The sequence below is a fragment of the Pleurodeles waltl genome, chromosome 2_2 (assembly GCF_031143425.1).
Source record: "Pleurodeles waltl isolate 20211129_DDA chromosome 2_2, aPleWal1.hap1.20221129, whole genome shotgun sequence".
Taxonomy (NCBI): domain Eukaryota; kingdom Metazoa; phylum Chordata; class Amphibia; order Caudata; family Salamandridae; genus Pleurodeles; species Pleurodeles waltl.
The window spans coordinates 979002215-979146393 of NC_090439.1; positions in this window are offsets into that span (position 1 = coordinate 979002215).

A 144179-nucleotide genomic window follows, 5' to 3' on the forward strand; every position below is an offset into this window, starting at 1 on the left:
CCTTTCTTAACAAATATTTCTTGTAATGCTTTGTGGTCTGTTTGTACTACAAAACACGCACCCCATACAAACTGCTTGAGCTTCCTAAGAGCCCAGAATACAGCTAATGCTTCTTTTTCAATGGTGGAATAACGTGTTTCTGCTCCTCTGAGAGCCAGTGAGGTAAAAGTTATGGTAACTTCTTTACCATTCTGTATTTGCTTAAGAATACATCCTAAGCCTTTATTACAAGCATCACACAACAGGGTAACCCTGGTTGAAAAATTTTAAGGGATTGTGCGGATGGCAAATTATATTTTATGTCATCAAATTCTTTTTGCCAAGATTCAGCCCATGGAAATTCTGACCCTTTTCTCAGAAGTTCCCTGATAGAACATGAGCGTTAGACAAAATTGGGCACCTACCTTACATAACATTCCACCATGCCTTAGAAAGCTTGCACCTCAATTCTTCTTTTCTTTCTGGATTTGTGAAAATGAGAGCATCATCTTGGAAAAATTTGACCCCTTCAACCCACCTAGCAAATCTCTGAAAGACAGATGCGGCTGAACATAAACCAAAAGGCATCCTATTAAACCGGTAGCTCCAAAAGGTGCTATGAAAGCAGTCAAATTTGTTGATTCATCACATAACTGTGCTTGATGGTAAGCAGAACTTTGATCTAATGGAGTAAACACCTTGCTTTACCCAACAAACTGACCATCTCTGTAATGTTTGGTAAAATAAATCGATCCCCAATAATGGGTTTATTCAAATTCCTGAGGTTCACACAAAGTCTGATATCCTCAGAACTTTTAGTAGCCACTACAATGGGACATATACACTGAGCCGCTTCTACTGTTTCAGTATTACCTTCTGATTGTAACCTTTTAAGTTCAGTGTGTACTGCTTCTTGCAAGCTAAAAGGTATGTTTCTCACCTTGCAAGACACTGGCACCATATCGTTCTTTAAACAGATGCAGTGTTTGTATAGTTTGATACAACCTAATTTTGAATCCAGCACATCGGGAAATTCCTTCATTAATTCGTCTTTCACAATTCCAATTTTGAGAACCTGCACCTGAGGAACTGATTTGGGATCTAAATAAATTCCCAGTAACATTTGGTGCAGCCAACTCAAAATAGTATCTCCCTTCACTGCACTTACATTTTCCCTGTAGCTTTGTTCCTTCTGAAAGTAATGTTCGCATTAAAATATTCTATTAACTCAATAGGTTCCCCACCATAACTATAAGGTGTAACATCAGGATCATGTAATTAGACAACAGCTTGAAAATATGTAGAATAGTCAGATTCCAAAACTAATGATAATTTTGCTCCTCAGACCCTCATCATTGTTATGCTTACAACATTTAATTCCACTTCATCTGATGGATACTCACAACAAATATTGGAAACACAATTAACATCATTGACTACTTGCAAAATGAACACAGGATCATCAACAACCCCAACTTTATTAATTTTGGACTTAAGTTTCTCTAAAGATTTGCAACATTTGGCAAAATGCCCTTTCTTCTCACACTGATTACAAGATTTCCAATAGTTCCTGTCCGTCTGCACCTAGACAGTGTTGTAATAGAGATATTTTCTTTCTGCAGATAGACTGCTACCACGCACACAAATGTATGTTTCTTTTACTTAGGCCAAGGGATTGGAGGGTCCCCAAGAGTAGATAAGAAGTAATGTGGTTGTCAACACCAGGGCAGTGCGTGCTCTTTTGGCGACTAGAATGCAAAAACCCAGCACTCTCAAAACAAAGTAATGTATGCATTGTGCTGATATGTTGTTGTTTAACCTTTTGCATTGCAGAGTTTAATCCTGAAGGCTTATTTTTAATGTGTTTAAAAATACTGTTCATTTGCAATGTATTGCTGCAGGCTTTCAGAGTGTGTTAGGGTGTGGTCCCTTTCCAGGGCATTCCAGAGACTTTCCCTGCAGCATGCCTGGGTGTGGTTGTGGGCTGGGCCAAGACCCTATAAAAGGGAGCCAGCCCAGCTCCAAGTGCTCACTATTCAGAGGTCCCGGTGCAGAGCAGCAGCTACTTCCTGAGCTCCTGTCCCAGTGGCCTATTTGATCTTCCAGGCCTCTGCCCTTCATTCTTCAATGGTGATCCTTGTTCTGGGAGGTAAGACGGTGGTTGGGCTGGCCTCCCGACGCCGTATCGAGAACTTTCATATTCTTGGCCTAATTCTTTAATGATTAACAGATTACTTTGCGTGCTACCATTTCTTGACATTTACATGGTGACTTACGAATCGGCAAGACGCGCGATTCGTTTCATGATGATTTAACTTTGTTGTTCATTGCACGCTACCATTTCTTGACGTTTATATGGTGGCTTAAGAATCGGCAAAAGACGCGCGATTCGTTTCATGGTGCTTTAATCTTATTATTCATTGCGCGCTGTTATTTCTTGGCATTTACATCGTGGCTTACAAATCGGCGAGACGCGTGATTCGTTTAATGGTGATTTAACCTTGATCTTCATTGCGTGATACCATTTCTTGACATTTTACATGGTGGCACTCGAATCAGCAAGACGCACAATTCTCTCCTCGAACTTACTTCATGTTGTTCATTGTATGCCACTATTCTAAGATATTTATTAGGTAATATTCGAGTTGACAAGTTGTGTGATTTGTTTCCTGAATCCATATTGTGTTATTCATGGTGCACAATCCTTTTATGGTTTTTACTATACATATATATATGAAAATCTGCAATGTGCGCAATTCATGTTGAAACATTTCAAGAGAACACAGAAGGCCAGAGTTTCTAGATGCAATATTGCATGGTCCTAGTATGCATTCTCAAAAAAGGATTCATATGACTGGTTTAGAACTTATTCAGAATGTTTTCCTGATTCTCATGTAAAGGAAAGTACTTGAATTTGAAAGTTTAATTTAATCCATCTTGATTTCCTTACAGGTATCCTGCGATCTTGAAACGTAGTCATTTTAAGCCTAATTCTTAGGTTGTTCATGTTTTCATAATGACTAGGCTTAGAGTCATAGTCTAGTATTGATTTCATGAGATGTAATTTTCATATTGTGTGTTTTAACCTTTTTCTTACTACAGGTCTCCTTCCCAGTTGTTCCCTTCCTAATCCCCTCTTCCCCTCTTGAACTCTCTTAGCCTCTGTGATTTATCTATCAGAGTCTTGGAGCTGTTCAGTGGTGGACGTGTTGGGAACGTGCGCAGACCCCGAGGATCTGGTGACTCTGACAGTGGTGGAGTAATATGTTGCATGACATAAAAATTATTTCTAAAAATATAAAGAGCAGAAACTAAATGGGAAACAACTTTAACTCATAGTTTCTAATGCATATGCATATTACATATATATGTAATGTATGTAAGTATTTTGTTTTTCTTTTATCCACTGGTACTCAAACCTAATACTGGAGCTCCACTCTTAGGAGAGAAAATAAGGTTAAATGTCACAAAAGATAAAAAAACTAGTTTGTGCAGGAACGGCTCCATGATCATGCATACAGCTATTGAATTCTCCAAATAGAAGTCCTTCACATAGTAGTCCTTTGTCTCTGTTTGTAGAATGTCTAGAATGTAGTCCTCTCACACTTGCTAATTAGAGACACACCAGGGAGCAACTTTGTCATCTCTCACTGTTTATTTTGAGAGACAAACCAGGAACCTTTAATTGTGACAATTCTGCTGCTGCTCCCCAAGGAAGCAAGTAAGGAATCCCAGTTCAGTGCCACAAAGAATTCTACATAATATGAGGCTGCTGACAGTGAGTTGAATGAGCTGAGTTGATAAGTAAGAGCATGTTGAAGCAAAGTGTAAAAGCGTGGTAGAAACTTTAATAGAAAAGATGTTCCACTAAAGTTGTTCCACAATGTCCATATGGCAAGGAATAAAGCGGAAAAAATGGAGCATACAAATAGACGTAATGCTTATTCATAAACTCATAAACTCCATACTGGATTAGGGCAACAAAACGGCATATATCATAGATAGAGGACAGAATGCTGAATGGAGGATGAGGCAGGCATGTTTTCAGAGCTTGCACGCCTAAAGGGACAGTTCACTGGGGCTCGAGCTCCATAGTTACGGTGTCAGAAATCAAATGGCTGCAATCCAAGAAATCAATAAATTGACTGCTAAAACAAGAAAAAGAGTAAGAAAGTGTCAATTTTAAATGGGATCTCTAAGGAGTATATCCAAAAAGGAAACCTCCTTTTACAGTACCTTACATGAAGGAAAGATAAATATGACCGCAAACAGCAGGTGGTGTTGACGCTTATTCTTAAATGACATGGTGTAGGAAAGTCCTCCTTTTTTGCCTGATCACACCCACTCTTTTTGGATAGGTACTGGTGGTTACTGACTCTTGGCTGTGCCCTGGGTACTGCTAACCAGTCCCAGGGCCTGTGCTCTGTGTAAAATGGATATGCAAATTAGGCTAATTATAATTGGCTAAGTTAACCTACCTATAAGTCCCTAGTATATGGTAGGGCATGTAGGTTTAGGGACCACAGCATAGGTGGTGCACACCTAGGTGCACTGCTGAGGTGCCCAGTGTCATTTTAAAAGCATGCCTGCCTTGCAGGCTGCTTTTAAATTAAAGTTATATGCAAATTCGACTTTGGAATTAAAGGTACTTCCAAAGTCTTAAACTACCTTATTTTTACATATAAGTCACCCCTAAGGTGTGCCCTATGTGCCCCTAGGGCTGGGTGCCATGTAACTATAAGCAGGGACTTTATAAAAATAGATTTATAAGCCCTGGTGAGGTAAAAACAGCCAAATTCGTTTTTCCCTCATTGAAGTAAATGGCCTTCATAGGCTAGAATGGGCAGACTTTATTTTAAATTTTAAAGTCTCCTTAAATGTTACATACCAAGAATTTGGTATCAAATTAATTGTTGTAATAAATCCCACAACTTCCAGTTGTTGGATTTAATATAACTTGTTCAGGTAAAAAGTTTAGACTTTACCTAAAAAGTTGCCAATTTCAGCTCTGCATTGTTTTTGCTGCTGTGCTCTGATTGGCCAGCCTGCAGCAGCTTCTGCCAGGCTACTTTGATGAGGTGTGAAGTGGCCTGGCTTCACACAAAGGAATGTGCTTGCGGGAGAGAATCTCCCCTCAGCAGATGGTGAGGCAGGAAGGGGGAGGGCTGCCAAACTGGTCTTCAAAGGCAGAGAAGGACATCTGGAGCACCCAGCAACACCCCCACATCCTGCAACCCCAGACAGCTAGGTGCCCCCTTGATTAGATTAGGAGAGGGCAGGAGAGGGGTGTGTTTATGATTTTTAGCCACACCAGTGGGTGGGCTCAGCCAGATGTAACCTCCAAAAATCAGATTCAGCCATGTTGGATTTTTAGAGACTGTTGCCTTTTGGGATGGATTTTTGCCACACTTCCCAGGAAGTGGTCATCACAGGGGGACAACCCTGTACCTGATTGGAGAACCAGGGCCCCCCTGCTTTTCACCCAGGAGCAAGAATAAAACTGGCAGACCTGCCCCCACACCTCAGACCCCCCGCCAACTTTCAAGAAGAAGGAACTTAAGGAGAAGAAGGACTGCCCTGCTGGACCCCTGGCCTGCACCTGGACCCTGCACTCAGAAGGACTGCACCAGCTGCACACTTGGGCTTCACCACAAGAAGGACTTTGCCTGGCTTCAACTGGTTCAAGGAGGGACTCCCTGTTTGCTACAGGTGAAAAATTGCTATCCAGAGTCCCCTGCACCAACTCCTAAAAAAAAGACCAGTTGACCACTGCCCAGTGGCCAAAAAGGAGTTTGCGCCAGGTGCATTCTGGGAGTTGAAGTCTGCACCCCCCAAGGACCATCACAGAACTTCTGGACCCTTGGGGTGAGCTGTGGACCCCAAAAGAACCTTAAAAGAACATCTGGGTGAAGCCCCAGAAGTTTGGAGAAGATTTGACAAATTTTGTAAAAAAGCTCCAGAGAGGGACCGACCCGCCGCGGAAATTCTAGCCGGCTTGCCTCAGCCGCGACCCGGCCTGACTTCGTGGATCGTCCCGGTAAAGAAAAACATCCGAAAAAGAGACTAAGTCCGAACGTAAAAAGTTGACCGGGACCTCCCAGCCATCGTATCCGAGAAGGGCTCCACGGACGTCGGATCAAGATCCAGGTTTACCCCGGTCGAAGGATTTTCATCTCGAAAAAACGACTAAGTCCGAAGGTAGAAATCACCACCGAGGAAACCCACATCGCGTATCTGGACAAGGGCTCCAGGAGGTCGGATTCAACTGGCAGGTTCGTCCCGGTGAAGAAAAAACTTCAAAATAAAGACTAAGTCAGAAAGTAACTTTTCAACCGAGGCCTCCCGCGACTTGTAGCCGAGCAGGGCTCCATCGCGGTCGGCCTGAAACTTTGACTTTGTCCCGGTCCTGGTGCAACCAGATGACCCGATTGGCGCTTTTGGTTTCTAAGCGCTAGAAAAATAATAATACTTTAAAAATTCATATCTCCGGTTCCCCTGAACCGATTTTAATCGTTTATGTGTCATTTTAAAGATAAAAATATAAACTATTTTTATAAATTGGTTTTAGATTTTTAAACTGTTTCCTGTGTTTTATTTAATTACTGTTTTGTGATATTTGAATGCTTTACACACTGGCCCTCATTCTGACCTTGGCGGGCGGCGGAGGCCGCCCGCCAAAGTCCCGCCGTCAGGTTACCGTTCCGCGGTCGAAAGACCGTGGCGGTAATTCTGACTTTCCCGCTGGGCTGGCGGGCGGTCGCCTTCAGACCGCCAGCCAGCCCAGCGGGAAAGAGGCTTCCACGATGAAGCCGGCTCGGAATCGAGCCGGCGGAGTGGAAGCTGTGCGACGGGTGCAGTTGCACCCGTCGCGTATTTCACTGTCTGCGCAGCAGACAGTGAAATACATGTAGGGGCCCTCTTACGGGGGCCCCTGCAATGCCCATGCCAGTGGCATGGGCACTGCAGGGGCCCCCAGGGGCCCCGCGGCCCCCCCTACCGCCATCCGGATCTCGGCGGTCCGACCGCCGGGATCTGGATGGCGGTAGGGGGGGTCGGAATCCCCGCGGCGGTGCAGCAAGCTGCGCCGCCGCGGAGGATTCAATGGGGCCGCGGTACACTGGCGGGACCCCGCCAGTGGTGCCGGTCCGACCGCGGCTTTACCGCCGCGGTCGGAATCCCCATTGGAGCACCGCCGGCCTGTCGGCGGTGCTCCCGCGGTCCTCCGCCCTGGCGGTCAAAGACCGCCAGGGTCAGAATGACCACCACTGTCTCCTAAGTTAAGCCTTGACGCTCGTTGCCAAGCTACCAAGGGTTGAGCTGGGATTAATTTACTGAGACCTAACTGTACCTAGGTGGAGGTTAGTGGCTTGTTGCTAGGTGTAGGTACCTACCTGCCCTTACCAATAACCCATTTTCCAACATTTTTGGTGGCAGCTGTGGGATCCTGTACTTGTGTTCAGTATCACGTTACAGTTTAAGTAAAACAAATTAAAAATCCTTTAAATTGTCTTAGTGCAAAAATTTAAATTTTTTAATTTTTAATTTTTAATTTTTTTATTAATTATTAATTTGGATTAATTTCAATTATTGAATTTTTGTAATTTTTCTAAAATCTTGTTTCCAATTTTTGCAAAAAGTTTTTGTTGACACAAAACTAGGGAACCATGGAGCTTGATCTGGCTAGCCTACCCACACTGACAGTAGTCCAGCTTAGGGGGTTGTGTATTGAGAGAGGGTTGCCTGCAACCACTGATCTCAGGAAGCAAATCCTGATTAAATCCCTGACAGCATGGGCTGAGGCCCAAGAGGTAGAGACAGAGGAAGCTCCAGAGGAGGAAGAAAAAGGGGAAGATGCTAACTCTAACCACTCAGGGGAGGGAAGGCAGCCGAGCCTAAGTGAGGAAGAGGAAGAATGGTCCTCAGTAGATACAGTCACTAGGGGCAGGCCCAAAGCTAGTGGTAGGAAGGGGGTCCCTTCAGGAGGAGAGAACCCATCCATCAGAGAAAGAGAGCTGGAGGCCCAGCTGGCATACATAGCTTTGGAAGCAGAGAAGCTGGCCCTAGAAAAGAAAAAGTGGGCAAGCAAAGAGAAAAGAGATGGTGGCAGCGATAAAGAGGCTGAGGTGTCCCAGGGTGGGGTTTTTGCCCCCAGATTACCCAAAGGGGTGGTTCCTGCCTATGTAGAGGGGGATGACATAGATAAGTGGCTGGGGGCCTTTGAGAGGGCCCTCCAGATGAGGAAAGTCAAGCCTCAGTACTGGGGTTCACTTCTTTAGGAGTTAGTTCCCAACTCTGGGAGGGATAGGCTCCTAACCATGAGTGGGGAGGATGCAGACTCATACCCCAGTATGAAGAGTTGCTTGACTAAAAAGTTTGGTCTGACCCCAGAGCAGTATAGGCTCAAGTTTAGGGACACCCAAAAGACAAGCACCCAGTCCTGGGTGGACTTTGTGGACATTTCAGTAAAGGCACTGGAGGGCTGGATACAGGGCAACAGGGTAAGTACCTTTGAGGGGCTGTACAATTTGATTATGAGGGAGCACCTTCTAACTAATTGTGTCCAAGAGAGGCTCCGCCAGTATCTAGTAGACTCTAGGTTGACCAACCCCAGAGAGCTGGGGGAGGCAGCAGATGACTGGTTAAGAACTAGGGTTAACCAGAAACCCCCAGGGGGTGATCAGAAAAAGGGAGGACATGGTTCTTCTCAGGGGAAGAACCAGGGGAAAGATGATAAAAAACCCAAAGAGTCCTCAAAAGAGTCCCCAAAAACTTCTCAGGGAGGGGGAGCCCCGAGCCAATTCACTTTTAAAGGGAAAGGGTATCAGGGAAAGAATTTTGATCCTGCTAAAGCAGGAAGGTTTCAGGAGCTTGCTAAGGCCGGCAAGTGTTTTGATTGTCATCAACCTGGACATAAAAGAGGAGATGCTATCTGCTCCAAGAAGCCCCCCACTGGTGGGCAATCCCAGGGGATTGCTAGTGTAGGGTTGGGGGTGGAAGTTGGCCCAGGGGTGGAATCAGGGTACACTGAAGTCACCTTAGTATCCGTGGGTGGGGTGGACATTGCAACTATGGCCACCTTACCTCCCATCATGGAGAGGTATAGGCAGAGGCCTAAAGTCAATGGGACTGAAGTGGAAGCTCTGAGAGATACAGGAGCCAGTGTGACAATGGTCACAGAAAAGCTGGTTTCTCCAGAGCAGGTCTTACCTGGTGTCTTCCACCAGGTGACTTATGCAGATACCAGAACCAAACTCCATCCCATGGCTATGGTGAGTCTGGAATGGGGAGGTGTGACTGGCCCTAAAAAGGTAGCTGTAGCTCCTGCCCTCCCAGTAGAGTGTCTGCTGGGAAATGATCTTGAAGCATCTGAATGGTCAGAAGTGGAGAGAAGGGTCCATGCACAGATGCTGGACCTCCCTGAATGGGTGTGTGCTGTGACCAGGTCACAGGCAGCACAACAGGGAAATGCTGGACACTTGGACCCTGGAACAATGGGCCAAGCCTCCAAGAAAAAGAGAAAGGGCACTGGGTCTGGATTGCCAGCCCCAACAAGTACAGAGGGTCAGGAAGAATCCAACCCTGAGGGGGAGGATCTGAACTCTGAGGGAGGGACACTTTCCCTGCAAACTATGCCTGACTTGGCAGAACTGCAAGGGGCAGGTGGGCCCACCAGAGAAGATTTGTGCCAGGGACAAAGAGAGTGTCCCACTCTTGAGGGCCTGAGGCAGACTGCTGCCAGGCAAGAACAAGGGGATCCAGTGGGTCCCACAAGGTTTACTGGGAGGATGGAGTTCTCTACACTGAGGCAAGGGCCCTCAAACCAGGGGCTACTAGGAGAGTAGTGGTCCCCCAGAAGTATAGAGAATTCCTCCTTACCTTAAGCCATGATATCCCCTTAGCTGGTCATTTGGGACAGACCAAGACCTGGAACAGGCTGGTCAACCATTTTTATTGGCCCCAAATGTCAGAAAAAGTCAGGGAGTTTTGCAGCTCCTGTGTCACCTGTCAAGCCAGTGGCAAGACAGGAGGCAAACCAAAGGCTCCCCTGATACCACTGCCAGTGGTTGGGACTCCCTTTGAGCGGGTGGGGATTGACATTGTTGGTCCCCTGGACCCACCAACTGCTTCAGGTAACAGGTACATTGTGGTGGTAGTGGACCATGCCACCAGGTACCCTGAGGCAATACCCCTCCGGACAGTCACTGCTCCCACAGTGGCTAGGGCCCTACTTGGTGTGTTCACCAGAGTGGGATTCCCAAAGGAGGTGGTCTCAGATAGGGGCACAAACTTTATGTCAGCCTATCTGAAAGCCATGTGGGATGAGTGTGGTGTTACTTATAAGTTCACCACCCCCTACCGGCCACAGACCAATGGTCTCGTGGAAAGATTTAATAAGACCCTGAAGGGCATGATCATGGGTTTGTCTGACAAACTCAGGAGGAGATGGGATGTCCTCCTCCCATGCCTGCTGTTTGCCTACAGAGAGGTGCCACAGAAGGGGGTTGGATTCAGCCCCTTTGAGTTACTGTTTGGGCACCCTGTAAGAGGCCCATTGTGCTTGGTGAGAGAGTCTTGGGAAAAGCCTCTCAAAGAATCCAAGGAGAATGTGCTAGATTATGTACTGGGCCTGCGGTCACGCATGGCTGAGTATATGAAGAAGGCAAGCAGAAACCTGGAAGCCAGCCAGGAGCTCATGAAGCTCTGGCATGATCAAAAGGCTACCCTGCCTGAGTATCACCCAGGACAGCTGGTGTGGGTTTTGGAGCCCATGGCTCCTAGGGCACTACAGGCCAAGTGGACTGGGCCCTATCCAATTCTGGAGAAAAAAGGTGAGGTCACATACTTGGTGGACCTTGGCACCCCCAGGAATCCTCACAGGATCCTGCATGTTAACAGGATGAAACCCCACCAGGACAGGGCAGACATGACCATGCTAATGGTCACTGATGAAGGGAAGGAGGAGGAGGGTGAACCTCTACCAGACCTCCTGTCCTCAAAGGCAAAAGATGGATCAGTGGAGGGAGTGGTACTCTCTCCCAAATTGACAGACCAGCAACAAAAAGACTGTAAGCAAGTTTTGGGACAGTTTGCTAGTCTGTTCTCCCTGACCCCAGGACTCACCAATTGGTGTGTCCATGATGTTGACACTGGTGACAGCTTGCCTGTCAAGAACAAGCTGTACAGGCTGTCTGACCAGGTCAAGGCCAACATCAAAGCTGAAGTGGCTAAGATGTTGGACCTCAAGGTAATTGAGCCCTCTGATAGTCCTTGGTCCAGTCCAGTGGTACTGGTGCCCAAAGCTAATCCCCAAGGTGGGAAGAAAGAATTGAGATTCTGTGTGGACTACAGAGGTCTAAACGCAGTCACTAGGACTGATGCTCACCCCATACCTAGAGCTGATGAGCTCATTGACAGGCTGGGGGCTGCCAAATTCCTGAGCACATTTGATCTGACCTCAGGATATTGGCAGATTGCCTTAAGTCCAAGAGCTAAGGAGAGGTCAGCATTTTCCACACCAGAGGGCCACTTTCAGTTCAAGGTGATGCCCTTTGGCATGAAAAATGCTCCTGCCACCTTCCAACGGTTGGTGAACAGAGTCCTATCTGGGTTGGAATCTTTCAGTGCAGCTTATCTGGATGATATAGCTGTATTTAGTTCCACCTGGAAGGACCACCTGGTCCACCTGAAGGAAGTGCTTCAGGCCCTGCTTCAAGCAGGCCTGACTATCAAGGCAAGCAAGTGCCAGATAGGGCAAAGCTCTGTTGTGTACCTGGGCCACCTTGTTGGTGGAGGCCATGTACAACCTCTCCAGCCCAAGATCCAGACTATCCTGGATTGGGAGGCTCCAAAAACCCAGACTCAGGTCAGGGCCTTTCTTGGCCTGACTGGGTACTACAGGAGGTTTGTTCAGAATTTTGGGACCATAGTGGCCCCTCTGACTGAGCTTACCTCCAAGAAACAGCCCAAGAAGGTCATTTGGACCCCAGAGTGTCAGAAAGCTTTTGACACCCTAAAGCAGGCTATGTGTTCAGCACCAGTGTTACTGGCCCCTGACTATAGCAAGGAGTTTGTAGTACAAACAGATGCTTCAGAGGAAGGGATTTGGGCAGTGTTAGCACAAGTTAATGAAGAGGGCCATGATCACCCAGTTGCCTTCATCAGCAGGCGACTACTCCCCAGAGAGAAAAAATGGAGTGCCATTGAGAGGGAGGCCTTTGCTGTGGTCTGGTCCCTGAAGAAGTTGAGGCCTTACTTGTTTGGCACTCACTTCCGTGTACAAACTGACCACAGACCTCTCAGATGGTTGATGCAGATGAGGGGGGAAAACCCAAAACTGTTAAGGTGGTACATTTCCCTACAGGGGATGGACTTCACAGTGGAGCACAGACCTGGGACTGCCCATGCCAATGCAGATGGCCTTTCCAGGTTTTTCCACTTAGCTGATGAGGACTACCAGGGTGTAGGTTAGTACCCATCACCTTTCATCTGGGGGGGGGCAGTGTAGGAAAGTCCTCCTTTTTTGCCTGATCACCCCCACTCTTTTTGGATAGGTACTGGTGGTTACTGACTCTTGGCTGTGCCCTGGGTACTGCTAACCAGTCCCAGGGCCTGTGCTCTGTGTAAAATGGATATGCAAATTAGGCTAATTATAATTGGCTAAGTTAACCTACCTATAAGTCCCTAGTATATGGTAGGGCATGTAGGTTTAGGGATCACAGCATAGGTGGTGCACACCTAGGTGCACTGCTGAGGTGCCCAGTGTCATTTTAAAAGCAAGCCTGCCTTGCTGGCTGCTTTTAAATTAAAGTTATATGCAAATTCGACTTAAAGGTACTTCCAAAGTCTTAAACTACCTTATTTTTACATATAAGTCACCCCTAAGGTGTGCCCTATGTGCCCCTAGGGCTGGGTGCCATGTAACTATAAGCAGGGACTTTATAAAAATAGATTTATAAGCCCTGGTGAGGTAAAAACAGCCAAATTCGTTTTTCCCTCATTGAAGTAAATGGCCTTCATAGGCTAGAATGGGCAGACTTTATTTTAAATTTTAAAGTCTCCTTAAATGTTACATACTAAGAATTTGGTATCAAATTAATTGTTGTAATAAATCCCACAACTTCCAGTTGTTGGATTTAATATAACTTGTTCAGGTAAAAAGTTTAGACTTTACCTAAAAAGTTGCCAATTTCAGCTCTGCATTGTTTTTGCTGCTGTGCTCTGATTGGCCAGCCTGCAGCAGCTTCTGCCAGGCTACTTTGATGAGGTGTGAAGTGGCCTGGCTTCACACAAAGGAATGTGCTTGGGGGAGAGAATCTCCCCTCAGCAGATGGTGAGGCAGGAAGGGGGAGGGCTGCCAAACTGGTCTTCAACGGCAGAGAAGGACATCTGGAGCACCCAGCAACACCCCCACATCCTGCAACCCCAGACAGCTAGGTGCCCCCTTGATTAGATTAGGAGAGGGCAGGAGAGGGGTGTGTTTATGATTTTTAGCCACACCAGTGGGTGGGCTCAGCCAGATGTAACCTCCAAAAATCAGATTCAGCCATGTTGGATTTTTAGAGACTGTTGCCTTTTGGGATGGATTTTTGCCACACTTTCCAGGAAGTGGTCATCACAGGGGGACAACCCTGTACCTGACTGGAGAACCAGGGCCCCCCTGCTTTTCACCCAGGAGCAAGAATAAAACTGGCAGACCTGCCCCCACACCTCAGACCCCCCGCCAACTTTCAAGAAGAAGGAACTTAAGGAGAAGAAGGACTGCCTTGCTGGACCCCTGGCCTGCACCTGGACCCTGCACTCAGAAGGACTGCACCAGCTGCACACTTGGGCTTCACCACAAGAAGGACTTTGCCTGGCTTCAACTGGTTCAAGGAGGGACTCCCTGTTTGCTACAGGTGAAAAATTGCTATCCAGAGTCCCCTGCACCAACTCCTAAAAAAAAGACCAGTTGACCACTGCCCAGTGGCCAAAAAGGAGTTTGCGCCAGGTGCATTCTGGGAGTTGAAGTCCGCACCCCCCAAGGACCATCACAGAACTTCTGGACCCTTGGGGTGAGCTGTGGACCCCAAAAGAACCTTAAAAGAACATCTGGGTGAAGCCCCAGAAGTTTGGAGAAGATTTGACAAATTTTGTAAAAAAGCTCCGGAGAGGGACCGACCCGCCGCGGAAATTCTAGCCGGCTTGCCTCAACCGTGACCCGGCCTGACTTCGTGGTTCGTCCCGGTAAAGAAAAACATCTGAAAAAGAGACTAAGTCCGAACGTAAAAAGTTGACCGGGACCTCCCAGCCATCGTATCCGAGAAGGGCTCCACGGACGTCGGATCAAGATCCAGGTTTACCCCGGTCGAAGGATTTTCATCTCGAAAAAACGACTAAGTCCGAAGGTAGAAATCACCACCGAGGAAACCCACATCGCATATCCGGACAAGGGCTCCAGGAGGTCGGATTCAACTGGCAGGTTCGTCCCGGTGAAGAAAAAACTTCAAAATAAAGACTAAGTCAGAAGGTAACTTTTCAACCGAGGCCTCCCGCGACTTGTAGCCGAGCAGGGCTCCATCGCGGTCGGCCTGAAACTTTGACTTTGTCCCGGTCCTGGTGCAACCAGATGACCCGATTGGCGCTTTTTGTTTTTAAGCGCTAGAAAAATAATAATACTTTAAAAATTCATATCTCCGGTTCCCCTGAACCGATTTTAATCGTTTTGTGTCATTTTAAAGATAAAAATATAAACTATTTTTATAAATTGGTTTTGGATTTTTAAACTGTTTCCTGTGTTTTATTTAATTACTGTTTTGTGATATTTGAATGCTTTACACACTGTCTCCTAAGTTAAGCCTTGACGCTCGTTGCCAAGCTACCAAGGGTTGAGCTGGGATTAATTTACTGAGACCTAACTGTACCTAGGTGGAGGTTAGTGCTAGGTGTAGGTACCTACCTGCCCTTACCAATAACCCATTTTCCAACACATGGCAAGTGAAAGTCCAGTCATCGGCAGATTGTTGTGTAAAATGTGAAACAAAGATTCCAGTAGTAGAGATGGTCGTAACAATTAGTGACACTTTATTCCAGTAGATGAAACTCTAGCCACAGGTATACGCACATCCCACATCCTTCATGCATTCCCTTCAGTTAAAAAATCAACATGCCAACTGAGAATCATGAAAGAACAATACAATACACTAAAGCAAAGGGGGAGAAAGAAACATACTAAATGTAGGGATAATACAAATAATAAAATGGTAATTCTCAATTACGTAGGGTCCAAGAGGTTGTGTTGCCTGCCTGGCTTGAAGAACAGGGGGCCAGATGTATCAAGCAATTTTGCATTCGCAAACGGTGCAAGCGCTCAAATAGCGATTCCTTAAAATTGCGACCCCATTTAGAGAATCGCAAATTGCAATTCTCCAAATAGGAAATCGCAAATAGGGAACTCCTATTTGCGATTTCCAAAGCACTTGTATCAACCATTTCCTAAATGTGAATTGGGCATTTAAGAAATGCAATTACTACCGAATCTAATTTGGTGGTAAGCATGTGCAATTTTTAAAAATGCATTGTAAATGCATTTTTAAAAATGACATGTAGATATGTGTGCTTCACATGTCTGTAATATTTTTTTGGGGTGCATCACAGGGGGCCTTAGGCCCCCAGCACCCTAGCGTTTGCATTCTGTAATTTGCGAATTCCTAACTGGAATTCGCAAATTGGGAAATGCAAAACCATTCGCACCTAGAGGCCTACAGGCCCATAGGGATGAATGGAGTCGGATTCTCTAATTGAGATTCGGTAATAGCGATTGCGAATTTTAAGAAATTGCTATTACTGAATCGCAAATTTCATACATCCCATTTTGCATTTCTTAAAAAGCAATTTCTTAAAATTCGCTATTTTAAGAAATGCAAAACGGATCTTTGAGACATCTGGCTCATGATTCTGTAGTAGAGCAACATCATGCCAGAGGGTACAATAGCCAAATATCTAGACGAGATAACTTAAACAACTAAAAGGCAGTAAGATGTCAGACACGTCAAAAGGTTTTGCTCTAAACATGCCCTAATACGCTTATTGTAAAGCTATGAAATGACCATTTCTGAGTTTAATGAACTATATGTGAGTTTTCTATTCATCATGCTATTTCATGATGAAGCTTCAATTGTTGGTGGGACCATTATTTTGGCACATCCTTTGGTGCAGTGCCTAATTCTTTTTTTTTTTTTTTTTTTTTTTAAGCTGACTTTGAATACTTTCGAGAACTTACTGGATGCTTAACCATATTAATTAGCTCATTTTCTGGGAGCTTTGTTACATTTTACAACTCAAGGCTTCCTGCCAGGACTCATGGGTGTTGTTTCTTTCTTCTTTGGTTTCAGATTTGTGTCATTTTTAATTGTTTGTTTACCTAACGTGTGCAGTTATCTTAATCAATGGTTAGATCTTTACTTCGTTCCTACAGATTTCATGTTGATTTTCTTACACTTTGGTATGGCTTTTTTCCATATTACGTATTATACCCTATGGAAATCGTAATATGGCAGACAGGATATCTGTCCTGTTTGTGATGGAGTAAACCGTCCTTCAAACTCTAAATCAGGCCCTTAGTCTTCTGTCCTGAACTTAAAAAATATAAATGATACAAGGGGGCAGGGTAGGGACACCATACATCCTTAGCCCCATGGGGTGGATCCAGAGGGACACCCCAGGGCCAAAATTGAAAATTAATTTAGATTTTTGCTGCAATCCTGTGGTGCTCCTGCTGGATCAAAATAAAATGGCAGCACTGGCCACATTCTTTAATTAACGAGAAAGGGTGCATGGCCCCCTCCCCAAGGCCTATTAGGCTACATAGACCCCATCCTCCGGGGCCTGATTTATTAATATGGAGGGGGGCATCACTGCATGCAGGGAAACAGACTTGAAGTCAATTCTCATCATCTGGGAATGGACTTTGTGTTTGCTCTCGTTTGACAGCAATTTGAAATTGCTCCTGCCAAGCTAGTGCAAACACAGGTTTCCCTGCCTTCACCAGTTGAGCAGGGAAACCGCTATGTGCCTTGGGTGCGCACACAGACATAGCAGGAGCTGGGCCTAGGAGGTGGGGTCCAGGAGGGAGAGTGCATGACCCCTCTTTTGGACCTGTAAGGGGGGGCTACATTCTCTCTTCCCCCTTTGTAAGTTCAGCTGGGCCCCAGGGCCACAATTGACCCAGTAGGGGGGCCCCTTCCCAGTTTTAATAAGGCTGAGCCACAGGGGATGGGAGTCTGTGTGCACCCCCTCCAAACAAATCTTTGTATCGCTCCCCCCCCGGCACTTGGCCCATCAGGAGGGTATATTGTGCCATGGATCTGTGGCAATCTTTAGAAAAAAAAACACTTTTAGCCCCAGGCGGGGTCCCTGTGGGATCCCATCACCAGGCCTAGGGGGTGAGGGTATTCATAACCTGCCCCTTATGTCTTTTGTGTTTTTTTCCTAGTGGCTCATTGGAATCAGAGTCCCAGGATGGCTGCCACCACTTACTGGTTAAAGCAGTGGAAAACAATCAGATCTCAATTTGAGATCTGTGGGACCCACAGACCATCCACATCTCTGGATATATTAAAAGCTGTTCTCTTTACTAACTTTCTGGCCCAAGATCTAGCTTCCTACCAAATTTGGTGTTGTGTCTAAGAACCTCTATAAGAAATTGCATGGGGAAAACGTATTTGGGAATCCCCCTCCCGCTTTCTTGGCCCCACTTGGTAATTCTCTCTGAAACTTTCCAGACAGCAGCTGGAGTGAGTGGCACACTAGTTCTGAATATTTTGTGAGATTCATCAAACAGCACCATAGCTATTAGCATAACAAAGAATGCTTTTCTTCTGGAAACTAAGTCTTAACTATAACTACCTATTGGCAACAACCAGTAGGTGATATATATATATATATATGTATAAAGGCAAACGTTTGAAATGTAAGTATGTATATATTTTCTATACCTGACTCCACATTATTTACCTGATAATATAATATATATATCTTCAAGGTACATAGAGGCAGAGTTTAGGATTGTTGATCTATAATTCCCTCGGTGCACTTACCTTTTGATATGTTGTCCACAACTTAAGTGTGCCATGATATTCTTCTATTTGATATTCAAAAGTACAGTCATTTGGCAAGGGCATTGTAGGGAGTAAACACTATGAAACTGAGCTACAGCATATCATTTCATGGGAGATCAAGTTGTGCTCTTCAAACCACCCAGCTCATCAGTTTGCATTATGGGAGTGTTTTCAGAATTTTATGTTTTACGGGCGAGACAGTAGACTCATAAATTATTAAACTAAAATGTTTAGTTTTTTTGTCACCTAAACTAAAATAGCATGTATTATTCACCCAATGAGGCAGAAGAACCACCCATCTCTCCCTCTTTCCCTCTGCATGATACCACCAAAGGTTGTTGATATCAAGAAATACAGCTATTCAGTAGGGGTGACTCTCAGAGCTCAACAAATGACTTCAGTTGGTAATAATTCAGTTATAATCAGCAGGGGCAGACAGGAACATTTCAGTATGGTAAGGTGCTCATCACTCAGGCCAAACATGCACAGACATGCAAAACAGGATTTCAGAAACAAGTGAAAGAAAAATAGCCCCAGCAAAAGAGGAATTCAAACAAAACCATGTATTGAGAGAAAGATGCTCATCACCAAACTCAAACAATAAGTAATTCCCGTAATGACCTGATATCCATATCATAGCAGATGGAAGGCTTATCTGGACTTAAATGGTAAGTCCCAAAGCACAGGGTAAGCTTCAAAAAATGGGAAAAGAGTTTCTCACTTTGAACAAGGGTGTTATTGTAAAGTGAATTATGATAGATGAAGGTGGCTAGCATCTTGGAATGGTGTAGTTTGGAAGTTGACCACCACTTTCTACCATTATCATGGGAACGACATCAGAAGGAAAAGGGTGCTGTGTAGAGTAGGACAGTGCAGAGACAGCATGGTGAGGGATAAGCTCTCCCAGAAGTAGAGTGTAAAACGTATGAGTGAGAATGCATCTAAAATAGTACAAGAGTCTACCTAAGTCTTCAAGGTTCATTGGAAGAGACCCAGGACATCAACACTCATATTAGATCTTTACTCCTCAGGTAAGAACAGTGCAGGCAAGTATATATAATAGTTTTTTATCTTTACCAATCATTCTTTAATTCTTTACCCTGCAGTACTTTCCATGCGTGTGTGTGCCTGTGTATATTAAAGAACATAATTTGTATGTTATTTAAAACAGGGGTTTAGAAGTGGGTACAGTAAAGGGGGTAAAGTAAATTTCAGGGTTAAGTGGTAGGTAGAAGTAAAGGGAAGTAAGGATGATTTTAGGGTTAAGATGTAGATAGAGGTAAATGTGATTTTAGGGCTAAAGGAGTTGTGCTTTGCTCTGATTACACTTCAAATGGCTCTGCCTGCAGCACACACACAGGTACTTGACACCAAGCTTGCCCTTTCCTCTCTCACCCTAGGCAGATTGGAGTTAGGACCAGGGGAAGGGGAAAAACTGACCAAATCCAGTTTTAGCTGTTGGTCAGGGAATTCCTTCCTCAAAGGCTTCCACCAGGTATAAAAATGGGAACATGCAGACCCTCTCACCAGAACATTCCTGGACATGTGGAAGATTTAGAAGAAGGACCGCCTTGCTGTCTGAGGAAGAGGGGCTACCCTACTGACTGAAGAAGGAAGATTAGATGTGCTCACCTTGACTGCAGGCTACCCAGAGTGACACCAAGGGCCAGCTGGCTGACCTGTGTGATCTAGAAGGGCACAACAAGCTTCTAGAGGACTACCCACAACTGCCCAGTGGAACATCACCAACTGGACCTGCCTAAACCTGCCTGAGGCCAGCTGCTGACCTCTCCTGGAGTAAGCCCTGATCCTCAAGTGGTGTCCTTAGGTCTTACACTCTTGGTTGGCATCACTGGGTACTTCTCCTGAAGAAAAAGTGGAAATCCTAAAGTTGAGGCTTCGTGAATTAGACAAGAATCAGCCACCTGTGACAACCGTCAACATGAAGCTGCAGTGGGACCTGCTCTTCATGTTCATAGTGAACATCAGTGACGACCTAACCTGCACCTCGTGCCAACAATGAGCGGCCTCTGCAAGTAGGAATTGAAATGTTCGTACCGACTTGAGAAGATATCTCTTCAGCGTGACTAACCTGGTCCCTTTATCTGACCCGCACGCCAGCAAAGTTGGCCTGAACTTGACTTTCCCACGGTCTAGTGCAACAACTGTGTGTGGTGCTTTGTGCTTGTTGGCACTATTTTCACCTAAAACTTTAAAAACTCATATCTCCAGTTCTATTGATTGGATATTTGTTGTTTTGGTGTAGTTTTATTTATTAAAATTCACTCAATTTATCCAAATTAGTTCGGGATTTTTCTTGTGCTGTCTTTTCACTTCATTGCTATTTAAGTCCTGCAGAAAGGCTTGACACTTTTTCTCTAAGTTAACCCTGACTGCTTTGTTCCAGTCTACTAGAGAGTTAAGCAAAGGTTTATTTAATGACTTCTGTGGTTCACCCTGGCCCTTTTCTTGGGTTCCCAGAAGGAGAAACCCAAGGGTCAAATTATCAAAGTATTTTATTTGAAACACCACTGCACCGTTGAGCTGAGCATGGCCCCTGTGTATTTATGCGGTAGTACAGGGGAACAGGATGGGGCCTTTCGGTGCTGCAAGGCCAGGGAGTTTGGTGGCAAAGGGGTCTTGGCCGCCCGCGGTGGCTGTGTGCGGGGCCTTGCTGGAGGCTACGCACAGCAAGGCATTGGCTGCCTGCAGGAAGTTGAGCTCTGTATTCAACCCCACTCTGCATTCAGCCTTTCGATAACTATAACTGGTGAATTTCAGTGCTTTCCTGAGTTTAAAATGTAACGTTTTAACTGACATTTTCAACTAACTATAAAGTCACTTTAACCTTTAGTTTTTCCAGTGAATTTCACAGTTTAAAAAAATTAAAGTAAGGTATCATAACCATCCCTAAATATAACCTCACTTTAACCTTTTGTTTTTTTCATTAAATATATATTTGTGTATGTGGAAATATATGATATATTTTTCCACATACTCACACACACACCAACACACACACACACACACATATATATATATACATATATATATGTATATATATATATACACTTAAAAAACAAATGTTACAGGGACATTATAGTTAGGATCTGAATTTACTCACACAAAACCATAGAAATTCAGCAGTTATAGTTATGGTTAGCTCAAATAAATATAACTTATGCCCTAAAGTAATTACAACTTCCACCCCTGCCATGCACAGTTTTCTCCTAAATAATTTTACTGCAAATGTGACATTGGTATGATCAATGATGTAATCAAAGATGTCATGAGTGCTGTAATATCTGGGGTAATTAGCAGTGCAGGATGAGTGCGCAAGTTATAGTTACCTTAGGGCATGAGTTATAGTTACTTGAGCTATGGTTTTGTGGGAGTAAATTTAGATACTAACTATAACGTTCATGTAACCTTTGTTTTTTTAAGTGAATTTTTATGGGCTTTTAAATTCTGTTTCTTAGAGTATCTGTCTGGGTGTGAGAGCGGGTCTGAGAGTCTGTCTGGGTGTGAGAGTGGGTGAGAGAGTGTCTGTCTGGGTGTGAAAGTAGGTGTTAGACTGTGTGACTGTTGCAGAAGTGTTGGCAGCAATCTTGGGGCTGGGCTTCAGCCGAGTCCCCCAAAAAGGTGAAAAAAAGAGTCACCCTAACCCCTTAGCTGTGGTGAAAAATATCTGAAAAATCCATGGATCCAGATCTGCAGATTTTCCCAATATTGTTTTTTTTAAAAAAGGCTGTCTCCTGCCATTTTCTTTTTATGAGCCCCTGTGTGGGCCAGGTCCCGGGGCATTGAGATCTTTAATGAGGAAGGGGGACCATGGGACCCCCCTCCTAGGGCTTTCTTTAGCCCTGGGGGCTGCCACCTCCCTGGGATGATCAGTTCAATATGTGTGTGGACAGCCATGCAGCCCCTCCTCCACACCCCAGTGACTGCCATCTCCCTGGGCACATTGTAGAATGATGTGGGGCTCGTGCCCTCCCCCCGCAGCCCCAGGGACCACAACCTCCCTGGGGCATTTATGAAAAGATGTGTAGGGGGATGTGCAGCCCTCCCCCCGCAGCCCCGGGGACCACCACCTCCCCAGGGCACTTTAACAATTATCTCCCTGTGGCAGATTGAGAAAAAAAGAGATTGGGGGTCTGTTTTGGACCCCCTGCAGCCCCAGGGACCACCACTTCCCCAGGGCAATGTATGTTAGAGAGAGGCCATGCGGCCCCCCTCAAGGAGCCAATGATGGCCCTGCGGACTTCCACCCCTCAGGGCCGGCTCCTGCTATGTTCCGGGGTGCCCACCCCTGGAACATAGCTGTTTGAGGTGGCTTGGTGGCAGCTTCACAGCAAACACTGTGCTCCAATGAAGGGAGAGCTGCAAATCAGTTCTACCTTCATCGGAGCTCAGGTTTCCTCTGTCTGCCTGCCTGCGGAGATGTAGGCATGCGCACAGAGGAAACTGCTCTCACAGAGAAAGAGTTGATGTAGCAGCTCTCTCTCTGTGACAGCAATGCTGTCTCCCATAGGATGTGGGAGCCAGTTGGGACCATGGGGACCTTCAGACTTCCCCCACGGTCCCCAATGTCATGGCCTAGACACAGGGGGTGGGGTCCCCAGGCCGAGATAAGCCCTGTGGATCAAGGACATGTGGGCCCCTCTGCCTTCCCCAACAAGTAAAAAATTAGGCTGCACCCCGGAGGATGGGGTCCCCGGGGCTGAGATTGGCCTTGTACCCCATCTGAAAAAAATAACATACAAAATGAGGTCACATCATGGGGGTGGGTTCCCCGGAGCTGAGATCGGCCCTGTGGAGAGGGTCCACGTGCCCCTCCCACAAAACATAATAAGGCTACACCATGGAGATGGGGTTCCATGGTGCCAAGATTAGTGACACTTCTCCACCCATTAAAGAAAGTAAATAATTAGGCCGCACCCGGGGAAATCAGGTCCCCGGGGCTGAGATCAGCCTGAGCAGGGGGTCTGCACAGCCCCTGTACTCTAATAAAATCAAATATTCACGCTGGGCCCAGGGGAAGATGCCCCTGTGACCAACATCGGCCTGGGGAGGGGAGGCCATGCGGGGGTTGGGTTGTCATAGGAGTGTGCTGCAGGGACTTGCCGCAGACCACGCCCTGTGGCCAACCCCTGCTGTGCACAGCCAAAGGCTGTGCGCAAGGCAGGGTTGGGTTGTTATAGGGGCTGGCTGCAGGGCCTTGCTGCAGGCCAGGCTCTGCAGCCAACCGCCACCGCGCACAGCCAAAAGATTAACATATAGTAATGAAAATTGCTTTAAATTTTTTTTTAAACTGTGGCGATTCACAAAAAAAAAAAAAGGTTACAGGGACTTATAGATGGGAAGTAGAATTTTCAAAACCATAGAAATTCACCTAAAAAAGCAAAGGTTACAGGGACGTTATAGTTAGGATCTGAATTTACTCCTACAAAACTGTAGAAGTTCAGCAATTATAGTTAGAGTTATTTCAAGTAATTATAACTTGTGCCCTAAGGTAACTATAACTCACGCTCTTACCATGCACTGCTAATTACCACAAATATTAGAACACTCATGACAACTTCTATCACATCATTAAAATATAAATGAAATATTACCAAATTATTGAAGAAAAAAATGTGCATGGTGAGAGCGTGAGTTATAGTCACATTAGGGCACAAGTTATAGTTTCTTGAAATATATAAATATATAGGTTAACATTAGGAATTGCAATTAGATCTTACTTACTGTTACATTCCGTTTTAAACTAAAAAAAAAAGACTGAAATTCACCAGTAACTCGTGCCCATGCCATTCACTGCTTATGACCTCACATATTACATCACTCATTACGTGTTCTATGCTTCTGTTCTGAATTTCTGTGCAGCAGATGTCTAGTTTATAATCCTATCTCCAGTCTATGTTTACCTGCAGATTATTTGATCTATAATCTGTCTACTTTCCCTGAACCCTTTTTCAGTTATATGTCTGCCTCCCCCTCGTTTCCTATGTCTGGATTGTTTTCCCACCTAAATTGTCAGATTTTGTCCATCACTATTTGTTTAATCAATTCTCTGTCTCTGAAATTCTAGCCATTCTTGTCGCAAGCCCACCTCTTGTACTATGCCACTTATGGTCTGTTCCTTAATTCGTGAACTCCAGCTCTGGTTTTGTGTCTGTGTCCTTTCTGTATTTTCATACTTTTGTTCTGTTCCTCATTGCCTTTAATGCACTACTGCTTTTCCTTGAAAACAGTCCCATTATTCTGTTCCCCTAGAACTAGTCCCTGTGGCCTCATTTGTGTTTGTGCTACAAACACTTTTATTGTACAGTGCCAGTTAGGTCTGTAGCTTTGTGACTCACTGCCAGAGGATCACTTTAGGGCTCTTCTTCCATAAAGTCTGTTGAATGTCTCCCAAGAGCTGTTAAGATAACTGTTAAATGCCTCATTGGGATTTATTTTTAGATAGAGAAATATCATTTTCTACAGAGCTCGTAATCTAGCCGCTATGGTAGCGTGCTATTACTATGTATTGTACTTTCCTATTCTATCTGCAATATTCCTTTTCATTGGTGGTTGTATTGTGTATGTTTCATCCTGATTATCCTGCAAATGCATGAGATTCTAGTCTGCTCCAGACTTGTTTTTATTCAGTTACATGCCCAGCCTGCTCCTTACTGTTCCAGTTTGCAGGTACTCCCAACGCTCCTACAACAAATCCCATTCCCCTACCGAAAGCGAGCTCACCAGAGGAGCTATTCTTGAAGCAGTCTTAGCAGACGATATGAATTCAACAGTGATTCAGCTCTATTTTGATAACGCTATTAAATGCAAAATACATTTTAAGGACAGACTTACTGCATGCAAATCCAACTTAGGTCTGATATTATTGGTACAAGGTATTCTAACTGAATGAGCTTTGAAGGATGAACTGCTGAGCCAAGCAGTTGTCAGGGAAAAATATGTATGGAGGCATGGGTCAGAAAAAAAATCTTCTTCCAGCAGTATTGCATGTATTAAACATATAGATCTTGCGACATTTGCACTCCTTCGTGGTTCTGGGGAGAATCCTTCCGCCAGCATTGTGCGTGTCTTTTCTTTGTTCAGCAGGCACTGAGTAGCTGACTACCATGTTTGTAACCCTGATCAATCGCATGCCCGACTGCTTATTCAGCAGCCAATATGCGCCCAGAGTGCATTGAGGACAGTCAGTGCTGGTCCACACTCTACAGTGACCCTGGGAACTGCCTTCTTCTGTCAGAGCTGTCCAGCAGTGCTTGGTGTGGTGCTGTTTACTGTGAAGGGCTATTAAAGCTGTTTACTTAGTGTGGCAATTGCAGGTGGCTACTTTGTGGAACCATTGTAGCTGGTTAATGCATAATATTACTAACACTCTTACCTAAGTGAGTCAAATAATGTAAACACTGCCTATGGCCACTAAGATATATAAAACGTGAGGCAATTGATATATATGCGCCTAGGATAGAGGTGCCCAGTGTGGGACTAGAAGGCCCAAATTGTTGCCAAATTTACAAATATCCACATACTATTGATGTGAAAGCCACAAAACTCTATAGAATTTATTTATATAGTCAGAGGTTTTCATGAAAATCAGGCATAGATATGGTTGTCCTTGCCATAAGTTGGATACGACTAGTCTAAGAACACTGAGGTGTATACTCTCTGGTACTACCGGTGAATATTGTTGGCCATCAGGGACCACTGTCTCATTATGGTCTAAGAATGGCGATGCTCATTACTGTCTGGTCAGGGACACTGGCCATGTATTTGCCAGTCCATCTTTCCTTTGAGTCTTTCTGAGAAATAAGATTTACAGACTCAGAGAAGTGAGGGACTGGTGTAAATCATCATATGCTATGTGCATACAAATGTACATTATAAGCCAACCATCTGGTTAAAATCCAGGATGGATACATTTAAGTAATGCCTGTGGTATTTAGTGCAGAGGACGACCTATTGACATCCTCTGTACTGTCTTTGAAGTACTGAGGACATCAACACATTGTTCCCCCATACTCAAATAGAAGTATTTTTCTTTCAAGAACTGTTTTCCTCACATCCGGACTTTGAATATTTTTAGGTCTTCTCAAAATGTTGTAATATATTCTGTGGTCTTTAACCACGCCCTTCTCGCACCCGTCATTTTTATTCATTCCTCGGCCTGCCTTTTGGAGCGTGCAAAGGTAGGAACACTGGGCAGGGGGTCAAGGCAACCATACTTTGGTTTACAGGGGTAAAAACTAGATCACCTAATGCTGTAATTTTTAAGGTAGCTTGGTCAAGCAGTTACGCCAATCTTAGAGAAGTGCAAAGCATTTGTTGTGAAATATCTCGAGACCAATTCATAAAAACACGTCAGATTTTTATATACATTTTAAGACCAAGATCATCAGAATTGGTCAAGTACTTTGTGAGATGTGGATTTCTGAATTTTAATAAAAATAGTCTTTCTGTGAGGAATTATGCATCATAGGAATCAATGGAGGATAACTTTGAAAAATACATATAAAATCACACAGTAGGTTTACTAAGTTCTTCTTTTGCAGGTTTAGTTGAGGTCGCTGGTGGGCACACTGTGCCAGCTGGAGAAGTTCAGGCGGCTCCCATTTCCAGCAGGATCAGCAGGAAAGGGTATTTGGAGCTGGTGCAGGGCCACTGCAAGGGACCACTTGGAAAAGCACTGCACAGTTAAGGTTAAAGGTGAATCCTGGGGGATCCCCTTAGAGTGTCAAGGTTGCAAGGGGTAGGGGACCCTTGGGGCACAGCAGGTTCTTTAGTGTAGGGCACAGGGTGGCCCGGTGCAGAGCTAATCTGGAGCCAGGAGCTGTGCGCAAGGATGTTCTCAGAAGCAGGCGGTAAGTTGGTTTAAGGGTCATTTGCAGGCCAATAGGAGCACTCGGTTGGGAGGTCGAGGTAGTTTCTGAAGTTCCTTGACTGGAGCTTCCACCTGGTCCTTTTCCAGTCCCGGGAGGACTGTTCTTCTTGGTGTCCAAAGTCAAGTGACCAATACCCAGGTTATTGGTATGATTCAGCTGCAGAGGTAACAGTGCAACCAAACTTGGCACACTTGCAGAGTTTGTCCTCACAATTGCTATTTTGAGGTTTGGTCTGCCTGTAATGTCTGGTTCCAGAGTTAACATCCGGTCATTGAAGTGGACCTCAGTGGCTTGTTAGTTCCCTTTGTGTTTCAAGTGGTACCTCTACTCTGCAGGGAATTTTCTGGCAATTTGCAAAGCCTAGAGGTCCTCTGGGGTTATTTATAGTTTTTCCAGTTGACCAGCAGCTCCTTAGTGGAGATTGTCGGGTTCTGGGTGCAGCAGGCAGGGTTTGGTGCCTTTTGCTTGGTTCAGCAGGTCCATAGTTCTCATGCCTTTGATCTTCTTGGTGCTGGTCTTTTTCTGTCCATCTAATCTGATTTCTTGGTCTAGGGATGCTCACTAAATATTGTATTTAGTGGGTGTTTTAGGGGGGAACCTGGTAGTGACCAATGGGTCATCTACCTTAGGGTGGCTACACCCACTAAGTGACCACTTCCTGTGGTAAGGAGTCACTTCCCTACATCTGATTGGCTATTTTCCTTCCATCCAAGATGAAGGAAAATGAAATGGAGAGTCCATCTAGCATGCAGCACTTTAGGGGTGGTATATGCCAGGTAGGGTCACCCCCTCCTGTACTTTGTTTGAGTATCCCGCTGTTGCTCCCACCAAAAGTGGGAGTTTGCAATGAGGGCAGCCATCTGCTGCTAGCACCAGGCCTGGAGGTCGAGTTTCAAAGGCAGTAAGCCCTTTGAAGCTCGCCAATATGGCAGAGCACATTCCTAAGGGAGAGGGTGTTAGCACCTTCACCCAGGAAGGGCTTTGTTCTACATCCCAGAGGGCAGAGACCCTCACGTCAGGGGTGCAAATTTGTTTCTGGAGGTGGCAGGCTGAATGCGACCGGCGAGCAACCATGCCAGGGTAGTTACCTTTTGCAAAGGGGCACCTCCCTGGTACATTTGATAATAAATCCAACACTGGTACCAGTTTGGATTTATCATTCTGAATTGTTTGATACTAAACAACCCAGGGTTCAGAGGGGCGATCATGTAGCTGTGAAACTCTTCTTGACCAGTGTTTAGCACTTGTTAAAATGGCAACTCTGTTCACTCAATATGTCCCAGGTTTGGCAAGGACACAGTGGGGGCATATTGCTCGTGCATCTATGCACTCACATACAGTATGGTGCCTTAGGGCTGGAAGGCCTGCTAGAGGGGTGACATATCTATATTGCATGCAGTGTGTAGGGGACAGGGCACACAGACAGTGTGCCATGTCGAGTTTGTATTTTAGGTGCTGTTAAAAATGGGGTTTCTGGTTGGTTAGGGTATGCACCTCAGCCAGGCAGAACTTACCCACTCTGGTCAGGGCAAGGGAGTTACACGTCCAAGATAACCCCTGCTTACCCCCTTGGTAGCTTGGCACTAGCAGTCAGGCCTGTCCCAGAGGCAATGTGTAAAGCATTTGCACAACACACACAACACACGTGATGCAAAATGTGCACCACAAAGTAAACACAACACTGAGCTATGTAAAAATAAACCATATTCAACAAAACGTAACTAGACCAACATTACACATAAGCAATACCCTGGTACCTTAGCAGTTGTCAGAACGTTACACAAGTTACTAATACTCTGCAAGAATATGCAGTTGTCACATTAGAACACGTAAGTACTCAGGATTCTGCAACATAAGCAGTAGTCAGGAATTACAGCAAGAATTCTATGCACTTGTCATGAATAACTCCTAAATACCCATAAAAGGAACAAATACCACAAGACATAGAAAATACATATCAGACTGTCATGCCCATAAAAAGAAAACATTAACACATATATGTAAAGTCATGAAAGCAGGCAGGAACATATAACCCCCCAAGGTCCATACTAGGCTAACAGAGCAATTACTTCTTAAAGAGTACCTGCTTTCCTGAAGAGGCGGCACTCCCAGTGCCTAGAAAGAGTAGCATGGGGGGCCCCCGGCGCTCCTGGGGCCCAAACGGTGCTCCTGGGGGAGAGGGGCGGTCAGCACCCTCTCCTTGCAGAAAACATGCCCCTCTAGGGGCCCGCGATTTGGATGGGGGCATGCCTCGGCTTCTGCACTCCCTGTCCTCGGGGTGGGGGCCAGATGAGGCCCTAACAATGATCAGGGGTGAGGGGGAAGGGACCTCCGTCGAGGTCTTCCTTCCCGGGTTTAGAACAAAAATGCCCGTTTGATTTAAAAAAGGAAAAAGAGCGTCCTGCTCCAATGGCAGAGACCGGGGAAGGGGGGCGCTCCCAACGCCTTCCCGGAGTCCTGCGATGCGGCTCCCTGGAAGCTCGGACTCCTCCTGGGGCCCGAGAAGACACTCGCCCGCACCCGATGTGGTGCGCGAGTGTATAAGACTGTTCCCAGTCGGTCGTGGTGATTCCTTCTGAGCCGAAGGTGGCTGGTGCCCCGAGGGAGCTCCCAGGGAGCGGACCGTGCCCCGGGGTCGCCGATAGGAGCACGCTTGCTCCTCTTTGCTTTTGCTCGTGCCCTGGGGGCACTGGAAGGAGCGCAATCCTCGCGCTGGGGGATAATCCGACGCCTGAGTTGCAGCGGTGATTTGAGGACATAAACAGAGCGCTTTTCAAAGCGCTAAGGCCAAATCTGCAGCCCGGGCCGCGGCGGAGATTTTCTTCAGCAGGCAAAACGGGCTTTTGAGAAGCACTTTATAGTCACAAATGAGCGCTCTAGAAGTGCTGTGCAGCCACAGCAGCACTCCTCGTGCTGGAAGAAGATGACAGAGGTCAGAGGCCACAGCACCCTGCCTCTGGAGACTACAGAGGAAGAAGGGGGGCACAGGGCTGGCAAATCCAGCAGCAGGTCAGCACAACCAGGGGGTGCAAGCAGTGGTAGTTCCTCCTTGTGATCAGGCAGGTCACAGGTCAGCATAGCAGCAGCAGTCCAAGGCGGTCCTGGTGAGTCCTTTCAACAGCGTCCTGTTCCGCTCCAGGTAGGGTTCCTGAAGTTCCCAGAACGTCAAAAATGATGTCTAAATTGTGCAGAAAATTCCCCTGTACGTATGCTAGGTTTACAGTGTGTTTTACAATGGGGAGGAGAGGGGGTTCCAACCAGTTACAACTGGTTCTGGGAGTGCCCTTTCTCTCCTCCAGCACAGGCTCCAAACATCAGTGGGGGGTACACAAACCTATAGTGTGAGGCCAGGGCACAGCCTTTACAAATGCAGGTGTGCCCCGCCTCGCCCTTCTCTCAGCCCAGGAAGGCTTTACAATACGTAGATGCACCTCTGTGCCAAATCCACCCTCCCTGTGTTCAGGCTGTCTGAAAAGTATGCACAAAGCCCCAACTGTCAGTCTGCCCAGACGTGGATTAGAGGCAAGCTGCAAAACCCCAAAGTCATAAGCACAGATAAATGCGCACTTTCTAGAGGTGGCATTTCTGTGATAGTAATAAAAAATACACCTACACCAGTAAGCAGCATTTCTCATCACTATCACAACCATACCAAACATGCCTACGCAACCCCTCCTAAATCAGACAATACCCTTTTCACATAAGGCAGGGCATCTCGAATGCAATCCTATGAGAAGACAGCACTCACAGCAGTGAGACACCAGGTTAGGCTGTTTGTCACTACCAGGACAGGCCACGAAACATGGCACATGTCCTGCCTTCTACACCCCATAGGGCTACCTTAGGGGTGACGTACATGAAGTAAAAGTGGAGTTCTGGGCCTGGAATGTAAATTTAGATGCCAGGTCCCTGTGGCAGAAAACTGTGCACACAGGCTCTGCACTAGCAGGCCTTAGATAGGTTTGACAGGCTACTTCAGTGGGTGGCGCAAGTAGCGCTGCAGGCCAGCTAGTAGCATTTAATTTACAGGCCCTGGGTATAGGGATACCACTTTACATGGGACTTATAGATAAAATTAAATAAGCCGCATAGGTGTAATCCAATCATACCAATTTTGTAAGGGAGAGCACATGCACTTTAGCACTGGTTAGCAGTGAAAAAGGGCCAGCTGTATCAAAGCTTTTTGCATTCGCGAACGGTGCGAATGCCCATTTGCGAATGCAAAAAGCCCTTTCAGAATGTATCAAAGGCATTCTGAATGCTATTTTAAGGAATCGCAAAAATAACGATTCCTTAAAATTGCGACCCTGTTTAGAGAGTCGCAAATTGCGATTCTATAAATAAGAAATCGCAAATAAGGAATCCTTATTTGCGATTTCTAAAGCACATGTATGAAGCAATTCCTTAATGCGAATTGGGCATTAAGGAATCGCTATTACCACCAAGTTGAACTTGGTGGTAACCATGTGCAAATTTTAAAAATGCATTTAAAATGCATTTTTAAAATTTACATGTAAAGCACACATGCCCTTTTGGCATGTGTGCACCTTACATGTTGTTAAAAAATGTTTTGGTGTGCAGCAGAGGGGGCCTTAGGCCCCCAGCACCCTGGACTTTGCATTTCACAAAATTGCGATTCCCAGTGAGGAATTCGCAATTTGGGACATGCAAAATATTCGCAAATATGGGCCGGAAGGCCCATAGATGCGAATGGGGGCCGGTATCGCAATTTGCTATTCGGTAATAGCATTTGCGATTTTTAATAAATCGCTATTACCGAATCGTAAATATGATACATTGCATTTTGCGAATCAGAAATAGCGATTTCTTAAAAATCACTATTTCCGAATTGCAAAAGGCTTTTTTCATACATCTGGCCCAAAGTGCTCAGAGTCAAAACGTCAGCCAACAAAGGTCAGAAAAATAAGGAGGCAAAAAGGAAAAAGTCTGGGGAATAACCTTGTAAAAGGGCCAAGTCCAACAGGTGTGCATCAGGACACTCAGCCTGCAATGGCAGTGCTGGGTGCACCTAAATGCCTCCCCCTAGAGGGTGGTACAATCAGTGCTGCTGCCCTCAGGGGCCTACCTTTAGTACTGCCTGCGCTGGGTACCTAAGTACCATTTATTAGGGAATTATGGAGGCAACAAAAGGTATCTCCAATTGTTACAATGCATCACAACAGTTATGGGAAAGAGCTCTGGCCCAGGGAACCTGGTTAGCACGGGCCCTGGGCACGAACAACTTCTAGGCTACATCACATACCAGGCAAAAATGGGGTCTAACCATGTCAAAAAGAGGTCTTTTCTCACATTGCCTTTTAAAATTCCCTGAATTTCCTAGGTACATGCTTTACTTTTGTCCTGCCTTGAGGCTGCTTTGTTACGCCTTGCACACTGACCCTGTTACATGGATTAATGCACGATCGACCACATAATTTCATGTGTGCACACTGCTTTTTTCTTTTGTCTTGACACTTTGCTCCGCGTGGTGACCATGGAGCTTTGAAGTTTCACATAGCGTGAACTACATTGGAGGTATTGCAGCACTTTGCATGGGTATCAGTTATGTCACACTGTTACCTAATAAGAGTCATTTAAATTTGCCACCCCATTGCTAAATTCTTCCCAGGTTTAGCAGTTGCAAAATATACAAACTGCAGCTATTTCAATAGAAAAAAACACAGTAATCCTCAATGCGGCTTTCCTGGCACAGCAGGTGAGCCGATACCATAATATTCACTGCACTCAGGAAACTCGCTCCAAAATGCTTTGTGTGGCATTCCTTTTACAAAACATTTTTGCCCATAACTCAGCCAGTGGTGGTCCGTTCAGCACAGTGTGCTCTATCTGTCCAGGTCAGGTTAGTGGGGTCCCCAAAATAATATCCCCTTCACCATTCAGTTTCTTTTTAAGCTCTCTCATGGCTGGAACCTTTGTTTTACATCTGGGAGTTGTTTATTTGTATTGCAGTAGGTCTGCTAGTCCTGAAAATGTGTTAGGCACTAACCTCTAGGGGTTACATATATGGTTACACTGAATTACTTTCTGCCATTCTGTTTTCATGTGGTTATGTCCTCTAGGTTGCTGACTGTATGGTTACATGGCCATATTTCTTCCAAATGCTATTTTTGTTTTGGGCCTTCTAGGGACTATTTTGAGCATGATAGTCTAATGCCAAAAATGTATTTCTGATAAAGGTTTTTTATTGGGTTTACATGATGATTGTACATGTTTCATTAATCTCTCCTTATTGCAATTACGACTGTGATTCAGACTTACATAACACCCTTATTACACTATTGACTGTTTGAACACTCTTGAAATGTTTGGGTGACCCTTCTAGTTTATTTGTCTCTTAATTCTCTCATTACTCCTCCTTAGCTGTCTTGTGTCTTTTTTTTGCGAATTGTATTAGCCATCCAGCAACTCTTATGGTGGGGTGGTGAAAGTGGTATTCTATTGGAATTAGCATGGCAGATTTAAATTAGGAGGCTAAATGGCACCATTTTATTTTTTGCTGCAGATAGAGGAAGAAGGTAAATGGAAATGCTTTAGTTATATGCAGGGCCAGTGGAATTATGTGGCAGAAAAAGACCAAATTATGAAGCAGGGTTGACCAATTTCTATGGCAAGAAAAGTCCAATTATGCATTTACAATGCCAATAGCTCTAACTCTTGCAAATGTGAGACATACTGCATTGCAAATGCTTGTTTGTTTTGATGTAATACCAGTGCGCATTGCACACCGACATCAGATAAAAACAAAAGTGAAAGCAGAACGTGCTAATGGTGAGGTGTGCTTTCCCTTTTGATTAGTGGCAGGAGGCATTAATCTTCCCCCGAAAGAACTGATCAACACAGGAGTGGTAGCAATTGAAAGGGGAAAAAGTCCTCTTTTCAGTGCTGCGTCTCTGTAATAAATTCCCGCTTGAGGATCACAGGTGGTTGTCAAGCAATGATTCAATCCACCGCACACCAAGTATCCATCTTTGTAGGGTGAGTGAACCTCCATTAAAATGTGCCTTTTTTCACCCATCCATGAGCACACACATCTTTCTAATCCCTGGGGGGCTGATGGGGGTGTTTATCCTAAATCGGCACCCCCCTCAAGGGGTAGAAACCAGATAGAACATAAGGGAGTGGCCTCTTTAGTGTTTTGTGGGGAACTACACCAAAGTGCAAGAGCATGGGCCTTTACTGCCATACCCTGGACAAAACAGTCTTTATGCCTACCCCCCTTCTGCCTCGAGGGGACAGGAAATCAGGAAATGGTCTCTTTCCTGTTTTGGGATTGCAGTCCCTAAATTGGCATGGGTCTTTGGATTGCACTGGGCATACTAACCCAAAGTAGGAGTCCACTACACTAGACACCAGGGATCCACCATTGCAGAGGTGGATAGAGGAGGAGGAGAGTAGAAAGCCCATTAGACCACCATGGAATGCTTAATTCACTTTTTGGAGTGGGAGGCCCCCTGGGAATGGGCCTGTACTCCCCCACCACTCTAGGATGAAACAGTCATACTGCTACCCCTGGGCTGTGGATAGGTGGTGTTTTGGTCAATAGATACCAAGGGAAAATTGTCAGGAAAACAAATTGGGGCAGGGGTAGTCCACCCAGGCATCAGGCTGCTCCCTCACCTTAGATTGGGCTCAAAAGTCTCTCTATCCTCAACCTGTCTTCTGGGGGCCACAAGGACCACTTGGCCCCAGGAAGAAAATTGTAAAAAAGAAGGAAGACTAGGCTATGGCCTCTTTCTTGTTTTTGCGGGGGCTGCCACTCCTGGGCATGGACCTGTGCTCTCACCCACACACCCGAGCATAAATGTCTTTCATCCCCTTGGGAACCAGATGGTCAATGTTTACCTATCAACTTGCCTCAGGGTTGCAGAAAGCCCACTAGAACACCAGAAAATTGCTTCACAATTGTACTGCAAGACTGCATAATCCCTGGTTTGATGTGTTCTTACTGCATTTGCTAGATCCAGCCATACCAGTGGGGTAGGAATCCTGGGTTGCAGAGATTTTGTGGATCCCTGCAGATTTCAGAACTTTCTATCACAGGAATGTGGGGAAAATCTGTGATTTTAGGCAAAGTTTAAGGAGTACAGATCATTGTGGGCAAGAAAACATTGTGAGATACATGCAATATGCACCACCCTAGATTCCCCTGCAAGTGCAGTTAAACAATGTTTGGGCTTTGTAGTTTTTCATGGGTGGTGGTTGAGCTGGGGCCCAAATCACCACCATCACCACAACTAGTAATCTTTTTCCAGGATATGTTAATGTTTCTGTGTTGCATTTGTGCGCATGTTTGGTCCTCTGATACTTGGCCGAGCCACACAAATTGAGTAGCGTTTTAATGGGAAAAGTTTGGGAACACTGGGTAGCAGCATGCCCATAGATTCCAGATGTTTCTGTCACAGAATGTGAGGTAAATGCATGATTTTAGGCAAAGTTTGAGGTTTGCAGGGCATTGTAGGTAAAAAACCTTAGCGGAATGAATGCAAGACACATCCATAATGACTCTCCTAGGTGCCTAGTTTTAAAAAAAGTCGGGGTTTGGTAGATTTCTCTTGGTGTCTGGTGTACCTGGGTCCAAATATCGCAGCATGTCAATTTTCTTTTATTCTTTTATCTGAAATGTTGATGTCTCCATTTTATGTTTTGGGGCCTGTTGTGTTGTGAATACTAGGCCATGTATCATGAGGATATCTGAATTAGCTTGCAGTCTTGAAACACAAACTCCACAGTAGGTTTTCAGGATTGAAGAATAACTCTTATATTAAGGAATGGACCCATGACCACAACAGACCACACAACTGGCTCCAAGAATGGCAGGTCAGAATAAGTGCCTTTACGTTCCAAGACCACTCGAGTGCAAAGAAGCCAAAGATCCAAAATAGAGCAACTGCATGAGTGCATAGACATGAATAAATAAACACATAACAACCTTAATATGAGCAAGATGAGCAAGATGACAATGCATATCTAAAGAACTAGCATCACATACTACACCTAGCCACACAAATGTGGTAGCAATTTTATCTGGAGAAGTGTAGTTATGTCTGGTGATAGGGATTTTGTGAATGTCCACATATTCCAGAAGTATCCATCACAGAAATATGAGAAAAAGTAGCAGATTACGCACAATTGCAAGATTGCAGGGCATAGTGGGTACGATAACATGGTGGGACACACAGGGCATGCCACCTTTGACCTTCCTGAGTGCATAGTTTTCTATAATGTCTGGGTTTTGTTGGGTTTCCTTTTATGGCGGTCAAGCCTGGGTCCTAACACCACAACAACCCCATTGCCAAAGCAGGCCATTTTTGACAGGAAATGCTGGTGTTTCCACAGGGCGAGCAATACAAATGGGGCACTGTTCTTAACAGGAGAAGTGTAGGAATGTGGGGTGGTAGGAATTTTATGGATCATCACAGTTTCCGGAAGCTATTGTCACAGAAATATGAGGGAAATGCATAATTTCTGGTAATGTTTGAGGTCTGCAAGGCATTGTGGGTAAGAAAATGCTGTGGGATACATGCAAGACACACCACCCTTGTCTCCCCTGGATGTCTGGGTTTTCCTGGGTAGTGGCCACGCCCCAGCCTAAATACTCCTGCTGCCCTCCTTGCCTAAACAGGTAATATTTTGACAGGAAATATTAATGTTTTCATGTTGTGTTTTGGGGCCTGTTGTATAGTGGTCGCTAGGCCAAGCCACACAGATGGGTTAGCAGTTTTATCAAGTGATGTGTGGGAATGTTGTGGATCCCTGAAGATTTCAGAAGTTTCCAAATAAAGTGTGAGGCAAATGTGTGATATTAGGCACAGTTTGCAAGTGATTGTGGGTGATTCGTGCAATGCACACCACTCCAGAGTCCTCTGAACGTCTCGTTTTAAAAAATGTTTCACTTTTATGGGTGTCCTTTGGTGGCAGCCGAGCAATGGTCCATTTATCACAGTTGTCACCATGGCCAAAATAGGTCATGTTTTGACAGGAAATGTTGATGTCTCCAACCTGCTTTTTGTGGTCTGGTAGTTCAAGGTGCTAGGCAGAGCCACACAGGTGGGTAGCCTTTTAATTAGTAGAAATGTGTGAACAATGGGTAGTGGAAATTTTGTGGATCACTGCAGATTTCAGTCACAGAAATGTGACAAAAATGCATGATTTTAGGAAACGCTTGATGTTCGCAGGGCTTTGTGGGTACAGATGTGTTTTGGGATCGGTGTACAGCACACTGCTCTGAACTACCCTGCATATATAGTTTTCAAAAATATCTGGGTATGTTTGGTTTCCTGAGTGGAAGCAGAGCTCGGGCCCAAATATTGCACCTTCCCTCATTGCCAAAAGATGTAACTTTTTTCACGTGGAAGATTGATGTCTCCACGTTAGTTTTGGGACTTTTTGTGTGCTAAGCCATACAACTGGGTTAGCAATTCTATCAGGAAATGTGTTAGAATGCTGGGTGGTAGGAATGTTGTTGATCCGCACATATTCCGGAAGCTACTGTCATATAAATTTTAGGAAAATATATTATTTAATGGAATAAGATAAAGTAGTTGAATTCATGCAAGTGACACCACCCAGGACACTTTTGAGTATCTAGTTATGAAATCTGGGTTTGGTAGCTTTTCATTGGTGGTTGCCGAGCCAGGGTCAAATACCACAACTCCCCTAAGCCAAAACATGTAACTTTTTTTTCCCTGGAAATGCTGACGTCACCACAAAGCATTCTGGTGACTTTTGTGTCATAGGCACTAGGCCAGCCACACAAGTGGGGTGGCATTTTTGTTGGGAGCAGTGTGAGAAAACAGAATAGTATATGCTGCAGTTCAGTTGCTGTCTGTGTATTACATGTGCTCGGACAACCAACAAACGTCATTATTCACTTCAACCTGAATGCCATAATGGACGTAACGGATTGTTACTTTTGTACATCTGTCATCGGGGCAAAGCATTTCAGATGAAAACTTTGTAACCGATTTTTATTTTTCTCCAACATATTTTCATTTTTTAAATCTCTTTTGTAAAAAACCATGCACAAACTAAACAATGCAAAAACTACACAAAAAAACGCTTCACTGATATTAGAATTTAGTCTAGTTTTCAAGAACGTAGCTTTTTTCGTTTATTCCTCGCTTTTACACTTATTTCAGCCACAAACTGCAATTAGACTGAAATGGAAAAAAAGAAGAAAATGGACTAAGAGTCCAAAAAACGCAAAAAACTGTGGAAAAAATGGGAAGACTATGAGCATATTAGGGAAAAACGTACCGGGGGTCATTACGACCCCTGCGGTCGGTATAATAGTGGCGGTAGTACCGCCAGCAGGCTGGAGGTACATACCACCACTATTATGACATTGGCGGTTTGGCATTTTGACCCTGCCCACCACCATGGTTTCTGTGGTTTCTGTACCATGGCGGTAGGCACTATCAGTGCTAGGGAATTCCTTCCCTGCCACTGATAGGGGTCTCACCCACCTCCCTCTCCCTCCCCAGAGTACCCCACTCCTATCCCCCGACATATATTGTATTATTGTATTGTATTATTGCATGAAATCATTTATAGAGCGCATTCCGGCAAAGCATCGAAGTGCTAAACAGACCATAAATAAAGAAAGACGAGCACCCAACTATCCCTGAAATTTAATTTACAAAGAGCCAGGTTTTAAGACTCTTCCTAAAGAGAAAGTGATTTGATATTTGACGCATCGAGAGAGGCAAGCCATTCCATAGTCTGGCTGCCTCCAACGTAAAAGCTCGATCTCCCCATCTCACTTTTTTACAGCGTGGTACCTTGATCAAATATTTTGAAGCTGACCTCAAGTGTCTTGGTGGTAGATAAAACAACAAAAAAGATTTCAAATAATCGCATCCCCCGACTGCAGAGCTTTGTGCGTGAGGCAAAGTGTTTTCCTAATAGGAAGCCAATGTAGAGATGTCACACATCTCTTAGCAGAGATAGTATGAGGAAAATTTAGAGTTAAACGGGCTGCTGCATCATGAATAGACTGCAGTTTATCTAAGGCAGATTTATTAGCATTAAGCAACAATGAGTTACAGTAGTCCAGTCTAGATGTAACAAGTGCCAATTCGACAGGCAGTCTAAGGTCGTCCTCAAAAAGATATAAAATTTTATTACAAGTTTTTAATGTCCAGAAACAGACCTTGACCAAGTGATTAATCTGTAACTTAAACGACAATGCGTCATCAAAGATAATGCCCACATATTTTGCCGCTGGCACAGGCGACGGGCATCCCCCACGGACGGGAGGCCACCAGTTGTTGTCCCAAGGGGAATCATTAAAGCCAAAACACATAATCACTGTTTTGTCCCCGTTGAGTTTAAGCCAGTCGCAAGTCATCCACTTGTTAATCTCTAACATGCAGCATTGGAAATTTTCCTTTGTGTCATTTATATTATGGGAAATAGGGACAATCAACTGCGTATCGTCTGCATAAGATACAATTTGGGCCCCAAATGAACGAACCAGGTTAGCCAAAGGTGCCATATAAAGATTAAAAAGAGTCAGACTAAGCGAAGATCCCTGCGGGACACCACAGGGTAGTTGGAAAGGAGAGGCCCTATAATCCCTGCATGCTACCGTAGAAGATCTGTTCTTCAAGAAAGAGCTAAGAAGCTGCAAGGCCTACCCTCTCACTCCAACTTGGGCCAACTGGTTACATAAAATAGAATGGGAGATGGTGTCAAACGCTGCTGAGAGATCTAACAGGACCAGGATCGACCCCTCTCCCAGATCACCTCTTCTCCGAATCATGTCTGTCGTGGAAATAAGTGCAGTTTGTGTACTATGAGCACCCCGAAAGCCATGCTGTGAAGGATCAAGTCCACCGTTATCCTGCAGGAAGACTGACAACTCATAGTTGAGATGTTTTTCTAATATTTTGGTCAGCCCCGGGAGTAGAGAAATCGGGCGAAGATTAGAAAGGTCTGACACCTCCTTCCCTGGTTTTTTAATGAGAGGAATAAAAGTGGCCTGTTTCCAAGTTTCAGGAAAGATTCCTTCCTGAAGAATTTCTGCATACACCGGTTCTAGAGCCACGGCCCTCATCTGAGGAGCTAGCTTTAGTTCCCGGGGTGGACAGAGATCTGTGGGTGCCCCTGATTTAAGGGCCAGAAGAGAGTCTCTAATTTTATTTATGGAAAGCGGTTGAAAATTATCCAATGTATGCCGAGGTTTAACCGTGCATGTGGAGGCTGTATTCACATCATCAGTCCAAACCGGAAGTGGGGGACTAAAATTATGCAGCAGTTTGATAACTTTATTATAGAAAAAGTCCGCCACTGACTGACAAAATTGCGGGGAATTATCCAATGGGGTGACTTCTGCTGAAGGAGAGGTTAAAGAACGAACAGTCTTAAACAGTTCCCTCGGTGAATTCAAGGCCCCTCTTGTAGCATTGGAAAAATATGTTGTTTTAGCTAGCTTGATGGCTTTTTTGTACTTCCTCAGGGACTCCCTTAGAATTCCTCTTTCAGCAAGGGATTTATTCATAAGCCATTTTCGCTCTTGCCTGCGGTAAATTCTTTGGAGATTTTTCAACTCCTCAGAGAACCAGGGGGCCGAAAACGCCAGATGGCCCTTGGAGTTAGATCTAGCCCGAGGAGCATGCTCATCAATGGCCCTATTCAAGCCTCCCTCAAAAATCTCCAGTGGAGAACTAACTGATGGCTCAGCATTATCCCACCCTGCTTTCAAGGCCTGAGAAAGATGGTCCTTATTAATTTTAAACCATGGTCTTTTAAGGGCCGTATTAAATAAGGGTTTAGCTGTAGGTAGAGGCCGAGCCAAAGTTAATGATAATAAAGAATGATCAGCCCAGTCCACCACCCGATTATCATTCCTGGAGATCAATCTAGGCCTTGAAAAAATGGCATCTAAGCGATGTCCAGCTCTATGAGAAGGTGTATTGTCTCCAGAGTGCCAATCCAAGCTCTGCATATAGTTTGTGAAGTTTACCATACTACGGTCCGCAAGATCATCTAGATGAAGATTGAAGTCACCTAAAACCAGAGATTCCAACATAGATGGCCAAGATGCCAAAAAAACATTCTTAAGGCCTGGTGGTCTGTACAAAAACAGGCCTTCTATGTCCTGGTTATTCAGAGTTTTACTTTTAAAATAAGTACTTTTGCATATCTGGGTGCAGCCCTTATGTTCCATTGATTAGCAACTTAATTCATTTTTAAAAATAATGGCTAACCCTCCTCCTCTTTTTCCTACTCTATCATGTCTCACATAGGAGAAGCCTGGAGGAGAAGCAATTAAGAAATCTGGGTTGGAATCTTCACAGGCCCACATCTCTATAATAAAAAGACAGTCCAGATTGTCTGACTTAATCAGTTCGTTAATTTCAAGAGCATGTTTAATCAAAGAACGGGCATTAATCAGCCCCCATATCATGCTATGCTTGAAAAACTTACCGTTACTCTGTGTGTCTAAGTTATCCATCTCTTCTAAATAAGCCAATGGTTTCCAGTGGCAGTAGTTACAACCCTGACTAAAATCCCCTGCCGGGTCCAATCGCCTGCAGCAATACTCAGTGGGGGCTTTATTTAAAGAAAGTAAAACTTGCTTGGGGTAAGTAGCTGACTGATTAGATCCATAGTGGCCGGCCCCTGGCCCCTTCTGGATGCAGACGGGCGCAGACGGGCTTGCCTTAGGTGTGCCTTCGGCACGCCAGCGGTGCGCCCGCTGCGCACGTCCGCTTTCTGTTTAGCTTTTATAACTAATGGCCCCCAGGGAACCCGGCACCAGCACGCGTCAGCAGGCAACTAGCCTGCTGACCTAAAATCCATCCAGTATGGCAGAGGCTCGAAAGAGAACTCCTTCCCCTAATTAAAAACTAAAAACACTTAGATCGATATTTAAGCAATCACTAAAAGCACACAATAAGATCTATTTTTAAAAGGGTAACGAAGCGCAAGTTTAAAAAGTCGTCTTTCTTACATTACAGGGTCCGCTGCGCATCCGCTTTCTGTTTAGCATTTATAACTAATGGCCCCCAGGGAACCCGGCACCAGCACGCGTCAGCAGGCAACTAGCCTGCTGACCTAAAATCCACCCAGTATGTCTGCCGCTAGCAGCCACTTAGTAGGTGGTCTCTTACAGACCCAAACCTCACGGCAAGCGGCAGACAAAATACTGCTGAAAGGTCAGCCCAGCCCCACTAAAAAGTATAAACGTTTAAGAAAGAGAAAGGAGCAAGCATAGGCTCGGAAGAGAACTCCTTCCCCTAATTAAAAACTAAAAACACTTAGATGGATATTTAAGCAATCACTAAAAGCACACAATAAGATCTATTTTTGAAAGGGTAACGAAGCGCAAGTTTAAAAAGTCGTCTTTCTTACATTACAGGGTCCGTCTACATACACATACATGCACATACATACACACCCACACACAGACACATTCCCACATTCACACACGCATGCATACATTCATACACACACACAGCAACACTCACTAGCATACATCCAGGCACACACGCAATCACATGACACAACATGCACGTACACACACACCCATTCATGCACACACGCATTACACCTGCATGCATGTATTCAAACACAGTCACACACACCCCCACACATGCACACAACACCCCCCATCCCCCTCTCCTGTAGGATAACCTGACTAACCTGTTTGCAAGGGGTCGTCTGGCAGGAGAAGGGACGCAGCACTGCTGCCAGGAGCATCGTCTGCCAGCAGACCACCGCCAGACCTATGGTCGGCGGCGTTTTGCTGTGTGGCTCTGCTGCTATCAGCAGCGCAACCTTACCGCTGTCCACCTTCATAACCGTAGCCGGAATTCCACCAGCCTTCTGGCGGAATTCCGGCTACGGTCGTAATTCAGTGGGCCGTCAGTAGCCACGGCGACAGTATGTTGGCAGCCGTTGGGGTGGCAGTAGGCTGCATTTGCCACCAATCTTATAATGAGGGCCACAATTTCTTGTACATCTTTTTCTTGTTCTTCCAAAAAAAATCAACATTGTGCTATTTTTGCCTATTTTCTTGATTCCCTCCAGGGGATTCTACAAACCCCGAATACATTTAGAATCCCCAAGATGTAGGACAATGGACACATATTTGTCCTGTATATCGTTTGTGGAAAGAAAGTTATAAAGGCCTAAAAGAGAGGTGCCCCAAACATAAAAAGGATCAGCACTGGAGATGGACACGCCTCAGTAGCTAAAGGGTAAACTGCTTGTTTTGTATTAATCAAACAGAATTATATCCTTTAGTACATTATCTTGTACACTTTTACTGTAATAAGTATTTAGAAGTTAAGGTCAAACATCAAGCTATTTTATAATGTCGGACTTGGAACCAATGCCGAAACACACGTTCCATAGATCCCTAACCTCATGAAGTGAAAGAAAAAAGTAAAAGCTTTGATCAGGAAAGACTTCATTTCTTAAGCTCTCATTGAGTTTGGAAGCAAGAAAAGCTTTTAGAGTTTGGCTTCTCTTCTGCTAATTGCATACAGCTGTTGCACTAGCTTTAATGTCTAGAGCTACTAGTGTACTCTCACTCAGATTGACAAGAACCATCTTTACAAATATTCACTTTTGTAAATGCGTTTGCCAAACCTGTCAAATGTGGGAGAAATCAGGAATGTAACATACTAATTTTGAAGTTATGTTGCTAAGTTGAAGAAGATATTAAAAAGACTACAGAATAGTTACATCAGTAGAAAATGTCCAAAACAAATGCTATAGAATGACCACAAGCCACATCATCAGTTCAATGCAATTTTCTCATTGCTTATCAAGGACATTGTTTATTTTTTCTGTTGGATCTGCCATGCCTTGCATGGTCAGATGGACAGAGAAATCCAGTGATTAGGGTGAAGTGACCTTTACCAGTTACAGACAGACGGCCTGCCAGCTGAGGCTCCATCAATGTAAACCTGGTGCTTTTCCATCAGTAAATATGGTTGGAGGACCACAAGTTTGGCGCTGGGAGGCTCTGCGCTGCCAAATTCTACATTTAGGCCTTATGATGAATCGAAATGATTAATAGTAAAATATGTGTTTATTGCAGCCCTGGTACAAGTGCGCGTCTTCACCCATCAGCTGTCTGCTCTGTACATCCTAATGTTCTAGAATAAAGAACACTTTGACGTCACTGCACATTACATCATTGACAGGCAAGAACAGTGGAACCAACATTACACATGTCTTTCCCCTTGAATATGTAACAATTAATAAAAATATGATAGATAATTATATAAATTTAACAAACCAATGGATATCAATTAACAAAACAACAATCCTAACAAGCAAAGAAACAAAAAAAAATAACCATCTATGAAGGCCGAAGAATTCTAAAAGTAGTTTTTAACACTGTTAAACAACTACACGTTATTGACAATTAATAGCTATTGTACTGTACTGTACTGTACTTTCTTTACTTACAAACAAGATCATTCAATTTCTTCAGTTTAGAAATAACTCAGCCCCATCTGTTTCTTCTTTTCTGCACAATCTGATTTTGACCACCATGGAGATTGGAATCATTCTTGTGCGATGCGAGTCCTCATACAAATCATTTCTACAACCATCTTGAAATGCAACACATCCTTCAATCAATCATACCTATCTCTCTGCTTCCAAAGAATGATCTCTCACTTTACACTTGGCCAATTTTCCCAAGTGCCACACCCTGCCATCACTCAACAATGCAGAATTACAAAACTATTTCTTGGCTTCCAATGGTTCTGAAAACGTCTTTTCACTTTTTTCAATTAATCCATTATTTTAACACTAACTCACTCTCCTACTTCAAGGCTAAATTCTAATCTCCTTGACAGTATGCTTAGGGTCATAATGTCTTTTGTATATTCCCTGAGAATTCTCAACATTAATTTTCACATCCTCAGCTGACCAAGCAATCTATTTAGATTTTGGTATCCAACCAACATTTGTGTTTGTTAGAGGTATCCATTGTTTCATCAGCACAAACAGATTGTAACCAGTATTATCGCTTGGTGTGATCCTATATGACGAAATAATTTTCAGTACTCCATGAGTCCATTCTTGATTCTGATTCTTTGTAAACTGGATCCTTGGTAAACCTCTCCACACTTCCATTCCCTTCTGGATGATAATCTGAAATAGTTTGATGTAAAGGTATGTTCCTTTTCAAAAAATCTTTCACAACATTTGATACAAATTGTGGACCATTATCTCCGACGATTACCATAGGTAATTATTCCTATATAAAACTTTCTACAGGAAATACACCAAAGCATCAACACTTCCAGAAAAATGGACAACTGGCCACTTTGAAAAAGTATCCATCATGACAATAATGTAAACATTGCTCTTTTTCTTATGCCACATGGGAACCATGATGCCAATCTACACCTTTTGGAGTATGAGGAGATCAGAAGGTTACTTGACATTTATCCGTGGTAGGTTACGTTGTATATGTGATGTTGTCTTCCTGTCTCCCGTTGTCCTGAGCGCGAACATCCAATTGCTTAAGGGTGGCCGAGCAGAAATGACCTCTCTCCAAACAACTGAGTCGACAAACGGTAACTTGTCTGGCACTTCCAACTGTCAGGTACAGCCACTAATAAAATTCACATAAATGGAATGAAATAATCCAGTAGCTTCAAAATGAGCTAAAATTGTGCTCATTAAGAACATCTACTGTACCTTATAAAGAACAGTAAGAAGAGGTAGAGTTATAGTTCAACAATAACATGCATTCAAAATGAATAATCCTCAGCAAGATTCAATTTCTACTCGGGTTCTTAAATTTCTGATCAAAGCTGCTTCTCATTGCCAGCTGTAGAGATGAATCTGAATGATTAGCAGTAAAATACATATTTATTGCAGCTCTAGTACAAGTGTGTGTTTTCACCCATCAACTGTCTGCTCGGTACAACCTCAATGTTCTTGATGAAAGAACACTATGCAGGCACAGTAGATTACATCACTGACAGGCAAGAACAGTGGAACCAACACTACGCTTGAGTCTTTTCAAATTAAATACCTCAACAATATGTAAACTTTGCAAAGGAACACACATGCCTGTTTAGCAATCTACAAAGTTGACCACATTCATGACATTGTCTCACAGTAATCTGCTCATTGTTCATCAACCATCTTAAAATATATCACTTTACCAAAACATTAAATATATTAATATATATTTATGTAATGTTTTTAATACATCAGTGTTTCAAACACACATTCCGAACTTCTGAATCTTTCTATCTGACAACAAATTTGATATTTCTGCTGCTTGCTGTATGATATAAAGTTTCTGATTTGCTTAAATTGTACAGGGGCCGCTTCTCCATATGGGCAGAGGAATGTCGCCCCCCTGTCAGCAGCAGAAGCTGCAAACCTTTTACCAAGAAGGGATAATAAACTATGGGCCTGATTACAACTTTGGAGGAAGGTGTTAATCCCAAATGTGACGGATATACCACCAGCCGTATTACAAGTCCATTATATCCTATGGAACTCTTAATACGGCTGGTGGTATATCCGTCACATTTGGGACGGATTAACACCTCCTCCAAAGTTGTAATCAGGCGCTATGTTTTTTATTATTCCTTTGTGGTGGAAGGGGCGGGGCCTCAGGGTGAAGAGCACCCAGAGGCGTGCACTGTGCACTCCCCTCAGAGCTCACGGTTGTTGGGCTGGAGAGAGCCTGCACAGCCAGCCAGGGCGCTTCCAGCCAATCCTGACGCTGCTCTGAGCAACATCAGGATTGGCTGCAGGGAGCCTGAGGGAGGAGACAGAGGAGAAGAACAGCGTGCGAGGAGCAGGTAAGTTTTTATTTTATTATTTTTTTAATTAATTTTAAGACCTGCTCCCATGCACCACCTCCCCCTGGCACCCCAACCCTGCCCCCCTCCTCAGTAGGGAAGCGAGCCGCAACTGAATTTGTATCGAGAGAGACAAGATAAGAATAAGGGTGTTTGTTCCCATCACTTAGCTAGCACTTTTGACAGAATGGTCACTGTTATGTAGATTTAAAAAACATAATTCCTCACTTCTTTCCCAAGCTGCCTATTAATTAGCTTTAAGTATGGGATATTTCACTTCAGATTATCTTATGTAATTCAACTGATTAAAAGAAGAGATTTAATTATTCAGAACAGCAAATTTCAAAGTCATCCCAGTTCCAGCAACAAATGTGGTGTGAGTATGGGAACTAGAAAATACCAGCTTACAAAATGCAAAGAACTGTAAATGGACAGCATAAAAAGATGAGGGGCCAGCTGTATGTCCGTCAGTGTTTGCACCTCATAATTTGCAGTCTGAGACACTGTTTGCAATTCCCAAATGGGTCCCAAGGGGCCTTCCTCATTAATATTCATGAGGCATGTCACAATTTGCATTCACAAGCATGGTGGCGTGCTGAGGTCAGCAAACCACCATGTCTGTGACTGCTTTTTAAGTGAAGCAGTTTTTTTTTTAAATTCAGCCTGTTTTCCATGAAAGAAAATGGGATAAATTTGCAAAATAAAAATGACACTTTTTCTTTTTCTTTTTGTAGAGTAGGGATTGGTCTGTGGGCCCACTGCCTGCTCTGAAAAAGTGTTAGCGCCCCCAATTCAGTTTGTGAATGGATTACCACAAATTTGCAATTGGTGGAAATCTGCAAATGTTTTGCAACTGTATTTCCAGTTACAAAACATTCATACAAACCTGTGCGACTCGCTATTAGGAAGGGATGCCCTTTACACACACCTTCCAAATAGTGACTTGCACACCCTATTCTGCAAATTGGTAGTAGGCTTGCGACTCGCAAACTAGGGTTGGTACATAAAAAAAATGCATTTTACCATAAAAAACAGCCCGATGGGAAACTGGTAAAATGCGTCGTACATCTGGCCCACGGTTTCATTTCCATCGAGAATGAAGTGTGGATTGAGTATGATGTCACTTGGAACCCTGAGGTGCAAAACTTGAATTTATGGATAGCTGCCCCAGAATTATGTTTTGCATGCCACCACCATGTAAGTGTGATCCCATGAATCAGCTGTACTGGAGAAGGAGTCATGGAGATTTGTTTCTGAGGTATCTAATTGTCTTTATTGTCACTTGGTAAGATTATCAAGTGGACCACTTTGCGGGGAGGGATAGTCCCGGGAGGGTCACACACTAAAATTGACTTCATCCTTATCCCCCATCTCCCTCAGCCTTGCGCCAAGATCTGACATATTAAAAATGGATGGCTTGCATTTTCTCACCGCCTCCAGCCAATTCCTTCCGTAATACTAACCATAATAATACTAGCTGTTTTTTAAAATTAGCATGCCGAATGGTTGCTTTTAAATGCTGTACACAACATGTCATACTAATAGAGAATATAAACTATAATCTAACTACATGTTCCTTAATTTTGAGACATCGTAAGAATGGAAGACTCAGTTAGTAATGACAGGATTCAAAATTGTGGCCTTCTAATCGCACACAGTTGTCAGCAGTGAGCATTTAACACACTGAATCATATGACTGCATCCTTTAAAATATGTAAAAAATGCAAATTCGACGCTTACTATCACCCAATCCCACCACTTTCTGTGTCGTTACTCCTACCCCATCCGACGGCCAAACACGTCATATAGTTTAAGTGATGTAAACCAAAAGTCGAAGTAGTACTTAATTTAAATGATTACCTAATTCCATGATTTCTAATTTTGAGACTTCAGAAGGATGGAAAGCTGAGATAGCATTACCAGGATTCAAACGTGTGCAAATTGTATTTTGGTATTTCTCTGAAACCGCTGGTTCTCTGGAGACTGAACAAGGCAGAAGCTCCTGAAGCTGCTGTCATCCTGATTACCAACTTCAGAACGTAGATCCTCAGTGGTCTACAATATGAGGATTGACAAACTAAACAATTTCTTCTACCACAATATCTGATCAGTAAATACCTGGGTGAACTGATGTTCATAATGATAACTGTTTATGAACATAATAGGCTATATTAATATCTCTGCCATATAATTGCAGAAGCAAGTTATTGTTGTGAGAAAGTGGCTTATCAGCTTGGGTGGATTGTTGTCCTCTACAAGTAATAATGACAGTGTTCTTGTTAGGTCCAGTACAGATTTCTGTAATTTAAACATGTGCTCAACCCCTGGTAGCTGTGGCATAGGGAAGATAGGCTTAATGTAAGAAAATGAGTAAAGCATTTAGAAGTACCAAAACAGTTAAAAAGTCAAAAACACCGCAGAATAAAAAAACACACTCCAATTTATAACATTAGATAATATTTTAATGAACACAATGACACCAAAACAACAAAAATCCTGTAAGGGGAACTGGAGATATGAACATGAAGTTCCCTTGAAGCCATAGACTTTGGGTGGGAAATCTCAGAATGGGACAAATTCAAAATTTGTACCCTAGGAAGATCCTTTTCTAACCGGATACTTTTGGGACTTTGCCCGGTGAACATTTCTTCCTTCTGACATAGGGTCTGATTTAGGTCCTAATGGAGGGAATACTCTGCCACAAATGTGACAGATATCCTGTCCTTCATATTAAGGCCCTATAGGATATAATGGGATTATAAAACGGCAGCCGGGATATCCGTCAATCTGTCACATTTGTGATGGAGTAAACCCCTCCATCTCGTTCAAAATCAGGCACTTAGTCACTTTTTAGGAGCTCGGATTCCTCCAGCAGGGCAATGCTGGAATCTGTAGCCGAACAGGGATCAACAGGGCCAGATACCTTCTCAGGGATGTCCTGCTGAAACAGATTTCTGCTGTGGAAAAGCTCAGCGCAGGAGCAACCTGAATCTTTGGTCCAGGAGCAACGCATTGTCATCACATTGATGTGACACATTTGCCCTGGTCTTCTGCTGGTTCTCCTGACAAAAAGTATTTTTAAAAAGCTTCTAAGTCTCAGGTTTTAGCGTTAGAAGGAGGAGTACACTCTTACACTAGTCAAGGCTTCCCGGACCTTAAGACCAGCACTTAAGGGTCAGGGCTCTCTCCAACAGAAGCCACCAGCAGGGTCCTAGACAGGACCAGTTGGAACTGGTCAGCAAGGATCTTGCAGAAAAGTGGGATTCTTGAAGCTCCCCTGTCTCTGTTGCTTGACATTAGGCCAGCCAACTGGCCCTAGGAGTCCACTTTTTAGTCCAGGTCTAGTCCTTAGGGTTATCGTCACAGGTCACAACAGCAGATGCATTCTTTCTTCTTTCCCACATAGGTCCAGCATTGTTCTAAAGATGGCGACCAGGGATGTCACATTTATGTCTGACACCAGCCTGTAGGTGGGGGTGACTTCTGGGCCCTCCCTAACAAATAGGTAAAACGTTTAGGGGTAACCCTACTCACGTTTGCAGCAGTTCCTCTGTGCCCTACTGCAAACAATCCTACAGTGCCCCTCTCTATCTAAACCCAAAACACAGTAGAACCTTTCCTCCGTTTAGGTGTGGCCAGGTAAATGAACAAACTCTCCCCTGTGATCAGTCAAAACAGGTTCTTTGGGCAGCTTCTTTGGGCAGCTCCTCCACCACTGGGATTGGTGGCTGGCTGGCTAGAAGGGCAATAGAGGGGCCAGGCCCAGGTGTTAACTATATCTACATGTGACAAGATTGGCACATTTGAAGATAACTACGTCCTGGATTTGCCCAGATGGTTAATAAGTAAGAGGAACACAACACCTTCCCACACCCAATCCCTTTGTCTCAGCTCTGGGAGCAAGCTCACACTTCATCAAGGACCTATTCAGCACCTAAGGGACAACTGGAAACTCATGTAAGTGGACTCCTAGAGGAGGCTGCAGGCAGACATATTGTGACTTTTTAAAATAACCTTTTGTAATATGTTTATCACAAACCAGACATTGCCAAGGAATTGGGTTTGAAATAAATATTTTAAAAAGCCCCAAAATCAACTTTTTCTCTGGTTCCTCTGCAGAAATAACATTATGTCATTTACATATTAACTCCCAATGCTTTCCTGTGGAACAGCTATACTTGCTACAGTGAAAATAGCTTTTTAGGCCTTTTCACTGTAAAGACAGTTAAAAATTGTATTTTTACATGTCCTATTTTTAAATGCACACTGCCTTACAGGCAAGTAAGGATTACTTAACAATGGCCTATAATATTTAAAAGGAGGGTTTAGGGCTATCAAATTCAGTTATTTGGACCATTTGAATTTACAGTTTAAACCTGCAAAGCCAGGTTACTGGTGGCAATCATGCAGTCATGTTTTGCATTGTCACTTTAATGATGGCACAACATGTGCTGCAGTCCACAAGTGGCATTTAACTTACAGACCAAGGGTACCCTTTGTAGCAAAATCAAACAACTTCCCGGCAAGTTAAATAAGTCTGTATGCCAATATAAGGGTATACCCAATTTCGAAATGATTTTAGAGGTCAAGAGCACATGCACTTGGGCCGGTTTAGCAGAGTTGCACCGTATAGAAGCGCCTGTCCAACCTGAAGCATCAGTCCAAACAAATGGGGGGTGATCATGCAAAAAGAGGCATTTCTCTACAATTGTTTCCTAAACTAAGAATTACAACATAGTCGAAATTATGCCATTATTAAGTAAATGCAACCAACCCAATATTAAGCTATAACACTGACTACCAGTTTTCATATATTGGAGTGTAATGCCCAGCTAATACGATTTTTTGAAGGATTTTCCACAACTTATACTGCTTCTTCTTCCATGTGCTGAATAAATATAAATAGCTTCTATTGATTAATAACTGACAGAAATTCAGATAACCATTCACTAAATTATTAATTAAGCTTGATGATTGTGTGGCTTAATAAGCCCTTCGGGGTCTTCAGTGTTTTGTCAAAAAGCTAAACAATTTAGTAATTCACACCAAGGAGATCTGTGAAAAGTGAACATTTACTTTCAATTAACTGCAGAAATGTAAACAATTTCTCAGAGTTTCAAAGGTCATCTGCACCATTATCATGGCATCTGAATTTCACAATTTGAGTGTCTAAAATGTACTACAGATATATTCAAATATGAATGTTATTGTATATTTTGGGAAGAAATATATGGATACCTGCACTAGCTGGCCGGCACAGCTTTCTCAGTAAGTTCTTACCAAAGGCTTTTGGCTCTGTAGAGTGACACCCGGCCTCTCCTGTCATGGATGTGACTCCCTACTCAATGCCGGGCATAGCTGAGGAGATAAATAAATGGGTTGAGAACAGTTCGTAGGCACTCCTGTTTCAGGCATCCTGTGCCAGGTGTGTGTCATTGGTGCTGGATGGCAAAGGTTGAGGGCTATTGTCTGGGGACTGCCCCTGGACCTCTACATTGATGACAAGGGTGAATATCCTACCTCCCTCCATATTAGCAGTGGTGCTGGTGAGTGCTGCCTACTGTCCTTCAGTAAGTGTCCTCCAGACACAGAGACCCACCTTCTCGGGTGAAAGTGCAGCCCACTTTCACTCACAGGTGAACAGCGGCTACACATTCCGTCCAGCCCTACTTCGTCTGCACAGCTGTCCTCGATGGTGTACCATTGCTCTCTGGCCTATGGTTGTCCCTGAAGCTGGTGGAGCTGTGAAACCTAGCTGGTGCCACCTGGTGAGACACGGTCAACTCGGCAGACACAGGAGACACTAGCATTTGCGTGCTGTTTGAGCACCCCAGGTGAAGGAGCAGCGTTGTCACTTCAAAGGTACATTCCGGGTGAGCTTTAACCCAATAATAAGTGTGATGGTGCAGAAAATATTACTACACAAAACAAAAATGGGAAATGCCACACAATGCCTTTCTCATTTTCATAGGCTGCTACAGGAAGCCCCATATATCCTGAGTAGGCCTGTCTCCACGCTGGAAAACATGCATGTGAGACTCAACAATTGTTTCTGCTCACTAGGGAAACTCATGGTGCAATTTAGATATTCTTGCTGCTGCACTTCAGAGAGGAGGAAATCTACATAGTCTTTGAGAATCTCCCTGAGAAAGGTGAAAGCAATGACTATGATGCTGTTGTGGCAGCACTCAGTGCCCCCTTTGACCCATAGCTGGACTTCGACTGTGAGTGATTCAAACTCCCTCAGGCCCACCAACATGACAATGAAATAATCAAAAGATTCCATGCATAGCTCAGAGCCTTGGTGAGCATGTGGGTCAACAATGACCAAGGTGAGAGCACAGCTGATTCAAGGGTGCCATTTGTCTAGGTTAGGATGCCTGACACTACGCCAGCCTGACATCAAGCTAGAGTAAATTCTCATCTTGGCGAGGTTACATTAATTCTCCAACAGGTGTGCTAGCAAGATGGAGTTATATCTAGGAAAAGGGCTTGCATCCACTTTCTGGCCCAGATCCAGGAATATCAACATTGAAGCAGTCAATTCTGTTTGCAAGTGGTCACCCTGTAGCCAACCGGCATATTCATAGCACCCAACTCAAGGACAATGCAGTAACTGTGGGCTAGTACCTCATGTGCACAATAACTGTCCCACAAAGGTGTGCTCCCAATGTGGAGAACAATAACTTTTTCAGAGTGTGCCAGACCAGTGACAAGGGAAGATAGCTTCAGGCATGCCTGTGACTCATTACATAACACTGCAATAGCTGACCCTTGATAACAACCTCTATGACAGCAGGACACTAAGGCTGTCCTCACAGAAGACAATGGGGGTAGCAAAGATGAGGATGCCTTCATGATCTCCTATGCAGGTTGACATGGCTGAGGAAGGTGCACCCTCCCATGTTCACCATCATGGCAGAAGAAAAGGTCATCCAGGCCCTGATTCACATGCATGCCTAAGTCAATATCATGAAGATGCACCAAACCAGGCAACGTAACCTAAGCCACCCCTGCAGTGCACCAACACGATGACCAATGTGTATGGCAGACAGTAGTTTCTCACCCTGGTCGAGGTGATAGAAGTGATGGACAGAAACCAGGACACTCAGACAGAGGCTCCTATTCACACCATGAAGGAGGGTGATGCTACCCTCATTGAAGAAATCTTAAAAGAGTTTCCCAAGCTAGTCCAGGGGCTAGGGTGCCTGAAGTGACAAACAGTCAAGCTACACATTGGTCATGCAGTGCGGCCAACTGTGCTTCAGCACATATGTTTGCCTTCCCAGCTCCCTGCTAGAAGAGGAAGGGCTTCACAAGTTAAAAGAACAAGGAGTTATTGAAATATTGTTGGGTCCACAATAGGTGTCTCTCTTAGTGATTGCCCTGAAGCCAAAGGAGCCAAATTCAGTCAAGAAATGTGTAGACATGGGGCTCCTCAATAAGGCAATTCTAAGAGAGTTGCATCTGATATAAATTATGTATGCCACTATAGAAGATTTAAATGGGTCTCAAGGGTTCTCAAAGCTGAACTTGAGTGAATGTTGTACCATCTAGGGCTTGTTCCAGACATTGGCTTCATTAAAACATTTCCTACTCATTTGGGACTGCACCAATATAAACAGTTAAACTTGTGGTGATCCTTGGTTGTTGAAGTATTCCAAAATGCCATAAAAGAGACATTGTCACAACTGGAAATATAAGCCATGTTATTCTCATCTACTCCAGTGCTACCCTTGTAAGGCTGGCAGAGTATGGCTTCACACTGCATCAGCAAAAATGCTCATTCTTTGAGTCTAGCATAGAATTCTATGGATGCATCTTCTCAAACCTCAGCATACAGGTCAACCACAGAAGGGTTGATGCCATTCAGAATGTCCCAATACCCCAGAATCTGACAGAAACACAAAGCTTCCTGAGTATGGCCATTTATTGCCAGAGATTTGTGTCAAATCTGGCCACTCTGTCTGCATCCCTTTGCATGTGTACAAAGGTTAAGGTCATCTGGAAATGAAACAGTAAGGTGAATGATGTATTTCAGGAAATAAAGAAATGCCCTGCTTCAGGACGCCATCATGGCATACTTTGAGCTGTGCCATAACAGGGAGCTTGTTGTCGCCACCGGTCTCATGGGACAAGGTACAGTAATGGCACTGGAAACATGTCATGTTATGTGGGCCCCCATGATGTACTCACGCAGGGCTGTGGCCCATATGGAGACAAGGTGCAGTGATGACAATGGAAGTATGTCATGGTATGAGGGCCACCTTTATGCACTCAAGCAGGGCCCTGGCCCACATGGAGATGAAGTATATTTAAATTGAAAGGGAGGCCCTAGCAACCCTCTTAGTTTGCCAGAATTTTCACCTCTACCCGCATAAAAGAGAGATTTGGATGGTTACCGACCACAAGCCATTGATTTCCCTGTTCACCCCCACCACCTGCCATTCACGGCCACAAATCAAGAGATGGGCAGTACAGCTAGAACTTAACAGCTTCACCATCGCTGACCACATAGGGGTGAGTAAAGCAGCCTCTGTTGCAACAGCCTCTGCCGGTAGTGGGCAAGAGGAGCAAGGATGCAGAGCAGACAAGAGCATTTATTCCATCAGCATTGCCCAGGACGCCAGCCCGAAAGTGATGATCCTTAAAGAAATACGCACTGCAACAATCAAAGGTGGCTGTTTGCAAAGGCTCTGCAAGCTCTGCAGCACTATCAGGGGAAATATTTCCTTGACAATGTCATTGGTGGAAAACGACAAGAAGTTGGTCATTACACAACTCTAGAGAGTTCAAGACAATTTCAGTTGCAGAGTATATGGCCTCATGCTTTGTTGTCAGCGGTTGGTGTCCTTCAGTCACTGTGGAACAGCACACTGAGCTGATAAACCAGGGACACCAAAATGTTGCCAAGATCAATGTGAGGCTTCAAGACAGTGTCTACTTCCCTGGCATGAACACTGCAATACATGAAAAGGTCCAAGTTTGCCACCCATGCCAGATCACTGGAGGAGGGGTTTGCCCTGAACAAATCCACCATAGACTAATTTCTTAGTCCCTGGACCAAAAACTGTGACGATTTTGGGAGCTTCATAGGCAGTCGAGTAATGCTGATGCTATTGGAAAATTACTTTAAGTACCCAGTTGCTGAGAGAACACCTTTGATGTCATTCCACACAATGATGCCCACATTCATGAGTGTTTTTACCAACCTTACCCTCCCAATTGAGATAAAGATTAATAAAGAGCACCATTCTAAGTGTTTGAGTTTAAGGAATACCTGGAAGACACATGGCATATGACAGAATAATATCATTCTGCAATGGCCTGAAAGCCAATGGTAAAGTAGAGAGATTAATGACGGAATTAAACAATGCTCTCCAGATCAGTGTAGACCAAGGAGACGACCTTGAGTGGGGGTTGCCTCAGTTTCTAAAGACCTACCTACACATAACACACAGTGGGACTCTATGGCCCTCATTCTGACCCTGGCGGTCTTTGACCGCCAGGGCGGAGGACCGCGGGAGCACCGCCGACAAGCCGGCGGTGCTTCAATGGGGATTCCGACCGCGGCGGTAAAGCCGCGGTCGGACCGGCACCACTGGCGGGGTCCCGCCAGTGTACCGCGGCCCCATTGAATCCTCCGCGGCGGCGCAGCTTGCTGCACCGCCGCGGGGATTCTGACCCCCCCTACCGCCATCCAGATCCCGGCGGTCGGACCGCCGAGATCCGGATGGCGGTAGGGGGGGGTCGCGGGGCCCCTGGGGGCCCCTGCAGTGCCCATGCCACTGGCATGGGCATTGCAGGGGCCCCCGTAAGAGGGCCCCTAAATGTATTTCACTGTCTGCTGCGCAGACAGTGAAATACGCGACGGGTGCAACTGCACCCGTCGCACAGCTTCCACTCCGCCGGCTCGATTCCGAGCCGGCTTCATCGTGGAAGCCTCTTTCCCGCTGGGCTGGCTGGCGGTCTGAAGGAGACCGCCCGCCAGCCCAGCGGGAAAGTCAGAATTACCGCCGCGGTCTTTCGACCGCGGAACGGTAACCTGACGGCGGGACTTTGGCGGGCGGCCTCCGCCGCCCGCCAAGGTCAGAATGAGGGCCTATGTGTCCCATTGTTTTGATATTCATGTCCCAGTGATCTGTCCATGACAGCATCCTAAATGGGACCACCTAGCATCTGCCACATTCAACATTGACCAGGCCCAGCAAAGAAAACAGGCTAACATTGATCGCACCACTTCTCTGAGCTAGAGACTGTCATCGTCTGAAACTGGCATCAAAGCTGGAAGTTTCAAATGCAATTAGACTTCCATGTAGGAAGTACAGGGCAGTGTGGTGACGGATATTCAAGGGACAGAGAGAAAGAGAGAGAGAGAGAGAGAGAGAGAGAGAGAGAGAGAGAGAGAGAGAGAGAGAGAGAGAGAGAGAGAGAGAGCGAGAGAGAGGAACATTCTGTGGTTTAAAAAAGTGGCTGATTGAGTAGCCCACGGTGAGGAAGAGAGAGGAGTTGTGGCAGAGAGTTGTGGCCTGGGAGTCACACCATTGAGGCCTGATTTCCATGCCTAAACCCAGTCCAGCTACACCAACAGCCTGGGTGGGAGTGACAATGGGATCCGGGAAAGGCAAGTAGAAAGCATACCAAGTGATACAACTTACGGCAAAACCTGGCACCTAGTCAATCCCTCAGGGATTATGTGTGTGCACGCAGACCTCTACTTGAAATCGAGTCTAGACACCAGCGTGCTTGCCAACTAACGTGAAAAGTGATGAAGAGTGCCACCAATCATGGATATGATGTGCTGCACACTCTGAGTTCGGAGGACGCCGAGGATATAAATAAGTGTGTTGAGGACTGCTCATGGTCACTCCTGTATCATGCATCCATTGTATGATGTGCCTTATTGGTGCTGGTGGGCTTGGGTTGTGGCCTGTGGTCTGCACCTTGACCTCTGCAGGCTCCACTCTTGCACAACAATGGTCAAACTAATGTACATGTCAGTATCTCTATAGACTTCAATGGAGTGGTACAATGGGAGCTTTGTAAAATGGGAGCTTTGTAAAATGGAAGGCAGACTATTATTCAGAGTGTATAAATCCACTGTGTCAAATAGGGTGGAAAGTGACATACTCAGGCATGGACAGGTCACAAAATCAGAGGGAACATTAAAGTTTAGGTATCAGAAGGTGTAATTCCACTGGAAAAACTGTAAAATGAATAATGTGCTTGGAGAGTGATATATCACACTAATGAGATTATCACACTAATGAGATTACACAAAACTAGACCTAGCTGGATGTTAACAGGTAGGGAACAAATGATACCGCATCAGAATACTTAATTTTAAGTGAAGGGCAGTGGCAAAAAAAACAATGGAGGTTAATAGGGAACTCTGGCGGGGGGGCGTGGCCAAGATGGCGACCGGAGCGGCAGCATAAACTGCAGCTCCGATCCCTGGCCCGGTAAATTATCCTGTTGGAGGCGCCCGGGCCCCCCCGAGAGCGGGTCCGACTGCCGCTAAGAGGGCTGCCCGGGGGCAGCATCGTTAATCGCGGCCGGAGACGCGCTACTCGCATGGCTGGCGATCGGCTGGATTGAGGCCGTGATCGCGCTGCAGACAACGCGCTCGCGGCGAGCGCTACATGGAACCGCCCGCGACCCGGTCCCAGAACACGGGTTCGCGTTATGCTGAGGCGACATAGCACCTTCGTTTTTACCCGGTGGGGAGAGGCGCCGGGGTGCGCGCTCTGGAGGGGCGGTGCCGTCCAGGCCACCTACGGTACAGCGCCATCTTAGCGAGATAAGCCCTGCCGGAGCAGGCTTACCTGTTTTACACCCGGTGAATGGGGCTTCCCGTACTGTGACTCTCCTGCTGTCCTGCGGTAACACACCGTTCCGCGGCCGTCCTGGAGGTCGTACTGCACGGAACACGCCTCCTGTTGGTGTGGCCTGGGGATTGCGCCGCATGCACGGAAGGCGCCATTGGGAACTCTACGCAGAACTGTGCTGGCTGGAATTTATTTTATTCACTGCGGCGAAGCCCCTCAGGGGTCGAATCCTGTCAAGGTAGGCCCTCCCCCGCACCATAATCATCGAGATGAGAAGCCGGTGTGGATGTTCTGGTTTCCTCTGCCCACCCATAGCTGCATAGCGCCCCGCGCTCTGGCTACTGATTAATCCATCGTATCAACAGGCCCAACAGGCGGCGGCCAATACGTAACACCTCTGCATCTTTTGCAAACAATAGTGCCTAACTCTGCCATAAAAGGCCCGCTGGCGCGTGGGTGGCGCTGTGCAATGGCGCGTCGCATTGGGGCGCGCACCCTGTAAACTCACTCTGTGTTATCGCTGTGGGGCAGCATCGACCTGTGGCATCCCTGCTCCCTGCACAGAGCAGTCCGGGAAAACAGACTCACTAAATAACTGGCTCCAGTGTCGCAGGCCACGTTGGATGATAAATTGTGGCCAATTAAACGCACTGAATCAATGCGGATTGCTACACCAGCACAGGGGACCACAGCCGCAGCCCCTACTGTACGTATCCTTGTCCTGCATTGGCCCGTGCTTCACTTCTGGGAGACTGAGGCATTAGGAAGTCAGCTATCTGGGAGAGGGGTAAACACATAATGGACCTGGCTGTTTATAAGGGAAGTGCCTATCGATGACAGTTACCGTGTGGTAGTGCGCACGCGCATGAATCATCCCTCTTGGGACACTAGTTCCCATGTGTTGCTGTAACTTCTGTCACAATGCACAGCGTATTGCTCCCTATTCCACCAGTCTTATAAATTCATACCAGCCCTGTCATTATTAAGTGACACAAGTGATAGCAAAAATACCATCCAAAGCCTTGCTTGTTCCTGGCCTTGCTCCTTTTCAACGTCTAGGCTCGAACTGGTGTGACACTTGACTAGATCGTGCATACTGCTTCGCGTTTTCTCAGCACGCTAACGTCTAAGAGCTCCTGTACTTGCCAAATGGTCAAACCAAAAACCCCACGTGCACCTCTGGGCAAGATGGAACACGCCACCTCATCCTCCTCAGAGCCCTACGCCAACACACAAGTGGCACTTCAGAAACTAGAATTGACCCTACAATCACACACATCACAATTCGAAAAGATACTACAAGCCATTCTAGACACTAAAATTACTCTGGAAGCTAAAATAGGTTCGGTAACAGAAGATCTTAACATACTTCGCACTGACCAACACGCACTAGCTGATAGGGTATCGGAACTTGAAAGAGATACTGTGGCTATCCCCCGCTCGGTGAAAGATCTCCAATCGCAACTAGTTCACTTATCGACAGAGGTGGACTCTTTAAAACGCAGAGCTGAGGATGCAGAAGGTAGATCTCGCCGCAACAATATCCGTATGGTGGGATTCCCCGAGCGTGCCGAGGGCCTCAGTGCTGAACTATTTATAGAGAAATGGCTTACTGATACTATTCTGAAGGATAATATCCCGAAGTTCTTTTCTGTCGAAAGAGCACACAGGATCCCTGCCAGGCCTCCCCCTCCTGGCTCCCAACCACGTCCGCTTATAGTAAGACTCCTTAATTACCGTGACAGAGATCTTATCCTACAGTTATTTCGCAAATCTGGCCCGGTAAGCTTCGAAGATGGTGTGATTACAGCCTACCCAGATTTTACAGCAGAAGTACAGAAGAAACGCAACTCTTTCTACCATGTTAAGGCGTGTCTCCGAAAACACAACATCAAGTATGCGCTGTTGTTCCCTGCCAGACTCCGGATACAAGATGACACTCGCACACTCTTTTTTACCTCTCCAGAGGACGCCTGGACCTGGCTACATGCCAAGGGGCTAGCCGATCCATTAGACACAATTGCTCTGGGAGCCGATAGACCCTCCTCCACGTCAGGTCGCAGACAGCGCAAGAAACAAGGCGCGAAGCCCTCGCCTGAACAAGCGCAAACTGAACGCTCCCGACTTTTGCGAGCCACATCCAGATTTGTTAACGCGTCACCTACTGCCTCCTCTACACAAGCGGACGTTGAGCAGGAACAGGATGCAAACTCTGACTCAGCTGAATCCACACGTGGCCCTACCCTCACACCACGCACAGCAGATGATATCTGCTAAACAGCTGGGCCCTACTGGTTCTTACAGATCGTGGACAGTATCACAATACTATTACACCTCCTTCTGAGCGCCATCGGCATCCACCTGCTACGCCGCGTGATTCGATTGTGCCCCTGGGCGGCACACTCTTCACCACAAGTGAACAGGGCAAGGTAAACCCTAGACTCTGTATCAATGCTGCCCGACACCCCCCTGCTCCATATGGACCATTCTCTCATGCCAGCAAATGCTGGAATAGATTTCTATTTTTCAATTCAGTTGTTATTGTGTGTTGTTTTAGTGTGCTCCCTTTTATTTAATCGTTGGTTTTATCACATGTTAGTTAATTGCAAATGCAGCAGCAAATGTACATGTCATGATTATCATAGCAATAGGACTGCAGCTCACAATGTCGCTGGTGTGGGTCGCCCAACCTTAGTATGCGCATGTCACAATGTTTTTGTGTCATGGTCAGCAGGCAATCATTCCCTTGGGCATACGAAAACCACAACAATATCATGGCCACTCAAACTCATCAGAGTATAGCAAAATACAAAGTGCTCACATGGAATATTAGAGGCATGGCAACCTCACGGAAGCGTCAGAGAGTTTACGCCTTTCTTAAGAGACATCAGATACATATAGCACTATTGCAAGAAACACATCTCTCTAAAGCTACGCTAGAAAACACACGCTCAAAATGGAAGGGGCAATTGCATGGCACAACTTCTTCATCATTTGCCCGCGGGGTAGCGATTTGGATCGCCCCCGGGGTTCCATTCACCGTGTCTCGCACACAATGTGACTCAAATGGTCGCCACGTGATAGTTGAGGGCATACTAGATGGATCCCCTTTAGCCCTAGTTGCACTGTACTCCCCAAATGTAGACCAGCGAGATTTCCTATCTACACTTTCAACCGGCAACCTTAATGACCCTACGTTGGAATGCGTTTGGGGAGGAGACTTTAACAGTGTCTTAGACACTCAAAAGGACCGCTCGTTCCCCCCGCTTACCTCAGCTCCTTCCAATCGTGCCTCTCAAGCACTAGCAAGCTGGGCTTTAAACAATGGCCTGAGCGAAGTATGGAGGACGGCCCATCCTGCCCAACGGGAATACTCTTATTATTCCACTGTACATAAGCTGTATACCAGAATAGATATGGTTTTTGTATCTGCAACAGTGATTCAGAAGGTGTGCGGATCTGAATACTTAGCGCGCACTATATCAGATCATAATCCTTTATGTGTAACAATAGCTTGGGGTCACATGCACACCCGCATACCGACGTGGCGTTTACAACCGGAAGCCCTTTTAGATCCCCCCTTTCAAACAGAGATAGCTAAAATATTAGCTGATTATTTCCTGCTAAATAAAAACTCGTCATCATCCCGCTCTATAGAGTGGGATGCCCACAAAGTGGTGATAAGGGGACACTGCCTTGCAGCCACGGTAGGGGTGAGAAAAGTACTCACTAAAGAGCTACAAACATTAGAGGTAAAAATCCGTAATGCGGAGGCTGCGGTTGTTGGGGACGAGTCCATACTAACAACACTGAATTCGCTCAGGGCCGCTCATAGCGAAGCAGATACTAGGCTAGGCAAACATGACTACAGACATTATATAACAAGACAGCACGCTGAAGGAGACAGGTCCGGTAGATTGTTGGCTTGGCTGACTCGACAGCCCTCACAGCCAACACCTATCGGCGCGATACGTTTAAACCCCAACGTTATCGTTAACACTCAGTCTGGCATTAATGAAGCCTTTTTCACATATTATCGTACACTTTATACGTCTCCTCCCCCTCCGCCGGAATCACACCTAACTGATACACTACAACTTGTCTCTCAAAACCAACTTATCCTCGATAACACCCATATTCTAGATGGCCCCATTACCATTGAAGAACTGCGCTCAGCTTTGGCACAAATGGCGCGCAGTAAAACCCCCGGATCGGATGGACTCCCGGTGGAATATTTTAACTCTCATGCGAGTCATCTCCTGCCCCCGCTCGTTGAAGTGTTCAATGAGGCGTACCATAATTTGCAAATGCCAGACTCTTTGCGCGAAGCTTTAATAGTGGTCCTTCCAAAAGCTGGTCGAGACCCACTTGATGTTAAATCATACAGACCGCTCTCCCTCCTAAACACAGACTGCAAATTACTAGGGAAAATATTAGCGAATAGGCTCCTCCCCTACCTACCGAGTCTGATACATCAAGACCAGTCCGGCTTTATCCCCGGCAGGAGCACCTTCCTAAATATTAGGAGACTGCTTCATATAATGCATAACAACACGAACACCGAAGCGGTCGCCCTCTCCCTAGATATTGAAAAAGCGTTTGATACACTAAGCTGGAATTATCTTATTTGCACACTCAGGGCGTTCGGCTTCGGACCTGGCTTCATAAACTGGATCAGGACGCTGTACTCTAAGCCCACAGCACGTGTAAAAAATGGTCGCATTATCTCCGAAGCATTTGCCATAAGTAGAGGCACCAGACAGGGTTGCCCATTATCCCCCTTGCTGTTTGCCATTGCCATGGAGCCACTGGCAATCAAACTGCGTAGCTTCGCGCATATGTGGGGTATCCCGGAATTTAACACCTATCATATCATATCTCTATATGCAGATGATGCCCTGATTTATCTGCGTAATCATTCTACCTCCATGTCAGAGGTGCTGAAATTGCTGGACTCCTTCGCCCTAGCCTCTGGACTTCACGTCAACTGGTCCAAATCCAGTATTTTCCCTCTTATCTCCATTCCGACTGATGCGCATATAACACTTCCGCAATATAAACTACCGTGGTCATATACAACCATTAAGTACCTCGGGGTGCAGATTTACCACTCTGTTACAGATTTAAAAGAGGGCAATATTGACAGAGTGGTGAGATCCACTCGCGGCTCGATACCATTCTGGAGCTCACTCCCTTTATCCCCGTTGGGCCGGGTAGCAATAACCAAGATGATTATCCTCCCGAGGTTCCTATATTATTTTACTGCCCTGCCAGTGTGCCTGCCACGCTCCTTCTTTAATAAATTACATTCAATATTAACCGACCTACTCTGGGGCAAAGATAGACGTAGAGTAGCGTTGACCATAACACAACATCCGCAGGAAATGGGCGGGTTGGGCATGCCTAACCTCGAAAGATACTACGCGGCCGCTCAACTGTCGTGGCTGGCTGGATGGCTGCATGATGCCCCTTCCGCTGAGGGCGCACTGCTGCAGTCCTGTATGGCCCCCAAGGGGCTGCTGCTCACATTGTTGTCTACCCCTCACTCCTTACCCTCGAAACACATACTGATGGAAGCAGCTCGCTTTTGCTGGTACAGATATGTCCATGGCAAGTCCCCCTCCCCCCCTTACTCACCCTTGATACCGTTGTTTCAATTGCCGGGCACCCAAATTATTTCAATACATCATAACACACGGGATATAAATACACTGAAGGTGGGCGATCTATACTCCCATTCCGCGCTGTACTCCTTTACGGAACTGGTGTCTGCCGGGGTGATGCACAATGGGGCCTTTTTGACATACAGCGCCATTAAACGACTGCTAAACAAGACCTGGGGCCTCGGCAATAATGCACCCCCTGAGTCCCCATTATTCACTACTATCCTTACAATAGGTAGCGCAAAAGGTACCATAACTAAAATATACAAAATATTATTAGCAGCAGTTTGCACTACCCTGCTGCACGCTAAAGCACGCTGGGACATGGTCCTTCCTACGCCATTACCACTAAAAACCTGGACCGCAGCTCTTGCAACAATCAAATCAATATCCCGTAATCCTCGCTTACGCTATACCCAATTTAATTATATTCACCATGCTTATTTATCCCCAGCCCGCATTCTAAGAATATACCCGAACACAACTCCGTCGTGCCCAAGATGTGCTACCCCGGCAGCTGACTTTTACCACATGGTTTGGAGTTGTCACTCAATAAACTCAGCCTGGCACCGAGTTACAAACGTTACAGCAGACATTTCATCCCTCGCATTATCCCCCATACCAGAGTCCTGCTTACTGGGCATACGTCACCGCACTAAGGGAGATAAACAGACACACAGATTCATAGACTTAGCGTTTGTTGTTTTCAAACGTCTGATTGCAACACATTGGAAGGCTCCACATGTTCCGTCCCATTCGGTTTGGCTGCGCGACTTACATAGTCGCTCGCAGGCCGAGGCGCAGACACTTAATCTATTGCAACGTAAAGGTCTCATCGAAGTGGGCCCTGAAGTCTGGAATACCTTTGTGGTGGCAATAGAAGCGCGTGACGACCTGCACCCCCCGTGAATAGTGCAACATACACAAATCTTACAGCAAGGTGGATACGCTCAGCAGGATACTTGAACTGCCTCAATCTTAATTATAGACATTGCTGACACTCTCATTCTAATCCTCAAAGTATTAACCTAACAAACCAGGCTGTTTCCACTGCGTACAAGACTCTACGCAGGTCAAACCCAGTCCGATCAATGCCAAGTAGGCTCAGCATCCAGCTGAACCCCACAAAACACAATCCTTGCCCCACCTCTGTCCTTCGATCTAAACACACTTACATATATTAGCTGCATTCCTTCCTCTAGCCTCTCCCTACCTCGGCTTGAGGTTGCAAATATTATCAATGACATTGGTCGTGCTTAGCTGCATTGATATTCGGCAAGTAGTTGCCGCACAGTATTTAAGCTGTATGTTTCCTTTTTTCTTGCTCTGTTGGCATTATCTTATGTTTGTTTATAATTTGATTTTTCTCTTTCTCTTTCATACCAGTTAATATGCAAAGAGGCTGTGCAAGATTATTTATGCGAGCAAATAATTCGATAAATTGTAAACAGCCAATGTACTGGTATGTGAATGTTATGTTTAATAAACAGATTTAAAAAAAAAAAAAATAGGGAACTCTGGCGGTTCGCGTGGATGTAGAATATGATGAATTCTTCTTAATTTTCCTAATCCACTTTAGGCATCTCTTTTGGTTGTCAATTGGGGGAGGCCTTCTTGGAGTTCCTAGTTTAGATGTCCTAAGCATGTTAAGAGTCTTCAATGAGCTCGGCATCACAGTGACAGACAAAAGGGGAGGGTATTTTAGACGCAGCAAAAAAAAGCCAAATGTGTCTGGCATTAGTACTAGGTGCTACGATAGGATAAAAAAGGATGATTTACAAGTGCCATATGCCTAAATTGCCCTTGTAATATGGAGGACGGCATGTCTGCTACGTTTAGGACTAGCTATCCCATCTGCCCAATTCTAAAGAAGTCCCTGAGACTGAGACGGAAATTTAAGAGAGCCATGCCACCTGAACCATGCCCCGAAATATATGGAATTTGTTTTTCCCAATGCCTGTAGTCATAAAAACTAGACATTTCCTTTTGTCCTTCTGCTCAAGGTATACCTGCCAAGCCTGGTTGTCAGATTACAGTAAGAAATCTTCCATATTGCATATTTCATGGGTAATTACGGTAGCCACAAGAAGTAGAACCAGGGTTGTGGGGAAATGGTAAACAGCCAGCTAGAGAGGCTAAAAAAAGATTCCAACAGTTGTGGACTATATTTGTTCACTGGTGATCGACTAAAGGAACTCTTCACTCGGTTTCAATGGATGAAAGATGGAGCCTGCACCATAGTCTGGAATAGGCTGAAAAGACCTCTATTGTTCATTGAAAGAGGGACCCAAGTACGGAAAATATCCACAATGATGTAAATATATCACAAAGTTTATTTGTGGGACAGACTACCCACCAGTCTACCTTGGTTTGGCTTAGGTATGTGCTTCTCACCAGCCTCTATGACCTGAGTACTAGAGGAAGTGTTCCTAGGAGTTATGCCAGGCTAGGCTGAGACCAAGTACCAAGTTGGTCTTAGCTGAAGTTGTATTCAAATCAAGTGCATTAGACAAGCAACATGATTATCATGTGTTGTATCCTAATTGTCTCACGTTACTTTATGTCAGAGAATCATAACCCATTCCTAACCCTTTCATCTGTAAGTTTGCTGCCTCTTAAGCCTATTTCTATTGAGTCTGCATTTCTTCCACCTGCCACTCATGGGCCATGGATTTTTCTAGTTTCAGTCACTGGTGTGTAGACAAGGTTTTTCTAATCAAGATGCAGTTGAAATATCCCCAATGTGACAAATGGTTCAAGAGATAAAAGTGTTTTGAATTTGGTTAGGTAGGACTAGCAAGCACCTTTTGTGCTATAGGAGTTGATAGTCTTTAGCTGAAACAAGCATATACTGTTAAAGGTGTGTGCATTTATATTAATGTGCATCTCTAACAATGTGCATGGCTTTACTGTCAATTTTACACGTACACGTATTCTCATTTAAACAAATTTCCTTTGGCATGTAGAAGTGTATTTTTCTGGCGCCTGTTAATTAGGCCTCAATTTGGGCCTGTTGGCCATATTTTACAAAATGGATGTCCCCCTGCACATTTCACTGTTGGTAATTTCTGTCGCACACAGTCAACCTGGGCCATGTTTTATTATTTCCATTAATGTTGTTCATGATGTTCTTGATTAAATCCTTCTAACATGGTCACAATAATATAACTTTCCAAAGGATCTTCCACTTGTTCACTGTGCCCTATTCCTTCACAATAACTTGCTGTTGTTCACGTAATTAATTTATTCTACCATCTCTGGCTGTCATTGGCATAGAATGGACAAAATCAATATTCATGTTGGGCAGGGGTCTTCGAAATGGGGGACGGGCCTCCCTAGGGGGGCGTCAAATGATCCCAGGGGGTGTCAGGCCCTGGCCAAAAGAAGCATTATACTGATAACAGGGCTTCATTTTAAGAGGAATAAAATGAACAGCAGTAAACTGCTCTGTAATGAGCCATCACTGACATGTTTTGTCATTCATGTCCAAGCTGGGAGTATGTGTCTAAAGGGAAGGGACTCCAAATACTCTTCAAAACCCCCACCTACAATAATCACACTATGGATACTTTTACAGGATAATAAGGCCTAGTTGACCATAATACTATGTTTGGCATCATGTGTTGGATTACATTTTTTACAACAGTAACAGAAATTAACTACAATGTTTAAATACATTTAGACATATTTAAACATTGCCAATTTAATAGAATACTAATGAATAATTTGGAGGGAGGCCCTGATGATTTTATTTCCTTGGGGGGGAGGGGCGCAGCATTAAAACGTTTGAAGACCACTGATGTAATGGGATAGCGCTAGGTGCTAAGGCAATATGACATTTTATAAAATTGTGCTCTATTGTACTGAGAATGTACACTTTTTATCATATCAGCATGATTTTCCAGTTTTAGTGATTTAAAATGTGAAAATAGCAGATAAAACCCCTCGATTTTGGGAGTGAGCCAGAGAACTTTACTGTGCTACTAGTGATGCTGTTCATTTAATTAATGATTTTGCTGCACACTTAGGACTTGGAATATTTCAGATTTTGAACTAATCTGTAATGATCTATTTGCTGAGAGGGTTCATGGCAACAAATTCATGCATTTGCAACTATGGTTTCTGTACAGCATCTTTTGAATGTATTTGTAATAAACCTGTTAAATGTATTCCACTGATCTAGAACTGAGTTAGTGGGTGGGCGCTTACTCGATTGATTGCATTTTTGATGTGTAGGTTGGTGCCTCACCTTGAGAACAGATTGCCTTATGAAACTGAGGTTAAACACTGTCTCCGATTCATCAACCTGTGGGTGTTTTGATAAGGTTATATTTTTGGGATGTACATTTTCAGAGGTTCCCCACACTCACATACTGAAATATCAGTGCCAGCTATTCTGGCGTCCTGTGGACACAAATCATTTTGAAAGATGTAATATATGTTATAATAAATTTATATACATTTTATATCACTTGTAAATGTACTGGTTCATATTGGGTTTGCTTTACCATGAAGAGTCACCACTTGCGCTCCTACTCCTCCCACAGGGTAGCAGTATTCTCTTGGTTCCTATGGGAAAGGATTGCATTCTCAATGTTTTGTGCTTGGTGAATTGTGAACAGCAGAATGATTGCAAACAGCTCAGTGAATGTAACTTTAGATTTGTAAAATATTACTTAAAGTATATTGTGGATGACTAATAATTTACTATTATTTGTTTTGATATTCACTGTGTGGTACATCATAAGTGGTTATTAAAGTATTGTTCCTTTTTAGAGTAACAATGCTGGCTAAAATGCTTATACTTAATTTCAACCTTCACAACACCTTCCCAGAGCTAGGCGTTGACTGATAGACCAAACTTTCCCCTGATACCAACTACTCAAATTCTTGTTTATTAGGGAACACATGCATTCTGAGTTTTGAAGCTGTTTATTGGTCCACATCACTTCCAGGTACTGGGAACACATGCTTGAGAACTGAAACAATAATATTTTTTCAGAAGTTCTCAGGAATAGAGTGAATAAATGTAAATATATGGAAAACCAAATTAACCGTCTGTTAGGAAATGGGGTGTGATATATATTGGGTGCTTGTGTGCCCTCACCGTGTAATACACTTACCAACCCCTTTAGGACCGGTAGCAGTTCTTTATGTGTGCTTGTTGTATCCAGTGTGGAGCACCAGCACTTATTTTTGAGGGCCAGCACTTATTTTTCTGCCTCAAACATTTACTGCGAGCAAAAGACACATATGGGAAAGATGGAGTAAAAGAATAACGAAAAAAGCGCCAGAATGGGAGAAAGCAGAGAGCTGCAACATTGAGCTGAAGGGGCAGGGAGTGACTGTAAATGGATTGAAGAGGCTTGAGGTGGCTTCAGGATTATGCTGCCTTAGTATTCCATGTTGCCACATTTAATTGCAGCCGATGCATGTTTAAGAGGAGGGCTTTGTACACCGGCATGTTTTTATTTACAAATTAAGAACTGACTGCTAGGTTTCACTTGTTAAACCCTCTAGCTCAGTCCTGAGTAGCTCTGGCTCTGATCAGCAAAGCTCACACAAAGGAACAATTGTAAAGCATTTAAACAGCACCAAAACAACTGGAGATGGAATGACTGAGACACCAAAAAAATGTAATACCACAATGAAAACGATCCACTGGAGGGTTCCGGAGATATAGATTTTGCAAGGGAAGGTAATTATGCACTCTTTACTCAACCACGAACAAGCACTGAGAAATGTTACATATTTGACACATAGGGCCTGATTTAAGAAAAGTGGCACTTCATCCAATGCAGAGCCACTTTTCTTGCACCCCTTAGCACCCCCCACTTAACGCCACCATGTGTGTGCCATATTTAACATATGGAGCCCCATGGCAGTAGTTAGGAAACTAGTGTCAAAATTCTTGACGCTAGTTTGATGGCTTGCAGACTTAGCATCAAGAATTTTGACCCTAAACCTGCAAAGCACATTGAGGCCCATTATAAATACTGGTGCACCCCCTTTTAACACCTTCTCTAGGCAGGCATTAAAAGTGCTGAAAAAAAATGACACAAAGGAATCTTTTAGATTTCTTTGAGCCATTTTTCTGCCCCCCCTAATGGGGGAGTGCCACCTTTGTCTATATTATGCCTGGCACAGGCACATGTAGTGAACAAGGGTTCCAAAGTAGTGCAATACATGCATTGCGCCACTTTGTAAATATGGCACGGCGATTTTGGCCTCATTTGGCCACATAAGCATTAAAAAAAAAAACGCTAATGTGGCACAAGGACGCGCTAGGGGCTCTTAAATCTGCCACTTAGAAACTTAACGCTCAATTAGAGTTGCTTGGGTCAATCAACTCCAACAGTGAGCGAGTCAGGGACACCATCAAGGCCTTCAGAAATAGTTACCTCAGCAGCTGAAGCAGACCAGTTAATTCTGGGCACTTTTATTATTTGCTGTATGTTCCTATAGGAGTGGTCCTGATGCAAGGGGTACAGGATGCTTAAGATGCTCAAGCAAGCTGTGGATGCAACGTGGTTGACATGAGTCTTCCTGCAGCTACTCCTTGGTCCACAGAGGGGGTCCACTCAGTTCTGGCAGAAGTCCAATCATCACTGAGTTACCAGTCTCCTGTTATCGCAGTCAAAGCCAAATCCTTCCCTGGGTGACAACTCATCTTCCTAGTGACCAAACTACACTCTGGTGACTCTCCTGGGTCAGGCAGAGTCGGATGCTACTTTGAGCAGTGGCTACTGGCCTCAGGTGCTGCACTGCAGTGGTTGGCAGCGGTCTGAAGATTCTGGACTACCAACATGTCCAGCTAGCCTTCTTCAGCTGTTGTGGTCCTGTGCTGCGAACAGGAGGTCAGTCAACTGACCCTTGGCGTCTCTTCCTTCAGCTGTGCTTTAAAGATAAAATCTCCACAAGCAGGACACATCACTCACTGTCCCTTCTCCTTTGCTAGTCACCACGTTCAGCAGGTACAGTCCATGCCAGTGCAGCTTCTCTTCCTCAGGTCCATAGTGCAGCATGGAAGTCCTTCTTAGGTCCTTCTTCTAGTTCAGTCGAGATCTGAGTTTGGGGTGCCAGGGGTACCCTTTAATGCTCAGAAAATATCCTCAGGGTACGATGCGGTTGGTAGCTAATGGGTTACCAGGTTCCCTCCCTCCTGATGACCACTTCCTGTGAGTGTGTCACCTGGCTATCCCAGGGTGCACCATTCTGCCCAGTTCCAACATGCCAGAAGCCCTCTCTCAGCATCCACAACTCACTAGCCCAACCCGGACGTTTGGCTACCAAGGAGGATACATGCCCCTGAAAAACTGGTTCACCAACTGGTTTCCCCTTCCCTGTTCCTAGGGCCAGCCTCTCTGCCCAGACAATGGGGCAAAGATTTATCCATCTCCTTTGAAGCTCATGTTTTGAGATAACATCTGTGTGGCTTCCTGCATGAGGGAGGTTACACCTCTCTCCAGTGCAGACTTCTATTGTCTCTTTTCCAGGCTCCTTGTGCAACCTTTAAGGTCACTGGAGATTAAATGCAACAAAGTGGCAACTTTGTAAAAGTTGCACAGTGCAACATATTACATTAATTTTGACCTGAGAATCAATCCAGCCATAATGTAAAAAATTGTTTGATACCTTGGAGTATTGACTTTGGTTGCACTGTTCAGGAGCTAGCACAACTGAGGGGTCAGTGTGTAACCCTGTACTCGAGGATATGGCATCAGCCCAAACACTTGGGAGTGACCACACAAAAAGAGGCATTTCCTTACACTGTCTATTTTTTTATTTTGAAGCATTTGGTCCATATTCCCTCTGCTTTGCATATGGAAAGTAAATCTACCTTTCCCCACCGTGGCCTCCTATGCCCTCATTTTCTATGCTCTGCTTCTCACATGGAAATTTCTTCACTCTTCTTTGACCAGCTAAAGAGCATAACAGAAGCTCCCAGTGCTGTGTCTGGTGCACACATATCCTCAGGACCAAAGTAGACATGGGTTCTTGCAACTTGCTACACATCACTGCATGGATCTTTTGCAGTGACTCGTGCTATCACAGCCCACCACTATACCACTGTTGCCCCTATCCTCACTTAAACACAAATTACCTCAGGGCCTCTCAGGTAGTTGTCAGAATTGGCAGGTAACATGATAGAAGTGGACTAGTGATGTGCTACCTGCTTACAGGCAATAGGAGAGAGGTGGGAAGAGTGCCAAGAGATGCATGGAAGTGGGAGGGGCCCTGGAGACTGGAAGGAAAGCGCCTAACTTCTAATGGGGTACATAATGAGCAAAAAGGGTGAGGAGACTCAAGCGCACAGTTGGGTTAATCCTTAACCTTTACAACCTTTACAAGCAAGGTGCAAGTGGGCAGTTGGACCTCCATAGAATCCATTTGAGGCCCATTTCAGACTTATACATAAATTGTCCAGATGGGACAAAAGCAGCCCAAACAAATAAATAAAATGCAAGAACTAGTGGTAGCCACAGAGTGGATAGTGCAAAAGGGCAAGGAGTTGAAGTTGAAGTTGAAGGATAATTTCTGTGACATTAATATTTTCTTAATAACAGAGTTAGTTGCTGTTATTGAACAACTAAGCAATGAATGAATTATTCTAAAAGAGTATCTCGGTAGAAGAACCATTTCTGAAATGCAGAAGAACTGACAAAGTCAAAGCAGTAAGGCCAATTTAGTTGTTGTACCCAGGCAGTCCTTATATAGTAAAAGACATAGCTTGCCATACTGGAAAAGGTATAGTTTGATGGCTCGGACATCTGTCAACTGCATAAATTGGAACAAAAAACAAGAAAATTGGCAATTAAGTTAGGAGCTAAGGACTCTTATGTTTCAGCCCAAATGCTAAATGCAAAGGGCATAGAAATAATTAGTTCACAAACTCCTGTGCTCCAGCCAAACAAATTTACATAAGAAAAGTCATTTAAAGCAAATACTAATTAAATTCTAGGGCTGTGGCATTTTTACCCTTTGCATTCCTCCAGTACAGAGAGACATCAAAGATACAATGGCCCTCATTCCAAGAGAAGACTTTGGGAACAATGTCAGGACAGTAGGACCATGGTCATACTCAACATTCTTTTAGTTTCCAAACTGGAGCTCTAGGAATCATTAGCATGCCTGATGAAGACTTGCTCTGGTGCCATCTGGTGCAACTACCCGAGAAACACCTAATGAGTTGCAAACAGAAAATGGGGAACTGAGACCGATTTCTTTCCACTTTGCTGTTGAAGGAGCAATGTGTCCAGATTACTGTTGCTCCACAAATATGTGGAGGCCGTCCATGAAGATGACTCACATTCTAGAATTTAACATTTTCAGTCAACTCTGAACAAGGTTAGATAATCTTAATTTAGTACATCAAATGTTTATCTGCTCTATTACCCTAAAAAAGGCAAGAAGAATGCCCCAAAATATCCTGAAATTCATGCAAAATTTGTAAACTAACAAACCAAAGATAAAAGTGTAAAGTTATTTATTGAAGTAGCAGCACAGTACAAACAGCGTGCACGCTAGCAACCAATGCCAAACATGCCAGAGCATCCAAGGTAACAGCAGCATAGAACTACAATCAAATATAAACATGTATATCAATAAAAGCTATATGTACACCAACTAGCATAAAACAAAATTAGATATGTTTTCCATGTCCTGTGCTATGCCATTTGTTTAATTTTCTCATTGCAAACTTTGTCTTGTTTTTACACTATCTATTGTATCCTGTAGCTCATTATTGTTATGGTATTTCCATTGTTATGGTGCTTATCAATACACCAAAGACTAAGTAGTGTTAAATATGGATGCATGATGAAATATCGTTCACAAAAATATAACGAATATTGTGTCAAAAATATTGTCAGCAAAAATATAGACTATTTCAACAAAATTGAGAATCAGATTATCAACTTAAAAGGTAACGTTTATTAAACGATATACTATATTGTTTCTAGTGCAAGGCGGACCGGCCTGGCAGTTCAGCTGGGCTGTTCCCATGGAGAACAAGGTCAAGACTGATTTGCATATGGCTGTGTACAAACTGGAATGGCATGGGAAGCAAAAAAGCTAATGGATCTAGGACCAGATCTGTCATTGGGGGTCGATGTTTGAAATTGTTCAGCATTCTGTCCATCATCTATTCTTTTCTGTTGGTGTCCATACATATATATATGTGTGAGGGGGGAGTGGGTTTTTTTGTGTGTGTATTTATATAAATACACACACACATATACATATATATAGCACTAAAAGTAATTTACATACATATGCTTTTATCTATAAAACAATATTTAAACAATTAAAAAATACTTTACAACTATTAACAATGCTATTATAAACATTAACACACCCATAAATATATGTAAATATATATAATATATATCTCTTAAATATTACATCAGTAGATATGTCAAAATAAAATAAAAAATAAATACAAAACAACAAACATTTAATTTAAATAAAATATCACAAATTATTTTTATAAATGCTTTAAAATTATAATAAAATTATAAAAACAATCTGAAAAAACATTAGATAAATGAACCAAAAGCAGGTAAACTACCGAAATTTGTTGTGGTTAGATTCACTATTCCCACACCAGTCTGAGCACTGGGGAAAGTGGTTTAATTGTTGTGCATGAGGGTGAAAGCACTTTTCTTAATGCGTAAATCTCTCAATGACTCTCCAGCTATTTTTCCAAAAAACACAATTATTTACCTGCCTCCTACTGGTATTATGACAACAAACATCGTTGCTGTTTTCTGATCTGAACCACACCCTTTGGGCAGCAGAATTCTAACTAAGCACTGTTGTGCTGACGGGTAAATACTTGTACCTTGATCCATAAGGAATTTGCGTACTGCACTGCCACCAATAAACTGACTTATATTTAACAAATATCACTTCCTTATCGTATTTTTCTTCTGTGCCAACGTGAAAGCAGAGATAGATACAACAAATAAAGAAATGTTTTGAAGCTCCTATAACAATGGCTATTTGTTCAAAAAGTTCAGAACGTAAACTTATGACGATGGATATAAATAGAGAGAGGATGTATATTTCCTTGAGGGGCTATTACATCAGGAAACTTCTTCAAATTCTTCAGTTGTAGCACAAAAAAATCTTTCACCCCTTTATTAACCCCTTTGCTGCTAGGCCTTTTCCCCTCCTGTGCCAAGCCTTTTTTTGGCTATTTGGGCAGTTCGCGCTTAGGCCCTCGTAACTGTTGTCCACATGAGCTATCCACACCAAATTTGAGTCCTTTTTTTCCAACATCCTAAGGATTCTAGGGGTACCCAGAGTTTGTGGGTTCCCCCTGAAGGAGACCAAGAAATTAGGCAAAATACAGAAAAAAAACAGTTTTTTAAAAGAAATGGGAAAAAAGGCTGCAGAAGAAGGCTTGTGGTTTTTTCCCTGAAAATGGCATCAACAAAGGGTTTGCAGTGCTAAAATCACCATCTTCCTAGCTTTCAGGAACAGGCAGACTTGAATCAGAAAACGCAAGTTTGGCATTTTACTGGACATACTCCATTTTTACTATTTGTTGTTCTTTGAGCCTCCTTTCAGTTAGTGACAGAAATGGGTGTGAAACCAATGCTGGATCCCAGAAAGCTAAACTTTTCTGAAAAGTAGACACAATTCTGAATTCAGCTGGGGGTAATTTGTGTAGATCCTACAAGGGTTTCCTACAGAAACTAACAGCTGAAATAAGAAAATATTGAAATTGAGGTGAAAAAACAGCAACTTTTCTCCACGTTTTACTCTGTAACTTTTTCCTGAATGTCATATTTTCAAAATCAATATGCTGTTAGGTCTGCTAGACTCTTCTGGTTGCGGGCATATATAGGCCTTGTAGGTTCATCAAGAACTCTAGGTACGCAGAGCCAATAAAGGAGCTAGACCCTGCCACAGGTTTTCATTGTATACCGGGCATACAGCACTTCATTTGGTGAAATATAAAAAGTGAGAAATAGGTATCAAGAAAACCTTTGTATTTCCAAAATGGGCACAAGATAAGGTGCTGAGAAGCAGTGGTTATTTGCACATTTCTGAATTCCCGGGTGCCCATACCAGCATGTGAATTACAGGGCATTTCTCAAATAGATGTCTTTTTTGACACATTGTCTTATATTTGGAAGGAAAAAATGTAGAGAAAGACAAGGGGCAATAACACTTGTTTTGCTATTCTGTGTTCCCCCAAGTCTCCTGATAAAAATGGTACCTCACTTGCGTGGGTAGGCCTAATGCTCGCGACAGGAAACACAACATGGACACATCACATTTTTACATTTAAATCTGACATGTTTTTTCCAAAGTTCATAGCTGTAGATTTTGGCCTCTATCTCAGCTGGCACCTAGGGAAACCTACCAAACCTGCACATTTTTGAAAACCAGACACCTAGGGGAATCTAAGATGGGGTGACTTGTGGGGCTCCCACCAGGTTCTGTTACTCAGAATCCTTTGCAAACCTCAAAATTGGGCAAAAAAACACTTTTTCCTCCCATTTCGGTGACAGAAAGTTGGGAAATCTGAGAGGAGCCACAAATTTCCTTCCACTCAGCATTCCCCCAAGTCTCCCAATAAAAATGGTACTTTTTCCTCACATTTCGGTGACAGAAAGTTCAGGAATCTGAGAGGAGCCACAAACTTCCTTCCACTCAGCATTCCCCCAAGTCTCCCAATAAAAATGGTACCTCACTTTTGTGGGTAGGCCTACTGCCTGTGAAAGGAAATGCCCCAAAACACTATCTGGACACATCAAAATTATCAAATACAAAACTACCTGTTTTTGCGAGGGGGCACCTGCGTTCTTGGTTCTGGGCTCAGCAGCAATCTAGGGAAACCTACCAAACCCAGACATTTCTGAAAACTAGACACCCGAGGGAGTCCAGGGAGGTGTAACTTGTATGGATCCCACAATGTTTTCTTATCCAGAAACCTCAGCAAACCTCAAATTTAGCTAAAATATCAAATTTGTCCCACATTTCTGTGTGGGATCACCGCACCAGGACAAATTTCCTACCACCCAACGTTCCCCTCAGTCTCCCAGTAAGAATGATACCTCACTTGTGTAGGTGGGCCTTGCGACAGGGAAGAGCCAAACACATGTCGAAATTGAGGGGGAACAAAAGCGGGTCCAAAAGGGCAGTTTGAACAAAAACATTTTTAGGCTGACAAGTGCAGCAGAATTTTTATAGGTATAGATGAGACAATGCTGGGTGGTAAGAATTTTGTGGATTCCTGCAGAATCTAGATCGATCCATCACAAAAATGTGGGACAAATGTGTTATTTCCTGCAAAGTTGGAGGTTTGCAGGGCATTGTGGGTAAGAAAATGGTGCGGGGTGCATGTGAAGCACACCACCCTGTTTAGTTTTCAGATGTGTCTAGGTCTTGTGGATTTTTCTACATGGCAGTGTCCCAAAGTCCATAAAGTGCAGCCCTCACCATTCCAAGTGGGGCAATTTTGAGAGTTAGCCAAGCTCTCATGGCCCAAATGTAAAACCAAAACCCAAAATAATCAAATGTCCTCTTGCTTGCCGTGGGATAAGATGTTTTAGTGTGCAGGGGGAGAGCTGAATCACTGTTACCCTCTTCAGTTGGGGTGGGGACATAACCAGGCCCATACTGATTGGTAGCCACCACCCCAATATTTTTAGTTTTTTTTTCATTCCCTGGCATCTGGTAGACTTTCTGCCCTTCCCCCTGGGGTTTGGATCGGGGGTAATTGCCCCATCTGCCCACTGGTGGGCAGAACAACTTTGGTCTCATTAATTTGGGGTAGGGGTATGGCAATACCCCCACCCTATTATATTGAAAAAAAATCTACTCTGGTGGGCTATAGGCCAATCCACCCCCAAGGGGGGGCAGATATGGGCAAGAGTAATGTGTCCCTATGGGGAGCGACCCTTGCCCAAGGGGCTGCCCCCCCAAACAAAACACATACACACACACCAATCCCTGGTGTCTAAGTAGTTTCTGCCCCCCTCTGCCCTAAAGGGGAACAGAAATGGCCTAAAACAAATGTGCCCCCCAGTTGAGTGCCCCTTGCTGAAGGGGTCGCTCCCCTTGCGTGAAATTGTAGCACAAAAAAATCCCCGGTGCCTAGTGGTTTCTGCCCCCCTTGGGGGGGCAGAAATGGCCTAAAAAAAATACCCTCCCCCAGAGGACTGACCCTTGCCTAAGGTGTTGCACCCCTTGCATGAAATTGATGCAAAAAATAATGATCCCTGGTGTCCAGTGGTGTCTGCCCCTGTTGGGGGCAGAAATGGTCTAAATACACTTTGCACCCCATCTATAAAAAAACAAAAGTAAACATAAACAAAAATATATCCCTGGTGTCTAGGGGTTTCTGCCCGCCCGGGGACAGATTGCCATACTTATAATAGGCTGATCTGCCCGCAGGGGGCAGAAAAGGCCTAAAATATTCCCCCCCCTGGGGAGCAGCCCTTGCCCAAGGGGCCGCTCCCCTTATGAGCAAGTATAACAAAAAATAAAATAAAGCAAGTAGGGCAGAAGTGACCTAAATACAATTTGACCCCCAGGGAAGTGAGCCGTGCCGAAGGGGTCGCTCCCCATCTGTAAAAACAAACAAAAAACAATTCCTTGTGCCTAATGGTTTCTGCCCCCCTTGGCGGCAAGTCGTCCTAATTAAAATAGGCTGATCTGCCCCCAAGGGGGGCAGAAATGGCCTAAAATAAATTTGCCCTCCCAGGGAGCGACCTTTGCCCAAGGGGTTGCGCCCCTTGCATGAAATTTGCCTTAAAAAAAAAAGAAAAAACTCCCTGGTGTCAAGTGGTTTCTGCCCCCTTTGGGGCAGATCGGCCTAATAAAAATAGCCCAATCTGCCTCCAAGGGGGGCAGAAATGGCCTAAATATAATTTGCCCCCTAAGGGAGCGACCCTTGCCTAGCTGGTTGCTCCCGACCTCTAAAAAATGAAGAAAAAAAAATAAGTTTAAAAAAAAAGATCCTTGGCGCCTAGAGGTTTCTGCCCCCCCTGGGGGTAGATCGGCTTAATAACAATAGGATGATATGCACCCAAGAGGGGCAGAAAAGGCCTTGAAAATAATTGCCCCCCTGGGGAGCGACCCTTGCCCAAGGGGTCGCTCCCCTTATGCCAATTTCCTTTTTCAAAATAATCTCTGGTGCCTAGTGGGAATTTCAGCAGCCAGATCGCTTCACGATCTGGCTGCTGAAATGCTCTGAGCGACTTCAAAGGGAAGGAAAGTCCTTTCCTTCCCTTTGAAGCCTCTCAGGCCCCCATCACATGATCGGAAGAGAAACGTAAAGCATTTCTCTTCCGATCGGGTGGTGACCTCTGATGAGGTAATCGCGCCGTCGCACACTAACCTCATAAGAAGTCACTGGGGATGGTGGGGGGTGGAAGGGGAAGGGGTTCCCCTTCCATCCCTCCCCTGGGGTGGTGGGAGGGAAGCCCATGGATTGTGCTGTAGCACTCCCTCCTACTGCTCCCTCCGAGCTCAGGTGCCAGGACATAATAGTTACGTTCTCAGCACAAAAGCACTGTGCCGCTGGATGCAACCATTACGTCCGCGGTACAGAACGGGTTAAAGAACTTCAGGGCATATTTACAAGAAAGTGGTGCATTGGCCCCGATGCACCACTTTTCTTGCGTTGCTCCTGCCCCACCTAACGATACAATGGTTGCACCATATTTACAGTACGTTGCATCATGGTGGTCGTTAGGACAATAGCATCAACATTTTTGATGCTATTCTGGTGCGTTGCTGCACTAGTGTCAAAAATGTTGATTCTAGTTCATCAAAGCGCAGGGACGCCCACGGATTAAAATAGGTGCGCTATTTTAACACCTGCTATGAGCAGGCGTTAAAAATGACAGACAAAGCATCAGTGAGATCTACATTTTCTGCGCCAATTTTTTGGGCCTCCCTGTTCTTGGAACACCCCCATTGCATACATTTTGCCTGGCGTGGCATAATGTGGCACCGAGGTTTACAAAGTGGCACAATGCAAACTTTGCGCCACTTTGTGAACATGGCATGGGAGAAAGGCCTCCTTAGCGCCGCCTTAACGTAAAACAAATGACACTAGGGTGGTGCCAGGTGGCACTAGGGTCTTGTAAATATGTCCCTTATTGTGCGAATTAGGCATTGGCGGACTGAGTTAGGCCATTCAGAGTAGCGAAGGACTTTACATCCCCCACACTTCCTTTATTCCGATTGCCAAATTTAGAGGTCACTGCTGACCCTGTGGTAAACTCTTTGGGTCTGTATGAACCATAGTAACTTAAAAGTGGTTTTATGTGTCCATCATTGGTGAGGAATGCTTACACCAAACCTTTTCTTTAAAAAAAAAAACTCCCAAAGTGGGAGACAAAAAGACTAATGGCCACAACGCCATGAACATTTTCTCTCATGGTGTGTAGGTCATTTTTTTTGTTTTTACTGTCTGGCAGTGAAAACAAAACTACAATCTCCTCTAAATATAATGGTTGGTTTATGCCAAAAGAGTAAATTTTATTCTGATGGCAAAAACCTGGAGGTATACCCGACCATAGATCGGGCAGGTATTCCGTCGCCATTGGGAGTGGGACAGCCAAACTCTAAATTAGGAACTCAGTCTCTGCCAAGACCACCAACAGTCTCATACTAATTTATGAAATGTTGTTCGTTAATGTTGGATTCCCTTCTTGTTTTCTGAGACAATGTTGGATTGATGGCTCCCACAACTAATATATTCGTAAAAGAGCGCTATACAAACTTCAATAAATATACATTTAAGGAGTCATGAGAAGTACTGTGTAAATAACTGAAGGTTAGTAAATTGTAATGGATCCGAGATAGCACTGGGGTACCCCATGCAGACATGAAAGAGACATTTTAGCCTCCACATTTGAGTGAGTGTGATTGGGTTGGACGTTGCAGAGCACACAGCTATTTTACAGCCTGGTGATCTCTGGACCTAATAATATAAAGTGGGTACAACTCGGGCTGTCCAATTGAGTCCAGGTTTAAAGTATTGACTTGTAATTGACGTCACCTAATAAATTGTGAACACTGCCTTTTAACCAACAGACCTTATTGTGTGGCCTGCGAGAGAAACTCATTAGTGCCCTCTTGGCACATGTTCTGTGACCTTCAGCCGTCACGCCAGAAAAACACGATATGGTGCTAAAGCTTGAAAACTTTCAACCAGAATCAAAGCGTCATGTTTTTAATCGGCAGAAAGTGACTAGTATCCTCATTAAAAGTGGTTTAGATGAGGGGTGTGTTTTTAGGAGCCAAGATAAATGTCAGTGCCCTGGGAAACGGCATTTACTTGTGCTGATAAATAGCTAATTTTAATAGTTTCCTCCAATCAAATGGGGAATAACATGGTTGTTGCACCAAAATCCACATACCCCAGAGTTTACTGGGCATTTCACCCGTTCGGTTTTAGCAGATTTGACTGACTCAAGCTATTCCCAGGGTCGGACGTTATTGCATCCGTATAAATACACCAACAAACTTACAATTGCGAGCATATTATCACACAAGTGTTTGTGCAAGGGGCCATGATTAAATTGATCATTGCTAATGAGGGCCTAAATCACTTTTGGATTGTATTCAATTGCATAATTTGTTTCAAACTGAGCTAGTATTATCACCAGATTATTTTTTATGTGTGGCACACGAACAGCTAAAGCTGTCTCAAGAGTCCTCGGAAACAGAAAACACTCATACAACAAAGATATAAACATACATACAAACATTTCAGTTAAACTGGAGCGTCGCCCCCCTGGCTAAAAACCAGGAGTGTTAAAATAAAAGGATCATTTAATTACCCTTTTATTTTACAGGTGCTGGGTCAGCCAGCAGAAATTGCATGGAGGGGCGGGGCTGGGCCACGGGAGGGGGGAGAGGGGAGTGGAGTCTGTGCACTTTAAGTGCGCATGTGTGTTTGGCCAGCCTTCCTAGGCTGGCTGTTAGACCTGACAGCCTTAGGGTGGTCACCCCTAACTTTATTCCTGCCTCCCTCCACTTTTTGGACACTCCTTTTGCTGTTTTTTAGACTCTGCACACTTTTACCACTGCTATTCTTACTATTCATTGTGTTTTTAAATATTTCTCCATGTTATGCTAATTCTAAGTCAAATGTATGTTTTCTTTGCAGCAATCAAATCACATTTTCCCTTGATATGCATTAAAATTCAACATTAATGGTATACCTGTTCTAGGTACCCATGCCTGCTACGATACATTTGCATTTGTCTACTAATACTAAATGCTTGAAGTTTTTAAAATTGAACATTTTTATTGCAAGCATAAAGCACCCATGTTTATGGCACAAGGTTTTTGCTTATTTTCTTCTTTTTCTGGCATATAACACCAGAGAGAAACGGCCTTTTCTACGCGGCCATAACCACGCAGGCTGTAACCACGCAAGCGTTACCACGCCTGCCTGAACCACGCATGTGCCTGAACCATGCAACCGCATGATCACGGCACCATGCATATGCATGGTTCTGGCACACAATGGGAACAGTCGGTAGGGCTGGGGCAGGTGGGACAGTGGGGGGAGTTTAAGACAGGGCAGGGTAAGTTTTAATTTCAGGACAGGGGCGTTGGGGTAGTTTTTGGGACAGGGCGGGGTAGGTTTTAGGGTGCAGGGTGGGGCGGGTTGGGATAGTTTTATGACAGGGTGGGGTTGGTTTCAGGGTTCTGGGTGGGGTCGGGGTAGTCTTTAGGCAGGGCGGGGTAGGTTTTAGGGTTTGGGGCAGGGGTGCAGGTTTGGAGTAGTTTTTAGTACAGGGCGGGTAGGTTTTAGGGCAACAACAGGGGGAATCAGGGTAGTTTTTAAGACAAGATGGGGTAGGTTTAAGGGTTCAGGGCGGGGGATGGGATAGTTTTTAGGACAGGGAAATGTAGGTTTTAGGGTTCAGGACAGGGTGAGGGGGTCAGGGTAGTTTTGAGGACAGGGCAGGTAGGTTTTAGGGTTCAGGATGGGGGCTACTTTTAGGGGGGTGTTGGAGTCATGCAAAAGGTGAAAGGATAGGTTTTAAGGGTGGTGGAGTGGATTGCAGACTAAGGTATCAGGTGTAAGGGGGTAGGGTGGGGGATAGTTTACCATGCATGTTCCTTTACCAAACATGCTTTTACAACGAAATTTGTTGTAAAGGCATGTGTGGTAAAGACGGGGACATTGTTGTGACCGTGATCGTAAGGCATTCGTGGTTCAGGCATGCATGAATCCATCATACAATGAACACTAGAGTGTCATATTCAGTCTTTTCCAATGGTTGTCTTTGTTAGATATTAAACCCACAGGACAGAATGATCTTAAGTAATGCAAGAACTCACAGCAAATAGAACTTTTTTTAAACAATGTAACAATTATAATATGTTTCAGGGTTTACTAATCTTGCAATTCTTTTTCTGCTACTCATTTTAGGTCTCAAGTGCAGGCAGCTTTAATTATTGTTTTTAATAGGTAACACCCATTTGCTCATAATTGGGTGGCTTAATAGTCTGATTTTGATTAGATAGCTTTCCTCCATACTCCAGTGTTTGTTCCACTGTTAGTCCCACCCATGAGCATGTTCGTCTCATGGTGTTCTGATTGGATGCATTGTATCCTCCCAAAGTTGCCTTGATGGGATTATTTTTTTAATTTTGCATTTTGCACTCCATAGGAGTGCATGTGTTTCCTCTCTCCTTACCCTGCTCTATGTTTACTGCTCTCCCTGTCATGCTTTACATTTTTTTCATTTTTTTGTTTCTTTAGAAGTACCCTGCAACTCTAAGGTTGGGTTGCGCGTTTCCTTTATTTACAATTACAAACTTCTTCTTTTCATCTCAGTTTTTCTGTGTTTCTTATTCTACACCTGCCCATGATGCTTACCACCATGTTTCACCACACCCTGCTACCAGTCCTGTTTTAACCCCTTGGCTGCTAAACATTTTTCCTATTGAATGATAAGCCCTTTTTTGGCTATTTGGGGTAATTTGTGCTTAGGCCTCCATAATATTTTTTCAACATAAAGGCCCTCATTATGACATTGGCGGTGAGTGATAAAGTGGCAGTAATACCGCCAACAGGCTGGCGGTAGTTATCAACAAATTATGACCATGGTGGTGATAACTCCTATAGATAGCCAATGTACCACACCAACCGCCAGGGCGTTAACACCACTGACCACGGCGGTAGCTGTCAACAGCCAGGCGGAAGACAAAGTACTGTGCACCATATCATGACCCAGGAAACCACCACAATTTCCGGGGCGGTACCAACACCATCAAAAGCCTGGCTGAAACACCATCACAGAGGACCAAAGACTCACCATCGGAGACACAGAGAAGGACATAGCCACCATGGAACCGGAACTTCAAGTCTTCTTCATGCTCATCTACGCCATGCTCCACATGGAACACCAACACCAACGAAGATGACAACAGTGCGTACAGCCGCCCAGCATGCGAGGGAGGGAGGGAGGAAAAGGAGAGTGACACACACACTCACAACACACACTCGACACACACACACCATGCACACAACCAGCTGCAGACGAAAAACAATGGCACGCAACACACTGCATAATAATGTAAGGACAACAAGAATGCAGTAATGAGAATGTATTGATTGTAAACAGCTACTAAAAGAACCAATTGTACAAAAAACAGATATGTACAAATGTACACAAAGGGCCAGTGCCCAGTCCAAAGTACTAAGGGCCCACATGGCCACAGGGCACAGTCCAAGGCCCAACTTGAATCCTGACTTCATCCGTATAAAACTCTGCAGGGGCATCAGTTTGCAAGTGGGCAGGCACCTCAGTGGGATGGGGGGTGATGGGCACCTCAGCCGAATACAGGAACGAGCCCGCTGGTTCTGGAGGGGGCTCCATGTCCATCTCTCTCTGCAGGGGAGTGCAAGTTCACAGTCTCTCAGGTGGGGAACTTGCCCACTGGTTTTGGATGGGGCTCCATGCCCATTTGTCTCTGCTGGGGAGTGCAAGGTCACAGTCTCTCAAGTGAATGACTTGCCCACTGGTTCTGGAGGGGGCTCCATGCCCATTTCTCTCTGCTGGGGAGTGTAAGATCACAGTCTCTCAGGTGCAGAACTTGCCCACTGGTTCTGGAGGGGACTCCATGCCCATTTCTCTCGCTGGGGAGTGCAAGGTCCCAGTCTTTCAAGTGGCTGACCTGCCCACTGGTTCTGGAGGGGGTTACATGCCCATTTCTCTCTGCTAGGGAGTGCAAGGTCACAGTCTCTCAGGTGCAGAACTTTCCCACTAGTTCTGAAGGGGGCTCCATGCCCATTTCTCTCGCTGGGGAGTGCAAGGTCCCAGTTTTTCAGTTGGCTGACTTTCCCACTGGTTCTGGAGGGGGTTTCATGCCCAATTCTCTCTGCTGGTGAGTGCAAGGTCACAGTCCCTCAGCTGCCAAACTTGACCACTGGTTCTGGAGGGGGATCCATGCCTATTTCTCTCACTGGGGAGTGCAACGTCACAGTCTCTCAGGTGGGGAACTTGCCCACTGGTTCTGAAGGGGGCTCAATGACAATTTCTCTATGCTGGGGGGGTGCAATGTCACAGTCTCTTAAGTAGGGCACATGCCCACTGCTTCTGGAGGGGGCCCCTTGTACAACAGTCCCTGGAGACTGGCCTACATGCCCTCCGCTGGTGGTGAGGGTTGCACTGTCTCATCTGGAGGTGAGGGCTGCACTGTGTCAGCAGGTGAAGTTGCCTCCTGGGCAGCCTCTGCTGGAGGTGAGGGCTGCACTGTCTCAGAAGGTGATGGTACCTCCTGGGAAACCTCTGCAGGAGGAGTAGGCTGCACTTCCTCAGCTGGAGGTGAGGGCTCCGTGACCACTGGTGGTGGTGGTGGTGTCACCCTGACAGCCTCTGCTTGAGTCAAGGGCTTCTTCCCCTTCATGGCAGGATGTGCTGGCTCCTTAGCCTTCCTGGCAGGAGTCGAGGGCTTCTTCCCCTTCATGGAAGGAGGTGCGGGCTCCTTCCCCTTCATGGCAGGAGTTGAGGGCTTCCTCCCCTTCATTGCAGGAGGTGTGGGAGCCTTAACCTTCCTGGCTGGTGGAATGGGATCCTTCAATGTCTTGCGACCATGACTAGGAGGTGCCTCCACTGTCCGCGTGGACTGTTTGGTTGAGGTGCTGGGCTAGGTCTTTGGGACCCTGCTCTTACGGGCAGGACGGGGGGAGGAAAGAGGTCAAGTTGGGAGAGAGGTGATGGTATGGGGGGTGGTGGCTGTACCTGCAGCTGGGGTGGTTACAGAGGTTTCCACCACCACCAGGGAGCTTCTATCAGAGGAGGTATCTGAGTCTGTGTTGTCGCCTCCTGTCTGTGCCGTGGTGTTCCCCTCGCCCTCGGTCCCACTGGTTCTCTCGGCATCGGTGGACTCTAGCTCCAGGGTCCTGTGGAATGCAGCTCCCTCTGTGCCCCTGCTTCTCTGCCAGATGATGCTAATGAACACATAGACAGGATGACAGAAGAAAAAAGGGGGGAGAAAGAGAAAGGAAACACTGGGTCAGTTACTGCACCAACACCACAGTTGGCATACACAGCACCATCACACACAGGGATCAGGATTGAGCACTATGCATTGCACTGTCAGTGATTTGGCTAGATGCCACGGAAGATGAGGGTCACACACCTCTAACTACACCCCTCCTGGTACCCAAAAAGCCCTGACTGACATGGAATGCTAACAAGCTAGGTTACCAGCATTGGCCATACACACATTACCCTTGAGCTGGATCACACTGCAATGTCTGACCTGGCATTAAGGGGTACCCACTATCTCACACTCACCACCCTTATCCCGTACCACCTACCAATTATTGTAGTAATACCCACTGTACTCACCCCCTTGTGGCTGCTGTGATGCCCTCAAGCGCCCATTCAGATCTGGGCAGGCCACTGCCACTATGTGGGCCATCAGGGGCATCAGGTTCCAACAGGCACCCCTTCCTCGTTGGGAGGCCTTCCCCAGCTTGGCCTCTGCCGTCATCTCAAGTCCTCCCACCGTTTCCAACAGTGGGTGCTCCACCTGCCATAGACCCCCAGGGTCTGTACGTCCTTGGCGATGGCACGCCATAATCCCTTCTTTTGATGGGCACTGACCTGCAGAGGTAATACAGACAGGAGGACACCATTACACATACAACCCAGCCTGTCACACATATGGCCCACCAGTCCCGTTTCCATCACCATTGGCACACACATCGCCCGGCGCACAGAATGTACACCACCACAAGACATTCCCCCCGATTACACGATGCTTGCACACACATCTCCATGTATCCTTCAAACATGCATTGTGCCTAAGGTATACTTGCCTGTTGGTCTGGAGGCCCATACAGCAGTCCGTACTGGGGTAGGACCCCATCCACCAATCGCTCCAACTCCTCCGCAGTGAAGGCAGGGGCCCTTTCCCCGATCACACAGGCCATAGTAGGTTCCAGACACATGTCACAGCATCACACGCAGTGTAGGTGTTCTCTTGTTGAAGGTCAGGAAACAAGTAAGGAATCTGATGGAAAATGGTGTTCATGTCTGCGGCGGTGTACACTGTCACCGCCGGCATTGATTCCCATTGGCCACTGTCACTGTACTCCATAGAGCCCCATATTATCCAATGAGGAATTGCACGGTGGTGCGAGACTGCATTCCGCCACGACACCCAGCGTCGGCGGAGTTACCTCACTTCCACCTGTCCCTAAGTACAGGACAGGTGGTCGCCATTTTGTGGTGGTGGACAACGATCAACCTTAACTGCGTTGCAGCCTAGATTAGCACATACCTCGCTATTCCCACTGTCCCATCACATAAATGCACTATGTACACTGAGGTGGTAGTTCCATTGTTCAAATTGTGACAGCCTACTCACTCTTGTGTCCCTTAGATAATTACCACTGCGGTTTAATGGGAGGAGAAGACAAACCCCCCTACACAGACCCCTTGTGGACTTGGCTACACTGGAGGACAGGCACATTATACTCACCTATAGGCTGGATAGGCCACAATCACAGAGCTGTGTTCCCAATTGGAGCCTGACCGTATATCAGGGATCCCCCCTCTTGTGCAAGTGCTATCAGTGCTCAATTTCCTGGCAACTGGTTCTTTCCAAGTGACAGTGGGCTTGGCAGCAGAATGTCACAGCCAATGTTTTCAATCATGCTGGCAAGAGTTTTGTCTGCCATGGTGAAACACCTGTGCAGCTACGTAGCTTTCCCCCAGGTGGAAGATCTGGCCACTGTGAAGGCCAGATTGTATGCAATGGGACATATCCCCAATATTGTTGGGGCAACGGATGGGACACATATTGCGTTAGTCTCCCCGCCAGAATGAACAAGTGTTCAGGAATAGGAAGAGTTTCCACTCACTGAATGTGCAAATGGTGTACCTGGTGGACCAGTAATCAGTACGTCTCCCATGTCACTGTCAATTATCCTGGGTCGGTGCATGACACCTTTGTCCTGTGGAATAGCAGCATCCAAAATGTGATGGCCCAACTACAGAGGCACAGTATGTGGCTAATAGGTGAGCCATGGTCCCCACCCACAGTATGTTAGTGTATGCCTTCAGGTGTCATTCCCATAGCATTGTGTGAGGCTAAATCCTGTCCCTCAATACTTGCAGGCTACCCCAACCTATTGTGGTTGCTGACCCCTGTGAGGAATGCCAGGAGAGGGGCTGAGGAACGTTATAATCAGGCACATGGGTGAACCAGAAGGATCATCAAGAGGACCTTTGGGATCCTGAAGGCCAGGTTCAGGTGCTCCCTGTGCTACTCACCCGGGAAGGTCTGCCAGACAGTAGTAGCATGTTGCACGTTGCAAAACCTGGCCATCAGACAGCATGTACCTTTTATGCAGGAGGAGGAGACTAGAGATGTCCCTGTGGCAGCAGTGAACCCTGAGAACAGTGAGGATGAGAATGAGGATGAGGGCAACTCAACATCAGTTATACGTCAATACTTCAAAAGACACAAAGGTGAGACAGTGCAACTGACCATTCCTCTGACTATTGATGTTTTCTGTGTGGCTGTAGCATGATGACATTAACTTCCTTTGCATCTCAACCGTCACCTATGAGTAGTCATTTTACAGATGTTGGTGAGATAACAACTGTGTACTTATATGATGACTACAGACAGCTACAGGTCATTATTTCCATGCTCTCACAGTCTTCAGATCATTTGTACTAGATATGACTGTTTACATAAATGCACATTTTCAACACATGAAATACTAGTAGTCAAGATGTGTTCAAGGGTGTTTATTGTAGTGCTATGAAAGTGAGAGAAAAGTGCAATGAATGGGGTGATGATGGAGGAAAGTCCAGGATATTGTTCCAGTCTGTTTGTAGCATAGGTCCAGTGTCCAAGGGGCCATAGGAAGGGGAGCAAAGGCAGTTGAAAGTGGACAAGGTGACAGTGTGAGACACAATGGGGGACAGTCAGGAGAGTTTCATTTCCTGGAGATGGTGTTGGCAAGTGTCTCTGGCGTCTGTATGGGTCGCAGGGAATGTTTGCGGAGTGGTTCACCTTCTGCAAAGTGAGGGGTGCTGGTGGCCTGTGGGTCCTGTGACGGGGCCTCCTGGCCACTAGCTGCAGCGGAAGTGGAGGGCTGGTCAATGGACTGGCTAGTGGTAGGGGCCCGCTGCTGTGCTGTTGCTTCCCTCATGATGTTGGCCATGTCTGCCAGCATCCCTGGTATGGAGATCAAGGTGGTGGTGACAGCCTGCAAGTCCTCCCGGATCCTCCTGCAGCCACCTTTTCTCCTGCACGTTGTCAAGGATCTGGCCCATCGTGTCCTGAGGATGTTGGTAGGCTCCCAGGATCTCGGTGAGTGCCTCCTGGAGAGGCGGTTCCCTGGGCCTGTCCTCCCCCTGGCACACAGCTGTCCTCCCAGTGTCCCTGTTGTCCTGTGCCTTTGTCCCGTGAATGGTGTGCCCACTGCCACTGACCCCAGGTCCCTGATTGTCTTGGGGGCGAGGTGTGGACTGGGGTCCCTGTACAGGTGGGCACACTGCTGATTGACGTTTTCTGGGGACAGAGGTGTGGGTACGCTGGGTGGGAGCTGTGGTTTTGGATACTGATGGGGGAGGCTCTGTGGTGGACTGTGAGTGGGCTGGGGTGACCGACTGTCCAGTGGTCCCAGATGGGCCAGGTTGTTGGTCCAGATCCTGAAGTCCAGAGTTACTGTTGTCACTGGGGGCATCTTCTGTTGGGGGACTGGATAGTTATGGCACCTCCTCTCCACTGGGATTGGCTGGGGCACCTGTGGGGATGTAAGTGATGTATTATGCTTCATGTCTGTGACATACTGTACATCCCTGGCTTCCCCTCCATTGTTGCTGTTACCCTGCCACCTTTGTTTGTGTATGGTGTTGTATTGTGGGATTGTCTGTGCATGCTTTAGTGATTGGTGTCCATGCAGGTCTGGGAGGGCTGTCCGTGCATTGGTATGGCATGCAGGATTTGGCATTGGGGTTAGTCAGATGTGTAGGTACAGTGTGAGTGGAGGGATGGGAGTGAGGGTGAGGGGGAGTGATGGCATGCAGGAATGGAATGGGAGATGATAAGTAGTAAATATTGACTCACCAGTGTCCAGTCCTCTGGCTACTCCGGCTAGTCCCTCAGGATGCAGTAATGCCAAGACTTGCTCCTCCCATGTTGTGAGCTGGGGGTCCACCATCAGTCCTCTGTATGGCATGCTGGTGCCTTGCTGCCACAGAACATACCTTCCCCATAGGTCATTCCAAATCTTCCTGATGACACCCCTTGTTCTTGGATGCTGTCCCACGGCGTTCACCCTGTCCACGATTCCACACCATAGCTCCATCTTCCTGGCAATAGATATTTTCTGTACCTGTGCTCCAAACAGCTGTGCCTCTACCCAGACTATTTCCTCCACAATGACCCTTAACTCCTCTTCAGTGAAATGGGGGTGCCTTAGTGGGGACACGGGTGTTATGTGGTGTGTGTTAATGAGAGTGTGTTTATTAATTTGGGGGGGTGTGATGTGGGGTGCGTGAGGGATGTATGGGTGTATGTGGTGTGTGTGTCTAGTTGCCTCTGTGCTGTTCGTTTCAATCTCCTGGCAGTAATTGTTGTACGTGAAGGGTTGTGGGTAATGTTGGTGTGTGTTTTATGGTGCTGTGGGTGGGTCGGTGTGCTGTGTGTATGAGTGTCAGGTGTGTGTTTTTAGTATTGGCCAATACAGTGTTGTTTTGCAGGTGGGTGTCCATTCTGAGCACAGCGTTATGTACTGCTAATGGTTTGCTGCGGATTTGTGTATGTGGCAATATTCTGATGGATTCTGTCAGATTGCTGTGTGTGCCATTATATGGGGAACGGATAGTCACCACCGCGGAAGTATGTTGGTGGCCGTCACCATGGCGGGTAGCGGGATTTCCCTCCAATGTCATAATGAGGGCCAAAGTATCTAAGCAAAAATGTGAATCCTTTTGTTCAACATCCTGGGGATTCCAAATTTACCCGGGGTTTGTGATTTACCCTCAAGGGACTGAGAAAATATTTTAAATATGTTTTTGGGGAAAAATAGAAAAAAGTACTTCACAAAAAAATTTCTGTTTTCTTCCTATAAAATGGCATCATTGAAAGGTTTGCTGAGCTAAAGTCACAATTTTCTGGCTTTAAAGAACATGCAGGGCTGAATCAAAAAATCTACTTTCTATCACAGTTTTGGCATGTTTATAGAGGTAGCCTCATTTTTGTGCTTTCCACCTACTCCGTTTTGGGGTGGAAACTGGGTTGAAACCCTGGGGTGATCCCAAAAAGCTGTAGAATTCTGAAAAGTAGACAGAATTCTGACTACATCGATGAGTCATTGTATAGCTTCCTCAACATTTTCTCAAAGAAACTAACTGTTGAAATGAAAAAGATATTGACAATGAGTCTGAAAAAAAGTGACATTTTTATTTGTAAGTTCATGTCACGATGATCGAATTTACAAAATCAGTATGCCATTATGTTTGCTGGACCCTTCTGGTTGCAAAGATATGCATGGTTTGTAGGTTTTCCAAGAATCGGAGGTACTCAGAGCCAACAACTGAACTGCACTTTAGAAAGGTTTTTCATTGTGTACAGGGTATAAAGCAATTCATACGATAAAATATAAATACTGAAAAATGTGTATCAAGGAAACCTATGTATTTCTAAAATAGACACCATATAAGGTGTTTAGGAGCAGTAGTTATTTGCACATCCCTGAATTTGTAGGTACCCATACTAGCATCTGATTCTTGGGGCCTTTTACATAATCGCTTCTTTCTTACACACTGGTTTACATTTGGAAGGAAAATATGCAGAGAAATTCAATTGGTGATAACAAATCTTCTACTATTATATATTCCCACATGTATCCCATAAAAAATTGTAACTCACTTGTGTGAATAGGACTAGTGTCGGCAACATGAATAGCACCAAAATGCACCATGGACACATGACATTTTCCCACAAAAACAGACTCTTTATTTGTAATGAGGCTATCTGTGGATTTTGAGCCCAGGCTCAGCTGGCACCTCAGGAAACCAGGAAGCCTGTACATTTCTAAAAACAAGGCACCTATGGCAATTCAGAGTGGGGTTACTTGTTGCTCCCAAAGCCTTTGCAAACCTCAAAGTGTTACTAAAAACACACATTTTCCTCACATTTCTGTGAGGAAAACGTCTGAAATCTGGGGACAGCCACAAATATCCTACCACTCAGCATTTCCCCAGGTTTCCTGATGAAATGTTACCACATTTGTGTGGGTAGGGCTAGTGCCAATGACAGGAAATGCCTCAAAACACAATATGAATGCCTCACATTTTTTCACCTGAAAACTGATCCTTTTTTGCAATATGGCTAGTTGTGGATTTTGGACCTTAGCTCAGACCCACCTAGAGAAACCTAGCAAACCAGCACATGTATGAAAACTAAACAACCAGTGAAATTTAGGGTACAGTGACTTGTGTGGCTCTCACCACGCTTTATTACCAAAAAGTTCATGCAAACCTCAGACTTTGACAAAAAATAATGTTTTCCTCAGAATTCTGTGATGGAAAGTTGTGGAATCTACAGTGAGCAACAACATTCCTATGGCCTGCCATTCCTCCCAGTCTCCCAATACAAATAGTATCTCAGTTGTGTAGGTAGGTCTAGTGCTCATGACTTGAACAGCCCCAAAATGCAACAATGGCACATTAAATTTTTCCACCGAAAGCTGACCCCTATTTTGGCAATGTGGCTAACTGTGGGTATTGGGCCCTAGCTCAGTTGGCACCCAGGGAACCTAGAAAACCTGTACAGTTTGACCTAGGGGAATCAAGGATGGGGAGACTTCTGTGGCTCCCAAAGGTTTTCCTACCCTGAAGCCATTGCAACCCTCACAGTTTGACTATAACACACATTTTTCTTATAGTTCTGTGAGGAAAACCCCTGGAATCTGTGGAAAGTCACAAATTTCCCACTATGCAGCATTTCTCCAAGTCTCTCGATAAAAATGATACCTCAATTGTGTGGGTAGGGCTAGTGCCCACAACAAGAAAGGCCCCAAACTTCAGCATGGACAAATCAAATTTTTTCACTGAAAACTGACCCTTTTTTTGCAATGTGTCTAGCTCTCGGTTTTGGGTCCTAGCTCAGCCGCACCTAAGAAAACCCAGCAAAACTGTACTTTTTGTAAAACTAGACACCTAGGGGAATCAAGGGTACAGTAACCTCTCTGGCTACCAGGTTTTCGTTCCCAGAAGCCTTTAAAACCTCAAACTTTGACTCAAGACACCCATTTTTCTCACATTTCTGTGAGGAGCCCTTCTGGAATGTATGGGGGAAGCCACAAATTTTTTACCACCCAACATTCCCCCAAATCTCCCAATAAAAATGGTACCTCACTTGTATGGGGAGGCCTACTGGTTGTGCAAGAAAGTGTCTAAAACGCAACATGGACACATCACATTTTTCCATTGAAAACCAACCCTTTTTTTGCAATGTGACTAGCAATGGATTTAAGGCCCAAGCTCAGCTGGCACCCAGGGAAACCTAGAAAACCTGAACATTTTAAAAACTAGACACCTTGGGGAATCAAGGATGGGGGGGCTTGTTTGGCTCATACCCATACAGCTGGGATTTCTGAAGACATTATGAAAGAAAGAAAAGGCAGCTGAAACTATATAAAACCCATCTTCAATTCTGGATAACAGGCTTTGAAAACAAGGTAAGAATGCTAAATGAAATAAATGAACAGTCAAATTCTTACACCAGATAAGGGACTTTTGAACAACTTTGTAAGACTTTTATCTACTCTATCTACATCTCCCATGAGCTTGTTGTAGTGTAAAATGCACCTGGTTTGCACACGTCTGCAATCTGACTCAAACAGTCACAGGCACAGTACTTTCATCATGAATAGTTTTAGCACGTGGACATCTCTTCAGTCTGAAAATTTCCATGCAAGTAGTTTATTACTATGCAAGGCACTGCTGTGTCCCCTCTGACATTTCTTACACACAAGCTCTTTAGGGTTAACCTTTACGGATACAGTGGATTATGGCACGTCATGGTGCACACTCTGAACAATTCTATAAATAAGTGCACATCAGTGTAGAAATTATCCACTATAAATGGTGATGTTTGTGAAAAGGTGCTCTGACACGTTATCACACAATTTTCTCACCCGCTCCAAAAGTGAAAGGACAACTAACGGTGTCAATTGAAGAATCCCTATCAGAGAATACCCTGAAGTTGTACACATATTCAGCTGTACTTTCACATAGCATGTGCAGCTTAATACTACAATGTGATCTCTTGCTGCGAATGTATTGTCTGAAAACCAAATTACCTTTGAACAAGATGAAAGGCTCATCTACAGATATATCTTTACCTGGAACAAAGATCTCTGAGAATGTATCTACTAAATGGTCAAGGACAGGTTGAATCTTGAAGAGATACTGCAGCATTATCCACAAAATGCAGCTTTGGCTGCAGAAGCAAATATGGATCTCAACTCATAGTTGCTGTAAATATAGCAGTTGCTATCAAGGGGCTAGTCGACCAATATGAAGACAGTGATGGCTTACTTGTCAATCCCATCAGGAAAGGTAAACACCAGAGCTGCTTAATCTCATGGAGATTCATAAGAGCCCAACAGGTAGCTCTAGAGTGGATCTTAAGTGTGGCACTGTTGTCCCACAAAATCTGTCTTCCATACAAATTAGTCTTTTCAACAATATCATCCAAAACACACCATCAATAAATAGTTGGAAGAAACTGATAAGCAAAAAGTTATCTGTATTGACTCTACACCCTGAAACACCACTAAAGACGGTCAAAACAGGCTGTACCATGCTAGGGCATCCCAGGGTTCAGAACTTCCTATGGAAAGCCTCCCAGCCCCTGGCTGCAATCAAGGTTGCTTTTGCTGCATTAGCTGCATATTACTCCTCTAAAAGAGACACTTCATCAGCATTAATGGTAGATTCATCATCAGATGATTCCTCTTGCACTGAAAATTAACTGCCAGAATCTTCAATCAATCAATCAAGGAGTCATGTAGAGTGTGGACTTGTCAACCCTGGAGATCTCCAAGTGCTGGAGGGATGCTGCAGCCCTCATCTGGCTGCCGATGCTGGTTAAAGAGCCAAATCTTAAGCTGCTTTCTGAAGTCCTTCAGAGAAGGTTAGGTGCATAGATGAAGGGGGAGGTCCTTCCAGGACTTGGCGGCGAGGTGGGAGAAGGAGCGACCTCCGAATCATTAACTTGGTCATCTGCCTTAAAGGAACAGTCAGTCTCTGAGCCATGTTCAGAGGCAAACCTACAACCTGCTGGGTGGTCAATCAATCAATCAAATCATTTGTAAAGCGCACTACTCACCTGTGTGGGTCTCAATACGCTGATGTGGTGGGCTGCTACTGATCGAACAGCCGGGTCTTTAGCTGTCTCCTGAAGGTAAGTAGGTCCTGTGTCTCACGTAGATGGGTGTGAAGAGTGTTCCACCTCTTGACGGCAAGGTGGGAGAACGATCTGCAATCAGCAGTTGTTCTGTGGATGTGTGGGACGGTGGTGAAGGCAAGGTCAGCGGAGCAAAGCTGTTGGGTCGGGTGTGTAGAAGGAGAGCTGTCTGTTGAGGTATTATGGTCCGGTGTTGTGTAGTGCCTTGTGAGCATGGGTGAGGAGTTTGAAAGTGATTCTCTTGTTGATGGGGAGCCAGTGCAGGTCTCTCATTTGAGCAGTGACGTGGCTGTGGTGGGGGATGTCCAGGATGAGGCATGAGGAGGCGTTCTGTATGCGTTGCAGTCTTTTATGGAGCTTGGCCGTGGTTCTGTGCGTAGAGGGCGTTGCCGTAGTCCAGTTTGCTGCTTGCTTTCTTGAAGATGTGGTGAGAGCAGTGGTCGTATGGTGAGCCGGAGTGGATGGTGTTTAAGGTTTTGATGGTGTTGTCGTCGTTGACGTCGGTCCAGGAGAGCAGGAGGCTGGCGGGTGGTGAGTCTGTGGTGTTTTTGGTTGACGGGTGGTCTCAGTATAGAAGCTGTCATGGATGTCTGGGATCTTGTGGTAGAAGAAGGTGGCTAGGGAGTCGCAGAGGTCTTGTGATGGCGGGATGTTGTTGATGTTGGAGCCGGGGTTGGAGAGTTCCTTCACGATGTGGAAGAGCTCCTTGTAGCTGAGTGCATTGTTGTCGATGCGCTCTTTGAAGGCAGTTCTTTTGGCAGTTCGGATGAGTTGGTGGTATCGGCGGATGGCGTTCTTGAAGGCTGTGTGGTTGTCTGATGTCTGTTCTTGGCGCCACTTTTTTTCTCGAGTCTTCAGCATGTTTGCTTGGACTCTTTGAGTTTGGCGGTGAACCAGAAGGCCTTTCTGTTGGAGCGTCTGTAAGAGGGTTTCTTGATTGGGGCAAGAGTGTTGGCACAGTCGTCTATCCATTGCATGAGGTTGTGGGCTGCTGTGTCGGTGGTGTCAATAGGTGGGTTCTGGGAGAGGGTGGTGATCAGCAGGTCTTCGGTTACCTTGTTCCATCTGCGGTGGGAAATCCGTTGCAGGTGATGGTGTGTTGTGGGTTTCTCAAAGGAGAAGTAGATGCAGCGGTTGTCAGTCCAGTGGAGTTCGGTGGTATGGCTGAAGGAGACGTGTTTGCTGGCGGAGAAAATAAGGTAAAGAGTGTGTCCTCCGGAGTGGGTGGGTGTTGTGAAGAGCTGCTTGAGGCCGAGTTTGGCAAGGTTGTCGAGCAGGGTGGTGGAGTTGTTATCGTTGGTGTTCTTGAGGTGGAAGTACAGGTCCCCGAGGAGTATGTAGTCTGCGGATGCGAGGGCCTGTGTGCTGATGACGTCGGAGATGGAGTCGCTGAACTGCTGTTGGGGCCCAAGGGGGCGGGTCTGTAAATGAGGATCCCTCTGAGTGTGGTGTTTGGATCGGTGTGGATCTGGAAGTGCAGGTGTTTGGCAGTGCTGAGGGTGTCTTTGGTGCTGGTCTTGATTCTGAGGGTATTCCTGTGGACGATGGCGATGCCTCCTCCTGGTCTGTTGGTGTGGTCCCTGAGGGTGATCTTGTAGCCATCTTGGATGGCTATGGAGATGTCGGGCGCTGAGGAGGGGTTCATCCAGGTCTCAGTCAGGAAGGTGACGTCTGGGGAGGCTGAGTCAACTAGGTTCCAGAGTTCGACTGCATGTTTGTGGACAGAGCAGGTGTTGAGTAGGATGCATCTGAGGTGGTTGCTCCTGTCTTGGCGAGTGGGTTGTTGGCGTGAAGGCTGGTGAAGGTGCAGTTTCAGTCAGCTTGCAGGCAGCCATAATGCTTACTTATGAAACTAACACAACAAAGACGACAACAATAAACAACACTGTGTAAAATTAAAACTCAACAAACTCAGCTGCATCAACCATAAAATACAACTTCTGACATGTAATGATCAGGAAAAAACTATGAATTCAATCCACACAATGAACTTTATGCTCTAAAAAGACACCTCTCACTTACCACAAACAGCTAGAAGTAGGGTCAACTGCACCAACTCTGCACGGACACAGCTATCACCAAAGATATTCCACTAGAAAGGAAAAACAATAACAATTACTCACAAAATAACACAGTACAGATCTTGCAGAAATCCAAATCGGAATTTGAATAAAATATATCATAAGCTAACTATACTACAATTATTACAACTGTTTAAAGAATATCAAGCAGGGCAATGATACTAATTTGAAGTAAACATCACACAAATGATTCCATACCAAACACACGCAACTACTCAAACTGCAGATCTACCAGTGCAGGAGTTGCCACCAAGGAAACCAAAAGCTTTGCAATATAATAAAAAGGGGAAATAAAACATTTAGATCACTAATGCAAATGGTGACAAGAAAGAAAACAGTTAACATTATAAAACACAATGAGGTCTGCCTCTTGGTGCAGATCTGCAAACTAAACTTCCAATCTGCTCCTAGCGGGGCACAAAGCAAAGGAAATAAATTGGTACCCCAGACGGGAGAGACCCTTGCCCCAGGTGCCAGCCAAAAACAAGTCAAGCACCAGTTCACTCACACCACCATCCAAACATCAGTCACTCACACCACCAGCCAGAAGCCAGTCCACACACACTACGAGAAAAAACACATTTCAGCCAAACGCCGGCCACTCACCAGTCCTCACACGCAGCCAAATGCCAGTACACGCATGCTGCCAGCCAAACACCAGTTCACACACACATTCACACACAGAAACATATTAATTGGTGTCTAGTGTTTTCTGCCTTCCCCGAGTGCTGTTCCTCCTAAGAAAAATCTAACCTCCACACGGGACAGCAGAAAACAAAGGACACATGTGGGCAATAGTGGGGAGTGACACTTGGGGAACAGGCTGCTCCCCTAACATATACCTGGTGTCTAGTGGTTTTCTGCCCCCTGGAAGCAGATCAGCCTAAAACATTTCTAATCTCTGCCCGGGATGAGGGGCAGAAAGCAGACAAAACAGGCGAGCGACCCTTACCCAAGGGGGCACTCCCCAGCATCACAAACTATAAAATCCCTGGTGTCAAGTGGTTTTCCACCCCCTATCCTTGAGGCAGATCACTCACCAGGAGGAGCAGTAAGTGACCTAATCATGTCACCAAAAAAGGAGGGCTACTATTGCCCAAGGGGCTGCTCCCCAACATTCATAAACAATACACTCCTGGTGTCTAGTGATTTTCCTTCCCCATGGTGTCATTTTGGCCTAACAAATTGCCAATCTGGACCCAGGGGAATGGAAAATGGCCCAATCATGTCTACAAATATGGGGGTGACCCTTGCCCAAGAGGCCAATCCCCAGCTTTCAGAAATGCCACGCTGCCTCCTGGGGGCAGATGGTCCTAACAAATAGTCGATCTGCCCCCAGGGTGACATTAAATTGCCAAAACATATTCCCAAAGATGGGGTGCAACCCTTACACAAGGTGCTGGTCCCACCAACAAAATGAAACCCCAAATGTCTAGTGAATGCATTTGTGCTGGGCGATCATGGCCACACCCCTGATCCTGCAGCAGGAATGCACTGAAAAGAGACATTGGGGAAAAGAAAAACTCCTTTCCCCTGTGTCTATCTGCCCTTCCAGAAGCGTGAACTTACCTCCTTCCTGGACATGCTGGTAGCAAATGGTTTGCAGCGCATTCCTGGTGCCTTTTGATGAAGTTGGCACCTGATGTGTACCCTGAAGTCAACAGATCTCCGGTGAAGGGATCAGGGGTGGCAGCAGAAACACTTCTCCTATCATCCCTGGTGGTGGCACGAGGCAGAGGGTCACGGCGAGCACCAACACTTCCCTCATGGAGGGTACTAGGACATGCTGGACATGGGGATTACTTCATCACAGATGTGACAGATATGCTGTTGACCATATTAGGATTCCATGCTATCCTACGGACATCGTAATATGGCAGACATGATATCTGTCAAGTTTGTGATGAAGTAACCCGTCCGCCAAGCACTAAATCAGGCCCTAAATACTTATTTAGTATTTTTTTTTTTAAAGGTCCAGGAGCTGAAAACTACGTTCTTTATTTTTGACTTGTTTAACGTATTATTTGTTGGTCTAACATGGTCTTAGCCTTGTTACATTTGTAAATTGAAAATGGCCACCAGGCATCCCCATGCAAGAGTGTGCATTCATAATGATACACACAAGCATATGAGTCAGAGTGCTTTTATGTGCATGAGTGGCCATCTGGGAACTGGAAAACACATTACAAAATTGACAGCCATACATGGTCATGATGCATATCACATGTGTGCATGTGCAACCAATACTACTTTAGTGTGTGGCCATTGATGGGAGGGATATGCCCAGGCGTGGGTCCCGTGCACCCTGTGCGACTGGGACCAAGCTATACCTAGCTGATGTGCCCTATCTCGGGCAAAACCAGTCCTGGATTGCTTGTTGTTAGAAATGGGGTCTTTGATTGGCAGTCAGGTTACCCCCCTTTCCAAGCAAGGACCCTCACTCTAGTCAGGGTAAGTCACACACAATCCAAATTATCCTGTGCCCACCCTCTGGTAGCTTGGCACTGAGCAGTCAGGCTTAACTTAGAAGGCAATGTGTAAAGTATTTGTGCAATAAATCATACAAGAACACAATATAGCACCACAAAAATACATCACACAGGCCCTCATCCTGACCTTGGCGGGCGGCGGAGGCCGCCCGCCAAAGTCCCGCCGTCAGGTTACCGTTCCGCGGTCGAAAGACCGCGGCGGTAATTCTAACATTCCCGCTGGGCTGGCGGGCGGCCGCCTTCAGGCCGCCCGCCAGCCCAGCGGGAAAGAGGCTTCCACGATGAAGCCGGCTCGGAATCGAGCCGGCGGAGTGGAATCTGTGCGACGGGTGCAGTTGCACCCGTCGCGTATTTCACTGTCTGCGCAGCAGACAGTGAAATACATTTAGGGGCCCCCAGGGGCCCCGCGATCCCCCTACCGCCATCCGGTTCCCGGCGGGCGGACCGCCGGGAACTGGATGGCGGTAGGGGGGGTCGGAATCCCCTCAGCGGCGCAGCAAGCTGCGCCGCCTTGGAGGATTCCAAGGGGCAGCGGAAAACCGGCGGGAGACCGCCGGTTTTCCTGCACTGACCGCGGCCAAAGCGCCGCGGTCAGAATGCCCTGCGGGGCACCGCCGGTCTGTCGGCGGTGCTCCCGCCGACCCTGGCCCCGGCGGTCTAAGACCGCCGGGGTTAGAATCACCCCCACAGTGTTTAGAAAAATATATAATATATATCTGGATTTTTGCATGTCAAAACGATCAAAGATGCAATAAGTAAATGAAGAGATATCATTGAAAAGTGATATAAAGTCTCTTTCAAGCACAAAGTACCTGGTTTGCGGGAAAAATCTCCACAAAGGGCCACAGAGGAGGAAAAGCATGTAAATAAAGGGGTGTGAGTCAATTTCTCCGGCCGGACACGGTGATGTGTTGTTTAGTTTCCACGCAGGGACGGCTGTGTGTCGATTTCCGGCGCTCGGCCGTCGATCCTCTTCGGGTTGCGGGGTTTTCAGACGCCCCTGGGTCTGTGCGTGGAATCCTGGGATTGCAGAGCAAAGTCACAAGCACTGTGTCGATCCAATTGGTGTTGCGTGGAATTTTCTCCCGCACGCCAGGTGCTGCATCGATTTCCCCTCTGGAAATCGGGCTGCGTTGTCCCAGGTCAGCTGTGCCTCGATCCCGTGGGCCGTGCGCCGAAGTACCGGTCCCAACGCAGGCACCGCGTCGATCTTCTCCTTGCGAAATCGCACTGCATCGTTCTGATTTGGCGTGAGGTGAATTTCTCACCTCAGGCAGGCTGTGCATCGGTTTTTAGCAAACTGTGCATCTAATTTTCACCGCACAAGGAGTGCAGTTGCAAAAGAGAAGTCTTTTTGGTCCTGGGACTTCAGGGAACAGGAGGTAAGCTCTATCCAAGCCCTTGGAGAGCACTTCTTCACCACAGCCAGAGAGCAGCAAGGCAGCAGGGCAACAGCAAGGCAGCAGTCCTTCACAGAAAGCAGTCAGGTGAGTCCTTTGGGCAGCAAGGCAGTTCTTCTTGGCAGGATGCAGGTTCTGGTTACAAGTTTCTTCTCCAGGAAGTGTTTGAGTGAATGCACAAGGAGCTGTTAATTAAACCCAGCCAGACGTGGATTGTAAGACACAGAAAGTTTTAAGTGCAGAGAAATGCTCACTTTCTAAAAGTGGCATTTCTAAAAAAGTAATATTAAATGCAACTTTACCAGTCAGCAGGATTTTATATCACCATTCTGGCCATACTAATTACGACCTTCCTACTCCTTTCAGATCAGCAGCTACCACTCAAACAATGTATGAGGGCAGCCACAATGTTAGCCTATGAAGGGGGCAGGCCTCACAGGAGTGTAAAAACGTTTTTGGGATTTTTACACTATCAGGACATGTAAACTACATAGGTACATGTCCTACCTTTTGCCTACACAGCACCCTGCCCTTTGGGTTACCTAGGGCAGACTTTAGGGGTGTCTTATATGTAGAAAAAGGGGAGTTTTAGGCTTGGCAAGTAGCCCCTTTTAAATGCCAAGTCAAATTGGCAGTGAAACTGCACACACAGGCCTGGCAATGGCAAGCCTGAGACAAGGTTGAAGGGCTACTTAAGTGATTGGCACAATCAGTGCTGCAGGCCCGCTAGTAGCATTTAATCTACAGGCCCTGGGCACAGATCGTGCACACTACCAGGGACTTATAAGTAAATTAAATAGTCCTATTGGGTATGATCCAATGTTACCATTTTTAAAGGGAGAGAGCATTGGTAAAGTGCTCAGATTCCAAAAAACAGCAAAAACAGTGTCCAAAAAGTGGAGAGAGGCAGGCAAAACATTAGGGGTGACCACCCTATGGCTGTCAGGTCTAACGCTTGTGTTTTGGTTTTGCTTCAGGAAGGACCTGGTCTAGCAGTACAGGTTGGACTGTTGCCATTAGAGCAGGGTCATGAGTGATTTACAAATAGCTGGGCCCAAAGTGAGGTGAGATGGTGTCCAAAATAACAATGGATTAGGATGCGGCCCGACAGATTACCAGTGGCTGAGATTAATTCAAGCATTCCATTCATCACAATATTGTATACTTTAACTCAATACCTTCATCAAAGCATGAAGGGTTGGCCTGACTGTTTTCAAGAAGCACCAGTACAGACGTGTAAGCCTGGGGTGTCATAAATGGCTGGAAGAATATGCCTTGCACTTCCGATCCTTCAGTTGTTCCCAGCACAGCACACCCTAAAGCAGTGGTCTCCAAACTTGTTAATGCTGCGCCCTTCCAGTTGAAAAATAAAAATGTTTGGGATCCCCTCAGGTCCTCACAATTATTTTATTGAGATGGCAATGTTTAAATATGTCTGGACCTATTTAAACATTGCAGTTAAGTAATGTCACCTTTTTAAAAATACAATAACATTCTTCTGCTTAGAACAAAGGCCTGTTATCTATGTAATGCTGCTTTTGGCAAGAGTCTGGCGACCCCCCCCCCCCCGGATCACTTAAGGCTCCCTTAGAGGGGCCCACCTCCCCAGTTTGAAGACCTCAACCCTGCAGCTCATTGCTCATATGCTTCTCTAGCTCTTGCACAGGTGAGGATAGTTTTGTATGATCCCCTTCCCTGATAATTTGTATTTTTTCCTGCGATATCTGAGTGTCCTCTCTTCTTGAGCTTCACCAATTTGGGGGAGAACAAAAAACAAAAGGAGCAGCAGAATTGAAGAGGATTGTGTTGTGATCAATAAATGCCTCAGGACAGGCCTATTTTCTGTTCCTATACGTCATTTCATGTCTCTTGCAATTGGGAGGGAAATCTGTCCTGACTGTAGAGATCTCCATCTCTTCTAAGGACTTCTCAGCCTACAAAGTTGAAGCAGAGAAATTGCGGGACTGTGCCAGAATACTTTATTTTTAAAGCAAATACAAAGGAAAACATGTCTGTACAAAAACACTAACACTGCTACAATATGATTGAATGAGTGAATTACTGATGTGTTACTGGATGCATATTATAATGAGACTTGCATGTTTGGTTGTGGCACCATGGTGTTGCTCTCGAACAGTGCAGGACAGTGAAGTGTAGCAGGTTGCAACCCGTGGAAGAAGAGCATTGATTCAATCACCTGAACCCAGAAGCCCTTCAGGACTCAGGACAGACTTACTACACATTTGGAGGTGCAAAGTGGACGCCTGCCACCTTGCCCACGGTATCCAGACTTCTGCTCACTGCCATAGAGCTGACATGCACCCAAGTCTTCCGAATTGCAGCTCCAGTGAGAGCGGGTAGTACAGATTGCCAGGCTACTGGGCCTCTGAGGGAATTGGCTCTGACTGAAAGTGCTACAATGCTGAGGTACTGTGACTCTTAAGAAGCTATTGTGGAACTTCTTTTACAGATTAATGGGGCCTAGCCTGAATGTTGCTTCACATGAATAGGGAATAACCACAGTATGTAGACAGGAAAGTGCAATTCAGGACTTACACATAGAAAGCTACAGTGGCAGCCTTACGAATAGTGTGTTTTTGAGCCGTGAGTTGGTACACACATTGCTCCTACCTCTTCCCCGAGAAGCCTTGGACTGCTCAACCAATGCTACCACTGAGAGCCAAGTAGCGAAGGAGTGGTGCTTTGCCCAGTGTCGATAGTAGGGTGGTCCTCGGGAGTAAAAAGGCCTCAATTCCCACAGTTGGGTCCAGTAACTCCTGCTCGCTGTGTGGCCCTTGGAAAGGGATTCTGGCAATTACGAACAAGTGGTGGAGCACCTAATGATTAGGAGCCCAGGTTGCAAGTGCAGCATAGGGCATTTTCAATTTACACTAGTAAAATAATATGTATGCACATGTAAATAATGGAGAACACAGGATTAGACCTTAGCACCAGGATCTGCAGTTTTGGCTGAAGGATCTATGTAGGGACAGTGGGGTAGAGGACCCCCAGTAGCAAGGATATAGAGTCCCTGGTTGATTTCATTAGGGACCAGTTTAAGAGACTAGGTGAAAGGGAAGAGAATGTGGAAGACTCTGTGGAGAGAACCATGTTAGGAGCTCAGGAAGAGAGTAGGGTCTCAGCTCCTTGTAGCACAATCTACCCCAGACACAAGCCAAGGGAGTCTCATAATATGCTTTCAAGAGCTTCCCTCGCACACACCCCCTTTAATGCACTTACGAAATATCTGTCCGATCTGACCGGAAGGAATCCAGAAAAGCTTGGCGAACAAGTGGTTGCTTAACAGGGCTCACAAGGGGCAGAACAGCTAGGTTCTAAGCCAAAAGGGGAGAATGAATCCAAACTTGAGGTTAATGGCCAAATAATTCTCATGGGATCCAAGAAGGGCCCCATCAAAATATGAATTGTATTGGTGTGTTCGAGAAGGAGTATCATGCGAAAAGAGGACAGGGTCGTTTTTCCAAGTTGAAGATGGTGACTTGCTACAAGTGTGACCATGTGAGATGCTACAAGAGAGACTATCAGGTAAAAGACACTTATTTGTACAATAAATACAAAATACAAAGTACATTATGTTACTGTCACCCGAAAGTGGAAAAGTACATAATGTGAATGCCTACGTCTATAATTTGTTCTTTTGATGCTGATAGTGACGCTTTCACAGAATAACACTGATAACTGAAATCAAAACATCTTCCTAACTATGAACATCACAGCCATTCTGGGAGAAATAATTAAACAAATAGGCTGAGACAGAGCAAGCTAAGTAGGTTAAAAGTCACTAAGTAACGGGGGCACAGGCCTGCAAGCCAGAAGGCTAAGCTATCTCCTGTTTCCCATTAAAACTAAATAGGATCCACTTCAGAGGTCATGGTTAATGTTGGGATAATGGGAAAAACAAGGTGCTGGATGTGTATTGCATAATGATCTGATTGCCCCAGGCTTGGTAACAGGACCAGGAGCCTTAATGGCATGGACCATGGCAGCTGTGTTGACTCAAGTCATTCTCAGATTGAGACTGTGATCATTCCCTATTTGCAGGGACCAGGAAAAGATAGTTTGAAGGAAAAGGCAGACTCTGGGAAGGCATAGGCCATTGAGATCATCGCTTCTGCTCCAGAGGGAGAGGAGAATGAGGCTCCCAAAGCAGACCAGGTGCTGGAGTTTGGGTTACTTCCAGAGTTGCAGGAGTTGTTAGCTACTAGAGGGCCTACCAAGGATGATTTCCTCAAGACACAGGAAGAGTGCCCTATGCTTGTGGGACTTTGTAAGGAAACCTTGGAACAGGGCAACAAAGGAGAGGTTGGTAAACACAATGAGCCTGATCCACAAAAGTAAACTTACACTTGTGTAAGTTTATGATTGTTTGCTATTCACAAAGTAATTTTACTAGTAGTATCCTTTTGACTACTGATTCTCCACAGATACAAATATAGGATAGTCCTATATTTTTATATATGGAGACTCCACAGTCATAAGTCTAAGACTAGTCACTATTAGAAAGTTGGCATTTTCTTTTCCTAACAGTTTGATGCCTGTGTCCTGGGCCACATGACTAGGTGTAGTTGGCAGGTGTATTCCTCCTAGACATCGAAACAAAGGGGAGGGGGCTAGCTGTTGGGAGGATGGGCCATCCAGCCCAGATTATTAAGGGCTGCCCAGGCACACACAGAAAGGGAAATTATACCAGCCTTTTGGGATCCCACTCTCCTTGGAGCCGGTGAAGGAAATGTCAAGATCCAGATGTGGGAGAGGTGTAGGTGTTTCGCTCTACTTCAAAACCTGCCATGAGTTATAAGTATTGGACCCCTTGAACCACAAATCAAATCTTTTCCGGATCTGTAAAAGACTCAGAAGGACTGCTTTCATACCCTGCTGCTGGAAGGACTGCCCTGCTGCCTGAGGAAGGATGACTGGACCCACCCCTTCAGCCCATAACCACTAGAGTGACTCACAGGGCTAGCTGACTGGCCTCCTGTTCTGAGTTACAGGGGAATAACAAGCTCCAGAGACCTGAACTGCATCTGCCTAGCTGACCACACCCAACTGGACACGCCTGTGCCCTGCTGCTGGCCCTGATCCCTGGGAGGTGCTCCCAGATCCTAGACCCTTGGCTGGTATGTAAATGTACTTCTCCTAGCCCATCTGTTGGTTTCCTCAGAACCAACACGGTGAAAGCCATTTTGATGCAGCAACCTTATCTGAACCAACACCACATGACACATTGATTTCAGACCTTGAATCACAGCACGTTGCAGCTTCTGGTCAGAGGCCTCATTGGAACCGATGCAGCGTGACACATTTTAATGCACGACTTCTCACTGCAGCACCTTGCAGCTCCTGATCGGAGACCTCATCATAACCTACTCAGCACATTGCATTTCTACACAGAACCTCTCATCACAGCCCTCACATCTCCTAATCTGTGGCCTCGTCGGAACTGACGCAGCTCGATTCATTGCACACAGGACCCCCCATCTCAGTCCAAGTACAACCAAGTATATCGCCCTGCAGGCCAAGCTCAGTCCTGTGCCCATCCAGAACTCCATCATGGTGATCTTGAACTTGTGACTTTTTCCCTGTCTAGCACAACTAGATAACAACATCTGCTGCTTTGACTTTTTGCACTACTTTTTCCTATGACTTTCAAATTTCATATATGCAGTTTTACTGATTAGATTTTAGTCACTCTGATATAATCTTATTTATGAAAATGCACTTTTAATAGATTAGTGTGGGATTTTTCTTGTGTTTTTGTTTACTGTATTACTGTTTGAGTATGGCATAAATACTTTACACATTGCCTCTAAGTTAAGCATGACAGCCTTTGTGCCAATCTACTAGAAGGGTTTAGCCCAGGTTGATTTAGTGACTATGTGGTTCACCCTGAGGAGGATTGTAGCTGTTGCTTGAGAAGGGTTTCACCTTCCCTAACTCCCCAACCAACAACCCAATTCCTCACAAAGAGTCTACAAACTTTTCTGTGGACCATTGTGCCTGCAAGACCAATGTTAATTGAATCTCAAGAGCGGAGGAGTTTGTGCATCAGTTAGTTGCTGCAAAGTACTTGAGCACTTTTGATCTGACCAGTGGGTACAAAGCACCACATGCCAAGGAGCAGACTGCATTTTCCATGCCAGAAGGACTGTATCAGTTTAATTTGACAAATTCTCCTGCCACGTTTCAGTGCCTGGTGAACCCTTTTCCTTCAAGGCTGGATGAGTTTTGTGTGACCTACTTGGATGATGTTGTGGTGTTTTTGGGGATTCATACAAGAACACCTGAGACACCTTAAACACAGGTGTGGGCTAGGATACAAAAGTTAAAACAGACCATTAAGATGACCAAGTGTCAAGTAGAGCAGTCACGTGCTTGGATAATAGGAAGATTTTTCAAGATTCAGGGCCTGATTTAGATCTTAGTTGATGGGTAACTTCGTCACAACGGTGATCGATAGCCTGTCCGCCGAATTCCAAATCCCATAGGGTTTAATGGGATTTATATTTCGTCAGACGGGCTATCCATCACTGTTGTGATGGAGCAACCTCTATGCCAAAATCTAAATCAGGCCCTCTGTCTGGGAGGGAATGGAAGGTGCCTACTACCCAGAGTTGAGACGTTTTCTAGGACTCACTAGGTATTATAGGAACTTTGTGGTGAACTATGGAAGTATGACTGCTTTGACCTCCAAGCAGCAGACTAGAACTGTGATCTGGACTCAAGAGTGTCAAAAGGAATATGAGGAACTGAAGAAAGCACTGTGCAGCGCACCTGTACTGACGGCTCCTGACTGCAGCCATCCTTTCATTGTACAGACAAGAGAGTTACAGCTGTATTAGCTCAACTGTATGACATGATGGTGATCTTCAGATAGCATTTATTAGGAGCAGGGTACTATCCAGGAAACAGAACTGGGTGGCTATTGAAATGGAGCTTTAACGTAGTATGAACTTTGTGCAAGTGCTACTCTTATTTGTTTGGCACTAGGTTTGTAGGGCAGACAGCTCACAAGCCATTTAAGTGGTTGATGGGTATGAAGGGAAAGAATCCCAAGTTGTTGCAATGGTCTATTTCTCTGAAAGGCTCCACTTTTGTAGTCGAGCACAGAGCCGGATTGACCAATAGGAATGCAATGGATATTCTTGCCAGTTTTTCCAATTTAATGACCCAACCTCTCCAGGTTGGGAGTTGGTCCAAGGTAGTCTGATCTGGGAGGGGTGTCTGATAGGAGGGAAAAGACCACAGCATGGTGATGGGTGGGCACCCCTGCCCTGAGTGCATCCACTGTAGTGATATTTGGATCCTTGATACCGATTTTTCATCATGAGAGAACACGGATCATATATGTAAGCTGTTACCTTGGTCTTTTTCAGAGATTGCAGTTTTCTTATACTGGGAGGGGTGCACAAAAAATTACCCTTTTAGTACTAAAGGGCTACTGGCCCTCCCAAGAGTCAAGTAGCTCAAGTGCAGTGGTGGCAGCATACCATTTTTGTAATAGTGATTAGTAGACTGAACTGGACCTGTATGGCTGAAGAAAGGATTAACAGCCCACTCCTGTAAAGGTCCATTACTGTGTACCTAACTGTCAGGAATAGAACCATGTGTGGTCCAGGTCCTGCCTGAAACTCCACTGCGTGGCTCTGCGGTGCTTTCTGCGCACCACTTGTCATCCCCTCTTACTCCAAAGGTGGCCATCAACGTTGTCTGCCCTGTGGCAAAGCTCATAGAGCTGCAGGTTCAGGTCATTGGTTTGACGAGATGCACTTATCAGTGCTATTCCATGAAGGGACTACAATTCCCAAGTTTTTAGAGGCAGCAGCCATCTTGGGGTGTGGCAAGCCTATAAAGCTAGCCACCTACAAGCACATTGCTCACTTTTTTGAAGACTTCGATGCAGCCAGATCTCGTGGCGGTTTCTCTGCAGAAGAGCAGAGTTCCTGAATGGCAGAGTGTCATCTAACCAAAGTATCCTTGTTTCCATGGTGCATTCAAAACCAAGTAGGTTGTACTTGTGATGGTAAGGCCTTGATGAATCCAAGTTTGAAGGAAGTCATTACTTCCAAAAGGTGAAGCGACCCTTAGCATAATGAGCAAAACGTTTCAGGCCACACTGGTAAAGCGCCTCGGGCAGAACATTTACAGTGCTTCAGTTCACAGGAGTAAAGTGCACTTGGCATGATATTCAAAGCGCTTTTGTTCACAGGAGTAAAGCGCGCTTGGCACAACATTCAAAGCGCTTCAGTTCACAGGAGTAAAGTGCATTTGGCATGGTATTCAAAGCGCTTCAGTTCACAGGAGTAAAGCACACTTGGCACGACATTCAAATCGCTTCAGTTCACAGGAAGTAAAGCGCCCTTCATACAGCAATCAAATCGCTTCAGTTCACAGGAAGTAAAGCGCCCTTCATACAGCAATCAAATCGCTTCAGTTCATAGGAGTAAAGCGCTCTTGGCACGGCATTCAAAGCACTTCAGTTCACAGGAGTTAAGTGCCCTTGGCACAGAATTCAAAGCGCCTCAGTTCACAGGAGTATAGCGCCCTTGGCACGGCAATCAAATCGCTTCAGTTCACATGAGTAAAGTGCCCTTGGTGCAATAATCAAGGCGCTTTAGTTTACATGAGCAAAACTTTCAGGCCTAGGAGGCAAACGTGAAAACTTTTCAAAGATAAGCAAATCATAGTTTCATTGTTTTTGGAAGCATAATATGTGAGAGACATATTTAAGTCTTTGATGATATGTGAGATACATATTTGAGTCTTTGCGAATTTCTAGACTGGGACCAAACGCTTTATGTTTATGAATGCATAGTAGTTGCATGATCGATGTTCAGAGTATGTCCATGGTCCAATCTTTTGCCTTCTCAAGGTTCAGAGGTCTCAGTTTCTTCTTGTTCCATGATTCAGAGAAGGGCCACGCCCAGTTTTGTTTAATGCGCATGACATCCTGAAGTATCATGATTTTACTAATTGTTCTTGTTCCATGATTCAGAGAAGGGCCACGCCCAGTTTTGTCTAAAGTTCATGACATCCTGAAGTATCATGATTTTACTAATTATTCTTGTTCCATGACTCAGAGAAGGGCCACACCCAGTTTTGTCTAAAGTTTATGACATTCTGGAGTATCATGATTTTACTAATTGTTCTTGTTCCATGATTCAGAGAAGGGCCACGCCCAGTTTTGTTTAATGCTCATGACATCCTGAAGTATCATGATTTTACTAATTGTTCTTGTTCCATGATTCAGAGAAGGGCCACACCCAGTTTTGTTTAATGCTCATGACATCCTGAAGTATCATTATTTTACTAATTGTTCTTGTTCCATGCCTCAGAGAAGGGCCACACCCAGTTTTGTTTAATGCTCATGACATCCTGAAGTACCATGATTCTATCAACACTTGCATCCACGGAGACGCCTTTGTTTATCCATAAGGGTCTCAACACTTGCATCCACGGAGACGCCTTTGTCTATTCCATAAGGGTCTTAACATTTGCATTCACGGAGATGCCTTTGTCTATTCCATAAGGGTCTCAACTCTTGCATTCACGGAGACGCCTTTGTCCATTCCATAAGGGTCTCAACACTTGCATCCACGGAGACGCCTTTGTCCTTTCCATAAGGGTCTCAACTCTTTCATCCACGGAGACACCTTTGTCTATTCCATGAGGGTCTCAACTCTTGCACACAAGGAGATGCCTTAGTCTATTCCATAAGGGTCTCAACACTTGCATTCACGGAGATGCCTTTGTCTATTCCATAAGGGTCTCAACTCTTGCATTCATGGAGACGCCTTTGTTTATTCCATAAGGGTCTCAACACTGGCATCCACAGAGACGGCTTTGTCTATTCCATAAGGGTCTCAACTCTTGCACACACAGAGACGCCTTTGTCTATTCCAGAAGGGTCTCAACTCTTGCATTCACGGAGACGCCTTTGTCTATTCCATAAGGATCTCAACGCTTGCATTAAAGGAGACGCATTTGTTTATTCCATAAGGGTCTCAACACTTGCATCCACGGAGATGCCTTTGTCTATTCCATAAGGGTCTCAACTCTTGGACACACGGAGAAGCCTTCGTCTATTCCATGAGGGTCTCAACACTTGCATTCACGGAGACGCCTTTGTCTATTCCATAAGGGTCTCAACTCTTGCATTCACGGAGACGCCTTTGTTTATTCCATAAGGGTCTCAACTCTTGCATCCACTAAGACACCTTCTTTATTTCCATAAGGGTCTCAACACTTGCATTCACAGAGACGCCTTTGTCTAAATGCATAACTGAATGTTAATGCTGTTATGAACAAGTATATACATACATGCTTAACCATTTTCCTTTACAGATCTCTCTCCCTGCTGTTCCCTACCCTACCTTAATTCCCTTCCCCCGACTGGCTTCACCATAGCTCTGTGCTATAATAGCTTTCGGAGTTGGTGACGTCGGAAGGTGGGCCTGTTGTTCGGCGGCGTGCAGATCCCGAGGAAAGGACATTGTGACACTAACTCGCTCTTGGACCACATCATGTTAGCATGTGCCTGCTGTAATATATGTGTGCCTGTGTATAATAAAGTAAATAGAGGCCTGTGGGTTGCATTTTGGAAGCCCAGGGACTTAGAAAGGCATGTGGAGGAGCTATTCCAGACTGATTTGCCTGCATTCTTGAGAGCTGGGTGGGACACATGCATTGAAAGAAGGGAGAGCCAGGTTCTCCAAAGGTGTTCTTTGATTCCGAAAGGAGATGAGGCTAATACGTGAATCATACAAAGCAGGGCTGGGAGCCTTGGTAATATTTAGTAGGCATATATCAGTGAGGTTGTCATCCAGGTATAATCCTCTAGGTCCTCCCATTGCTGGAGTTGTGGGCTATCAAGTTTGGATTCGCTCGTCCTGTGACTGACTGCTTCCTGAACAAAGGACTGAATGGGGTACTGGGCACTTTGAAGTGGGCATTCCCCATAACTCAAAGAGGCAAAGGGCTTGATTTAGAGTTTGGTGGATGCGATACTCCACCACAAATGTGATAGATATCCTTTAACTTTTCAGGAGCCATCATGGAGTGTCTAAGATTTGTACATAGTAGGAGGGCCTAGCCTAAATTTGCATTATATGATTGGGGAAAAACATAGGGGGTCATTCTAACCCTGGCGGTCGTCGACCGCCAGGGCTAAAATGACAGGGGCACCGCCAACAGGCTGGCGGTGCCCCACAAGGCATTCTGACCGCGGCGGTTCGGCCGCGGTCAGAAGTGGAAAACCGGCGGTCTCCCGCCGGTTTTCCGCTGCCCTTCTGAATCCTCCATGGCGGCGCAGCTCGCTGCGCCGCCATGGGGATTCAGACACCCCATACCGCCATCCTGTTCCTGGCGGTTCCCCCGCCAGGAACAGGATGGCGGTATGGGGTGTCGTGGGGCCCCTGCGGGCCCCTGCAGTGCCCATGCCAATGGCATGGGCACTGCAGGGGCCCCCGTAAGAGGGCCCCACAATGAATTTCACTGTCTGCATTGCAGACAGTGAAATTCGCGACGGGTGCCACTGCACCCGTCGCACCTTCCCACTCCGCCGGCTCCATTCGGAGCCAGCATCCTCGTGGGAAGGTTGTTTTACACTGGGCTGGCGGGCGGCCTTTTGGCGGTCGCCCGCCAGCCCAGTGTAAAACCCAGAATACTCGCAGCGGTCTAATGACCGCGGTGCGGTATTCTGGAGGGGGGAACTCTGGCGGGCGGCCTCCGCCACCCGCCAGGGTGAGAATCACCCCCATTGTCCTTAGAGAGGGAAGTGGGACTCAGAGACTTACCCTAACTACGGTGGAGTGACGGCTTTACTAAGACGTTCAATATTATATGTTGTGTGCCATATTTCACTTTGTGTTCATATATAAATATTATTTTTGTCATAAAAAAAGTATCTGACTGGACGCTCATTTTTTGGGGTCGGTTAGGTTGTTTTTGAATCATGAACCTGTGTACAACTTGCATGCACTCTACCCCTCCTGAGAGCCTTGGAATGCTCGAGCCCACTGCCACAGCGAGTCAAGTGCTGAAGGGGTAGTGTTTGACCCAGTTACTCAGAACCCTCAAAAGGCTGAGGCTTGTGACAGCGGGAGTAAGCAGACCTCAACCCCCACAATTGTCCCCAATAGGTCCTGATTGCCCTTGGCCCTCTGCAAAGGAGTCTGACAAAGAGACGTAATTATCTTCTGTCAGGGCCATAGAAATCTTTGAGAATGGCATGATCCTCAGGGCCTACCTTCAGGTACTACTGACACTGCTTCATATAACATCCTCGATCCTCAGGGTGAATGTGATGCTCAATTGGCACCACTTCGAGACAACATAAATTCTGGATGCGGGAAGGAGTGTTTGGGAAGGGGACAGCAGGATAGGAGGCTTGCAAGAAAGAGACAGCGTGGTTATTAAGTTTTCTGCACACTTCATGCTCTCACTGCGAATGTATGATGGAACAAGGAATGCTGGAACCATGCATCCCTGAACAACGTGGTCGGAACAACGACCAAGTTGTTACCACGAATGCCTTTACCACCCATGCCTCTACAATGATTTTTCATTGCAAAAGCATACCTAGTAAAGGCGTGTGTGGGAACGTCATGTGTGGTTTTAGCATGCGACCCACCCACTGCCCTAAGACCCAGAAGTATCCCACCTTAATACTAAAACTACCCTGACCCCCCACCTCTAATACTAAAACTACCTCAGATACCGCCCACCCACCCTGAGCCCTAAACCCTTCACCGACTTCCCCCACCCACACTAAAAACAACCAACCGCCCACCCCGCCCCTAAATACAAAACTACCCTGATCCCTTCACCCCGACCCCTAAAAAAAAAAGTACCTCTATCCCTTCCCCCCAACCCCACCCCCAAAAACCAAAGTACCCTGACCCCCAAAAACAAAACTACTCTGACCCCTCCACTCCACCCCCAAAACAAAAGTACCTCCACCCCTAAAAACCTATCTACCCCAATAACCCAACCCCCCAAATGCAAACTTCCTGACCCCTATTACCAAAAACAAAAGTAACCTCACCTCCACCCCCAAAAAACCTAACTACCCCAATCCCCACCCTAAAATCCAAACTACCCCGATCCCCTGCCCCAACCCTCAAAAACCAAACTACCCCACCCCAAAAACAAAATACCCCAACCCCTACCCCAAAACAACACTACCCCGAACCCCACCCCACCCCTAAAAACAGAACTACCCCGAACGCCCCACCCCCACCCCTAAAAACAGAACTGCCCTGATCCCCCACTCCTAAAAACCAGAACTACCCCGATCCCCAGACCCCACCCCTAAAAAAAAAAAAACTACCCTGACTCCCCCACCCCAAGTCCTTAATCCACCTCACACCACTAAAAACTATCACCAACCCTGCCCCAGCCCCACTTCCCTGACCGCATCCTCTCCAGATGCACTCTCCCTTTTTCTCTGCCTTAACTACGCATGTGCATTGTTCTGCACATGCGTAGTTATGGCAGAGAAAAAGGGGGTTGTTGTTAACGCAAGCGTGGTCCACTTGTGTTAACAATGTAATTTCTGGTCCGGAGTCGTCGTTCCAGATGTTTCCCTCTCACTGCTCTTATATCAATGACTCAGGTTATAATCTGTAAGGGAAGGTATAGTAGTCTCCCTGGTCTAGGTAAACTCTATTATGGGATTCTGGCATTGGGTCGTTAAGGAGTTAGAAACATAGAAATGTATGATCACATCAATGCAGAAGAACAATTAGAAAAACAGTTAACCATTTGCTTAATTCACAAAGAACAATATAATACCACAAATTGGAAGGGGCCTCACCACAGAGTTTCCATTGGAATTATTAGAGCTATTCTTTTAAACCTTCAGGGTTTACACCTTCACCTTATACACAGAAAGAGGATTGTTGTCATTGCCACTTTATAATATTATAGCTCTGCTGGCAATTTAATCCCCTACTGGTTTGGGGATTAAAGTTTCACACCAAGGAACTTTTCAGTTTATAATTCTGCTAATAGAGGTAGTTGTAATGTCTCCATTTTGGGGCAACTGTTCAAATTCTTTTCCAAATCTGTCATCTTAAATTAGATAGATCACTCGCAGGATTATTTTTATAAAGCAATGTACTTTTCAAAGACTCCAATTACGTCCAAGATAGCTATCACTTGTGTCATCAGTAGTTGATCCATCTGGGATAAAAAAAACTTGGTATTGAGAATGCTGGGGCTAGAGTTACATTCCCCTCTGTGACCACATGATTCCTGAAATTGTCTCAGCATTATTGTAATTACTCATTCAAAAACATTCTGAATGAAAGTTAATATTTCTCTTTAACGCAATGAATTTGGGCTGTGAGAATGCTGTCCTACCTGGAGACTAGTGGGGTCTCAAATGTCCCCCAGAAGATGCCGACCACTTAAAGCAATTCAAGCTGCCGAACTGCCAAGTGGAACTCATTGGAATTATAGGCAGTAAGGCTGTGCTATGAGTGTTTTTTATAGGGGAACCCCATCTCAGATGGCTACCACTATAAGCCTTGTTGGACATGTAGTCCCCTTCATCACTAGGGATATTGAGGTTGCTCGTACCTTGCATAATCATGGGAATTTTACTTTTATGTCAAGCTTATCAGTGATTAACACCTTATCATCCATTACAGGCAAGATCTGGATCCCATGTGGCCTCAGGTTTCTACACATTGTAGGCCCTAAAGGCCCTCAAAGTCAGTGTGACAAAGCAAAGCCTGACAACTAAGAGGTCAATGGTGACCAGCTGGAAGGAATGGTGTTGGTTATAGGAACAGCAAGGAAGTAGGCCCATAATGAGCCCTATTTATGTCCTACTTACATCATCCTGAAGGTGTATTCATCTACCTCTTGTCACCAACACAGAAATTTGAATGTGTGGCTGTTGAAGTCAATCCTGCCACCTGTCCCTAGAGGTAACCCAACCTTTTGTACTTTGTCAATGATGTTAACAAAGACCCAGCTTAAGGAAAAAAGGTGGTGAGGAGAGAGAATTTAGGCCCATATTTATACTTGTTTTGCGCCACATTTGCGTTACTTTTTGATGCAACACCGGAACAACTTTCCAAAATACAAATATATTTTGTAAGTTTGCGCCGCTTTTGCGTCAAAAAGTGCTGCAAATGCGGCGCAAAAAGAGCATAGATATGGGCCTTATTCTTGCAGACTGGTGTTTATAATTCCCGGATTAGATTCCAGGGACACAGCAACTCAAGGCCGAACTAAGAATCATCAAGGTCTCCATCTACAGGAGGAATATAATAGGAAAGCTAAGGCTAAGGCTAACAGGGTATGTAATATACCCAGTGCAAGCAGAGAGAATGTTGTAACGAACCTCCTGTACACTGCAACTCTTGCTCAGGAGACTCAGATGAAATGCCAATGCTGCACCGGGAAGAAGGACATTTGGACAAGAAGACAGACAAGAGGGAAACAAAGTAGGTAACCACAAAAAGAAGGTAAAAGCAGTGGTGGCTGCCGCAAATCTCAAAGGTGGGGGGACGGGGATTCAGGAAATAATTAAAAAAAAAAAACTAACCTGTTCTGCCACTGCCAGCCACCTCACTCCTCTTCTTGTTCCTGATTGTGTCCCAGCAGACACCAGCACAGGCTCCCTATGCAATTCTGGCACTGCTCTCATGCTATACATAGCATGAAAGCAGTGCCAGGATTGGTCTGAGTGGCTTGGTCTGCCGCTCAGATAGTACATTGGAGTCTGTGCTATTTCTCCAACCAACACACTTAAGTGCGCTCCACTCCCCCTCTCATGTCCCAGCACTGCCCATCTGTCAACACCAGGACAGTGCGCGCTCTACGGGCATCTAGAATGCAAAAACCCAACACTTGCAAGATAAAGTAATTTATGCATTGTGATGATATGTCATTGTTTAACCTTTTGCATTGCAGAATTCCATCCAAAAGATTCATTTTTAAGGTGCTTATAAATACTGTACATTTACAATGTATTGCTGCAGACATTCAGAGAGTGTTAGGGTGTGATCCCTTTCCAGGGCCTTCTGGAGACTTTCCCTGCAACATGCCTGGGCGTGGTTCTAGGCTGGGCCAAGGCTCTATAAAAGAAAGTCAGCCCAACTTCCAGTGCTCACTATTCAGAGGTCCCGGTGCAGAGCAGCAGCTTCTTCCTGAACTCCTGTCCCGGCAGCCTATTTGGATTTTCCAGTCTTCTGCACTCATCTCTCATTGGTGATCACTGTTTCCAGGAGGTAAGACGGTGTTTGGACATTTCCCAACACCGTAATTGAGAATCTTCATATTTTTGCTTTTAATTCTTAAATGAATAACAGATTATTTGTGAACTGCCATTTTTTGACATTTGTATAGTGTTTTGCAAATAGGGAGGATGCGCAATTTATTCCATAAAGATTTGACTTCGTTATTACATTATTGTTCATTGCGCGCTGATATTTCTTGACATTTACATGATGTTTTACGAGTTGGCAAGATTTGCAACTCGTTTCATGAGCATTTAACTTTGTTTTTCATTGCGCGCTATCTTTTCTTGACATTTACATGGTGGCATTCGAATCGGCGAAACGCGCGAATTACTTCTCGTGTGTAATTCATGCTGTTCATTGTGCGCTACCATTTTCTGCCATTAACATGGTGGCATTCGAATCGGCAACACGCGCAATTCTTTCCTTGAGTGTTTTTTCATGTTATTCATTATGCGCTACCATTTTCTGGCATTTACATGGTGGCATTCGAATCGGCAACACGCGCGATTCTTTCCTTGAGTTGGTTTTTTTTATGTTATTCATTGTGCGCTACCATTTCTTGGCATTTGTATGGTGGCATTTGAATCGACAAGACGCGCGGTTCTTTCCCTGAGTGCTTTTCATGTTGTTCATTGTGTGCTACTATTTCTTGGCATTTGTATGGTGGCATTTGAATCGGCAAGACGCGCAATTCTTTCCTCGTGTATAAATAATGTAAGTTACTGTGCGCTTCCATTCTAAGACATTTTCTTGGTAGCATTTCAAGTTGACACGTCGCGTGATTTATTCCTTGAATCTACGTTGTGTGATTTCATGGTGCACAAACCTTTATGGTGTTTAATACTCATATAAAAATCTGCAATGTGCGCAATTTACTTCCAAATGTTTTTTCTGAAATGAACACAACAATACCAAAGTTCTAGATGTAATGCTGTGTGTTCCTGATATGTATTCATAAAAGGAGATTCATATGGTTGTTTAGAAATTGCTCAGAGTGTTTCCTGATTCTCATGCTAAAGAAAGTACTTGAATCTGAAAGTCCTATTTAACTTTTCCTGTTTCCTCCTCAGGTATTCGGTCATCTAAAGCCTAGTCAGTTTTAGGATTATTCCAGGGTTGTTCATGTTTTAGCATGGTACTGATTTCATGAGATGTAATCTTGATGTTGTGTTTTAACCTTTTGCTTCCTACAGGTCTCCTCCCCAGCTGTTCCCGTCCTAATCCCCTTTTCCTCACTTGGACTCTCTTAGACTCTGTGATAAATCTAATCAGAGTATTGGAGCTGTCTTGTGGTGGAAGTGTTGGGAACGTGCACGGACCCCGAGGATCTGGTGACTCTGACACCATCCCTGCACATGCAGGCTGAACCAGCAGCTGAAAAATAAAACTATGATAAAACGATAATAAAATATTGTTTTATTTTTCAGCTACTAGCTCTTAGCCTGTGTGGCGACGCCCCTTCGCCATTGCGTAGGAGCAGCCTTGGGGTAATGACTAGAAGGGAACTGAACAAGCAAGAAAACAACTGAAGTGAAGGGATGGAGTGAGCTGAGTGTAAAATAAAGTGAATAGCAGAGGGTCACAAAAGCTGTTGTTGCCAGACAAGATAGCTCTCTACAGATGCAGCTAAATCCCTTGTTTGCCAGTATTGACCCAGAAGTGTACCCAGTTGTGCTGATCGTCTAGTCATTGGTTCTATGATTGTGTGTTTGGTAAATATACTTTTATGGGTAGGTGTATGTATTTTCTTCTGTCCTGTGTGCCATCCATTCCAAGTAGGTATTCTTCTGTATCCTAATATGCTTTCTGACCTGACTCTCTGCTTACTTCGAGCTGTCTGACAATGGAGGGGAATGTTAATGCTGTGTGAATACTTTCACGTAGTGGGAATATTTGGCAAAGGTAAGCTGGTCAAGCATCCTCTTCACACACACATGTAAAAGTATCTACAATGACTGCTTTAAAGAGGTGTTAAAGAGTGGTGCATATTCATTAAGGTGGGCAGGAGTAAGTTGAAAGAGTTTGAGTTCATATATTTCTCTAATGGATATGGCCTAATGAACTGTGGATGGAAACAGGCCTTATATTTAAAGACCACAAGGGATATAATGGAGTTTCATGAACAGGGCTCTCTGCCAAAAACCTAGCCAAGTACCCTATCTGTGAAACTGATGGTCCACCCACTCTATTTAGACTGAAACGCTGGCTCTGGGTCACCGGGCCTGTGGTTGACTGACCACTCTATTTATGGTGAATATTGCAATGCAATTTCTTTCCTCTTTGGGACCACCAGAAAAAGCCTGGTAGTCCAGAAAGAGAGAAAACTAAAATGACCCTGACAACCTTTGGAGCAATTTCCCAGGATGTGAGGGTTATTCTGTTTTGAAAAACAAAAGAATATGCTGATTGGGTGCATTAAACAAGGCAGCAGCTCAAACAACTATGAGAGATCTCTGCCAGATAGGTAAAATCTCTAAATATGGTAGGTAGTAGTGTACCAGAATGGGGAGGAGGTAATGACATTCCCTCCCATGGCAGATGGTGGTCCACCTACCATAGCTCTAAATAACACCTTTAGAATTTGGTGGAGTGCCAGTCTGGATCTCCTTCCTTGTTCTCAGGACCTCCCTACGCTTCACGTCAGCTTGTTTCTTGTGCATACATTTTATCTGATTCAACTTTTGTTGTCTTCCGGACAGTGAGTGTGTATGGATAGTAGGCTGATAAACAGAGGGGGAAAGATTAGCCTGTATAACAGCAAGAAAGGTGGGTATAGACCATACAAGTTACAACATGGAGCTTAGCTAGTATAGCAGTGACAAGTGTTGTTATATGCTGCTTCTGACAAGTAAAACAGATGCACCCACGAGCTGAGGCTTTCTACCAAGTAACATCGCTGATATTGTTTCAAGGTCTAATTGACTAGTTCTGTCTGCCCATCTTGTTAGGGGTGGTAACTGGATGACACAGCAGAGCATACTCCACATCAGCCGGAACTTGGAAGTAAACTGAGCTTACCACTCTAAAATGATGAAACTTGGTAGACCGTACAACCACACAACCTGTGCTAATAGGAGTTGAGCCGGCTGTGCAGCAGTGGAAATATTTCTGCTCATTATAAAGTGGACCATTTATGTGATACTGACCACTACCATCAGAACAATGGCTTGTCTTTCATCCACAGTGAAGGGTGTAATGATGTTGTACTGAGATGGAGCCCAGGTTTCATTGGTGTGGTATTGTGGGTTGGAATGTGTAGAATGTGGAATGGAGAACACAAAAGCCGCTTTTGCTACCTGTTTCTCAATAAAAAGAAGATATTGAAGATACTGGAGACCCACCTTATTACTTTCATTTCTCCATTGGCAATGAGCGGGAGCTTTCTTATTGGAGTTCCTGGAGTTCCAGCAGCAGCGAGCAGCACTTCTTCTAAGCCAGAGCTGGCATTGACAGTGTGTACTTTCCATCGCGAGTTGTGTAGTACGCGTTACTAATTCTTTTGAAGGCCGGACAGTGAACATTTTCATTGCTCGTCTTGACTTTTGGATTTCACAAGGGAAGTTATGTCGGGCCGTGGGCAACTGTAATTTGACGCGTTGCTCGCGCGTCAACGTTGCCGTAACAACTAGAACACCTTTTGTGTTGGTGTTGTCGGCGCCCATATTGGATGATCCCTTTTCATTGTGTTGTTACCTTGGCAACAAAGCTGAACTGGCCGTACGAGTCTGAGGACGTTTCATGGAAATAACTCTGCCTTGAAGCAACAGTAATTGACGCTTGTTCGTGCATCATTCTTCTGTTGTTTGTGTGACCCTTGCAGTCCACATTGGAATATTTTTTTTTATCAAACAACTTTTATGCTATATTTTTTTTGCCAATTTGATCAAACAATGGTACAAACTGTATTCAGCACTATTTTGAGATTCCTAGGAGCCACATTGTAGTACTATTCTGACACCATTATACAAAGTGTGCAGTACTATCTTATTATCGGTTGACTTTGTTTTACAACATTATTTCATTTTTTTTTCTTTTTTCCTGCAACTTCAATTGTTATTCTCAAGGGTTAATATGTCGAACATTCAACCACCGCCATTTTTCCTTGCCGAGTCTGGTGAACCTCCTATTAAGTGGGAACTATGGATCGATTTATTCGAGGCCTATGTGGAGGTTATAGAAGATCAGGAATGCTCACTTGATAGATATTTGGCTTTATTGAAACATAGGTCAGGTGCTATTGGCTAAAGAGGATTTAGGAATCGACCTCCAATTGACAATGTTAGTGATGTTAATGTTTATCAGCTTGCCAAGAAGCAACTTCATGAACGGTATGGCAGGAAGATTAATGTAGTACTGGAATGCTACAAATGTTATTAAAGGACACAGCATGACGACGAAACAATTGACCAATTCGTAGCTGCTCTTAGAGAATTAGCAGTCACCTGTAATTTTGAGCAAAAGTCTTATGACCAAGTTTTGAGGGATCAGATTTTAATGAAAATGAAATCTTGCAAAATCCAGAAGTTGTGGTCATGTGGAAGTGACTTGACCTTGAAAAGTGCTATAGCATGAACGATGGAAGTATCTGAAAAATGCATTCAAACTGTGAGAAAGAATATGAATGATTCTGAACTTGGCGTGGTTGGTGTCAGTGCTGTAACTAAGGAGTTGAAGGGAGTTGAAAAAAAAATTAAATGGAAAAGAAGGGTTACAAAACCTTTTTACAGATGTGGTGCAGGGGACCATCTAGCTAATTCTAAAAAGTGTCCTGCACTCAATAAGATGTGCAATTTGTGTAAACAAAATTGGCAACTTTAGTAAAGTATGTAAGAGTAGTATGAAGGTCAAGAAGACTTTGAGTGTACTAGAATCCAAGATGTTGTTTTGAGTGTGTTACCGGATGATGAAGAAATCTCGCCAGTCCGTCCTCTGGTTTACCTACTTACAAGTTAAGTATAGATGGTATTGAGGTTACTGCCATGGTTGATTCGTGTGCATGGTTTACTATTATGTGCGTTGATATGTTTAAAAGGTTATGGCCTGGTAGAGAGTTGATATCTACTGATGTGAATCCTGGATGTTATACAGGTCACAGAATCCCTATAGTTGGTTACAGTAACGTACACATTGAGTTTGGGTGTAACCAGTCCAAGGGCAAACTGTATGTGGCTGAAAAGGGTCAGATGATTTTAGGATGGCCACACATAAAGGAGTTGGGTATTAAAATTGATTCTACCAAAACGTTTCCAGTGTATGTGGTATTGGAGCGTGACTTTCAAGGGGAGTTGCAGTATGACAAATTGGACAAAAGTTTTCCCACTGTGTTTTCGAAATCGTTAGGTAAATTGAAGGAATTTAAACACAAGATTATATTGCGAGAAAATGCAAGTCCTGTAAGACATAAAATACGCAATGTACCTGTGAATTATAGACCAAAACTCAAGGAATTGTTGAAGGATTTATATGATAAAAATGTAATTGAACCAATTGAAAGGTCGGACTGGATATCTCCGATTGTTTTATCTCATAAGGGTAATGGAGATCTCAGACTATGTGTTGACTTAAGATCTTTGAATGAAGCGTTTTGGGTTGATACTTTTCCTTTACCAAATTTACAATAATTGGTGTCATCTGTGTGCCAAGCCACCATTTTTTCCACCATTGACTTGTCTAGTGCTTATCATCAGATTGAAGTGGATGAAAGCTCAAAACAATATACTGCATTTATAATGACAGAAAGTGCATTCCAAGGATGCCTTTTGGCCTGCTGTTTTCCAAAGGGAAATGAATAAGATTTTCAGTCATGTGCAAAATGGGTGGACAGTGAGAAAAGACAAGTGTAAGTTTAGGCAATCTCAGGTAGAGTATTTAGGTCATATTGTTTCGCGTGATGGAATTCGTCCTAAAGTAAGCCATGTGAAAGCTATTGTTGATGCTCCTGAGCGGAAATGTAAGGAGCAATTGATGTCATTTTTAGGTCTCACTGAGTTTTATTCACGTTTCATAGAGAATTATGCAAACGAAGGTTCCATTTGTATGGGGGCAAGAACAATCAGAATGTTTTGACTGTATCAAACGTTAAATTGTTCAAGCTCTGTTGTTTAAAACCATTTGTAATGAATACTGACTGTGTGATTGCAGTAGATGCAAGTAATTATGGCATTGGGGCTGTTTTATCACAAGAAATGGTTATGAGAAGTGGATTGTGGCATATGCTTCGTGCACATTATCACAATCAGAGAGGAATTATTCTGTGATCGAGAAGGGACTGTTAGCAGCTTCGTGGGCTGTAGAAAGATTTTGGATGTATGTATGGAGGAGGAAGTTCAAATTATGCATAGATCATAAGCGTCTAGTGAAGATTTTGCAACCAGGTGGTAAGAAGAACTTATCACCTAGACTAGCAAGACTTGATTCAAAGTTGCAAATGTATTTTTTCGGACTAGAGTACATACCTGGTAGAAGCAACTTTATTGCTGATGGATTGTCCAGATTACCTGTTGAAGATGGATGTATGGATATGGAATGTGATGTTGCGTATACGTATGCGGATGTATTGTCGTGTTTGGAATCGAATGGTGAATCAGAACATACTGTGTTATCTGAACAAGTATGGGAGGAAGGAATGATGAAAGATAATGAAATGCAATTGGTAAAAAAATGTATAATTAATGGTTGGCCAGTGAACGTTTGATGAGGGGTGAGAGTGCAGCCTTATGGAAACTAAAGGACAAACTTAGTTTAGAGGGCGATGTAAATCTAAGGGGTGACAGAATAATTCCCCCAAAGGGATTACATGATATTATTGTAAGAAGGAGTCACATTGGTCATAGTGGGATGTCCAGGAACAAGAGGCAAGTCAAAGACTTTTTCAGGTGGCCAGGTGTGGATGTGATGGTTGTCTGATTTGTAAGCAATTGTACTATTTGTGCTCAGAGTGATAACACTGCTAAACCTTGTTCTGCGCCATTATTACCAGTTGAATTACCAGATAAGACTTGGAGGAAACTGGCTATTGACTTTGTAGGTCAGTTTTCTACTTTACCTGCGAGAGAAGCATATGTCATTGTCTTAATTAATTATTTTTCTAAAAGGGCAAAGGTTAAATTTGTGAGCAAAATTTCTACAGAAACTATGATAGAATTTTTGGAAAATATATTTGCCAGAGAAGGTGTTCCTGAGACACTTGTGTCAGATAATGGAGTACAGTTTACTTCTGCGAAAAAGGCTGCATTTCTGGAAAGGAATGGTATCAAACATGTGAGGGTGGCTTTGTATAACCCTTCTTCGAATGGTCTGGTTGAGAGGTTTAATAGAGTTGTTAAAGAAACTATACAATTGGCTTGTAAGTCTGGCATTCCGTGTAGACAGGCTCTAAGAAAGAAGCTCTTATCTTACAGAGTGTCTCCGCATTCCATGACAGGAAAGATGCCTTTTGAATTGTTGAGGGGAAGAAAGTCACCCATTGATTTGGTTCCATGGTGGTTAATGGAAAGAAATCGTGTGGAATTTGGGGTGGAGTGTGATATGGAGATGAGAAACAAGGTGCTGGATTTTCAATTGCGCGTTAAGTTGTGCCATAATGTCAGATATAGTCTTGATGGATTGAAAGTGGGGCAAAGTGTCCATGTTAAGATACCTGGATTTGTTGAGAAGGGAAAATCACAATGGTCTGAACCAAGGAAAATTGAGATTTTGAGAAATGCTGTGAAATTGGATGATGGTAGAGTATGGAATGTAAGACGATTGTCTATATGTACGAGGGAGGATCCATGTGTTGAGGGTAAGTGAGATGAGAAGTGGTTTGAAGAGTGCAATGGGTATTTGTTTGGGAATGATTTTGACAATGGAGATGGAATGGCATGTCATAAGGCATAAGTGAATGTGGACGAGGCTTTGTGTTGCAGTGTAAGAGAAAGGAAGGTTCCCACTTATTTAAGAGACCTACGGCCAGATGTAGGTAGGAAAAAATGAGCAAGTCGGAAATTGCGAGCCGTTGCGACTCGCAATTTCCGACTCGCAATTTCTGACTCGCAATTTCCGACTCCCTAAATGGTATCCAAGAAGAAAAAACAACTTCATTTTGCGACTCGCAAATGAAGTCGCACCGCAGATTGCGAGTCCGCTGTTTGCGAGGTCGCTTTTTGCTATTGCGCTAAAAACAAACACGCAAATTGCGAGTGGATGTCGCAAATTGCGACTGTGCTGCAAATTGAATGCAGGTGCAGCAGAACACTCTGGAAAACACTTCCTGGTTCTTGATGATGACATCACAGCCAGGAAGTTTACTGATACACCTGGGAGGAGGGAGGACCACACCCATTTTCAACTGCTGAACAGCCAACCGGAGGAACAGCAGCTACAATGGCAGAAACTCCTAGGAAGAGAAAACTGAAATTTGCCACCAGCAAGCACAGGACCCAGGACCAGCCACCACAGGGACCTGCACCACCCAAACACAGTCCCCTCCTGATGCACCAGTGGCCATGATGGAGAGAGAGCCAGCACCCGGTCCCAGCCACAGTGTCAGTGTACAGGACACGGAACCTCCACCGCGTCGCAGGCGACGTCTCAATGTCCCTCCAGTGCCACAGGGTGAAGCAGGCGACGCCTCCATGTCTTCCGCCAAGGCTGCACTCCTACATGGTCAGCGCCTGCAGACAAGAGAGATAAGAATTATTTCAGGGGCCATGCGGCGCATGGAACGCAACCAGACCACAGGGCTGCAACTGGTACTCACTGAGCTGCAACAGCTAAACACCCATGTTGGTGACCTTGCGCTCTCAATGAGACATCTGGTGTCAGAACTTGTCACCGAGAGAGAGGGTGCAAGGCGCCGTGACCGGCAGCTCATCCACCGCCTGGACCGCATGTCTGCCTCCATCGTCCGGCTGGCTGTTAACACCACTGGGCTGTCACGGTGCACGGTCAGCCTCCAGGTGGACATGGGCCACTTTGCCAGCGATGTGGCACGTGGGCTGGGACGTATTAGCCACGCAGTTGATCTTATGGAGGCACAACAGGTGGCTAGGGGCGCGGCAGACACGCCGCAGGACAGTGAGGAGGGCTCTACTGTTAGCAGTGTCTCAGCCACAGACACCAGGGTGTTGCGCAGTGGTAGCGCACGGCAGGGCACTGCAGACGCACCAGGAATCAGCCATGCTGGCCGAGCACGGCGTAGGGTATGAGCTACGCACTGTCATTGACTGGAGGCACCTGAGCTTAATGTGTCCTCATGGCAGGTGGACTTTTACAGCTTCTGAACTGTAGTTTGTGTAAATAGTTTTTTGGTGCACATTATTAAAGTCCTTGTTTGTTCCACTTCACACCTGGACTCTTTGTGTGTGACATTCGTGTGTGTGGTGACAGTTAGCACGTACCTTCCAAAGTATTGGTTTGCAATGTGGTCCCATCTCTGTCTGCCTTGATTTGCAATGCTTCTATCCCCATGATGGCGATGTGGTAGCTCTTGCTCGTCATCCTCCGAATCTGGGTCTTCTGGGGTGAGATGTAGCCCACGTCTGGTGGCAATGTTGTGCAGTATAGCCATGTGCCAACGATCTTGAATGCTGTTATTGGGGCATACTGGAGGGCACCTCCAGTTCTGTGGAGGCATCTGAATCTTGCCTTCAGCAGTCCAAAGGTCCTTTCTATAATATTTCGGGTCCTCCTATGTGCACTGTTGTATCGCCTCTCTGTCTCATTGCTGGGTGTTAAGTACGGGGTAAGTATCCATGGTGGTAGTGCATATGCACTGTCACCTTTTTGGCACAAAATTTACAATGTTAGCTGGGCATAGATGGGTTCCACATTGAGCTGTGTGTATGTCTTCAAGGTGTATTCAGCTATACCTAGGAGGTATCCGTCTCCAAACTCCCCACGTTCTAGGCGTTGGTGTATCCCTCTGTGCCTGAAAATGTAGGAGTCATGTGTACTCCCTGGAAATTTGGCAACCATGTCAGTGATAACATAATGGGCGTCACATACCACCTGGATGTTCAGTGAGTGGGTACACTTCCGGTTGCGGAACAGATATTCCAGATTTGCAGGAGGGCATATTTGTATATGTGTCCCGTCTACACACCCTATTACATGGAGGAAGTTGGCAGTCCTGTAGAATTCCAACTTGGTGCTGCTGATTTCTGCCTCATTCCTGGGTAGGTATATGTATCTGGACATGTGTGTGTGAGCATGGCATCTAGGAATGCTCTGAAGAACCGTGAGAGTGCACTTTGGGATACCCCACCTGCCACAGCAATGACCCCTGATAGCTACCCGAGGCCAAGAGGTGCAGTGAGCATAGCACTTGCACATGTGTGGGGATGGCGCTGCCACGCTCAGTCTGGTGTTGAAGCTGCAGATTGAGTAGCTCTATTAAATCTAGGATTGCTGCACTGCTAAGTCTGTATTTATCATATATCTCCTCCTCAGTTTGTTGGAAAAGTGTCTGTCTGGTTCTGTATATCTTCTCCTGTCTCTGGCTCCTCCTCCTCATCTGCTGTGCGGCGTGGGCTCTCCTCCTCCTTGCTATCACATATATCTCTGCCATCTTGAGTAACCCAGGTGCCTTCTGGGTCTCCTTTTATACTTTGGTTCTGGTTACCACCTGCTCTGAGTTAGTGGTAAATTGGAAGTGCAAAATGGCCTTTTTGCGACTAGTCGCAATTTGCGAGTGGCTATTGCATATGGTTTGCGACTCGCAAATTGCGACTTCCTATTTGCGGGTCGCAAAATGGGGTCGCTATTTTTGCGAGTCGGTAATGGCTCGCGTCGCATTTTGCGATTCGGAAATGGGATTTTTGCATCCCATTTCCGATTTTGCTGGGTCGCAAATTGCGATTCGGGCCATTTGCGACTCGCAAAAGTTTGCTACATCTGGCCCTATGTAACTGACAAATGAGGTGTTCACTTATTTTATGTTACTCATTATATTAACAGTTGAATTTCAATTGTATTCTTGATCTATGTATATATCTGAGTTATTTGTTTCTACATTTGGTTCTTTTGCATTGAACATTTGTTTTTGTATTTTTTTTTTGGGAGAGAGGTGTGTGGTGTCATGGGTTGGAATGTGTAGAATGTGGAATGTAAATCACAAAAGCCTGGGGAGTTGAGGTGGAATGTTGCGGTAGCAGTTTGCAGCTGGGATTGATCCCTAGAGGTGGGTTCCACTTTTGCTACCTGTTTCTCAATAAAAAGTTGATATTGAAGATTACTTTCATTTCCACAATTGGGCATGGCCAATAGATGTAAGAGACTCCAGGATACTGAATGGTCTGCCTTGGTTCACACACTTGGTTCACACACATATATCACAAGTGTTTATTACTGTCGTACCATCATACCATAAAAATGCCCACCAAAAATGTATTTGAATTCATTTAGTTGTCTTGATCCCCCCTAGATGTCCATGGTTGGAGAAGCATGACATGATTGAAGCAAGGTTTTAAATAAGTTTTCGGTGTAAACATATAGGGCATGATTTAGAGTTTGGCAGATGGGGTTACTCCGTAGCAAAAGTGATGGATATCCCATACACTGTATTACAACCCCATTCTATTATATGGGAATCTTAATATGCAGACGGGACATCCGTCACATTTGTGACAAAGTAACCCTTCTGCCAAACTCTAAATCAGGGCCATAGTTTGGAATCATGCATAGACGACCTATTCACAAATTGAATGTTAGGACTCAGAAGATGCCCATTGCTTCCTTTTAGTTTTTTTTTCATTGGTCTGAACAGGGTTCAGGAAGGTTTCCATCAGATGTACTTGCACTAATGAGGGGTTGTCTTTTTGAGTATGAGCTTGTTCTAATGCCTTTCCTTTAAGGTTCGAAGATTCTCGTCTAGTCAAAGTGTCTACTTTTGGATTGTCAGTTCCTGGTCGATATTTAGCAATGTAATTAATTAAAGCAAAATATAGCATCCATCACAACTGTCTGGTTGTCAATATGCAGGTAAAACACACAAATTAGAGACTATTATGATCAATGAATAAGTTTACTAAATGTCAGACACCTAGGACGAAATGCCTCCATTCTGGAAAAGCTTCTTGAATGTCTAACAACTCCTTTTCTGAGATGTTCTGATTTTGCTCTGCAGAATTCAGCTTACAGCACATGTGTGCCCTTGGATGCACCTATCAAGGTTTTTTTTTCATTTCTTTGCGACAAGATTTTACCCTTAGTCATATTGGAAGCATCAGCATCCACAATAAAAAGCAAATTCATGTTTGGATGGATGTGCTAATACAGGTGCAGTTGTAAAAGTCATTTCCAGGAACAGAAAGGCGCCATTTGCTTCAGTAATCCGTAAAAAATTTGGCCTTTTTTAAACAGATGTGGTGTTGAGGTAACTATATGTGAAAAAAGGATCTATGAATGGGTGGTAGAAGATGGCAAAACCTAGAAAGGATTACACCTCCCGCTGATTTAGGAATCAACCACTCTCTTACTGCCTTTACCTTATATTGTGCTATTTGTAATCTGGAAGAAGCAAGGATGATTCCCAAGAATTGTACATCTGCCACATGAGTCATGAAAATCACACTTCATCAGTTTACAAAACAACTTTTTGAATGTCCTAAGAATTGCTGGCACATAACAAATATGACTTAATTTGTGTGAGGAATATCATTGATGTATATCATAAGAAAACAATCCAGGCAATCACAAAGCACATCACTGATGAAGTACTAGAATGTCAAGGAGCATTACACAATCTGAAATACATCACACATCACCGAGAGAGACCTAACTTAGTTTTAAATTCACTATTCAACTCATCCTATCAAATGTCAAGCTCCTCATATGTCTAATTTAGTGTACATGGTATCCGCTTTTACCTGATCTAAGAACAGAGGAATTAAAGTTAAAGGATGCTGTATGATGAGAATGCACAGAGCTATAGTTGAATTATAGGACACCGCAGAAAACCTTTTTGGGGTGCACCAGAATCGTTCAATTGCAACATTTCTGAAGGTGTCCAATCTATAGACTGGTACTGTATTTGTAGGCATGGAGTGTATGCAGTAATAGGTCAGATGTTCATAAAGTGCCTTTTACTGCCCTCACAGAACTGTGTTTTTCTTCTGTGTCTGAGGAGTCTTCATTGTGGTTATCACATGATAGTTTCTGTAATACTTTATAGTCTCTGCATCTATTATTACTAAGACAATGACCAGCTGTTCACTGGGTAATGTCAGCATCATGAAAACCATTAAAAGTACAAAGGGTCTTAATGGGGCAGACGGACTGAAGAAAGTGTGCGACCAGTCTTTGCCGAAAGAGGTCCCTTATTCTATCTTTGAGTCCTTTAGTTTAGTTGTGTTAAAGATAATGACCATAACAGCTATCTTCTTGGGGTTCAAAGGAACATTCTTTCCGTTTGGAAATACAGGACACTGTTTTATGAATGCTTCTTTTGCTACTACAGCGATATTCACCATTACATTTTCTGGTACTCGTCTTTTCCTTGGGCAAGGGTGCTCCCAAAATACCAACTTCCATATGTTCCTTATCGCTTTCTTAGGTGGTGACCACATCCTTTTGATGATCACATTGAGGACTACCCCCCACCCAAATCACCTTTCTTCTAGTCTCTTTCATTCACTCAGCATATGAGCTGACAGCAAACTGAGAAAAAACAGTTTGGTACATGTTTTAGGCTGCACATGTGCTGGAAATGGCCCTTTCTGCAGGTCATCCCCCGCCTTTTTGCCTTCCTCCTCCTGTTTTTCTGGTTCTTTTTTGCTGGTTTTGAGGATACTGGCCGCTTTACCACTGCTGACAAGAGCTAGAGTGCAGGTGCTCTGTTCTCTAAAACATGGTAACATAGGTTTATCCACAATTGCCCTATTTAATTTCTTTGTAAGTCTCTAGTAAAGTTCACTATATGTTCCCAGGGCCTGTGAATTAAACGCTACCAGTGGGCCTGAAGCGCTGATCAATCAATCAATCAATCAATCAATTTGTAAAGCGCGCTACATACCCGTGAGGGTTTCAAGGTGCTGGGGGGGGGGGGAGGGGGAAGGTGCTACTGCTGCTTGAAGAGCCAAGTCTTGAGTAGTTTTCTGAAGGAAAGAATGTCCTGGGTCTGTCGTAGATCCGGTGGGAGGGTGTTCCAGGTCTTGGCGGCGAGGTACGAGAATGATCTGCCGCCGGAAGATTTGTGTCGGATGTGGGGGACGGAGCGCGAAGGCGAGGTTAGCGGAGATGCCGGGTGGGGGTGTAGAAGCTGAGTCTGTTGTTCAGGTATGATGGTCTGGTGTTGTGGAGTGCCTTGTGTGCTTGGGTGAGGAGTTTGAAGGTGATCCTCTTGTTGACGGGGAGCCAGTGAAGGTCTCTTAAGTGGGGGGTGATGTGGCAGTGGCGAGGGATGTTGAAGATGAGTCGGGCGGAGGCGTTTTGGATGCGTTGGAGGTGTTGGAGGAGTTTGGATGAGATACCGGTGTAGAGGGCGTTGCCGTAGTCGAGTCTGCTGCTGATGAGGGCCTGGGTTACTGTTTTTCTTGTTTCTGTTGGGATCCATTTGTAAACTCTGCGAAGCATGCAGAGGGTGTTGTAGCAGGAGGAGAAGATGGCGCTGACCTGCTTTGACATGGAGAGTGTGGAGTCGTGGGTGAAGCCGAGGTTTCGTGCGCTGTCGGTGGGTGTCGGTGGGGGACCCAGTGTGGACGGCCACCATGAGTTGTCCCATGCGGAGCGGGTGTGCCCAAGGATGAGGACCTCTGTTTTGTCCGAGTTCAGTTTATAGCCGGCTGTCTCTCATCCAGTCGGCAATGGCTTTTAGTCCCTCGTGGAGGTTGGTTTTGGCGGTGTGCGGGTCCTTGGTGAGGGAGAGGATGATTTGGGTGTCGTCGACGTAGGAGATGATGTTGAGGTTGTGCTGACGGGCCACTTGTGCGAGGGGGGCCAGGTAGATGTTGAATAGCGTTGGGCTAAGGGATGAGCCCTGGGGTACGCCGCAGATGATGTTGAAGCCTTTCGATTGGTACGGGGGAGGTGAACCAGCCCATAGTGGCTGATAATGACACCAACTACAGTAGCCTTTTAAACATGTCTCAGGCCTGCCACTTCAGAGCCTGTGTGTGCAGTTTTAAACTGCCATTTCGACCTGGCAAGTCTATCCACTTGCCAGGCCTAAACCCTTCCTTTTTATTACATGTAAGCCCCGCCTAAGATAGGCCCTAGTTAGCCCCCAAGGGCAGGATACCGTGTATTTAAAAATCTGGGCATGTACTTTTAAGTTTAACATGTCCAGATAGTGAAAAACTCGTTCATTTCTTTTTTTTCACTATTGCAAAACCTATCTCTCCCATAGGATAGCATTGGGGGTTGCTTAAAACATCTATTAAGTGTAACTTCCAAATGAGAAAAGATAGAAATGAGAGGTTTGGTGTCCCTGGACTTACAATTTAAAATCAAAACTTATGCTGAAATCTGATTTTAAATTGTAAGTCTGAAAATGCCACTTTTAGAAATTTGGCATTTTCTTACTTTAACCATTCTGTGCCTCTGCTTGTCTCTGAATACACATCTGGGGTTATTGACAAATGGGCTTTTTGCATTCCCTCTAGACAGTCACACACAAAGGGAGCTTAGGTGTGACCTTTGCATCCTGATGGCCCATTACCAGGCTGATGGGCCATTAACTGGTTTGATGGGGGCGGAGCTTAGCACTGACTCACCTATCCCTGAATAGGGCTGTGTCTCCCCTCACACAAAGGGCTGCTTAACCCCCTGGAGAGTGTCTAGAGCCAGGGAGGGCAGGACAGGGACCTTGTGGACATCAAAGAACTGAGGAACTAAATTATATATATATATATATATATATATATATATATATATACTGGACCCCAAACCCTACCAAATAAGATCTCTACTGCAACCAAGGATACTCTGCCAGTAAGAACTGCAGTGCTGCCAAAAGGGTCTGCAACTCTGCAATTGCATCGCTGTGTTGACCTACTTGCTTTGCTATGTTGGCCTGCAACTTGCTACTTCTGTCCTGCAGTGAGAGGGACGGGACTTGCTCTCTAGATCCTCAAACCCAAGAATCTCCAAGGGGTCGTTGGCTTGCTCCCTACTTTTTTGTAGTCTCAGGGACATCAAAGACTTCTGAAACACAGCTGCTACAGCACCTGGCCATTTGTGAGTCTACCCTGCCAAGTGGTGCCACCCCAGTCTTGGACCCTTGGAAGTGAACCTAAGGTACTATGGCAGTCATTCTGACCGCGGCGGTCGCCGCCCGCCAAGCGGTTCCCGCCGAAAGACCACAGCGGCCATTCTGGCTTTCCCGCTGGGCTGGCGGGCGACCGCCAGAAGACCGCCGGCCGGCCCAGCGGGACAGCCCCTTCAACAATGAAGCCGGCTCGGAATGGAGCCGGCGGAGTTGAAGGGGTGCGACGGGTGCAGTGGCACCCGTCGCGATTTTCACTGTCTGCTAGGCAGACAGTGAAAATCTTTGTGGGGCCCTGTTAGGGGGCCCCTGCACTGCCCATGCCAGTGGCATGGGCAGTGCAGGGGCCCCCAGGGGCCCCACGGCACCCGTTCCCGCCATCCTGGTTCTGGCGGTGGACACCGCCAGAAACAGGCTGGCGGGAAGGCGGTCGGAATCCCCATGGCGGTGCTGCAAGCAGGGCCGCCATGGCGGATTCCCTGGGCCAGCGGGAAACCGGCGGGAAACCGCCGGCTACCCTTTTCTGACCGCGGCAGAATCGCCCAGGAAGCACCGCCAGCCTGTTGTCGGTGCTTCCGCCGCCCTCCGCCATGGCGGTCATGGACCGCCAAGGTCAGAATGACCCCCTATGTCTTCTGTGGTATTTTGTCAGAACCACCGTAAAGCAACAAGAACCAATGTAATGCAAAGTTCCACAAAGCTCCCAGACTATGGGAACCGATGTACAGCAACGCCAAGCCCTGCAAAGCCTCATCGCACAACTTCCCAGGAACGATGTGAAGTGACGCCGAGCCCCACCAAGTCTCGCCACACAGCTCCCCAAGATCAACGCAAAGTGACGCCAAGTACCGCAAAGCCTCACCACTCAGCTTCTCAAAACCGACTCCAGACGATGCAAAGCCTTGCAAAGCAACGCAATGCATTGCAGACTGCTCACCAAGATTTAAGTCACTGTGTTCAGAGGGCACAAGTGGGTCCCTGTAACCAGCCCATGGTCAGCCTGAACTTGGGATTTTGTCCTGGTCCAGCGTGACCAGATCACCAATGGCGCTATGCGCTAATTTCACCTAAATATCTGAACATTGCATAATTTATGATTTACTTATTGGATTTTTGTTGTTTTTGTTTTGGTCTTGTTTTAATCAGATAAATATTATTTATTTTTTCTAAATTGATGTTGAGTCTTTTTGTGGTGTCGTTCACTGTGTTACTGTAATTTAGTTTTGCACAAATACTTTACAAATTGCCTCTTACTTTAAGCCTGACTGCTCTGTGCCAGAGTTTAGAGTGTGTATCTGTCTTACCCTGACTAAGATTGTGCTCCCTACTTGGAAATGATGCAGACTGCTGCCAACTAGAGACTCAATTTCTAACAAAATGGATTTGTTCTAAAATATCTTTTAAATCACCATTATAGGCCTTGCTGGAAAAAGTAGCTCTTGCCTCCTCGGGTGAAGATGTTTCAGCCACCAGGCTGGTAAGTTATGTCAAGCATGTAATGAGATTTCTGTTTCCTTGTTTGAGCTCCAGTTATTCCCAGTCAGCTGACAATGTGGCTGGTCACTTACCAATCACTTTCTTAAATTCCAAACAGGAGTAAACCCATCTCTGGAGTAAAGAATTACCCTGTCTAATGAAAGTATCGGCTCAGAATGGTGGTTCATCCCTAAATATGAGATTAAAAGGGAAACCCTTGACTGGGAGCCTTGTAAACCAGCAAAGCAGCAGGAAAGATCTAATTGATCCCATGTTTCAATGACCAAAACCTTAGCGGGATCTGCAAAAAAGAAATCAAGAGCTGTCAATTGAACAACAGGGGGATCTGTTAAGAGATATTTGGAGTAAAGTTTGTGGTTCAGATAAAGACATAGGCCCTCATTACGATCTTGGCGGGCCGAACCCTTATATTATGAACAAGGTGAGGGCCGCCAGCGGCAGCCCTCACCCACCGCCAGGCTCCCACCGTCAGGCAGCCTGGCGGCGAGTTGAAACACCATCCGCCAGGGTAGCGACGCTACCCTGCGGATAATGTTTCATTTCCTGCCAGCCTGATATCCCGCCATGAAAAGGCTGGTGGAGGGGGTGCCCCAGGGCACCCCTGGGGGCCCCTGCACTGCCCATGCGCTTTGCATGGGCAGTGCAGGGGCCTCGGTGCAGAGCCCCGCCGCGCAGGTCATTGCTCGATTTTCGGGCGGTGATCTGTGCGATGGGTGCAACTGCACCTGCCGCACAGAGGCAACATGGAGCCGCCATCAATGTCCCGGCCGAGCCTTTCTGTGAGCTGGCGGGCGGAAACAATGCCCACAGTAAAGTTCATTATCTGGCCAGCGGGTTCCGGGGACGCTGGCGGTCAGTGTTTTGACCGCCAGCATGAACACGGCGGTTGTTTCCGCCGTGTTCATAATGACCACCATAGTTCACTCACATGAAAACTAAAACAACCAGGATTCCCTGTGGAAAGAAGATCAACCATCCTAACCTGCATCTGTGCTATTCTATTGGTTAAAACTGCGGGCTGGTGGCCTATGCCAAGCCGCCACATCCCCACTTGTACCGCCAGGGTGGGTGAACCGGCTGGGCCAGAGATTAGCATCTCCAAACCGGCGTCCAATGAAGACCACTGGCGGTATTAGGACCCGGCATTCCACCAGGGTTTCCGCAGCTGTAGCACCACCACAAAAACCCTGGCGGAAAGGCTACCACTGACAGGAAATGTCTTTCCTGTCACCGGCAGATGACTCCCTCACCCTCGCAAGCCCAACACCCCCACCCACACTCCATACCAGAACCCCCCACTCCCTCAACCAGTACACTACCCCCTCTCTCCACCCCCTCTAGCATACACCCCCTCCTCCTGCCCCCAGTACAGTGCCCCCACTCCCCCCTCTAGTAAAGCCCCCAGCCCCCTCTACATAAGCGCCCCCCTCTCTCCAACCCCAGTACAATGCCCTTCTTTAGTATAGTGCCCCCCACATGTACGCACACAGACACCCACATGCACCTGGCATGCACTCATTCACGCACCCTGCATACACGCATTCACTCACAAGCATCCATGCACGCACTCACCTCACCATCCATACACACACTCACTTAAACATCCATACACGCATTCAACCACACATACACACATACATTCAACTACTCATACACACACGCATACACACATACATGCACACAAGCAGACAACACACACACACACACACAACACCCACCACCCTCCCACCCGCTCCCCTGTTGGATACCCGACTTACCTTGTCTGGCAGGGAGCAGGAATGGCCGCTTCCATCACCGGAAGAACCCCGCCATCAGGACACCACCGGGCCGTATTACTGCTCAAAATTACAGCTGGTTGAGTCCTTTTTGTGGGGTGGGGCCAGTGGTTGAACTTCCTATGCGCCTCCCACCACCAGCACGACTACTGGAGGATTTCTGCCCAGAATGTGGAGGAAATCCTTTAGTACTCTTTATCTGGTGGGCGGGAGACTTCTAGCACTCACTGCTTTGGAGGTCTTGGCAAAAGACCGCCAAAGGCAAAATGAAGGCCGTAATCTTCCTATCGCCAGCCACGCGACAACTGACTACCAAGGAATCACTGCAGTAAAGGAGTTCTAACAGAACTATAGCAAAAAATAATTTCAAACCTTAAAGACATTTTAGGGTTTCACAAAACATTTAAAAGCTGCACATTACTACAGAAGGACACCTATAACAAGAAATAGAGAGCAATGAGCACTGCACCTGATGTAAGCTAAAGGCAGTTTTCTCCTGAATGTATATTCACCTACCTGTTTGTGACTCCCTCTCTATGTTCATCTATCTGACAATGGAAGGGAATGCTTCTGCCACTCATTTATTATTTATTTATTATTAAATTTTATTTTAAAAAATCTGAGTGCCCACCAGAGCACCCACACAATGTTTTTATTGTTTGGACAGTGGGACGAGTTCCAAGGCTGCAGTGGCACCTGCCTGCTTCTCTGCTGCCACCAATCCTGGGTGCTGAGGGCATCTGCAGTATCCCGAAAATAGTATTCATTGGGAGCTGCGGTGGGAGTCCCAGGGCCTCGTGACCCCTGCTGGGCGCCCTGGGGAAGCTAGCCACTTACAATCTTGGTGGGTGCCACTGTGCCGACCAGAAGCACCCACAAAGTCTCTCATGACTATGTGCCCAGTAGACACTGTGCCTTATGCATAACTGAAAAATATAGTATTTTGTTAAGTGGAAAGAATTTAAAGTACAGAAAATCATTCCATATTTTTAACACTTGTGCAGAACATTTTTCTGCACTTTAAATTTCTCCCATTTAGAAAAATGATTATACGTTTGTGTTATACATGTAACGGTGCCACATATGGGGAAAGTATGTCCTTTGCCCCAATTACATACAACACAAGCTCTCAGTCACCCATACGTATACATCCCATTGATACACACACGTTCATACATCGCCAAAGACCACACTCTTACTGACACACATGACAGCCCTATCACAATGCCTCTAGTAAACAAATTTGTACAAACCATAGTATCTGTCTCTATGGACATTAGGCTTAAAGTCAATGAAGCTGGCCTGAGTGTGTCTGGTAACAATGCACAAGTTGTTTAGACTGAAGTTGCCCTCTATGATTTTCACTGATCAGAAGTAGCTCTTGCTACAGAAAAGGTTGGAGACCCCTGATGTAAACTAATGAACAAACACAAAACAAAGACAATAGATAAAAAGAAAGAAATCACATGAAGGTGGTCATTACAACCCTGGAGGCCAGCTGTAAATATTTTGCTATGACGACCGTGGCGGAAACCACCAACAAAGACAGCCACTTTAACACTCCAACCGCCACGGCGGTACAAACAAACAGCACGGCGGTCACTGCCAACAGACAGGCGGAGGACAATGTACTGCCCAGACTATTATGACAGGCCAATCCGCCACCTTTTCCGGGGTGGATTCTCCACGGATAAAAACATGGCGGAAACAGGAATCCCGAACGAAAAACACTCACCTCTACACACCCCACGAGGAACGAGGACACCATGGATCTGGAACTCCAAATCCTACCTGCAATAGTCTTCCTGCTCCTCTACCAGGAGCACGAACGCCGGTGGCGAAGACCACGGTGAGTACTGCACCTACAACACAGGGGAGGGGGGAGGGAAAAACAGGGACATACACATGCAACACCCCCACCCTCACCCACTACAACACACACACTAGTCCATATCAATACATCACAGTTACACCCCCAAACCCCCCGGAAGAATGCAAAGACAATAGAAAATGAGTGTAACCATTGTAATATATTAAAAGCAAGTAGGCAGAAATATATATATACACCATATACAAAATATATACCAAGCATAGTAGTCCAGATAGTGCCCTAATAAAGTCCATGGAACACTGGGACCACACGGTGTGGGCGAGGCCCTCACAAGATCCCCGACCATGACGGAGAGAACACTGCAGGGGCATCAGAGAGCAACTAAACAGGCACCTCAGGGGGAGGGAAAGGGGGGGCACCTCAGCCGCTTGAGTGCATGACGCCAAATCCACGAGGGGGCCACATGCCCATTGTTCCATCCTGGGGAGTGCAAAGCCACAGTCTCTCAAGTCTCTACAGTGGGTGGTTTGCCCACTGTTCAATCCTGGGGAGTGCAAAGCCACAGTCTCACAAGTCTCTACAGTGGGTGGGTTGCCCACTGTACAATCCTGGGTAGTGCAAAGCCACAGTCTCTCAAGTCTCTACAGTGGGTGGGTTGCCCACTGCTTCATCCTGGGGAGTGCAAAGCCACAGTCTCTCAAGTGGATGACAGTCTCCACTGGTTCTGGAGGGGGCATGGTGCCCAGAGTGCTTCATCCTGCTAAGGACAGAGGTAGTGGATGACAGTCTCCACTGGTTCTGGAGGGGGCATGGAGCCCAGAGTGCTTCATCCTGCTAAGGACAGTGGTAGTGGATGACAGTCTCCACTGGTTCGGGGGGGGCATGGTGCCCAGAGTGCTTCATCCTGCTAAGGACAGAGGTAGTGGATGGATCTCTCCATTGGTTCTGGAGGGGGCATGGTGCCCAGAGTGCTTCATCCTGCTAAGGACAGAGGTAGTGGATGACAGTCTCCACTGGTTCTGGAGGGGGCATGGTGCCCAGAGTGCATAATTCACCCGTGACAGACTCAGTTGCCTCAGTGCCCTTGCCACTCATGGGCCAGCGGTGCTTGAGACAGCGGTGCCCTGTTCAGCGGTGTTTGAGATGGCGGTGCCCTGTGCAGTGGTGCTTGAGACGGCGGTGCTCTGTGCAGCGGTGCTTGATATGGCGGTGCCCTGTTCAGCGGTGCTTGAGATGGCGGTGCCCTGTGCAGCGGTGCTTGAGGCAGCGGTTTCCATTGAAGGGACTCAGCTGCTGGCGGTCCTTCATGGCCTAGCGGGCTTTTGCTGGCGGTCCTTCATGGCCCAGCGGGGCTTTTGCTGGTGGTCTTTCATGGCCCAGCGGGGCTTGTGCTGGAGGTCTTGTCCTGGGTAGGTGGGCTGGTGCTGGCGAGCCTGTCCTGGGCAGTTGGGCTTGTGCTGGCGGGCCTGTCCTGGGTAGGTGGGCTGGTGCTGGTGGTCCGTCTTGGGCAGCTGGGCTTGTGCTGGCGGGCCTGTCCTGGGCAGGTGGGCTGGTGCTGGTGGTGGCCTCCTGGGCAGCGGGGATGATGGCGGTCTTCTCCGCTGTGCTGCTCTTCCCAGACTTGCCGGGTTTCTTGTGGCCCTTCCCCACCTTGGAAGGTGTCACAGCTGACTCCACACTCCCACCGTGACCCCTGGGAGCGGCTTTGGTGGCTGGAGTCTTCCCCCTCTCCCGCCGGGCACTGGCCAATTTCTGATGTTTGACAGGTGGGGACTGTCTGTGCTGTGGCTCCGTGCCACACTGGCGGCCCTGGTAGCCGGTGCACTCCAGATTCCGGTGACTACAGGCACCACTGGTCCCGGAAATGTTGTGGCTGAGGTGCTAGTTCGGGACCTAGGAGACGGACGGGGTGGGGGAGGTGTGGAAAAGAGGTCAAGGTAGGACAGGAAAAGTTTTTGGGACACACTGGGACGGGTAGCTGGAGGGGGTTTGGGAGTGGAGGAAGAAGTGGTGGTTGTAGGAGGTGTTCGTTTGCTGACTTTGGGTGAAGGTGCATGCGCTGGAGGCTGTCGTGAGGTGGATGGCTGTTGGGTGGGTGTGTGTCTGCGTTTGTGTATCTTGGGAGGTGGCGTCACAGACACACTGGGAGAAGACACAGGGGATGTGTGAATGGTAGTGGGGGTGGTGACTGCACGTGAGCGGGGTGTGGAGGTGGGTGTGCTGGTGATGGCAGTAGTGGCTGTAGAGGTAGTGCATGCAGCTGTGAGTGTAGACGAGACTGGGAGGGAGGAGGGAGACGAGGAGGAGGGGGGCACAGTGGAGGCAGTGGATGTTGGTGTGTCTGCATGTTGTGATGCTTGCATGAGTGCCTGTGGGATGTGTGGTGCTTATGTTTGCCTGAGCTTCCCTTGTGTGTTGACGTGTGTGCATGCTGGTCTGTAGGTGTGCTTGGGATAGGCTGAGGTACAGGGGATTGGGTCGGGCTGGAGGAAGTTGGAGGGGGGAGGCTAGAGACATGGACAATGGCTGCCATCAGTGCTGAGGCCAGAGTCTGAAAAGCTCGCTGAAGGACCGCCTGACCAGAATGAATGCCCTCCAGGAATGCATTTGTTTGTTGCAACTGCCTTTCTACACCCTGGATGGCATTGAAAATGGTAGACTGCCCAACAGTGAGGGACCTGAGGAGGTCAATGGGTGACCTGGGGCAGGGCCTGAGGTGCCTGGGGCGAAGGTGATGCCCACCCTCCTGGGTGAGCGGGCATGGGGCAAAGGCTGAGGGGCTGCTGGGAGGGCGGTGCTGGAAGGGGGGTGGCGGCTGTACCTGTAGATGGGGTGGCACAGATGTTGCCGCCACCACAAGGGAGCTCCCATTAGAGGACAAGTTTGTGTCACTGGTGTCCGCTCCTGTCCCTGCAGTGGAGCTCCCCTCGCCCTCCGTCCCACTGATGAAGTCCGAGTCCGTAGTGTGGCCCTCCATGGCCATGTGGGATGAGCCCACTGGTGCTCCAGTGCCACTGCTCCTCCGCCTGATGATGCTAATGCACACAAGAACAGGGAGACCACAAAAAGGGGGGGACGACAGAAGAAAGACATGTTGAGTGCATGCATTACCGCTACCGTTGGCGGACACGACAGACACAGAAGCCCCCTACACTACGCCGCGCTCTTGGGCTCCGCTGTTCAATTCCTGGGAAATTGCCTACAAGGCTATGGACGACATCTGCACACATAGTTGACACAGGGGCATGACTAGTTTGTACTTGGCACTCTACAGAGGTGGGGTGGGGTGCCACATGGCCTGCCTTATGGAGGGACCTTGCCTACGGAACTCGCCCTGGCCTAGGGAAACCCACAGCCCACCTCCCCCACCCAGACACCTCCACTGCGTGCAAAGTCAGCAGAATGAGAGTGTACTCACCCCCTTGTGGCTGGCTGCTGTGATGCCCTCAAGCGCCCATCCAACTCCGGGTAGGCCACCGCCAGGATCCTGAACATCAGGGGGGTCATTGTGCGATGGGCACCCCTCCCACGTTGGGAGGCCATCCCCAGCTGAGCCTCCGGCATCTTCTTGCTCCAGCGGCGAATGTCCTCCCATCTTTTCCAGCAGTGGGTGCTCCGTCTGTGGTAGACCCCCAGGGTCCGGACGTCCTTGGCGATGGCATGCCAAATATGTTTTTTCTGGTGGGCGCTGACCTACATAAAATGTACAGGGGGAGGAGAAAGTAATTACTAACTGCACCGTCAAAGTGATTGATGCCCATCCCTACCCTTGCCATGTTGCACATGCATTCACTGTCTTTCATGCACGGCGCACTCTCCCCCCTTCCTTCTTACATCCAGCCCTCTCCATACAGGCACAGCCCATACAACATGCTCCCTGTGTACTTACCTGTTTGTCTGGAGGACCGTAGAGTAGCATGTACTGGGGGAGGACCCCATCCACGAGTTTCTCCAACTCCTCCGATGTGAAGGCAGGGGCCCTTTCCCCAGACACTCAAGCCATTTTCTCTTCCAGACCGAGGTCACAGCAGCACTTGCAGTGTAGGTCCTCTCCTGTCGAAGATCAGGTATTGAGTGATTCAACAGATAGAAAATGTCGGTCACGTCCGCGGCGGTGCGTACCGTCACTGCCGGCGTACATCGTCATTGGCTCCTTGGACCCATAGTTTCCAATGTTAAATAATGAAGCACTGCGCCGCGGTCTTCGACCGCCTACCGCCTACCGCGACGGTGTACAATGCCAGCGCAGTTACCTCACATCCCATTGTCCCACTTTAGAGGTCAGACAGCCGCCATTTCAGGGGCCCACATGGGTTAATTTTCTACTGCGTCACTCATACCTAGGCCTAGACTCAACACACATACAGGCCACCTTTTGTGTATGAATGGTGTTCTGAGTAAACTGTGGGTACATACCTCTGAGTTGTTT